At 40.4% G+C, this 144179-nt stretch overlaps 2 protein-coding genes across 2 annotated transcripts; both read right to left on the reverse strand.

Moving 5' to 3' along the window:
* Positions 1–617: 617 nt before the first annotated feature.
* LOC127633082 (adhesion G protein-coupled receptor L4-like) lies at positions 618–63043 on the reverse strand. The gene is made up of 16 exons (XM_052111969.1): positions 62960–63043; positions 54704–54853; positions 53565–53714; positions 53263–53409; positions 37679–37749; positions 20316–20483; positions 18810–18993; positions 16356–16472; positions 16057–16256; positions 14509–14685; positions 12205–12408; positions 4693–4913; positions 4159–4225; positions 1976–2067; positions 1413–1581; positions 618–1315 (listed from the first exon to the last, which is right to left on the reverse strand). The coding sequence occupies exons 1-16, from the start codon at positions 62979–62981 to the stop codon at positions 1253–1255; spliced, it is 2202 nt and encodes a 733-aa protein (XP_051967929.1). The 5' UTR covers positions 62982–63043; the 3' UTR covers positions 618–1252.
* On the reverse strand, positions 21956–22857 carry LOC127633081 (uncharacterized). Its single transcript, XM_052111968.1, has 2 exons — positions 22241–22857; positions 21956–22131 (listed from the first exon to the last, which is right to left on the reverse strand). The coding sequence occupies exons 1-2, from the start codon at positions 22798–22800 to the stop codon at positions 22032–22034; spliced, it is 660 nt and encodes a 219-aa protein (XP_051967928.1). The 5' UTR covers positions 22801–22857; the 3' UTR covers positions 21956–22031.
* Positions 63044–144179: the final 81136 nt, after the last annotated feature.

A 144179-nucleotide genomic window follows, 5' to 3' on the forward strand; every position in this document is an offset into this window, starting at 1 on the left:
TTTCTAAAGAAAGCGGTTTCTTTTTTTTTGTCATTTATGACCTAATATTGACCTTAAGACATGCCAGTCTATTGCATACAGTGGCAACTAAAAAACAAACACAAAGACAATGTTAAGCTTCAGTTAACGAACCAAATAGCAACTGTTTTTGTATTCAACTGTGTTTGATATAATGGCAAGTGATTTTCTATTACCAAATTAGCAATTTAGCATGATTACTTAAGAATAAGATGTTGGAGCGATGGCTACCGGAAATGGGGCCTGTCTAGATTTAATCAAAAATGACTTTTTTCAAATAGTGATGGTGCTGTTTTTTACATCAGTAATGTCCTGTAACATTATTCCAAACTTTTGGCCAAAAAAAAAAAAAAGTGTATTATTGTGACTGTAAATCTATCTGCCATTTACATTCTAGAAAAGTGGTTAGGTTTAGGAATGGGGTTGAGTTAAGGGATCTAAAATATCAGAAAAATATTGAAAACAGATGCTGTGGGGTACTTTTAGTATATTTGTGGCACTCTTGCTCAAATGTCAGTATTTGGCACCTTGGGAGTGAGAACATATTGGATATTACTGTGATATCACAAGATGGGGTCAGAACAGATTTAACCAAAAACTACAGCTGCAGTTTGAGTTCTTTGGGCACAGCAAAATCACCAGTCAGCAAGTTATAAACTGAAACTTCCATGATATGTATAGTGTAGATGTGAACATATAAAAGGCAGAATTGTTTTTATTATTCCAGAATAAAGTACATATACATTTTCTCTCCAGGTTGAAAAAATTTCACTTACTGAATGTAAAACCTTTAACTAATGAATGTAGTTAGTTATTAAACTTGTAGAGGTTTTTAGAAACTTTTAGACATTGTGAGCATGCGGTTACAATTTAGTATACATTTCTCTCTTAACCAGTTGAAGTTCTTTTAAACCATGTTCCTTTAGTGGTCTATGTCTAAAACTACACCTCTGTCCATAGTACATTTTTCTTACATACTTTAATTGGAAAACAACAACAACAACAAAACACCTTTAAATTGCAATTATAATATATCTAACCCATAAAAATTACTTTTGTTGGTGTAACCCAATGTGTCAGGTTGATTTTGACAGATTAAATAAAATTTTTGACTTTAATTAAACTACTTCATTTAGGTGTTACCACACGAAGCACATTTTTTAGGTGACAACTTTTACAGTGTAGATTTAAAAGCATTTGCAGGTGCTTGTTGTAGATAATAACACTTTCAAGTTCATCGCAGACACTCAAAACAACATGGAACATTCTTGAATAATCTGTAGTACTCCTCTTGAATCTGATAATAAAAGTTGAAAAATATGTCATTCAGGCACCAAGTGGTAAGCCATGATACTGATTGATTTTACTTATACACAAAAGAGTCTGAACCTTACCCTTCTGGATAGAACACAAAGAAATATGAAAATGAACATCCCTTGGAATGTGTTGGCAAAGGTAAAGAGATACGCTGTGAGGGTGGTCTCATATAGGATGTGCACAACACCAAATGTCCAGGTAACTCCTAGCACAAACAGGAGAGCAATAGCTCCTCTTGTACAAGACCTGAGGAACAATGATATGGAACATCAAACTTTATAGTTCTGTGTATTTTGGTTTTAAAAAATAACAGACCTCGGAAAAGACCTCGAAAGTCGGGTTCCAGATGTAAAAGTCCTATTCGTTTTTTGCCATTACTGAATAACGTTTTACATCAACAAGTCATGCTATACCATCTTTAAATCAACTGTGAAGTGTTACAGCTAAAACATAAAAAGACACTAGTGTTCATCAGCTCTGTATTGCTGAGTCTGACCTGATCAGAATATATAAGACACAGTCAGAGCTTAATTAACATGTGCAAACTAAATAATGAACATACCAAAAGTCACAGCATTAGAAAAGATTTGCTTTATGTTTCAGGATTTTTTTCATATGACTATGAAGAAAGTTTCTTTACCTGATATTTTCATAGTGACTGATTTCAGGTTTCTTAACTGACGTGTGATGATAAACCTTAAAGATGATCACCGCAAATGCAAGCAGATTAACCTGGTTGGAAGTTAGACAGTTGCGTCAATGCAATAGACATCATTTATTCACAAGATTGTAGGAACTGTATGCTGCAAAGACAACAGAGTTATTTTTTTTTTTCATTTTGGATACTAATTCATTTGTGGGGATTGAATGTTACAGTAATGTTACAGAATGCTGTATTTAAAGTGCATCATAGAATACACAGTGTTGGGTAGATTACCTCTGAAATATAATCCTAATTAGAAACAGCACATCTAAAATTGCAACAAGTAACACACTGTAATCCTTTCTATTCTTTAAGGAAACTAATCTGATTACTTCCGGATTTCTCATTGCATGTTTTGATAAATCCAATCATTAAGCACTTTTCCCACCTTCAGGCCGAATGGTCCTGAGCACGCTGAGGAACGGTTCCAGTAGCATTTACACTTGAGCACAGTTTGGGACGGTATAAATACAAACCATTTTCTCAGCACAATTCGCTAACTGTGCTCAACAGTCCAGTGGAATGGCTTTAGTACTTGGTCGACTCACGATTGTCAATTTGCCAACACCAAGTTAACTCTAGCTTGTTTCTAGGTATCTGGCCAAGTTCGCTATTTGGGTGAGGTTAATAAATGTTTGTGCATGTTTAGTGTATCTTCATGATTTTATGACGACACTTTAACTAGTATAGTCCATTATTTTCCTACATGCACTTTTCACCATCAGGGAGGTAGAATTTGCTAGCTAGCTCATTAAAACACATAGATCAATTTTAGCTATAGTCATGGCATACACAACCCCTCAGCACATAATTGTAAAACACTTTCCTTTTTCCTTTTGCTTTCCTTTTTGCAACAAGGGCCATTTCTTTCCTGTGCTTTAACATGCTAAAAACCAGGAGAAAAAGCAGTACTATGTGTTAGCTGTACTATGTGATCATCCTCCATAGTACACTCACTTTAACGTTTACTTCTCACGGTGTGGCCAACTGATGTATTTGTTATGTACATTCTAATCGTGCTTTCGTAGCATTACTCTGGAAAAATAAACCGTAATTGTGCCAATGGCTCAGATCAGATAATTATGCTCAATGGTGGAAATACGGCTATTAGTTTTAAAATGATTAAGTACCATTTTACACTCCTTTCATTAAACATAAGTAAACAAAATATCAAAGAGCATTAACAAAAAGATAAAACAAAAGGAAAAACTAGCGCTATGTTACCCAAAAAGACAATTATAACGTGTGTATTTTTATTTTTAAGAGAATTGTTCTTATTTAGGCATATGGATTGAATTTTTTTAAAAATATCTTTTTTGATCTGGCTTTCAAATGAACAATGTGTTAATTTCTGAAGATATGCTGTAGAATGTACGTGTACGATTTGTACCTCTTCGTAATTATTAAGGACAGGCACTTTTTGTGCTATCCTGAAACATGGGGTGAAGTGCATTCCAAGTGAAGTGCAACACTTCTAAAATGTTTGTTTGCGACATGCATTTTTACAGAAGAGTGTCTAATTATGCACAGGTGGATACAGGTTTGTTTGAAACACTGACACTCATGCTTTCAATACACGATAAAAGCAATCAAAACTACTGCAAATGCAAAAGTCCATTAAGATACTTAAGATTTGATGGAGTCTTTTTGAATGGATATAATAATTGTAAGTCAAAGATTGCTTGGCTCAGTAATTATTTCCTTTATCTTTGAAAGACAATTTATTTCTGAATGTGGTCAAATGAGGAACAGGACTGCACTGTCTTCAATGTATGTAGTGCTATATTGTTAGGCCTATCACATGTATTTTAAGCTCTTTTAAAAGTTTGCAGCATAACAAGTAAATTGTGCAATAGTTATTGCAGATTGGTAATATAATAAAAAATTAAATCATGTAATCCATAAAAAGCAACTGCAATCTGATTATGCAGATTTTATTTCACGTCAAATGAACTTAATTTTGTAGTCAGATAATATGTAATCTGTTACTACCCACAACCAAGTACACAACATAAAAAGGTGCATTAGAGTTGCATAGGTGTAAGTCCATGTGAATACTGAATAATGGTGGGTAAGTATATTTCACTAATTGTTACAGTAATACAAGAGCAAATACTTGCCAGAATGATCAGACAGGCTGGTCCAATGAAACTCCAGATGAAGTTATTTTCAGTGCTCAGCCAACACCTTAACAAGAAAAATTTAATTGATTGTAAATCTATATTTTTACATGATCAAAAGAACATTTCAGCAAAACTTGACACCACAATGCTACAATGCTAAAAACGGTACTGTGCAACTTGTACCTTAATTATCTATGTCTATTTGATTAAACCCTTATAAATCTTCTGGTTTGTACAAAACTAGTTAATTGAGATGGTACCACATGGAGCATATTTTACAGGTTGCCTGAAAAAAAATTATTATAGTGTAGTGGGTTGTTGCCAGGGGACTGCTATGCATTTTTTAAGGTGTTCTGAGAGGTTTTTAGCATGATACTATGTGGGTGCTAAGGTACACTTGTGTTTGCTAAGGCATTGCTAAGATGTTCTGGTTGTAAAGACGTAATCGCACACCTCAGCATATCACATGATTTGAGGCATCATGGACTTCATAAATATCTATGGACATTTTTTACAATACTAAAAACTTACACATTATTGGTGCCATAATATTTATAGCCAAGAGTTGCAGAAATGGCAACGACCACAGCAGGGCTCCCATAACCAAATATATAGAAGTTCCGGTGGAGAAAACCTTTGTTATAGATGACGCCAACAACGATCAGATATAAATGAATTCCCTCAATGCACATCCATCCAAATGCAGCCAAGAAGAAATAATGAAGCAGGATGGCAATAAGTGAACAGAACCACTGAAACACACACAGTAAACAAATATGTCTTAAACTCATTCAAACAAATATATACTGTGTTAAAAGTTGGGGAGAGTGGAGTACTCAGTCGCTTAAAAGGATCAGGGCAGTCTCATAAGTGTGGCGTCACCATAGAGACCCTGCACCATTAAAGCGTCTCCTACAGAACGTCTTCCTCAGTTTGGATGATTCCATCACAGGCTCGGCAATCTTCGGATATTATTAGATGTTCAACTGCAAAACGTCTAGATTACGTTTGTAACCTCCGTTCCCCGATGGAGGGAACGAGACGTTGTGTCAGAGAAGCGACACTAGGGGTCTCTCTTGAGCGCCGATATATACCTCTGTTCTATGAAAAAAGGGCAATGAGAAGTTGGCAGACGGTATTTGCATATCCCGCCCCTGGACATACGGGCATTTAAGCGGGGCGAATACGGGAGTACATTCAGGATTTTTCTGAGGAGCCGGAAATGGTCCAGCCAAAACAGTGGCTCGGCTCAGCGACGTGGCGGGGAAGACACAACGTCTCGTTCCCTCCATCGTGGAACGGAGGTTACATACGTAACCTAGACGTTCCCCTTCTGTTGCTCTCTCCACGTTGTGTCAGAGAAGCGACACTAGGGGTCCACTTTTAAACGTGTCATGCGCTGAGCCGTGTACGTGAACTGCTGATACAGGAGCGGGCAGGTATTTCTTACGTGCAAAGGCAACCAGCTGTATTAGGCTGCACGTACCCTTCCCCAATGCCCATTAAAGCCATCAGAATCCTTCTGGTTACCCTGGAGAGGGGAACAAGGTGATGCTTGCCAACCTGGGAACGGGCCAAGCCTGGCTGGGCCTCTTTTCTCTCTATGTTTCTCGCATAGAGCAACTACGGCCGGGGCCCTTACATGCATTAAGGGAAGGGGGTCTTACCCCGTTTCCTATTCTTTCAGGGGGAGAAGACCCTGCGGAGACCACACCTACCCTGCAGGGGAGGCAAAGAGTGGCGAATACATCACATGGCCGCTTAGGTCCTATGTGGGAAAGTTGACGTGGTGGTAGATCCAGCCTCTTAGAGGGGGGAAGCTTACAGCATGGAGACCGAGGCAGCTGGAACTGCCTAAGGGAGACACAGGAGTCCGCTCGTGAGGGGACAGTAGCGCGGAATTACACACAGGGGGAATCCGAACAGGAGGCCTTAACCTGTGGAGCACCTATTCCAGTACAGGGTAGATTGAGTACCCATAGTGGCTTGGGTCGTCGAGTTCCTCCGCTGAACTGCAGACCCAAAAGGGCTAGGGAGGAATCAACCAGGGATCCGAAGATGAACAAAGGCACACTATTTTACCTCGGCTGAGAGAAAGGGCTTTAGGCGCAAGCGATTCACCCGGCCAGATCGTCAGCGTGTTACCGAGTTCTACGGGCTCGGACCTGAGAGAACATGGGACGATACTGACTCAATTCGGAGATTGTTGAATCTCGCGAAAGTGTTAGGTGTTGCCCACCCTGCTGCTCTGCAGATGTCTGCTAGGGAGGTGCCCCTGTCCAGTGCCCATGAGGACGCAACACTCCTGGTTGAGTGAGCTCAGACCCGCGGGGGGCACAGCCTGGGTGTGATAAGCCAGTGAAATGGCGTCGACAACCCAGTGGGCGAGCCTCTGTTTGGAGACAGCGTTCTCTTTCTGCTGTCCCCCGAAGCAGACAAAGAGCTGCTCAGAACGTCTAGAGCTCTGCATGCGTCTAGAGCTCTGTGTGCGTAAAGCACGTACCGGACACAGCAACGAAAGGGCTGGGTCTGCCTCCTCCCGGGGCAGCGCTTGCAAGTTCACTACCTGGTCTCTGAAGGGCGTGGTAGGAACCTTGGGCACGTAGCCCAGTCGCGGTCTTAGGATCACGTATGTGTCTGCCGGACCGAACTCCAGGCAAGTGTCGCTGACAGAGAATGCTTGCAGGTCCCTGACCCTCTTGATGGAGGCGAGCGCGATCAGCAGGACCGTTTTGAGAAAAAGGGCCCTGAGTCCAGCTGAATCTAGCGGCTCAAAGTGGGGTCTCTGGAGGCCCGTGAGGACGATCGAGAGATCCCAGGAGGGAAACAGGTTAGGCCAGGAGGGAGAGACTTGCCGTCTATCGTGTTGTGGTAAGCCGCGATGGTGGCGACATACACCTTGAGGGTGGAGGGGGACAGCCTCATCTCCAACCTCTCCTGTAGAAACACGAGCACTGACCTAACCACGCACCTCTGTGGGTCTTCAGCCCGGGAAGAACACCAATTTGCGAACAAGCGCCACTTTAGGGCGTAAAGATGCCTGGTAGTGGGGGCTCTGGCTTGGTTCATAGTATCTATGACGGTTGATGGTAGACCGGCTAGATCTTCCGCATCCCGTCCAAGGGCCAGACGTGGAGGTTCCAGAGGTCTGGGTGCGGGTGCCAGAGCGTGCCCCGTCCCTGAGAAAGGAGGTCCTTCCTCAGGGGGATTCGCCAGGGAGGGGCTGTCCCGAGAAGCATGAGGTCCGAGAACCAAGTCCGAGTGGGCCAATAGGGGGCCACCAAGGTGACTTGCTCCTTATCCTCCCTGAGCACCTGTGCAAGAAGGCTCACTGGGGGAAATGCGTACTTATGCGGCCCCGCGGGCCAGCTGTGTGCCAAAGTGTCTGCCCCGAGGGGAGCCTCTGTCCGGGCATACCAGAGCGGGCAGTGGGAGGTTCCTTGGGAGGCAAACAGGTCTACCTGGGCCTTGCCAAACCGGTCCCAGATCAGCTGGACCGACTGGGGGTGGAGCCTCCACTCCCCGCTGGGCAAGGGTTGTCGTGACAGCGCATCCGCTATCACATTGAGGTTGCCGGGGATGTGAGTGGTGCGCAGTGACTTGAGTCGCTGCTGGCTCCAAAGGAGGAGACGATGGGCGAGCTGTGACATGTGGTGGGAGCGTACTCCACGTTGGCGATTTATGTAGGCTACCACTGTGGTGCTGTCTGACCTGACTAGGACATGTTTGTCTCGAATTAACGGGAGAAACTTCCTCAGGGCAAAGAAAACAGCCAGAAGCTCTAGGCAGTTGATGTGCCAATGCAGCGGGGCCTGGTTCCAACGGCCTGCGGCTGCGTGCCCGTTGCACACGGCGCCCTAACCCAGTTTGGAGGCGTCCGTTGTGACCAAGACGTGTCGGGACACCTGCTGCAAGGGTACTCCTGCCCGTAGAAAGCAGAGGTCTATCCAGGGTTTGAAGCTTTGGCGGCAGGCGGTGGTGATTCTCACACAGTGCGTGCCGCGGCGCCATGCTTGTCTCGGGACTCAAGTCTGAGGCCAGTGCTGAGGTGGTCTCATATGCATCTACCCCAGTTGCGCGGCCGCCGCGGAGGATGCCATATGCCCCAGGAGCCTTTGTGAAATGTAAAAGGGACCACAGTGCCTGGCTTGAGGGAAGCGAGGCATTTCAGCACCGACAGTACATGCTCGTTGGAGAGACGTGCTGACATTGAGACTGAGTCTAACTTCATGCTGAGAAAAGAGATGCTCTGAACCGGGGCGAGCTCACTCTTTTCTCAGTTGACCTGAAGCCCCAAACGGCTGAGGAAGCACCCGGTCTCTGTGCGCGCATAGTAACTCTCACGAGGGGGCCAGGATGAGGGGACAGAGACAGGCCGAAAGGGAGGACTTTCGTACTGATACGCCCGACTGTCGAACGCGAACCGTAGAACAGGTCGGTGTCATGGCAGGATCGAGACGTGAAAGTACGTGTCCTTCAGGTATACCGCTGCAAACCAATCTAGATGCCAGACAGAACTTTGTTTCTGGGTGAGCATTTTGAACAGGAGTTTGGACAGAGCCCGGTTGAAAACTCGCAGGTCCAAGATCGGTCGTAAGCCGCAGCCTTTCTTGGGTACAACGAAGGGCTGTAGAAACCCTTATTTGTTTCGGTTGGAAGGACAGGCTCTATCGCGTCTTTGATTAGCAGAGAGGCGATTTCTTCACGCAGGGACTTGGCATGTTCACCGTATACTGCGGAAAAATGGACGCCCGCAAAGGGGGCGGAGGCGAATGGTCCGGTTCAGCCAGCGTGATGGTTGGGCAGTGAAAGCCACGCCTCTAAACTCCGTGCTAGGGTCACCAAGGGGACGAGTATTTTGGACGTACCTGGCGGGGCTTCGCAGCGGGGCGGAACAGGTAATACGGCGTCGGGAGGCAGTGAAGCGTCCCGAGGCTCTGGTGCTGAGAACAGACTCGAAGCACTTACCTTGCTCCGCACACCCGGCAGGGGCGGGTTCGTGACTGAGGAGGAGGTCTGATGTTGGCGTCCTCTGGACTCGTCTGAACCGGCTGGCCAGGGAACAGTCGTGAGGCTGAAGGCGGACTGTGGCCATGTCCAGCATGCCGGGACTGTTCAGACCTGGAAGCAAAGTGCCGTAAGAACGGCATTTGCAGGCCAGGTGACCCAGAGACAAAAGGAAATAGCTCTATTATTGAGAATGTAATGAATTTAACAAAAGATTCTCCTCCCGGCCCTCCACCGGGCAACGGAGCGGTCTTACCAGCTCCGGAGCTACCGTCTCGGTCTCTGGGTCGGTCATCTCAGGAGCGCCTGGAAGCCTTCCGGGTCCTCGAGGGGGTCCGTGAGATGAGGGGCGTCCAACTTCTGCGGGGAGCTCAACGCTGGGGCTGAGAGCTGGGCCCACTCTCTTTTGTTAGTTGAGGCGGAGCACCACTTTCTTTCTTTCTTGAAAGCCGCAGGAGGACGCCCTCGGCGAGCAGACAGGGCATGGACTGCTGGGCGGAGTCATCAAGTGGTGTCGCCGAATGGACGGAGCTGGGAGACGGGGGCGTTTTGAGAAAGCGTGCTTTGTCTGCCTCCTGTACTGCGACCAGATCCTGTCCATGCATTGCGTTTCTGGACTACGGGGGGTGGCCATCACCTGTTTGAGTGCAGTTCCTGCAGCACGTCAAAAACAGGACTACCCAAGTGCAGATTTTGAAGTGCCTTGGCCTGGTGGACTTGCAGGAGGGGGCCGCCGCTGTTACGCTCTCCGATGCAGCGGTGATGTCATCATCCAATGCCGGGGAGCTCGTGGGACCGGACGGTAGGCCGTTAAGTGGACCGCACTAATCCCGAGCTCGGGGGAAGCAGGCAAGCGTGCCGGGGAGGCGGGAGGTTTCGAGGGGATTTACCCGGCGAAAGCGTCCTGTTATTCTCCCCAGATCATCTTACATTGCCCGCGGCGCCTGCCTCAATCCCGTAGGAAGGAGGCGAGGCGCGGGGGGTTGCTGAAATGGCTTTCTCTCACTTCGAGAGAAAGCAGAGATCGCAACGCTGCCGCGGTTATTTTCTCAGACTGAAAACATAACCCATTGGAGTGAATGCGCATCCTGAGCTCGGGCGGAAACAAGCAAGCGTGCCGGGGAGGCGGGGGGTTTCGAGGGGGTTCACCCAGCGAAACAGAGCCCGTCATTATCCCCAGATCGTCTTCATCGCCTGCCTCAATCCCGTAGGAAGGAGGCGAGGCGCGGGGGGCGGCTGAAGTGGCTTTCTCTCACTACAAGAAAAAGCCTACGACCGCAATGCTGTCATGGCTATGTTCTTGTACTGAAAACATAGACCATTCATAAAAATGCTGCCTGTGTGTGATCGCAACCCAGGTATGCAAGGCAGTTTTTATGACCGTCAGAGGTGGGGAGAAATCAACCGCATCCAGAAACTACACAGGGGCGGAAAAATCTTCTTTAAAAAGACGCGTCCTGAGAAGGATGTTCAACGCCGCTGTGTTTTGCTCTTTTTAGAGCGAAATGACTCTTTTAGAATAACTCTTTCGAGTTGTCTGCGCTGTCGAAGCGCCCAGGGGCAAGAATGCACAGCTGTGCACGAAGGAGAAAGCCGCTGTTGTGCGCCGTAAAGTCCAACAGCATGCAGAGCGTCAGAGGATTTAAACAGAAACTTGGTGTGTAACTCGCAGCAACTGCATACACGACCATCGGCTCTGAAGAAATTTTCTGAATGAACTCCCGTATTCGCCCCACTTAAATGCCCGTATGTCCGGGGGCGGGATATGCAAATACTGTCTGCCAACTTCTCATTGGCCTTTTTTCATAGAACAGAAGTATATATCGGTGCTCGAGAGAGACCCCTAGTGTCGCTTCTCTGACACAACGTGGACAGAGCGACAGAAGGGGAACTTTTAATATTCGTAGTATATAATAACTAAAAATAACAATTATTTATTTAAAAAAATGAATATTTGCTGCATTCAAAGTTTGACAAAGTATCACGATAACTCCTTGTGTAAAGTAATGGAATGCTCCGAAATTAGTTGAAAATGGCATCAGAGTTACATTTATCATAAGGTCCAAGGGCGACGGTTTGGCGGTGCATGTGAACAGTCCCCCCTGTGACCCCTTACAAAAAAATAATTATTTTCACATGCAAATGAGCTTTGCAGCAAACTCTTCATTGTTGACAAATGTTTGCTGCAGGTTCTCTACTACCAGTGAAGAGCTGCAAACCTCTGGCAAACGTTGTGGCGAATATAAAGCTTGTCTGCATGTGAACAAAATAAGCATGGATTTGCAGTGAGTTTGCAGCAAGTTTTCTTTTTTTTTTTTTTTAAGAGACGTTCGTCATGAAAGTGTTCCAAGGGATAGTTCACCCAAAAATGAAAATTCTGTCATCATTAATGGAATAGTTTACCCAAAAATGACAATCTGTCATAAAACTTAAATCTGTCAATTGAAAACACAAAACATTTTTTATCTGTTTTTCACCCACACCCATCATATATCGCTTCTGATGATATAGATTTAACCACTGGAGTTTTATGGATTGCTTTTATGCTGCCTTTATGTGCTTTTTGGAGCTTAAAAATGTTGGTACCCATTCACTTGCATTGTGAAGAGCTACAGAGCTAATATTCTTCTAAACTCTTTGTTTGTGTTCAGCAGAAGAATGTCATATATATCTGGGACGGCACAAGGGTGATGAGAGATTTTTCATTTTTGGGTGAACTATTCCTTTAAATCACACTTCCAAAAATGCATGACATGCTTTCTTTCATAAAAAACAAAAAAGGAAATTCTCATATTTTGAGGGGAAAACATTATACAATGACTGAGGTTGTCAATCCCTGACATTTAACATCTCCATTTGCTTTCTATGGAGGAAAGACAGTCATGTGGGTTTGGAATAATGTGAGGACGAGTGAATGATAGCATAATTTTCATTTTAACGTGAACTATCCCTTTAAGTTGACCTCTAGTCTAAAAGAAAGGAAAGAGAAATAAAAATGCTTATCAATTTTCTCATCTTTCAATAATAGGCAAATACCTTGTGTGAAAACTTATTTATGCCGATGAGGAAGATGAACTGGGCCATGAAGAGGCTGCAGCACAGGTTCTTGTGGATCGTAGTTCTGGTGTTCTGGATGTCTCGGAAGAACCAGAAGGTGAAGATACACATGGACAGACAGATAAGCGAGATAACCATTCCAAGCTGCGTTATCCTCGTCAGAACATTATAGTGCGCAATCAACTGCACAAAACAGAGGAACAGGTATTTAAAACTTCTTAAATGCAAATGTTTAATTCTGCTTAGACCCTGCGGGACTGCGCGGACGTCTGTCTGGTTCTTTGTCCAGAATAAATTCAATTCATAACCACGGCAGTGTCTGGAACCGAATACTAACTTTGTGCTAATGTTTCAAAAGATGAAAAAGGATTTATTTGTTGCTAAATCCTAAACTAAAATATCATTTAAGTGATTCATCTACATCCATTTCTTGCATTGATGAAGCTGCTGGCTCATCGTCTGTCTCAAACGTGCTGTTTCTGGTAATTTTGACATTATTCTCAAAATATTAAGACTTTAGTCTCATAATGCTAACACTTTATTCCCGTAATTTTGACTTTATTCTCAAAATATTACCACTTTGATTTTGTAGTGCTATGACATAGGCCTAATTCTGAAAATGTTGACTTTATTCTCAAAATATTATGACTTTAATCTCGTAATTTTGACTTTATTCTCAAAATATTCTGACTTTATTCTCGAAATCATAGTTTTTTTCATTATTTTCAACAAGTATTGAACCCAGAATGTTCCTTTAATTAGACAATATAATTTACAGTACTGACTCTACTATATATTTACTATTTTTCAAGTCATGTTATTCTGTCATTTTTGATTTAACCAACGATCATATATTTGAACCATATCTACCTAACCTTTAAAGCTGAAATTTTAAACGATTTTAAGCTGAAACGGTTCTTTGTGTTGGTGTTTATGGTTCTTGACTTGGTTAGTTCTTAATGGAACCCTTTAGCACCCAAACAATTCTGCTACAGTTACAAGCTCAAGAACCCTTATCTGGCACGTTCTAGAACCATTTTCCTTTAGTCCTGTGTTTAGTTGTGTAATCTCTATAACCCAGAATGAGAAAGATGAATACAAGAAATGAGAAATAAAAAATATTGTAATTTTAGTTGTGATTAGATTTCAAGCTGTGGTGGAATATATGGCTCAGGTCAAGCGTATAAATGCAACTGTTATTAGTCAGCAACATAACTATATAAATGACACTGTTGAGATTTTTCGTGGTAGATATTAAAACATACAGTGTAAGATAAATTATATTAAAGAAGAAATACAAATACAAAATAAGTGCATTCTTCTTAAAACTCTAATATTTAAAAGATTGTTTTCAGGCACATTATGAATGAAAGATATTAAAACAGCATCTCTTCTTAAATAGACAATAAGTGTTTGACTTCATAATTGTACACTTGCATTGGTCTTCTAATGACTTAAGAGACTTCAGAAGACATGACAACGTTTCTTACGGTATTATAGTGTATTCTAGGAATTTTTAGGGAGCGAATATTACAGTGCACTGGAACGATTTTGCGACTTGGCAGCCCTATGACCGACTCTCTGGTCAGTGCTCTGACTACTGAACTAGGGAGCTGATTGAGACACTCAAAATATATGGAAACTTTCTGGTTGACAAATGTTAATGGAACATATCCATAGTTAATGTGATGAACTACACCTGTGGTTACTTTCTTAGCCATGGACCGCTGTGTGATGTGTTTGACTGAACTGGTTTGAATCACCAGTTGATATGTAACCGCTTGGCTATTGATATTTTATTATCAATGCACTGACATTCAGACACAGCAGGGTTTAAAGGTGCACTCAGTAACTTTTTGCTCGAGTCATCTTGGACTTACAATGACACAGTTGTGTGGATGCAGTATCATTCAAAATCAATAGTTTTCAGTTACAGATGGCATTGTACAAATTCACTATTCACAATTAGCAATGATTAATTTACTCCAAGAGTGAAAGTGTCATATAACAAACGGTTACTGATTAAGCGAGTAGTATACAGCTGGTCATACGATTCTAAAATGGCAGCCCCCATGAGGGCACCTCTGCTCCATGCAGAATAAAGCAGCTGTTATAAGGTTACTGATATGATAAGAGTCCTCATCTCATGTGAGTGGTCATGATTTTATACACATGATTCAAAATTACAATTAATTTCTTCAGAAGTAAATATTTTTAATGAGAGCATCTTAAGTTTTTGTGGGCAGTGGGCGGCAAGAATGATTGTGAGCAGTGGAGACTTACATTGGCCTGAGCTGAGGACATGAGGATAGCAAAGTGTGTCAGGTGATTACAAGAACAGGCAGTGTGTGTGGCATTCACATGGGTTCGTTTACACCCGTCCAAACTCCAGTGTCCCATCATGCTCTGAGAATATTCCCAGAATGCACACTTTGTTTCATCACGGACAGGGTCTATATCCTGTATGAAAAAGTAAATCTCAGTCAGTACATACAGTACACTACATGGAAAAAAGTATGTAGACTTCCAAACACCACACCAATGTGGGCTTTTTGAATGTTTCATTTTAAAACCGTGGGCATAAAAGGAATAGTTTTCCCAAAAATTAAATGTCCTCATCATTTACTCACACTCATGCCATCGCAGATGTTTATGACTTTCCTTCTTCTGCATAACACAATCAAATATTTTTAGAAGAATCTCTCAGCTCTGTAGGTCCACACAATGCAAGTGAATGGTGACCAAAATATTAAAGCTCCAAAAAGCACATTAGTATTTTAATCCAATCAGTTTTGGGTGAGAACAGACCAAAATGTAACTCCTTTTTCACCATAAATCTTCACATTAGCAGTCTCCTTGGTGATCATGATTTCAAGCTCTTTACATTTCCTAGCACCATCTAGCACTATGTGCATACATCAAGCACTAGTAAGTGTAATCAAGCTTGAAATGGGTTGAGAAGACATGGGTTAAACTACTGGAGTCATATGGATTACCTTTTGTCACGATCCCTTATTGTCTGTCCCGTGTTTTCTGTTTCACTCGTCACTGCTCACATTCCATGTCACGTTTTCCTTGTTGTCCGCCCCGTGTTTCACTGTCTTTGAGTCAAAACTACATTTCCCATCTTTCCCGGCTCTCTCTGCCAGCACAGTGTTATTGTCCGCACCTGTTCGTGATTTTGTTATCACCGTGTCCGGTCTATTTAAATCCGCTTGTTGTCCCGTTCCTTTGTCGTTTGTTGAATGTTGATGTTCGCTCCCATGCCTGTATTCCTGTGTTTTCGTGTTTTGTTTGCATTTTGCCCATCGTGGTAGTTTCATTTGTTCTTGTCTGTTTATTTCCTTTGTCAATAAACCCGCGTTTGGATCCTCACCCCTTGTCTGCCTCTGTCTGCATTTGTAACACCTTTATGCTGACTTAATTCAGTTTTTTGCAGCTTCAAAGTTTTGGCCACCATTCACTTGCATTGTATGGACCTACAGAGCTTCGATATTCTTCCTAAAATATTTGTTTGTGTTCTGCAGAAGAAAGAAAGTCATACACATCTGATATTTCTTTAGGGTGCATAAACGATAAAATAATTTTCATTTTTGGGTGAACTATTGTTTTTTATTTTAAAAGGGATGCTGAACTTCAATTCTGGGAAGGTTTAACACAAAATTTTGGAACATGAAATGCCATTATATTTATAGTCTTCACTGTAATTACTTGATTAGCTAAACTTTGAATAGGCTGTCCACATACTTTTGGCCATAAAGTGTATGAGAATGACATTCAGTCACAGCTATTTCAGCTGAAGCACAGATGGAACAAACAGTCACACTGTACCTCTGTGTGTTTGAGTGTGAATGTCACATTGCTCAGGGTGAATGTATTTGTGTTACTGATGACAGCAGCTAATACTGGTGAATTAACTGTAATTTCACCAGATGCAGCGTATCGAGAGTAATCAGTGACACCAGGGTCATCAGTGGGCTTCAGAAGACCCCCAATACTGTTATAGATGAGAAAGACAATGGAGGTGCTCCCTAAGAGCAGAGGGAAAACAAAATAGAAATATACTTACATCATTTAGCAGATTTGATTTCAGTTAGACAGTAAAGATTCATGAAATGATTTTTACTAACTGTTTTCCCTTTCATCATTTGCGATCTTAGGAGTCAATGAAATTAAGTTTCCTTGCATGTTGGCAGAAACTGGATCCTTGTGCGCATGGTGGGGTTCAAATGTGAATAGTTTCATTTCTAGAAATTATTAAGCACATAGCAGTGTAGTCAGAATAGTAAGAAAAGTTGAACAGTAGGACTAGTTGAAGGGATAGTTCACCCAAAAAGGACAATTCTGTCATTATTTACTCATTAATCCAATCCAGAATACTGCTAGAGCTTTGGTAAATTGGAAGATTTTAGTGAATAATGATTTAAAATGATGTTTGTTCCTCATTTAAAGCTTTCATGTGACTTCAGAAGACTTAGTCAATTTGGACTACTTGTAAGGGGCTTGTTTTGAGTTTTTTTTGGGAGGGGGTCTTGACAGCTATGGTCACTATGAATTTTAATTTTATTGAAAAGAGCAGCATTAAAATTCTTTAAAATCATCCATTTATATTTGTTATGGGAAAAAACAACAACAGCATACAGAATTGGAATGATATGAGAAACGGCACATATATATATTAGGGCTGTCAATCGATTAAATTTTTTTATCAAATTAATTACATGGTAATTACATTCATTAATCGCGATTAATCGCATATAGAAATATTTGCTGAGAAAGCCCCTTGAATAACAATAACTCAATATATAATGATGAAATAATTATACATAGTTATCTTTAAATATATATAAGTTTTATATATATATATATATATATATATATATATATATATATATATATATATATAAAATATTCAGATAATTAAAATGCATTACATTCTTGTAGCAGAAGAGTTAATCATTGATAAAACAATATAAAATCCATTTCACAAGTGAATTTGTCAATTAGTTGGAGATTTATTATGAGGGCTTGTTTAAGAACCTGTCACTCTACACCTGCGTCAGATATCTTTTTTTTTTTTCAGTAACAAGCCAGGGGTATACATAGGGTGACCACCTGGCTATTGCTCTGTTGCGGGTCAGCAGACCTGATTTTGCGGGTCAATGCGGGACACGAGGGAGAGATAACTTACTATTATTGTACTAGGTGAATGAATATTGATTTTATATTAGATGTATTTTTGCAGTGATGTTAAATGTTAATGACGGCGCTGTGAACGTCACTCAGTTTGGCATAAGGTCTACGATACAAACAAATTTTAACAGCTCAGACCTACTCAATGTAAATATAATGAAGTGAAAATAATAATCTAATCGTTAAAAAGCACATTTCCAAATAAGCACATCAATTCCATTATTAAAGACTAGAAAGATTAAATGCGTTCTTACCGGATTTAGTGCATCTTGAATTACATTTTTTTTGTCTGATCTGGCTGCTTCGAGAAGGGCCTTCTCATTCATTATGACTGTAGAACTCCTGGCAGGTGTAGGTGTTCACTTTCACCAGGAGTTCACTTTTGATGAGGTCCACGGATGCTCAGTTCCTTGTCTCTGTCCACGCAGCGGTCATCAGTGAAAACACCCTCTCCACGAACGCGTTGGTGACAGGAATGCTCAAAGCCAAAGATATCAGAGCTGTCATGTTTGGGGCACTGAAATGCTTCAGCAGAGCTGTCTGTGAAACTTCGGTGGCATACCCTGCACTCTCCTTTTTTAGGGTCACCTGTAACTGGTTTTAACCATGTATATACTGTATTTTCTCCAATTCTTTATTATACGAACAAAGACACTTTTTCTTCTCAGGAGCTCTGGATAGACCCATTTTTCTGTTGCAGTTTTTTTTCCCAGTGTTTTCCAGCTCTGGCAAGAAAAAAAGGCTGCGCTGCGCATGTTCAGTGTTTTCTTATTAACTTTTTTTAATAGTGATTTTGTAATGAAAGGACGATTAAATAAAATGATGCCGAAATATTAATAAAGATAAATAATTATACAGACAAAATTGAATTGCGGGACACTGCTTATGACTTGCGGGACAAAGCTTCCCATTTCGGGACTGGTGGCCACCCTACCATACGACCTGCGTCAGACATGCTTGTGTAGCGTCTCGGGTGTGTTGCGTCATAAAAAGGAAATGTTTAGGTCACTGTGTCAAGTTAAATATAGTTTAATACTCAATCTTTAAACACATATTGAGATCCCTTAGTTCGCATTTGAACCCTTAGTAACGCATATTTGTGTTGTTTTATTCACTGTATAAACTGTGTGTTGCTCACACAGCTGAAATTTCACTTACTGCCCTCTGGAGTAAACAGGTGGTACTACAAGCATGCGATAAAATGCGTTAATTATTTTAACGCGTTATTTTTGGTATAATTAATCGCGCGTTATTAACGCATTAACTCGACAGCCCTAATCTATATATATATATAGTAACATAATTTTCATTTTTAGGTGAGCTTTCACTTTAGAGTCATAAAATATAGAATCATAGCGGGTTATGTGATGTTAAGCCTCAAACGATCTCACCTACATCACCAGCATCCACCTGCATCTGCACAGAGTGTGTGTATGCTGCAGACAGAGCTAGCGTTTGCTTCTCTGCTGTATGAAGCAGTATGGTAAGATAATACTTCCTTAAATCCTCCTTTATTCTGTCCCATTCCACTTTTTCATCACTCTCCACCAGATTATTCATACTAAAAACAAAATCCTGCCAGGAAAAAACAAAAACAATATTGTGCATTTATTTTAGCTATCAACATGTAACATCTGTAAACACACATACTTTATTTAGTTAGATTTGTCATTAATTCAAGGTGATGTGTGCAATTTTTCAGCAAAATTGACTCCAGTTATGCAAGTTTGATGTGAGACTATCTAATTCTATCTACTTCAACCAATGGAAGATGCGAAGAGTATTCAGAAAAGTAATCTGAAAACGTTTGGTGACGCTAGCTAGTGGTGCAGATATTACACATGTCAGCTTTAATATTATTAGGATAAAATTTCTTTGAATAGGCCTTAATATTAATAGGTTCAATTTAATTTTAAAATGTGTTTTAATGTTTATGAGGCCTGAATAAGGAGTAAGTTTACTCCAACTACAGCTTTCAAACTACATCCACCAAACTTGGCAAATACCTTTAGACTGTTCTGGAATAGTGCGCTATGTCTTTTTTTTTAACTAATCAGACTTACATTTTTCACGCAGACGATCAAATATCTGAAAACTTCAGTAGTTTAGGCTAGGACAAACACGTCGATGCGGTTCAGGTGGCAGACAGGACACACAAAGGTACCAAGGTTTTTCCCCTTCTTCAATAATGAACAACACTAGAGTAAATACTCTAGGATCTTTGATAATGATTAGGGTCAAATTTAATGGAAAATTTGCGTGACACGCACCATGGCACGACAAAACTTTTAACAGCCTCCGGAGTCGTAGCTGGGCGCCGCTGATAGATGTTGAGTGGCAACAGCTGTGTGCATACCTTTATTGAAAACTGTTGTCTGTCTATCTATCTGTCTGTCTGTCTGTCTGTCTGTCTGTCTGTCTGTCTGAATATCTGACTGTATGTCTGAATATCTGACTGTATGTCTGAATATCTGCCCGTATGTCTGAATATCTGACCATCTGTCTGACTATCTAGCAAGCTAGCTGTGTGTTTTACTGTAATCTGTATATCTATCCAGATTAAAGCATTTACAAGTAGTATACATTTACAGAAAAGGCTTTTTCAATACTGTATAAATGTTTTTCTTGACAAATCTGACCAATCTAGTTCCAAATAGTGTTTCCAGTTACACCTCAAAGATTTAAGGAGGGCATAGGACTCTCTATCTCTATAAGTGCTATCTCTGCATTATATCAACCATCAGCCACTCTGTTGGTATGTGCATCGGCCATTAAAGGTCCACATCATTCGAGCACTTGTTTAAACTGAGGTTAATTATAATTTGCAGCCATGTTTCTCTCTCAAATTATCCCCTACACTGTATGTGCGAGTCAGTGCGACAGCACGTATAAACTACCGTGATAGTTTCATTTATGTGTTCCTCATGTTGATCAAGCTCATCTGTAGCACTCAGTTCACAGCTGGCAATAGCCTCGATGTATGATATGAGTTGAACTGGAGAGAGGTCAACTGATGTTTGATGTCTTATCTCCCTCAGGCGCTCTGGAGTTGACAGATTAATCATCTACAGCCAAGAGAGAGAAAAATTGATTTTATATCCTCACAAAGACTGAATGTGATGCAATGTTAATTACAGAATTGTAAGACTATCCATCACAAGAAAATACAGAAACAGTGCAGACACAACACACATCTAACATACTTTTGTCATGTGTATGTATGTGTCACAGTATCTATGATTTCTGATTAAAATTACATAAATATACAGTACTGAGCAAAAGTCTTAGGCACATAAAGTGTTTCGCAATAGCATTTGTCTTAAGATGTTTATTAATATCTTCATCTTTAGTGTGTCAATAGGAAATATAATGTTAGACTCCCAAACATTACTTCTGCAAATAGAAAAGATTGGAATAGAAGAACAGGGAGCCCTGCAACAGATGTCATGTCCCCCACAAACCCCATTGTGTCAGTCTGAAATTACATAAAGAGACAAAAGCAATTGAAACAGCCTAAATAGATCTCCAAGAAGCTTGGAACAGCTGTTTTAAAGGCAAAGGTGGTCACACCGAATATTGATTTAGCTTTTTTATGTTTACTGGACTTTGTATGACATTAAGTGATAAATGTAAAATAATTATGACATTATTTTTCACAAGTGCCTAAAACATTTAGTACTGCATATTGTATTATATTGTAATAATATATTGAGGTGCATTATAAAATGTTCTGCTTTCTTTATCAGCAAACACATTCCCATATTTACAAAAACTCATTCAGTTATTGCACAATTAGTTGTTAGTAGTACATGAGGTCAAACAAAGCTCAAACTTACAACTTCCTAACAGGGTCCCAACAAAGAGCACACAAGCTAAATTAATCAGTTTAAAGGGCACTGCCAAACTTAGATACTTTTCTGGCATCTCTTTATACAGAAGTTGCACATGTGCATCAGTTTCAGCAGAGGGAGCCATACTCTCACACTTAAAGAGCGGCTTAGAGTGCCAAAGATTCTTTAACTTGAATAAAACCATTTGATTGGATGAATGCATTTTGATGTTGAATAAAAAACGTTAACCTATACATTATTAAATTAATACATTTTTAAAGCTAATTTTGCTAGTATCACATTCAAATTTGAAACATAGCTCTGTAAGACTTGTGGCTTTAGCCTGTTGTGTTCTTAAGTGCCTATACCACAGCATTGTGTATTTATTTCATAGTAAGTGTGAAACGTTATTTTTGTTATTTGAATTTTTTATTTTATTTTGTGTTTGCTTTCTAAAGATACCTTGATTATGTGTGTTGTCAGAGGGACTCATGTGGAGTAAACCTTTTATTTTGGGTTTGTTATTTACCTCTGTAAAACAGTTAAAGGATGGGCAAGGAGGAGGCAAGAACCGGCTTGTCAACATAAATAATATTTAATGAAAACTTAAACCAAAAGCACAAACATAAACACACATGACGGACATGCCCGTAATTCTCTCTCTCTCGAACCATCGTCACCGGCTGCCTTTATCCCTCGCGCGCCTCATCTGGCCGATTGGGGACCGGGCGCACGATATTCCGACCCGGCCCAGCCCCTCTCCGCTCCACACTCCTCCCGGCGTTATCTCAGGCCGGGGTGAACCAGCATTACGTACACCCCCCCCCATCCCTGGGGCGGGGTGTATTTTGCGTCCCGCATGGTCATCCCCGCCTTCCTCGCCCTGGGAGGAGACAGGAGGGGAAGAAAACAACAACAAAAAAAATAGGCGAGGGAAAAGGCCAACACGGTGCGAAAGAGAGAGAGAGGAGAGAGAGAAAAAGCTCACTCACCGGTTCTCTGATGTACTGTCGCACTCCTCCACACTCAGGCGGACGACAGCCGCTCCAACCCCGGGTGAACCGGAGTGAAACCTTCGACCCCCAGCGGGCAGAACGCGCCTCCGCTTTCTGGCAGCAAATGGGGACACTCCTCCGCCCCTGGCAGCGGCTCTACCACTCCGGGCGGTCGGAGAGTTTCTTCCCTCCTCCCCTCGCGGACGGCGGTCTCCCTCGACCCCTCCGCGTCTCTGGGGACGGCAGGGCACTCCTCCACCCCCGGCAGCCACTCCCTCGCTCCAGGCGGTCGGGTTATCCAGTCCCCACTTGCTCCGCGGATGACTGCCGTTACCCGTCACCCGGCAGATGGCAGCGGCGCCCCAGGGTGGACTCTGCGACGGGTATCCCTCCTCCTTCCCGGGCTTCGGCACCAATGTAACACGGTTAAGGATGGGCAAGGAGGAGTCGAGAACCGGCTTGTCAACATAAATAATATTTAATGAAAACTTAAACCAAAAGCACAAACATAGACATACATGATGGACATGCCCGTAATTCTCTCTCTCTTGAACCATCGTCACTGGACGCCTTTATCCCTCGCACGCATCATCAGACCGATTGGGGACCGGGCGCGCGATATTCTGACCCGGCCCCGCCCCCCTCCGCTCCACAACCCCTTTCTTTACCAAAGTGGGGGTGATTGGAAAACCTATAAAATATGATCCATGTGGTAACATCTAAACTAACAGGTTTGAATTTTAAAGTCAAACATATCATTTAACATTATTGAATCAATAGAAATGAATACATTATGTTACGCTAACAAAACCCATTTTAAGGATTAGATCAGGTAGAAATAGCTTCTTAAGGTAACAATTGCAGGTTTTCCAAACACAATAAGAATTAATTTATACAGTATAATTGCCAGTGCCTATATTATACTAAAAAGCTTTAAACTGTTTACCATAACAGATTTTGATGTTTCAAATTTTGGGGTTGTTGTGAATGTTTTTTTTTTTTCATGTTCAGTATTTTGTACAGTGTTACCTAACTAAACTTTATTTTCAGTGTAGATAGGCTGACACAATGTTTGTATTATGAATTACTGCATTAAATGTTGCATTGCAGAGGAATAGACAGGGACATTTTTTGCCCCCACATTATAAATACCTGGAGCATTTCTGCCATTTTCAGTGGCAATTATGCCTTTAATTTCTGACCCTACACTGAAAAAATAACAAACTCATATATAGTGGGAGTCACGTGACACCATGCGAGGATCAGACGTGTGAACGGCGAGCTCTCTTTACTAGTTTTAACACTTTTATAGCGGCCACTCAATCCTATGATGATACCGCTGAGAGACTAAGACAGGGACTTTATGCACTTGTGACGCATAAATAAAAACATTTATGAGGTGGCTGATCTTTTACTAGCAATTCTTTATTGCTGGTTGATGTTTCTTGATGGTACAAAGTTTAGTGGTCAACAAAGAATACATCGCCCCTGCTCACCCCCTCACAGCTATCTTAATCAGTGAACAGGTGACTAATATTCACATACCTACGTAATCCCGCGACACCCCCACCATGATCACGTGACAATCAAAACATTAACTCGTTCATGTCTACTACAACTTTTAATGATATAAACTGGTGAGCTTTTATAAACTCTGTTTCATAACTGTTCTAGGGATGGTTTACAAGAGTGGGGGATGTCGAGAAACGTGAGGCGAGGTGTAAAGAAAGGCTTTCTTTACCACAGCAATTTGAGAAGAGAGAAATATGATAGATTCAAGGAATGAAAGAATCTTTTACATCAACAGAAGGCCGCTTTTGCTCTGATATTCCCGACCAAATTGGGAATAGATGCTAAGGAGAGCTGTAAAATATTCACATTCCCACAGCAAGCGATGTCCTTCATAAAGTCAATGGAGTAAGTTATTTTGTGGTACTCACGTGCAGCTAAGTGGACTGACTCACTGATCATTGAATTGACTGTTTGAGGAAACTGAGCTTTTTTTTTGTGCTGGTTATGCCTAGCGGCTGGAGTTTATTTTGCAGAGTGGCACACCTTCGGGACAGTTTTGAGGATGAATCTCCACGCTCTTTGAGTTTGTTCTGCCTATTGGCTGGAGTTTGTTTTATAGATTATCTTTTACTGTGTAATTCTGTTTTACAAAATTTTTATAGAAATACTGGACTTGAACAAACCAACAGCAAAGTTGTCGCAGGGGTCCTCGTAGGTTTTAATAGTCACACCAATGTTGGAATGTGGTCTTTATAATCTTTTTTTTGACACACAATGTATTTTTTCTAATATTTCAAAATGTCAAATGTTAATATGAGTGAATTGACTCTCTCCACGTGGAATGTGAATGGGTTGGAGCACCCCATAAAATGAAGGAATGTTATTTATCTTCTTAAGTGTAAGAAATGTGATATAGTGTTTCTTCAAGAAATGCACCTTTCTCTGTAGGATGTGGAAAATTTGGAAAGATATGGGATGGACATGTTTTTTATTGTGCTGGTTTGTGTAAGAGCAGGGGAGTAATTACACTGATAAGTAAACATCTACAATTCAGATTTCTAAAACAGAGTAAATATAAATTAGGAAGAGTCATGATTGTTTTAGCTGAAATTCAGGTGCAACGTCTTATATTGGCTAATATTTATACACCTAACGTGGATGATCAGGGCTTTTTTATAGATCTTGAAGGGATGTTGCAAGCCGCTGACACCCTCATGATATAATATTTGGAGGAGACTTTAATCTTTTTATGGACTCAGTCCTTGATCATAGTGAAGCAAAAGTTTTCAAGCCCCCTAGAGCAACAATGACACTTCACAGGATCTGTAAAAATCTTGGTCTTATAGATATTTTGAGACTTTGAACCCATCTGGTTGGTACCATACATTTTTTTCCATCAGTCCATAAGATTTACTCTAGAATATTTTTTTTTCTATATCTAAATCCCTCATTTCATCTGTTGTTGATTGCTTAATTGGAAACATTTTAGTATCAGATCATACCCTGGGGTTTAAAGAGGTGTTGCCACATATAGAGAAAAATAAATCATATAGTTGGTGTTTTAATGAATCCTATTTGCAAAATCCTGAATTCCAACAAATGCTAAAGACTGAAATTAATGTCTATATGGAGACAAGCTGGTCCTCAGTATCCTCTATGGGTGTGACTTGGGAGCAGGGGCGTCGGACTGGGGGGGGTAAAGGGTACCGAGTACCCAGGGCCCGAGGCAGGGGGGGCCCCTTAGAAGTCAGTTTTCTATACATACATATTTGGTACGGGGGCCCAGCAAGATGGTTTGTACCCAGGGCCCAAAATTTGGTGCTACGCCCCTGCTTGGGAGGCACTTAAGGCGGTTCTTAGGGGCCGGATCATATATTATGCCACATTCACCAACAAATCCAAGGCACAAGAACTCATGAAATTGGAAGGGAATATTAAAAGTGCAGAGGCAGAGCTGAAGTGCCGAATGTTGTATAATGGCCTCACAAAACTGACCAGATTGTATTACAGATATAATACAAATTTTTCGCGGATTGTGAAGTTCCCTATTAAAAGCTACACTTTGATGCTGTGCTTATTTAGCACGTTGGGAACGTCTTTAGGAGTGACATGTCAATGAATTTGACTAGAATTTATAGCCTCTGCCAGTGACATCATCAGGATGCGCTGGTACAGGGGCTATAAATAGATGTGCCACAGGTGCATCGTCAGGTCTTTTGTCTTCAGAACATTCTGTGTGTGTTCTGCTTCTCAACCCTGTCAAAAACGTTCTACTTTCCTCTGTTAGGAGTTAGAATTTGTTAGGCAGTGCGCAGAAAACCTTTCTCTTTCAAATGACTGATAAACAAAGCAAGCGGTGTATGTTCCCGTGTTTACGCTCTATGGCTGAAACGGACACACACCAGTTTTATTTTGTGTGTTTGGGGGAAGAGCATGCTACTCTTGCATTGAGGCAGGGTGGGTTCGAGCATTGCGATCTGTTTTCAGTCAAAATGCTTCGCGGGTGCTGAGGCACGGGGGTATTCCTTGATGCCACAGGCAGAAGAGACACTAGCGGGTTATATCTCGCCTCGCTCGGCATAATCTCTAAAGAGACCCACTCTCCCCACAAAGCCATGCAGGACTACCTCTATGCTTGTGTGGAACCTTCATGTTTGGCCCCTGCAGTGTACCAACTCAGGGATACTGGGCTTTCACCTGAAACCATCGAGACCACTGTGAGCGCTTGGGCTCCCTCTACTAGAAGAAGTTATGCCAATAAATGGGGTGTCTTTGAAAGATGGTGCAGTGCACATAATGCAGATCCAGTTAACTGCCAGATTGCTTCAGTTCTGGACTTTCTGCAGCAAAAATTATCAGCAGGCACATGCCCTGCCACTCTCAGGATTTATGTGACCGCTCTATCGGCTTGCCACACCTTGATTGACGGGATGACATTGGGGAAACATCCTCTGCTCACTCGCTTCGTTCGTGGAGCCATGCGATTAAGACCTCCTCCTAGGACCAGGATCCCTTCATGGGACTTAGCAATAGTCCTTGAGGGTCTGGTTGAGACCCCCTTTGAGTTAGCGTCTGATAAACGTCTGACTCTCAAGATGGTTTTTCTTATGGCGATTACTTCTCTAAAAAGAATTGGGGATTTGCTGGCTCTGTCTGTCCTGCCATCCTGCTTGGATTTTGCCCCAGGAATGGCTAAAGCAATATTGCACCCTCATTCTGACTACCTGTCTAAGGTTCCTTTCTCGGCCATACATCCGGTCACTCTTGAGGCCTTCTGTGTCCAGTCCGTGCCCTTCAGGCATACGTCCACCACACTAGCCAGTGGCGTAAGTCAGGGCAACTATTAGTTTGTCATGGGGGCCGTATCAAGGGGGCGGCCGCCACCAAGCAGACAATGCTGCATTGGGTGAGGGATCCTATTGCCCTGGCCTACAAGCTTCGCCAGTAGGAATCAGGGCTCACTCTACCAGAGGGGTCGCCTCCTCTAAAGCTTTGGCTAGAGGTGTCCCTCTGCAGCATATTTGTAATGCGGCAGGCTGGTCCACTCCGAACACATTCATAAGATTTTATAGTTTGGATGTTTATGCCACTTCGGGCCTTGAGTCCTTGAGTCAACATCACAAGCTCATGTCTGAGACCTCTCGCGCTCTTGCGAGCACAACTACACAACTGTAAGGGGTCCAGACATCCGCAGTGCGGTGGCGTGGGTATTCTCGTTCCCAAAGCACTAAATCAAAGTGTAGCATCAAAGTGTAGCTTTTGATAGGGAATGTCTCGGGTTACTTAACTGTAACCCCTGTTCCCTGAAAAAGCAGCATGTGATGCTGCGCTTCATTGCTGCACTGAGGATGCCTCAGGACTGCTCTTCAGACAAAATACCTGACGATGCACCTGTGGCACATCTATTTATAGCCCCTGTACCGGCGCATCCTGAGGATGTCAAAGGCAGAGGCTATAAATTCTAGTCAATTTCATTGAGGTTTTGCACACATATTCATTGCTGGTCACTCCTAAAGACGTTCCCAAAGTGCAAAATCAGTGCAGCATCTCATTCCGCTTTTTCTGGGGGGTTTACAGTTAAGTAACATGAGCTGTTTTGACTATTCAGGGCAAGACAGTCATACTTTGAGTTGGGGGACAAAGCAGGAAAGCTTCTGTCTAGATATATAAAACAGAGTGTCTTTTTCAACCAATCTCTTGGTGAAATCTGCTGATGGTGAAATATTTACCTCAGCCATTGATATTAATAATGCTTTTAAAGAATTCTATCTTGATCTCTACAGTTCCACATCTTTGTCTACTGGAGAAACTTTGTGGAACCATTAGAACTACCTAAGATGACGACTGAGCTAGCAAAAAAAATTCTTCTGAGATAACCTTGGATGAGCTTGCTGTGGTAATTAAGGCCTTGTCTTCAAGCAAGGCTCTGGGGCCAGGTGGCTTTCCCGCTGAGTTTTTAGATCTTATGCTACAGAACTGACTCACTTTTGCTTGAAGTTTATACAGAATCATTAAAGACTGGAAAGCATCTGACACAAGCCTGGATCAGTCTGATCATATAAAGGACAAAGAACCAAGTGAGTGTAAGAGTTACCGTCCAATTTACCTGATCCAGCTAAACATTCAAATATTGACAAACATTTTGGCTAACCGATTAATTAAAGTTATCACATCTCTTATACCTATAGATCAGGTGGTGTTTATTCAGGGCTGTAACTCTTCTGATAACAGTGGCGAATGATCAGATTCTGGTCGCTGCCATCTCAATTGATGCCGAAAATGCGTTTGATATGGTAGAATGGGATTATCTTTTTAAGATTTTGGAAATGTATGGGTTCAGGAATACTTTTATTGGGTGGTATTTAGATACCCATAGTGGTGGTTCAAACCAATGGATTCATTTCAGATTTTTTTACTCTGGATAGGGGCACCTGGTAGGGTTGCCCTCTTTCTCCCTTATTGTTCTGTCTTGCCCTGGAAACATTAGCAGCCGTGATATGAAAGGAGGATGATTTTCCAGGGGAGGAGGTGGGTCGTGTGTCGCATAAGCTTTTGCTTTACACAGATTATATTTTATTATTTATCTCTGACCATACTATATAGCTATATAGACTATATAGATATAGCAGATCTGCTGATCTTGACTTTAGAAGGTATATCTATAGAAAGAGTTAGTTCTTATAAATATTTAGGTATATGGCTTGATTAAAGATTAGCTTTCGTTGTACATATTGATAACTTGTTGAAAAAGCTAAACCCAAAATTGGGATTATTTTATAGATTAGAAAAATGCTTCACTTATGGGGCTAGAAAGAAAATAGTAGAGAGTAGTAGAGAGTACTTTTCTATCTTTAATGACTATGGTGATCCATTATATATCCATTCAGCTGCATCTTTACTTAAGAAACTGCACTCTGTTTATCATGCTGCATTACGCTTTGTTTGTGGTGCAGAGTCACGTACTCATCATTGTATTGTGTATGAATCTTTAGCTTGGTCATCCTTATATCACAGGAGAAAATTGCATATGTTTGTATTTATTGCCAAGGCACTTTTAGGTAAATTACCCCCTTATGTTTCTAATCTTTTAAGCTATTGAACAAATAGCTACTGCACAAGATCTTCAACTCAAATTCAGCTGAAAGTCCCACGGGTACATTCTGAATTTGACAAAAATGCTTTTTCATTTTATGCTCCTTGGGCATGGAATGAATTGCAAAATGTGATTAATTTAAATATACTTCCCCCTTTAAGCACTTTTAAAGATCTTTTACAAACTGTTTTAAAGGAAACTTGTAATTGTTTTTATTGATCTGATTGTATATATCGACTATCTGTTTTTTTTTTTTTTTCTGTTTTCTTTGTATATGTGCAGTATTTATTTTTTAAACTTATATGTGCTGCCATCTTGACCAGGACTCCCTGGAAGACGAGATTGTATCATCTCAATGGGTCTTTCCTGGTTAAATAAAGGATATAAATAAATAAATATATGCCTTGTCTTCACAGAATTATTAAATAATTTTTTAAGTTCTCAGGATAAAAAATGAATTGGTCTTAATCCGAAGCTTTGTCTCTGACAGCGCACCGCTCGGTAACGGCTTTTCAGCCAAGCGCCTTCCAGTGGCCCAAAAAGTATTTGGGTATTTTATTCCCAGAAAATGTGTGTGATTTATTTAGAGTTAATTTTGACCCTTTAATAAAAATGTTTTTGAGCGATGTGGGCAAGTGGGCTTCATTACATTTATCTACGATTGGGAAGGTTAATGTTATTAAAATGAATTGTATTCCAAAATTAAATTACCTGCTGAAATCTCTCCCTATAGATATCCCTCTCTCTTTCAAGCAATTTGATAGTTTAGCGAAGTCCTTCATTTGGAATGGTAAACATCCCAGATCACATTTAAAAATAATTACATAGGCCACTTGACAAAGGTGGGCTAGGCCTACCCTAGATTTCTTTTATTATTATGCACTCAGTCTCAGACATTTGGCTCATTGGTCACTTCCACCTGAGAGAGCCCCTCCTTGCTTTTGTGTTTAACAGAAAGTTCTTGCCCCTATTTTGCAATAACAAAGCCTTTCTATTAAACTAACCAGTATCTCTGGGGGTCTTTACCTTGGGAAATCAACTGGAATACATCAACTCGCGAACAGACCCCTTTCAGGACATACAGCGGCCTTGTGGAGGGAGCCCTGGCCTGAGTGATCATGTTTACCACCGCGGGCGGTAGACCAATTAAGGTTTCCACATCCCATCCAGTGACCAGACATGGAGGTTCCAGAGGTCTGGGAGCAGGAGCCAGATGGTGCCCCATCCCTGAGAGAGGAGGTCCACTCTCAGGGGAATTTTCCAGGGAGGTGCTGTCGCTAGGAGCGTGATGTCCGAGAACCAAGACTGGGTGTGCCAGTAAGGCGCCATGAAGGTTACTTGTTCCTCGTCCTCTATGAACTTGCACAGGGTCTGTACAAGTAGGCTCACTGGAGGGAATGCATATTTGCGCAGCCCCCTAGGCCAGCTGTGTGCCAGCATGTCTGTCCCCAGGGGTGATCCCATCAGGGAATACCAGAGCAGGCATTGGGAGGATTATCTAGTAGCAAACAGGGCTACCTTTGCTTTCCCGAATCGACTCCAAATTAGCTGGACCACCTGGGGTTGGATTCTCCTCTCTCCTCTGAGCATCACCTGCTGTGACAGTGTGTCCACTGTGGCGTTGAGGCTACCTGGGATGTGAGTGGCCTGCTGAGACCTGAGTCGCTGCTGACTCCAGATGAGTAGATGGCGGGTGAGTTGCGACATGCGACGAGAACGTAAGCTGCCTTGGCGATTTATATACTTTACCATCACTGTGTTGTCCATCCAGACCAATACGTGCTTGCCCTGGATCAACAACAATAGCCTCCTCAGGGCGAACAGTACTGCCAGTAACTCAAGGCAGTTGATGTGCCAACACAGCTGCAGTCCTGTCCAAGAGCCAGCGGCTGCATGCACGTTGCATAAGGCACCCCAGCCTAACATGGAGGCGCTAGAATCATCAGCCAGTCATCAAAGTAGTGGGGTATGAGGACACCATGTCCATGAGTGGCGCCCCGAACCCAGGAACCATCATCGAACCACGAATGCTCAGGGGTGGTTGGAGGGTTCCACTCCAGCCCGATACTCGCGGCAGCCCGGGCAAGCATGGCGGTCAGCTCCTTGTCGGCCTCAGACTTGGCGGCACACACGAGGGCACTAGCCCAATTGAGTCCTTGGCGTCCGACATCACCAAGGCGCTCTCCGAAGCAGCAATCATAAGCTCATCCATCTCGTGAGCTCTGATAGAGACATTAGGCTGGCACCGAGGCGAGCTGCTTGTCTCATCACAGAACTGGACTGGAACGAACGAGTGTGCTGGAGAATGAGTGGTCTGCGGGGGATTACCTGGTGGAACCGAACCCATTGGAGCCCCCAAATCACCTCCAGCTTCAACCGGGCCAACCTCGTACCCGTAGGTAGAAGGTCTGGCATGGGGAATGGCTGAAGTGGGTTTTCACTGGAAGATAGAAAGCTGCAACCGCAATGTTACCATGGTCATCTATGAACGCTTCCTCAACGTGATTACGGCCCAGACACGTGAGGCAGCGATCTTGGCCATCAGAGGTGGAGAGATAACGACAGCACCCAGAAACTACACAAAGACGGAAGGGCATCTTTAAAAAAACACGTCTTCAGATGGAAATATAGTCTTTTTGCAGGAATATATATATTCTTTTAAGCTGTCGATGTGCCCAGGGTGTAATCTGCATCTTTCAAGGTGAATGGACCGGCAAACAAGTACAGCAGTCTGCTGAAACAACTGCTTGGCTCAGAAGAAAAAAACTGAAATAGCAATTGCAAGCCAGCTGCATTTATACCCGTATGGCCTGAGTGGCATGCAAATTCCACTCGCTAATTCTCATTGGCCTTTTCTCAAAGATCTGTGGTGTTTGGGGCTCCCAAGAGCGACCCCTAGTGTCACAACATCGACACAATGTCGAATGAGTGACCGAGTTAAGTTACACCCCATTATCTCGCAACGACTTGGTATGTACAAAAGTGTCAATTTAATGTAGTACATTTTGTGTAATTTAATTTTATGTAATTTGATTCTGCATTTTCTGTTTGTTTTTTTTTTATTTGTTGAATGGAATCAATAAAAATAGTTAATAATAATAATAATAATAATAAACATATATACTAAATTAACTGGGTTTATACATTTCAAAAATATTTGTAACATGACTTAGTCAGCCTGGCGACATAAGATTAAACCAAACTTGTTTTTAAGGGTTACATCAGGTAGAAATAGCTCCTTAAGGTAAAAATAGCTGGTTACTACTCTTTACTATATATTGAGGCTTTTTACACCATTCCTGAAATACTGACAACGTCAGTTAGCATTTCCTAAAATGCTCCATCCTGATAGTTTACACAGAAAGATGGCGCCACAGATGGCCACCTCGGTGTGGAGCTCTCCAATTCTTTTTTTATTTTTTTTATTGTTTGTCCTGTGTTTAGTATTCTTTTTCCAGTCAGTTTTAACGGGGACAATCTGCTGAACATTCGGCAGCACATACCAAATAATCTTTTCCCGGTTTTTGAATATTCCAACATTTTGCTGGACATTTAAGTCGGAGGCACAGCTGTGTCGTTTAAATGCGCTATGATACGCAGGCGGGGGAAACGAGCCGGTATGCTGGTTAAACTCTGTCAGCACGGCGTTTGAACTGCACTGCCGATCATTCATCTAGCGAATCTCCGCTCTCTTCCCAACAAAACTGACGAACTACATCTCCTCACACGTACTAAGAAGGACTTCTCAAACTCTGCTGCACTGTGCTTCACAGAAACCTGGCTGAGTGAAGCCATTCCGGACAGCGCATTACATCTGCCGGGCTTCCAGTTGTTCAGAGCGGATCGCATCACGAAAGTTGGTGTACAGATGTAACAACATAAAAGAGTGCTGTCCTAATCTGGAAGTGCTCTTTATTAACTGTAAGATGTTCTACTTGCCACGGGAATTTTTTTAGTTTATTCTGGTGAGTTTTTACATTCCTCCAAACGTGTCTTGGAAAATAGTGATCAAATCACAGACACAGAACAACAATACCCAGACTCAGTTATTATTATTCTTAGGGACTTTAACAAAGCAAATCTCACACGTGAACTGCCCAAATACAGAGAGCACATTATATACCCCACCAGAGACAGGAATATACTGGATCATTGCTACACAACAATAAAGGATGCATATCGCTCTGTCCCAAGTGCAGCTTTGGGACTCTCACTGTCTGGTTCATCTTCTTTTGACCTACAGGCAGAAATTAAAATCAACAAAGCCAATTGTAAGGACTGTAAAGAGATGGACTAAAGAAGCAGAGCTGGAACTACAAGCCTGCTTTGACTGCACTGATTGGAGTGTTTTTGAAGCTGCAGCTACAGACCTGGACGAGCTCACAGATACTGTTACATCATACATCAGTTTCTGTGAGGACATGTGCATCCCTACTAGGACATTTTTATCATTCAACAATGATAAACCATGGTTCGCAGGAAAACTCAGACAGCTTTGTCATGCCAAAGTGGATGCTTACAGGGGTGGGGATAAACTCATGTATAATCAGGCCAGAAACACACTGAATAAGGAAATCAGAGTAGCTAAAAGAAGCTACTCTGATAAGCTGAAAAACAAGTTTTCAGCTAACAACCCAGCATCAGTGTGGAGTGGCCTGAAACAACTTACTAATTACAGGACTCCTACCCCAACCCTGTGGTGGACCAAAGACTGGTTGACGACCTGAATGTGTTCTACTGCAGATTCGAAAGGCCCAATCTCACACCCCAACATTTCACACAAACATTAACACCTCCTGCATTCCCCCACCTCCCCCTCCTGCTACACAACCTGCACTCAAGATCTGTGAAGACAATGTGTGCCGTGTCTTTCGGAAGCAAGTGTTCAAGGAAGGCTTCGGGCCCAGATGCGTCTCACCAGTGTGCCTTCGTTCCTGTGCTAACCAACTGGCCCCCATCTTCATAGATCTTCAGATCACTGGAGCAGTGTGTAGTCCCATGCTGCTTCAAACGCTCAATTATTATCCCTGTCCCTAAGAAACCAAAAATCACAGGGCTAAATGACTACAGACCTGTCGCCCTGACATCTGAGGTCATGAAGTCATTTGAGAGACTGGTGTTGGCCCACCTGAAGGACAAAACTGGACCCTTTCTATATCCCCTTAAATTTGCTTATCGAGCAAACAGGTCTGTGGATGATGCAGTCAACATGGGATTGCATCATGTCCTGCAACATCTGGACAGACTGGGGGGACATACGCAAGGATCGTTTTTGTGGACTTCAGCTCGGATTTTAACACAATCATCTCAGCTATTCTCCAGACTAAGTTAAACCAACTCCCTGTTCCCATGTCTTTCTGTCAGTGGATTACCAGCTTTCTGTGAAGCAGGGAAAATTCACTTCCACCACCTGTACCATCAGCACTGGTGCCCCCCATGGATGTGTGCTCTCCCCACTACTCTTCTCCCTCTACACCAATGACTGCACCACCAAGGATCCCTCTGTTAAGCTCCTGAAGTTTGCAGATGACACCACTGTCTGCATATAGAAAGGAGGTTTAACAGCTGGCTGTCTGGTGCAGTCAAAACAACCTGGAGCTGAATACGCTCAAAACGGTGGAGATGGTTGCCCCCTGCCACCCCCTTCAAGAACTATACACTTCCAGAGTGAGGAAAAAGGCTGGTAAAATCACTCTGGACCCCACTCACCCAGCCCACTACCTTTTTGAACTGTTGCCTTCTGGCCGACGCTTCAGAGCTCTGAGCACCAGAACCGTCAGGCACAGGAACAGTTTTTTCCCTCAGGCTATCCATCTCATGAACAGTTAAATTGCCCCACTGAGCAATAATTATGTGTAATACACAGTTAAGTCTATTTATATTATCCAACATATCCATTTCTGCCATTATATACATTGCACTGTACATTATTGTGGCAGGGTGGAGGGCGGGGGCGGGTTGTGATTATACACACCCGGTCCCTTATCGGGCTAATTAGGCCTCAGAGAGGGATAAAGGCCGATGGAAGATGGTGGTGAGAGGAAAGAGAGATCATTTGAGGACATGTCCATCATGTGTGTGTTAGTCTTTTGCTTCAGTTTTATATTAAACTATTATTTATATTATCAAGCCGATTCTCACCTCCTCCTTTCCATTGAACTGATTACAATAATATACTGTATTTCTTTTCTTTATATAACAGATTGTAATAGATTTGCACTACGTGTGTGTATGTATGAAGGTGTGTGTCTGAGTGTATGTATGTATATGTATAATTATTTCTTTTTATTATTCTTTTTTTAGTTTTTGTTTTTAATTATCTGTATTGCTGCTGTTTTTGTATTGTTTTTTTATTGTTGTACACTGGAAGCTCCTGTCACCAAGACAAATTCCTTATATGTGTAAGCATACTTGGCAATAAAGCTGATTCTGATACTGAGGAGCAGCTATTTCCTGTGCTAGAACTGTTCTCAGCAAGGTGAGAGGAAAAACATGTGAGAGGGATACAGTCTGTTATGTCTTTGGCATATTACACACATTAGACTTTAATGAATATAGACTGAATAAATGCTTTATACTTTAAAGCACAATGAAAAACAAAAATAAATAAGCTAAAGATGTGCTTTGTATGGTAACATCTGAATTAACTGGTTGTATTTGAGTCAAAACTATAATTTGACATCACTGAATTAACCTGAATACATTAAGTTACATCAACAAAACCAATTTCATGGGTTAGATAAGGAAGAAATAGCTTTTGTATTGTAGGTTACCACTTTTTACAATGCAGCCTAATGCTTTTTACAATCCAGCATAATGCTTTTTACAATCCATGCAGTTTTGCACATTCATGCAACACTTGCTATGCAGCCTGTTTATGTGACTATGTATATGTTATACTGTATGTGTATATAACTTAAATGCTTTCTAACAGTGGTTCTCGACTGATTATGCTTCAGGATATAGATTTTTCAACCAAGATCAAGTTACAACCCAACACAGTACCAAAATTGTTTATCATATACAAAAGTAAAAATGTCCTTCAAATGAAATTTTGGAATGTACTAATAGGGCATAAATAATTATTATGCATAGGTGCAACAATATACATAATAAGTAATTAGATGTTTTCTGAAAGTTTTTGATTTACAAATGTTTTATGCACTCAGCAGCTAATCATTCAACACATTGTAGTTGGCCTTCTGGAGCATATTGAACCTAGGCCCACGCATGCCTCACGCGCCGGCCTTGATTACGAAAATTAATAATTATTACTATATCATTCATATCATATCAATAATGACTAATATCATTACTATATTAATACCCAATGTGGTACAGATATTGCTCCTGCTCCCATTTGGAGGTCTCCAGCCTGCAGCTATACCTGCAGAAAAAAAAGTTGATCTTGTCTTTCCTACAACGTGCATCTGTATCATAATTTGTTTATTGCACCATGTGAGCAAAAACTTGTTTACAGTGCTTATGTTTCAAGTTTTTCCTATGCTGACGTAGCGCTGTTTGGGCGGAGGAAAGGTAACATATATAGCTTCAACAGCCAACTGTATTTACACTTTACTGAGATATGTTTGGGTCTCAAACCACCTCCGGGGGCAATTTGAGTGATCAGAGTTATATCCGTCTCAAATCCATCTTGGAGGGCATTTGCGCTTGGTCTTTTCATGATCGGATAGCTATCTGATCAGCAAAACGCATGAAGTGAACAAGTGTAAATACCCCCTGAATCTTTGTCAGAGCAACTATTTGCAATCCCAGAACTGATATACAGAACAACAGCACTCTTGTTTGTGTAATATTGCTTTTAAATATATTCTTATTCATTATTACGCCTTTAAAGACTAGACCTGAAATGCTTTATAATACATGGTGACCCATGAAATGCAGATAACATATGAAAAGGTGTGTTGATCGTGTACTTTCATGCATTAATCTCTTAGGGTGTAATCATAATTTGATAAGTGTTATAATGTTTTATAATTGGCTACAGTTGTTCACAAAAATATACAAGTTTAGACATGAGGTGTATTTTAAAAAACTGCAATGCATTAAGAATACCTTTATGTATTGTATACAGGCTTCATAGAAAATGTTAACATTCTTTTAGGAAGTTGGATGTAAAATGTTTAGCTCTAGCAAATATTACTTTATTTCTTCCTCTGTGATTTGCTGTGTAATAACAAACAGCTGGTTAGAAAGATGGTGTTTCTCTTTGCAGTAGCAATATTAAATTAAAAGTATTTATAGTATGTTATTACAGTAAAATTAAGAATCAAATTATTAAATTATTATTATTAAATTATGTAACTCACTGTTTCCAGTGTGTTGTTCACAGCCTCTAAAATGCATCTGTGGTCCTGATGGCAGTGCTTCCTTGGGTTTTCTGACATACAAACACAGAAACACTTAAATGCATGTATATGGAAATTGGATATTTAAAAACATACCTTCTGCAAATGTTATTTTAATATATGTACATTTTGCAGCATCTTCTGATTGCTTTTATAAACACACTATGGGGGACCAGGGCTAGTTATCACATGGGTAAGTTTTTCACAAGGGCAATATCTCAATGACTTCAAGGTTTTGAGTCAAAAGTCCAGAGGCAGAAATGCTTGTTTTCTCTGGAAGTGTTTACCTATGTTTGTTTGAAAAAACAAGTTCAAAACTGTCATAAATTACAAGGTAAAATGTGAAGAAACCTAAAAAAATGCTTGATGTGAAAGTATCTAAATTAACTGGTTTCTCGTCATATTATTTAACATTACTGAATCAATCTGAATAGGTTACAACAACAAAACTAATTTATCATGGTTATCAGGTATAAATAGCTTCTTAAGGTAAAAATTGCAGGTTACCACTTTTTACAGTGTAATATCATTTCTTTATACAATTTTTATTCTTCAGGTTTATATTCCAATATCATCATACTGTATTTATTTTAAATAGCTATGTAATAGTTTTTTAAATTATATATATATATATATATATATATATATATATATATATATATATATATATATATATATATATATATATATATAAGTGAACAGAATATATCCACACTGGCTGTTCTTTAGCTAAAATCGGTCTGTTAATACTGAAATTCATAACACTGCCTCCAGTGGCCAAAACGGTAACTGGGCATATGTGCATGTGTGATGTCCATTTATTGGGTGAAATGTCTACGGAGGGGTACCAAAAGTGAGCTTCACAGGCTGTAATACAGTGAAGAGGAATGCATATTTTGTAAACTGAACCCCATTCAGGTGCAACCCCTGAATTGTACTTGTCATTAATTACACAAACGCAATTACTTCCTGGTTTCAATGTGGGATGCGAACCAGATGGGATGCAAACCAGAGTTCTCCACACTGCTGACGCAATGCACTTCTGGTTGCATCACAAGGAAAGGCAAAGACGCTTTAGCAATGCAAAAAAGTCTGATTGGAGGTGGTGCTTGTCTTTGAGTCAGCATTATATGGCTGGTCCTTGGGTATTGGAACCCCTGTGATCAAAGGTTTTTGGAAACCTAAGCCTCAGTAAAAAAAATATATATATATTATTATATAGCATTAAAGATCAAAATATAAAACCAAATGTCATTTATTGTAAAGTATGATATCATGAGCACACTTTTAATGCAAAACATTTTACAAAAATTATTTTTTAAGGTTTTAAATTATAAAACAATAGGTATATTGTTCAAAATTTTAAAAAAAGATCATTTTTATTTGTATAGCGCCTTTCACAACACACATCGTTTCAAAGCAGCTATACAGAAGATCAGCATTAACAGAAGATAAAACTGTAACGTCTATAATGTATATGAGACATCATAGTGTAATTAGTTAAAATACGATTGTAAATTGTGTTTAAAAATAAGTAATTAAATAATTACTTATTTATAACCCCAGTGAGAAAGCCAAACGCCACTGTGGCAAGGAACACAAAACTCCATAAGATATTGGTTAATGGGAGAAAATAACCTTAGGAGAAACCAGACTCACTGTGGGGGCCAGTTCCCCTCTGGCTAATACCATGAATATAATGGCAATATTACTTATGTATAGTGCAAGTCATGGTTTAAAATTATTAAACTAACTAAGTTTTAAGGGACCATGTTTAAACATAGATTTTTTATGAACTGTAAGATTAATGACTAATGTCTTTGAATTTTATCCTGGATTAACAGCAGAAGTTCATATAGATGCATTGTCCTTGTTAATTGGCTGATGAAGGCTTTTGTTGGCAGTTGATAGTCTATGTATTCCATTTAAAGAGAGTAGTCCATCATTAGACCGAGGTGATGCAGGCAGAGATCAGTGAGGTGCAACGCTGTTCAACCTGACCGGTAATTACTGTGTGGTCCATCCTAAATCCAAGGTTCAGGCATTGGCATATGAAGTATCCCATGTCTTATGGTTGGAGTTGGCATCAGTTCATCCTCTGAAGTCCATCATAATAGATTGAAGTGATGTTTGGCTGGCACCGGCTGCATTTAGTCATCATCACACATCGACACGTAGCAGTGGAGTGCAACACGAAGCAGGAATGGAGCTGGATCCAGCCGGTTCTGGTGACTTCAGGATAGGAGTCCCAAGGTTGAGACAGGGGAACAAATAAAATAATATTAACATAGATGCTATTCAATTTATTGCAGAGTTATATATCATGATCAATATTTCTGGTTCCCACAGACCAAACTAAAGCAGCCTAATTGTGGGTTTTAGGATAAATTAGGTGTATGCCTGGCTTAACTAGATTAGTCTAGACTTAAACTGAGAGAGTGTGTCTGCATCTCGAACAGTGTTAGGGAGACTATTCCATAGTTTAGTGGCCAAATATGAAAAGGATCTACCTCCTTTTGTGGATTTTGATATTCTAGGAACTATTAACAGGCCAGAATTTTGCAATTGTAATGAACGTGATGGAATTTAGCGTGGTAGAAGGTTACTTACAAGTACTGTGGAGCTAGACAATTCAAAGCTTTGCAAGTAGTTAACAGAATTTTAAAATTAATCTTTCATATTCCTTGGTTCTCGTTAGCACTCTGGCTGCTGCAGTTTGAACCAATTGAAGTTTATTTATTGATCTTGCTGGACATCCTCCCAGTAATGCATTACAATAATCTAGTCTTGAGGTCATGAACGCATTAATTATTTTTCAGGTCATTGATTTTCAAAGGACAGATTGGTATCAAATATAAGACCTAAGTTCTTCACTGTTGAAGATGATGTAACTACATCCATCGAGAGTCAATTGTATTTTAGCGGCTTATTTTTAGAGGTTTTTTTGGTCCTATAATTAGTACCTCTGTTTGTCGGAAATGAGTAGAAGGAAATTTCTGACCATCCAATCTTTTATTTCATTGATACACTGCTAATTTGGAGAATTGTGAAATCTCATCAAGTTTTGAAGAAATATAAAGTTGGGTATCATCGGCATAGCAGTGGAAACTTATTCCACGATTCCTGATAGTATCTACCTGGGGAAGCATATACAAGGAGAAAAGGAGATGCCCTAAAACTGATCCCTGTGGCACTCCATACTTTACTTTTGTTTGGTTTGACAATTCCTCATTTACATCGACAAAGTGGTAGCGATCTGCTAAATAGGACCTACACTATGCTAATGCAACTCCACAAATGCCAACATAATTCTCTAGACTTTTCAAGAGAATGTTGTGATCTATCGTGTTGAATGCAGCACTAAGATCTAAAAGCACTAGAAGTGAAATGCAGCCGCGATCAGATGATAAGAGCAAGTAATTTGTAACTATGATAAGTGCAGTCTCTGTACTGTGATGAGGCCTACACTGCAAAAAATGATTTTCTAGACAAGTATTTTTGTCTTGTTTTCCTGTCAAATTATCTAAACTTTCTTAAAACATGATTTATTTACTTGTCAAGCAAAATGGGATAAGATATTAAGTCTTGTTTTAAGATAAATCTGACTAAATTTTGTTTTCTCTTTAAATTAAGTTTTATTTTCTTGTTTTGAGTCTAAAGTTCACCAAATTTAGTCAGATTTATCTTAAAACAAGACTTAATATCTTATCCCATTTTTTTTGACAAGTAAATAAATCATGTTTTAAGAAAGTTTAGATAATTTGACAGGAAACCAAGACAAAAATACTTGTCTAGAAAATAATTTTTTGCAGTGTAAATCCTGACTGAAATTGTTCACGTATACACTATTTCTCAGTAAAATGAACCTACTGGATAGGATACTACCTTTTCTAGTATTTTCGACATAAACAGGAGATTTTAATTTGGTCTATAATTAGCCAGTTCTCCAGGATCATGTTGTGGTTTCTTAATAAGTGGTTTGATAACTGCCATTTTAAAGATTCTTGGGACATGTCCTAAGGTTAGCGAGGAGTTAATAATATTAAGAAGAGTTTCTGAAATTACAGGAGCTACCTCGTTTAAGAGCTTAGTTGGTATTGGATCTAACAAACATGTTGTGGCTTTTGATGTTTTGATAAGTTTTGTTAGCTCTTCATGACCAATGACAGCGAAAGATTGAAGTTGCACATGAGGAAAAGTATGAGACAATGTTTTCTGAGGTGCTATGACAGATGATTGCATAATTCAAATTTATTTCTGATTATTTCAATTTTAACTGTAAAGAAATACATTAAGTCATTACTCTTGTGTTGCAACGTAATATCTGGTTCTGTTGAGGCATAAACACCTAGGATAGTTGTGTTTTTTTTTCTACTACTTTACTAAAATATGCTGACCTGGTGCTGATATGCCTGTCTGTAGCTACAGACACCATCCTTCCATACACCACGAAATACTTCTAATTTTGTATTCTTCCACTTGTGCTCCATTGCGCTCCATGTGATTATTGTACCATGGTGTAGTGCTTATTTCTTTCATTGTCGAAACTATCAAGAGTGATAGAGAAGACTGCATTTATATTTTTTGTTATTTCATCAAGTTCTTCTGGGCTTTGGGGTTTACTGAGTGTATGAGATAGATCTGGAAGCTTATTAGTGAAGCTATCTTTAGTGGTCGAAAGAATAGTTCTACCTGAACGATAGCGGGGTGTAGATTGAGTAACATTAGCTGATTGCAGCATACAAGAGACGAGGTAATGTTCCAAGATGTCCTCGCTCTGCTGCAGAATTTCTATATTATCAACAAAAACTCCATATGACAGAATTAAATTTAGCGTGTGATTTTGGTGATGAGTTGGTTCTGTTACATTTTGTCTGACTCCAAGAGAATTGAGAATATCGATAAATGCTAATCCCAATGTATCATTTTCATTATCTATGTGAATGTTGAAGTCACCAACAATTAAAGCTCTATCTACAGTAACTACAAGATCTGATAAAAAAATTTATCAAATTCAACAAGGAAATCAGAATAAGGCCTGAGTGATCTATACACTGTAGCAAGGGTAAAAGGCGACATTGTTTTTTTATTTATATCTGACTGTGTAACATAAGTCATTAAGAATTATTAGTTCAAAAGACTTACATTTATATCCTGTCCTCTGAGTAACACCAAAAACTTCACTGTAAATTGCCAGGCTCATGTTTATAACAATAACCTGAGGGAGTAGATTCATTTAAACTAATATATTCATCTGGTTTAAGCCAGGTTTCAGTCAAACAGAGTGCAACCAAACTATGATCTGTAATAATTTAATTAACAATTAGTGCTTTGGTAGAAAGAGATCTAATGTTTAGTAGCCCTGTTTTATATGATGTTTATCTTTAATTTGTTTGTTTTGTTCAAGTTTGACTTTAATAAAAAAAAATTCTAAATGATTTAGTGAGGGTTTTGTGGTTGGTATTTTGGGGTACAGACACATTCTCTAAGAGCTATCTAGGTGATACTGTCTCTATGTGTTGTAGTTTACAGTATGTGACTTGTGTGACGTCTCAAGGCAGCTAGCAGATGGATTAAGCAGTTTGTTTGCTTCCTGACCTGGGCCCCAGTTAGTCAAATACTATCATTATTAAGTCTATGAGCCAAGTTACTAGAGAGGAGTGCAGCACCTTCCCTGGAGGGATGGAGTCCGTCTCTCTTTAGCAGGTCAGGTCCACCCCAAAAACTTTTCCAATTGTCTATAAATCATATGCTATTCTTAAGACACCACTCAGAAATCCATCCGTTCAGTGACACTAATCTAATATAAACTTCGTCACCACGAGGAGCAGGGATGGGACCAGAGCATATTACATCGTCTAACATCATTTTTGCAAATTCACACACCTCTTTAACATTATCTTTAGTGATCTCTGACTGGCGAAGCTAAAAAAAACAATAATAAAAGTGCCAACCCATAAATACAATGTACTCATAGCCACAAGTCTAAAGAAGTTATGTTTCAAATTTGAAGATAATCTAACAAAAAATGAGGTTCCTGCAAGCTTTATTCTCTGTAAAATCGCTGACGGGGTGTACAGACTAAAATTAAGGCTCTGCCTTTCAAGACGACACAAAATCCGACTGCACTGCTTTGCTATTATGAATAAAACTATGCCGCATTTTTAAAAATAGTCTTTGGAGACAGGCTCATTTTGTTTACCAGACTCTAATATATAAGATATTTTACAACATGAATGCTGCTCAGTTTGCATAGTTTGTTGAAGAACGATGACGAAGGGTAATTCTTTCAGGTGAGATCTCATGTAAACAATGGAGAATATATCAATATGTCTCAGATTTATCACTTTTATGGACAAAAAGTGCTATTGGATGTTTTTCAATGAACACTTGTCATGGACAATTGACCCAAGTGTGGCGAACTGGATTCATTTGGCGATCGCATTTTCATAACAAACGTTTTGATATTGCATGTTTTAATTTGTTCTTCTGGACTAAACAACTAAATTGCTGTTTCTGGAGCATTGCTATCATGAAACAGAGATCGGATATCAATGTTGAACCCTTAGACCTTTTAAAAGATGTATAATTTGTTAACATTAATTACATTTATAGATGGTAAATTATATATTAAATGTAAACAGAGTGACGTCACCACTGTGTGCGGGGGAATTGCGTATCAACAGGTTAATTAGCACTTGTAAATTGTATTTGATGTCAGACGCTCTGGCACCCGAAATGCAATTAACAATAGTGGCTGGAGTCTCTATTTTCACATTCCTTACAATAGAATCACCAATAACAAGGGCACTTTCAACATTATTCTCAGTGGGTGCATCACTGAGTGGGGAGAATCGATTGAAACCCTAACAGGAACGGGAGAGAAGTATCTCTTTGCTGAGCGAGAATGCCGCCGAGACGTCACCCAAACGCCCTGCTGCGGGGCTCTACCAAAGTGTGTGTGTTGCTCTCTGTACTACTCGCATCCGAAACAGTATCTACCGGCTTCTCTTTCTCACTGACCTCCACTAGCATTCAATGCATGTCTCTAACTCATTAACCTTCTCCGTCAGCCTGACTAATTCCTTATATTTATCCCATGTGAATCCCTCAATGCTGACAGAGGAGGCTATTGTAAACATAGGACATGCAGTGCAGGAAGAAATAACATGAGTGAATGCCATGACTTACCACAATTGTTTGTGGTTGTTGGTTGTTCCAGAGTGGTGAGGGTTTGAGATCGATGTGAATCTCTCACGCAATTGATTGTTGTTGTTGGTTGTTCTTGATAAGCGGTGCTTTGAGATTGATGCAATAATCCATGGAACACAGAGGAGAAAAATGGGTGTGCACTGAAAAATGCATGCAGTTTAATCGCAATAAAAATAGAAGCGGATGTACGTGGAAAATGCATGCAGTTGAATTGCAAGAAGAGAATAATGTGGGGAAAAACCAGATGTGCACCGAAAAATGGCAGATGTTAAGGATTAAAGGCTGAAAACAGATATATAAGCGATGCTAAAAAACTAGCAGGCTAAAAACACAGACTCAAGCTAGGCGCCAGCAGCAACAGGTAAAATACACACAGATTAAATAGTAGAAAAGTGGAAAAACCTGAAACACGTGGTAAAATGACAAAGGATATAACGATGAACATATGAGAATAAGAATAAGCAATGCTAAGCAGGCTATGCAGCCTAAGCAGGCTACAAACACAAATGCTTGTGCAGTTCTGAGAAAAGTATAGCATAATTTGTGTGCCAAAGAAGGTCACTCTATTTAACAGATTTGCATAAAACTCAATCATCCATCTTCTACAGTTGGGTATCTTGTAAAAAAGTTCAAAGATGAAGGACGTATGAATGAGAACATAAAAAGACAACCATAAGATTGGACAGAATAATTGTAAAATAAAAAAATTATTTTCAAGAAACATGAGAACATGAGAATTGCAAGGTACAGCTTAGTTCACAGTCCATTATTTTTCTGATGAGTCATTTCAAATGGATCTAATGGTGGACTGTTTGTGCATAGGAATGCAGGGGAAGAATTCCAGCCACAATGCACTAAGAGCACTGCTAAGCACAGAGGGGAAAACGTCAAAGACTTGGGCCGTTTCTCTTGCAGTGGTGTCGGTGAGCTTGTGTTCATTTATGCAATCATGAAATCTGAAGTGTACTGAGGATTTCTGAATGCAGATTTTCAGAAATCAGCAAAGAAATTGCATCTTTGGATCTTTCAATAAAATAACTATCCAATGAATACCGGCCAGCTGTTGAAAGAATACTCTACAGAAAAGAAAGTTAAGGTCAGAATGATCCTCCTAGAGCCCTGACCTAAACCCAAGAGAGAAACCATGGGATGCAATTGAGAAGAACATGTCAGATTGTCAATGTACTAGTGTGGATGAACTGAAAGATTTGGTGGCTGAAACTTGGAGGAAACTTTCACCACAGCTTTTACAGAAGCTTGTTGAATGCATGCCCAGACATTGTCAAGAAGTCAAGGAGGAAAGGATTGCAAACTAAACACTAAAACACTTGAACAGTGACATTTTATAAAGCCATTGTTAAGTTTCCAACATGTTTTTGTCTTAATTTTAAACAATAGAGTATACATCTATTGTTTTATCATTTAAAACCTAACAAGATTCCTTTCGTTAAATGTTTTGCTTTAAAAGTGTGCTCATGTTATCTTTCTATACATTAATGCAATTTGGATTGATATCTTGTTCTCTAATGCAGTGGATATATTCATATTTTTTAAATGCAGCTTAAGTGTCCAAATACTTTTTGGGGCCAATGTATGCTTAATATGTTGTTAAACTGTTTGTTTGTTTAATAATTGTTTCTTATAATTTGAAAAGCTATATACTCTATAATATGCGGTTTAATGGCAAGTTCTTACTGTACTGTAATAACAAGGGTGTTTTTTTCCCATTAAGGGCCATTTTAGTGTTTCTCAAATTATACAGGGGCCATACAATTGAAATGTACGTACTAATTCCATTACGTGCTCTCATACCAATAAAAAAAATTCTATTTTATAGTTTTAAACTGCATGTAAATTATTATTATTATAAGTGTTATTGTTAAAAAAATTATTAATATTTCAATTATATATGTATATATATATATATATATATATATATATATATATATATATATATATATATATATATATATATATATATAATTGAAATATTAATACATTTTTTAACAATAACACTTATAACACTTATAGGGCTGTTAAATATATATATATATATATATATATATATATATATATATATATATATATATACATACACTCACCTAAAGGATTATTAGGAACACCATACTAATACTGTGTTTGACCCCCTTTTGCCTTCAGAACTGCCTTAATTCTACATGGCATTGATTCAACAAGTGTAACGGTTACCCTCTCTTGTCCCACTGTTGCCCTCTTGTTTTCCATCTTGTCACTTTTCACTTCTTAGTTCTCACTTTAGTCCCTTATTTAACTCCATAGTCCACCCTGTCTCGTTTCACTGTTGCCCTCTTGTTTACCATTGTTGTCACTTTTGCACTTCTTAGTTTTCACTTTAGTCCCTTATGTAATTCCATAGTCCTTGTTAGCGTTCGTATTCACTGTTCATTGTTTACACCTGCCCTTGTTAATTTGCCTTTGGTTTCTGTTAATCACCTTGTTATCTTGTTTGAGTTCTGTTCTTTCATTGGCCACCTATCCCATGTTTGTGTATTTATACCCGTGTCTTTGTTCTGTCTTTGTCGATCGTTGTTTGATGTTTGCCTGATGTTTGCGTCTCTCCCTTGTTCCCTGTTTGTCTCTACCGTGGTTACCTTATCTAGTTTATGTTTCTTTTCCCCATCGTGGGTTGTTCTTTTGTTCATTTAGTGTTTTTGTGATCAAATAAACTCAAACTGCGTTTGGATCCGCATCTCCTCGTCAGCCTCATTATTCAAACGTTACAGAACGATCGACCACCCATGGATCCAGCAGTTATACGGGCCAACTGCCGGTTGCTCAACCTTAGACAAGAAGGCCGCCCTGTTGAAGACCACATCAGCGACTTCCTCGCGCTGGCGAAGTTCACGGACTTCCCGGACTCAGCCCTGGTGGTTTTCTTCAGGGACACGTTACACGGTTCGCTCAGGGAGCGTCTACCGCCGGCAACGCTTGGGTGGACCCTCCACGACTTCCTGGAGGCGACCTTACTGGTCTGCGGCTCACCCTACACCGTGGTCTTCGCCGAGGAGGATTCCACCTCTCTCCCCACTGTGGTGACTCCCCAGTCGTCCTTGGCGCTTCCTGTCGCGCCAGCCCCACCTGTCAGCGAGCCCGTCCCCACGCCAGTCGCCTTCCACGAGCCAGCGCGCCCACTGCGTCTGCTCGAGGAGGAGAGAAGACGGGCTTCCGCCTCCGGCCGCGCCTGCCACGGTGAGCGAGCTAGAGCCCACGCATGTCACGGTGAGCGAACTAGAGCCCACGCATGTCACGGTGAGCGAGCTAGAGCCCACGCATGTCACCGTGAGCGAGCCCGAATCCTCGTCAACCACGGTAACCCAGCCAGAGCTTGTAGCCTCAGACATCAGTGAGCCAGTGCCGCTAGCCTCAACCGTCAATGAGCCAGTGCCGCAAGCCTCAGACGTCAGTGAGCCAGTGCCGCTAGCCTCAACCGTCAATGAGCCAGTGCTGCAAGCCTCAAACGTCAATGAGCCAGTGCCTGTAGCCTCGACCGTCCCTGAGCCAGCGCCTGTAGCCTCGACCGTCCCTGAGCCAGCCTGTAGCCTCGACCGTCCCTGAGCCAGCCTGTAGCCTCGACCGTCCCTGAGCCAGCGCCTGTGGCCTCGACCGTCCAAGAGCCAGTGCCAGTAGCCATGACCGTCCAAGAGCCAGTGCCCAAAGCCACGACCGTCCAAGAGCCAGTGCCAGTAGCCGTGACCGTCCAAGAGCCAGTGCCAGTAGCCGTGACCGTCCAAGAGCCAGTGCCAGAAGCCTTGACCGTCCAAGAGCCAGTGCCAGTAGCCATGACCGTCCAAGAGCCAGTGCCAGTGCCAATGGCCGTGACCGTCCAAGAGCCAGCGCTCTCGAGCCCCCTAGGGTTCCGCCTCCCAAGTCTCTCGAGCCTTCCAGGGCTCCTCCTCGAGCCTTCCAGAGCTCAGCCATCCGAGTTTCCGAGCTTTCCAGAGCTCCGCCATCCGAAGTTTCCGAGCTTTCCAGAGCTCAGCCATCCGAAGTTTCCGAGCTTTCCAGAGCTCAGCCATCCGAAGTTTCGAGCTTTCCAGAGCTCAGCCATCCGAGTTTCCCGAGCTTTCCAGAGCTCAGCCATCCGAGTTTCCCGAGCTTTCCAGAGCTCAGCCATCCGAGTTTCCCGAGCTTTCCAGAGCTCCGCCTCTCGAGCCTACCAGGGCTCCGCCTCTCAAGCCTCTCGAGCCTACCAGGGGTCCGCCCCTCAAGCCTCTCGAGCCTCCTAGGGCTCCGCCTCTCAAGTCTCTCGAGTCTTCCAGGGCTCCGTCTCTCAAGCCTCCCGAGCTTTCCAGAGCTCCGCCTCTCGAGCTTTCCAGAGCTCCACCTCTCGAGCCTTCCAGGGCTCCGTCTCTCAAGCCTCCTGAGCTTTCCAGAGCTCCGCCCTCCGAGCTTCCCAGAGCTCTGCCTCTCAAGCCTCTCGAGCCTTCCAGGGCTCTGCCTCTCAGCCCTCTTGAGCCTACCAGGGCCCCGCCCCTCAAGTCCCTCGAGCCTTCCAGGGCTCCGCCCCTCAAGTCTCTCGAGTCTTCCAGGACTCCGTCTCTCGAGCCTCCCAAGCTTTCCAGAACTCTGCCTCTCGAGCCTGCCAGGGCTCCGCCCCTCAAGCCTCTCGAGCCTGCCAGGGCTCCGCCCCTCAAGCCTCTCGAGCCTGCCAGGGCTCCGCCCCCCGAACCTCTCGAGCCTGCCACGGCTCTGCCCCCAGAGCCTCTCGAGCCTCCTGCAGCTCTGCCTACGGGGCCTCCTACGGCTCCACCTCCAGAGCCTCCGATTGCTCCGCCTCTCGATCCACTCAAGCCTTTGACGGCTCCGCCCCCAGAGCCTCTTGAGCCTCCTACGGCTCCGCCTCTCGAGCCACTCAAGCCTTCGACGGCTCCGCCCTCAGAGCCTCCCGAGCCTCCTATGGCTCCGCCTCCCGAGACTCCTCCGGCCGCCTCTCGAGCCACTCAAGCTCGATGGCACCGCCTCCCGAGCCTCCTACGGCTCCGCCCGCTCGAGCCACTCAAGCCTTCGGCGGCTCCGCCCTCAGAGCCTCCTATGGCTCCGCCTCCCGAGCCTCCTCCGGCACCGCCTCTCAAGCCACTCAAGCCTTTGGCGGCTCCACCCTCAGAGCCTCCTACGTCTCTACCCCCAGAGACTCCAGAGTCTTCCTGGTCTCCGCTCCTAGAGCCTCCCACGGTGCCGCCTACCTCGGCTCCGCATCCTGAGCCTCTTTCAGCTCCACCTCCTGAGCCTCCCGAGCCTCTCCCGGCTCCGCCTCCGAAGCCTCCATTGGCTCCGTCTTCAGAGCCTTCATCGCCCTCGCCTCCTTCGGCTCCGCCTCCTTCAATTCCTCCTCCGGAGCCTCCCGAGCCTCTCTCGGCTCCGCCTCCGAAGCCTCCATTGGCTCCGTCTTCAGAGCCTTCTTCGCCCATGCCACCTTCGGGTCCACCTCCAGTGGCTCCGCCTTCTGAGCCTTCTACACCATCGCCTCCCTTGGCTCCGCCCAACACTGTTCCGCCTCCTGACCTGCCCAAGGCCTTACCACTTGAGTCTGCCATGGCCCTGCCTAAGCCTCCTATGGCGCCGCCTCCTAAGTCTTCTATGGCTCCGCCTCCGAAGTCCTCCTTGGCTCCGCCTCACACGGCTCTGCCAGCCTCTGTCCTCTGGCCTCTCCCCAGACCTCCTGACCTAGTCCCAGTCCCGTGGCCTCTTCCCAGGCCCCCTGACCCAGTCCCTGTCCGGTGGCCTCCACCCAGGCCTCCTGACCCTGTTCCCGTCCTGTGGCCTTCCCCCAGGCCTCCTGACCCAGCTCCCAGACCACTGAAACCTGTCCCCGCCCGGTCGATACCACCCCGGCCTCCCAAACCTGTCCCTTTGTGCCCCCATGGACTGCCTGGTTGTCCCTTGTGCCCCCGTGGACTGTCTCATCTCCCTTTGTGCCCCCCGTGGACTGTCGCATCTCCTTTTGCGCCCCCGTGGACTGTCTCATTTCCCCTCGTGCCCCCCGGACTTCCTGCCTGCCCTCTGTGCCCCTTGGACTGCCTCCTTGTTCTTGTGCCCCCCTGGTCTGCCTGTCTGCCCCGGACTTCCTGCCTGCCCAGTGTTCCCCCTGGTCTGCCTGTCTACCCATGTGCCCACTTGTACTGTCTGTTAGCCCCTGGTGCCCTCATGTTGTTCTTATGGACTTTTGTCTTTTGTTGTTGTGTGTTATTTAGGATCGTCTGGTATCCGATCTTTAAAGGGGGGGCTATGTAACGGTTACCCTCTCTTGTCCCACTGTTGCCCTCTTGTTTTCCATCTTGTCACTTTTCACTTCTTAGTTCTCACTTTAGTCCCTTATTTAACTCCATAGTCCACCCTGTCTCGTTTCACTGTTGCCCTCTTGTTTACCATTGTTGTCACTTTTGCACTTCTTAGTTTTCACTTTAGTCCCTTATGTAATTCCATAGTCCTTGTTAGCGTTCAGTGTTCACTGTTCATTGTTTACACCTGCCCTTGTTAATTTGCCTTTGGTTTCTGTTAATCACCTTGTTATCTTGTTTGAGTTCTGTTCTTTCATTGGCCACCTATCCCATGTTTGTGTATTTATACCCCATGTCTTTGTTCTGTCTTTGTCGATCGTTGTTTGATGTTTGCCTGATGTTTGCGTCTCTCCCTTGTTCCCTGTTTGTCTCTACCGTGGTTACCTTATCTAGTTTATGTTTCTTTTCCCCATCGTGGGTTGTTCTTTTGTTCATTTAGTGTTTTTGTGATCAAATAAACTCAAACTGCGTTTGGATCCACATCTCCTCGTCAGCCTCATTATTCAAACGTTACAACAAGGTGCTGAAAGCATTCTTTAGAAATGTTGGCCCATATTGATAGGATAACAACATCTTGCAGTTGATAGAGATTTGTGGGATGCACATCCAGGGCACAAAGCTCCCATTCCACCACATCCCAAAGATGCTCTATTGGGTTGAGATCTGGTGACTGTGGGGGCCATTTTAGTACAGTGAACTCATTGTCATGTTCAAGAAACCAATTTGAAAGGATTCGAGCTTTGTGACATGGTGCATTATCCTGCTGGAAATAGCCATCAGAGGATGGGTTCATGGTGGCCATAAAGGGATGGACATGGTCAGAAACAATGCTCAGGTAGGCCGTGGCATTTAAACGATGCCCAATTGGCACTAAAGGGCCTAAAGGGTGCCAAGAAAACATCCCCCACACCATTACACCACCACCACCAGCCTGCACAGTGGTAACAAGGCATGAAGGATCCATGTTCACATTCTGTTTATGCCAAATTCTGACTCGACCATCTGAATGTCTCAACAGAAATCGAGACTCATCAGACCAGGCATCATTTTTCCAGTCTTCAACTGTCCAATTTTGGTGAGCTCTTGCAAATTGTAGCCTCTTTTTCCTATTTGTAGTGGAGGTGAGTGGTAGCCGGTGGGGTCTTCTTCTGTTGTAGCCCATCCGCCTCAAGGTTGTGCGTGTTGTGGCTTCACAAATGCTTTGCTGCATACCTCGGTTGTAACGAGTGGTTATTTCAGGCAAAGTTGCTCTTCTATCAGCTTGAATCAGTCGGCCCATTCTCCTCTGACCTCTAGCATCAACAAGGCATTTTCGCCCACAGGACTGCCGAATTTTGGATGTTTTTCCCTTTTCACACCATTCTTTGTAAACCCTAGAAATGGTTGTGCGTGAAAATCCCAGTAACTGAGCAGATTGTGAAATACTCAGACCGGTCCGTCTGGCACCAACAACCATGCCACGCTCAAAATTGCTTAAATCACCTTTCTTTCCCATTCTGACATTCAGTTTGGAGTTCAGGAGATTGTCTTGACCAGGACCACACCCCTAAATGCATTAAAGCAACTGCCATGTGATTTGTTGATTAGATAATTGCATTAATGAGAAATTGAACAGGTGTTCCTAATAATCCTTTAGGTGAGTGTATATATATATATATATATATATATATATATATATATAAAAATTTAAGTTAAAGGAATCAAGTACATTTTTTGCTTTTCAAATTATTTCTCAAATGGCCTACCTAGCGGGCTAGATAAAATTGTCTCATGGGCCTTATACAGTGCTGAGGCTGAAGTTCCCCATCCCTGTGCTAAGGTGAGGTCAGCATGTGTTTAATGAACTACAGTATATCTTTTTTCCTGCACTGTAAAAAGTAATAACCTGAAAAAGAATTTGTACCTTTAGGTGCTATTTCTACTTCATTTAACCAACCTACCCTGAAAAATATTATCTTTGACAGCTGGCACAGTTTCCCCTACAGTCTGAGCAGAGAGTAACCATACTTTTCTCACCTGTGCAGTCTGTCCCTCTGCTGGGTTTGAACCAGGGCCCTGCTGGAGATGTATAACCTCTCATACATGAGCAGATGAATGACCCATTTTTGTTGTGGCATTTAGAGAAGGGACCACATCTATCGGCATCCATGCACTCATCAATATCTGCATTTAGCATGCACACAAAAATAAATGCAAGGATCCTTCAGTTTGATCAATCAGTACACAAACAAATTTGACATAAATATGACATGAACTCAGGAATTCATATGATATGAATACTGTATATATGATTGGTTATTTTCCATGTTAGGCCATACCTTTGCAGTGGGTCCCGTCATTCATTTGAAATTGTTGCTTTCCATTTGAAGTGAAGCCAGAAACACAGGTGCAGTAATAATCTCCATCAGTGTTTGTGCAGTTGGCGTTTGGGCCACATATCCCTGTTACATTCTCACACTCATTGTCATCTGTGAGAGGTCAGATACTCAGATACTGTACATTAAACTATTAGGGCTGTCGATGGATTTAATTGTTTATTCTAGTAATTACATGACATGTCCATTAATTGATCAAATTTATCACATACGTATATCAATATTTGCAGAGAAAGGCCCCAAATACACATAATTCAATATAAATTAGCTTACAGTCAGCAATCCATTTTGCAATGTTTGCAAATAAATTTTTGCTGTTCTCACAGGACGTGTTCTTACAATCCATCTGCACTATTTTAAATAATATTGTCTGCCTACTGTATGTGCATACACTGACAGCCAAATGTTTTGAATAATGTACAGATTTTGCTGTTTTGGAAGGAAATTGTACATTAATTCACCAAAGTGGCAATTAGCTGATCACAAAGTATAGTCAGGACATTACTGATGTAAAAAACAGCACAATCACTATTTGAAAAAAATCATTTTTCATCATCAAGATTTCATACAAAAGGTGTACACTACAGTCTCTAACAAGGACAGAAAGAAAGCAAAATCTGTACATTATTCAAAATTTTTGGCCGGCAGTGTATGTGTCAGACGGATGCTTTTGTAACATCTCACTGGTTTTCAGCATCATAAATGCTGTGTTTTTAGGACTCTGTGTGAAAAGTAGTTGAAACTATTAAAATCGCATTTCGAGATCACTGCATTCTGTGCATCATCAGTTTTGTTGAGCTGCACTGACTGCCCCCTGCTGACACGGCTCATGAAAGCATGAAGATACATATGCTTTAAGCATGAATTGCTCTGATAGTAGGAATATAGGTACAGTAATTTATTACGGAATTTATGTACAAGTCAGGAGTCATGATTAATTGTATTTTTACGTGTTTTTTTAAATAATTAATCACACTCATTTAATGCATTAAATTATGACAAATTTTAACCCTATTATCTTACAGAAAGAACAGAAGTGCATGTATAATATTTGTTTTATATAATAAAAATAAATGGCAAACCCTGGCAATTGCTGATTCCATCACCAGTGAACCCATTTTTGCAGAAGCAGGCATGTTTGGAGTCATCATTTACAGGACAACTGGCATACTGGTGACAGGACTGACATATGTCAGATAATCTGCATGGATCCAGCACACTTGAAAGCCATGCTTAAACACAAAGATCAGGATCCACGCATGAATTACAGCAACTTTTTAAAATATGTAGAGGAGACCAGGGCTAGTTGTGTTCTATCCCCCAAACTAAAATTTCAATTTCATATTTTTTTTGGCAACACTGTGTCACAGTTCTTTTAAACCCCCAGGTTTGTTTAGTTTGTTTTGTCATTTTCTCTCCCTCCTATTTCACAGGCGCTCTGGACAGGCATGATTGTCATTTCCATGGGAACGTTTGTTGATCTCAGGGCTGCCCCAATCATGACACTGATTACATGTCAAGCAACACCTGCTCCAGCCTGATTGTACTCCCTACATTTTCCCTCATGTTTCTCTATTTCTTTGCCAGGTTATTATGCTAAATTGAGTAGTAACCTCACTCTTCTTGACTAGCTGGTCCTTGTCACTCTGTTGGTTTGCCTGCATTGTGGTTTGCCTTCCATTCTTCGCTGGGTTCAGCCTGGAAATCCATAAAGGAATTCTGCTCTGTGCCCGCATGCTGGGGATCTACAATTCTGCTGTTGCTCGCATTGTCCGCTGAACATCTCTCTCATTGCCAAGCTCCTCCTGAATTCCACAATGCATGCACTCCACTGACAAGCACATTACTCTCTACTCTGTGTGGTGGCACTTTACTGACATAATAATGAATATTTTTAGAACTGGTACCTCTGCTCCTGTGTCATTCTATCCTGCGCCTACACATTACACTAAGCATTATAAAATCACACTGGCATACAGTCCATTAAGATTTAAGTATAATGAACGTTTGGTTACGTATGTAACCTCCGTTCCCCGAGGGAGGGAACGACACGTTGTGTCGGAGAAGTGACACTAGGGGTCTCTCTTGAGCGCCGATATTCACCTCTGACCTATTGAAAAGGGCCAATGAGAGTTGGCAGTCAGTATTTGCATACCCGCCCGCGATATGGGTATTTAAGTGGGGCAAATACGGAAGTTTAGTCAGGATTTTTCTGAGGAGCCGAAATGGTCCGCCACAACAGTGGCTCGGTTCAGCTACATGGCGGAGGAAAGACACAACGCGTCGTTCCTCCCTCGGGAACGGAGGTTACATACGTAACCAAACGTTCCTCTTCTGTCGCCTCTCCACGCTGTGTCGGAGAAGCTGACACTAGGGGACCCATTCCAATCTTGCCATGTGCTGAACCGTATGCGTGAACTGCCGATACAGAGGCGGGCAGGGATTCATCCAGTGCCATGCATTGTCTGTACCCGGCTGCACGCACTCTTCCCAATGCCCCATACGTAACATCGGGATCCTTCTAGTTACCCTGAGAGGGGAACAAGGCGATGTTTGCCAACATGGGAACGGGCCAGCCTGGCTGGGCCTCTTTTCTCTCTATGTTTCTCGCGATAGAGCAATCACGGCCGGGCCCTTACACGCATATAGGGAAGGGGTCTTACCCAGACCCCGCGGAGACAACACCTGCCCTTTTTCTTGGGGAGGAAAAGAGGTAGACACGTCACACGGCCGTCTTAGGGCTCGTGTGGAAAGTATGGTGCGGTGGTAGATCCAGCCTCGAAAGGGGGGAGTTGCTACAGCACGGCGACCGGGGCAGCTGTAACTGCCTAAGGGAGACACAGGGGTCCGCTCGTAAGGGGACAGACCCGTGGAAATACACACAGGGGGAGTCCAAGCAGGAGGCCTTTCTCAGGGGAATTCGCCAGGGAGGAGCTGTCGCGAGAAGCAAATACTTACCTGTGGAGCACCTATACCAGTACAGGGTAGCCATCAGGGTACCCGCAGTGGCTTGGGTCGGCGAGTTCCTCCGCTGAACCGCGGACCCGGAGGGCTGGGGAGGAATCGACCAGGGTCCCGACTCGGAGTGGGGTGCCCTGGGAAAAAAGGCGCACTACTTAACCTTGACATAAGGAAAAGGGCACTGGGCGCAAGCGATCCACCCGGCCGGTCAGTCTACGTGTTACTGAGTTCTACGGGCTCGGACCTGACAAAACCAAGATGCAACCGACTCAACGCGGAGGTTGTAAAACCTCGCGAAGGTGTTGGGTGTTGCCCAACCCGCGGCTCTACAGATGTCTGCTAGGGAGGTGCCCTTGGCCAGTGCCCACGAGGACGCAACACCCCTTGTTGAGTGAGCTCGGACCCGCAAGGGTAGGGGCACGGCCTGGGTGTGATAAGCCAGTGTCAACAACCCAGTGGGCGAGCCTCTGTTTGGAGACGGCATTCCCTTTCTGCCGTCCCCCAAAGCAGACAAAGAGCTGCTCAGAGCGTCTGGTGCTCTGTGTGCGGTCCAGGTAAATGCGCAGGGCGCGCACTGGACATAGCAACGAAAGGGCTGGGTCTGCCTCCTCCCGGGGCAGTGCTTGCAGGTTCACTACCTGATCTCGGAATGGTGTGGTAGGAACCTTGGGCACATAGCCCGGTCGCGGTCTTAGGATCACAGACGTATCTGCCGGACCGAACTCCAGACAAGTGTCTCTGACAGAGAACGCTTGCAGGTCCCCGACCCTCTTGATAGAGGCGAGCGCGATCAGCAGGGCTGTCTTAAGAGAGAGGGCCCTGAGTCCAATTGATTCAAGCGGCTCAAAGGGGGGTCTCTGGAGTCCTGCCAAGACTACCGAGAGATCCCAGGAGGGAACAAGGCCTGGCCGGGAGGGATTCAACCTCCGGGCGCCTCTCAGGAACCTGAGGATCAGGTCGTGCTTACCCAAAGACTTGCCGTCTACAGGATTGTGGTGGGCAGCAATGGCGGCAACATACACCTTGAGGGTGGAGGGGGACAGCCTCCTGTCCAGCTTCTCCTGTAGGAACAGGAGCACTGACCTAATCGCGCATCTCTGCGGGTCTTTAGTTCGGGAAGAACACCAATCTGCGAACAAGCGCCACTTTAGGGCGTAAAGGTGCCTGGTAGAGGGGGCTCTGGCTTGGTTAATTGTATTCACAACAGTCGCCGGTAAGCCGGCTAGCTCTTCCGCGATCCCGGCCCAGGGACCAGACGTGGAGGTTCCAGAGGTCTGGGCGCGGGTGCCAGAGCGTGCCCCGTCCCTGAGAGAGGAGGTCCTTTCTCAGGGGAATTCGCCAGGGAGGAGCTGTCGCGAGAAGTCTGAGTTCCGAGAACCAAGTCTGAGTGGGCCATTAGGGGGCCACTAACGTGACTCGCTCCTCGTCCTCCCTGACCTTGCACAGCACCGGTGCAAGAAGGCTCACTGGGGGAAATGCGTACTTGCGCAGCCCCGAGGGCCAGCTGTGTGCCAGCGAGTCTGTCCCAAGGGGAGCCTCTGTTAGGGTGTACCAGAGCGGGCAGTGGGAGGTTTCCTGGGAGGCAAACAGGTCTACCTGGGCCTTGCCAAACCGTTCCCAAATCAGCTGGACCGACTGGGGGTGAAGCCTCCACTCCCCGCCAGGCAGGCGTTGTAGTGATAGCGCGTCCGCAACGACGTTGAGCTTGCCGGGGATGTGAGTGGCACGCAGCGACTTGAGTCTTGAGCGACTTGAGCTGGCTCCATAGGAGGAGATGGCGGGCGAGTTGTGACATGTGGCAGGAGCGTACGCCGCCTTAGCGATTTATGTACGCCACCACCGTGGTGCTGTCCGATCTCACGAGGATGTGTTTGTCCCGAACTAACGGGAGGAACTTCCTGAGAGCGAGAAGGATGGTCAGCAACTTCAGGCAGTTGATGTGCCAACGCAGCGGGGCCCCTTTCCAACGGCCCGCTGCTGCGTGCCCGCTGCACACGGCACCCCACCCGGACCGGGAGGCGTCGGTTGTGACCAGAACGCGTCGAGACACCTGCTGCAGGGGCACTCCTGCCTGTAAAAAGCAGAGGTCTGTCCAGGGTAGGAGTGTTTTGAGGCAGGCGGGGGTGATCCTTACCCGATGCATGCCGTGGTGCCATGCTTGTCTCGGGACTCGAGTCTGGAGCCAGTGCTGGAGTGGTCTCATATGCATCAACCCCAGCGGCGCGACCGCCGCGGAGGACACCATATGCCCCAGGAGCCTCTGGAAACGTTTTAGAGGGACCACTGTGCCTGGCTTGAAGGAAGTGAGGCAATCCAGCACCGACTGAGCACGCTCGCTTGTGAGACGTGCTGTCATTGAGACTGAGTCTAACTCCAACCCGAGAAAAGAGATGCTCTGAACCGGAGTGAGCTTGCTCTTTTCCCAGTTGACCTGAAGCCCCAAGCGGCTGAGGTGCTGGAGCACCTGGTATCTGTGTGTGCATAGTAACTCTCGAGAGTGTGCTAGGATAAGCCAGTCGTCGAGGTAGTTGAGAACGCGGATGCCGGCTACTCGTAGCGGGGCAAGAGCCGCCTCTGCGACCTTCGTGAAGACGCGAGGGGACAGAGACAGGCCGAAGGGGAGGACTTTGTACTGAAACGCCTGGCCGTCGAACGCGAACCGTAAGAAGGGTTGGTGTCGTGGCAGAATTGAGACGTGGAAGTACGCGTCCTTCAGGTCTACCGCTGCGAACCAATCTAGATGCTGAACGCCAGCCAAAATATTTCTCTGCGTGAGCATTTTGAACGGGAGTTTAAACAAGGCCCGATTGAAAACTCGCAGGTCCAGGATTGGTCGTAAGCCGCCGCCTTTCTTGGGTACAATGAAGTAAGGGCTGTAGAAACCCTTCCTCATTTCGGTTGGAGGGACGGGCTCTACCGCGCCCTTGGCTAAGAGGGTTGCGATTTCCGTGCGCAGGGAACTGGCATGCTCGCCATGTACTGCGGAAAAGCGGACGCCCCTGAAGGGGGGGCGGGAGCCGGGCAAACTGAATTGCGTAACCGAGTCGAATGGTCCAGTGCAGCCAGCGTGATGCGTTGGGAAGCGAAAACCACGCTTCCCAGCTCTGCGATAGGGGCACCAAAGGGACGAGTATTTTGGACGTACCCGGCGGGGCCTCGCAGCGGGGCGGAACAGGTAATGCAGCGTCGGGCGGCTTCGTTGCGGCCTGAGGCTGGGGTGCTGAGAATAGACTCAAAGCACTTACCTTGCTCCGCGCACCCGGCAGGGGGCGGGTTCGTGACTGAGGAGGAGGTCTGCTGGCGTCCTCTGGACTCGTCTGAACCGGCCGGCCGGGGGGCAGTCGTAAGCAGGCGGAAGGCGGGATCGCCGCGTCCGGTGTACCGGTACTGTCGTAATCTGAAAGCAGATTGCCGTGAGAACGGCATTTGCGGGCCAGGTGACCCAGAGGCAAAGGAAATAGCTCTTTTATTGAGAATGTGGGTACCACAGCCCCCGTCAGGGGGTGTGGCAAATGAAAAAACAAAGGATTCTCCACCTGGCCCTCCACCGGGGGATGGAGCGGTCTTACCACCTCCGGAGCTAACGTCTTCGGCTCTGGGTCGACTGTCTCAGGAACGCTTGGGAGCCTTCCGGGTCCTAGAGGGGGTTCGTGAGACAGGGGGCGTACGCCGCCTGCGGGGTGCTCGACGCTGGGGCTGAGAGCTGGGCCCGGGTTTGGGCGGAGCAGGAGCTGGTTTCCTCGCAGGGGGACGCCCTCGGCGGGCAGACGGGGCAGGGCCCGTAGCGGCAGGTCTGCGGCGGGGCATGATGTGCGAAATGGACTCCGTCTGCTTCTTCACCGCGGAGAACTGTTGGGCGAAGTCCTCGACGGTGTCACCGAAAAGGCCAATCTGGGAGACAGGTGCGTCCAGGAAGCGGTTTTTGCCAGCCGCACGCATCTCGACCAGGTTGAGCCAAAGATGGCGTTCCTGGACCACTAGGGTGGCCATCGTCTGTCCGAGTGCCTGCGCTGTGGCCTTCGTCGCTCTCAGGGCGAGGTCGGCCGCTGAGCGCAGTTCCTGCAGCACATCAGGATCAGGTCCACCCCCGTGCATGTTTCTGAGAGCTTTGGCCTGGTGGACTTGCAGGAGGGCCATCGCATGCAGGGCGGAGGCAGCGCGTCCAGCCGCACTGTAGGCCTTCGCTGAGCTGAGGAAGTTGTCCTACAGGGCTTGGATGGGAGTACGGGCGGCCACGCCAGGAGGTAGGGCTACCGGGGCATAGATGGTACGCAACTGCCCTATCGACCTGGGGAATCGCCCCGTATCCCTGGCGCTCTCCGCCGTCGAGGGTGGTGAGAGTGGAGCGGGTGGCACCTAGACGGGCGGAGAGCGAGGCTCTCCACGTAGACGTCAGCTCATCATGCACCTCCGGGAAAAACAGGACCGGGGGGATGCGAGGCCGCGAACGGCGCGCTGCCCCCAGGAACCAGTTATCCAACCGTGAAGGCTGTGGGGAGGATGGAGGGTTCCAATGTCGGGGAACGGGAGGTTCGCGGGGGGCTACCCGGCGAAACTGCACCCGCTGCCGCCCCCAAATCGCCCCCAGCGCCAACCGCATCGTCCTCAATCCCGTGGGAAGAAGGAGCAATGCGGGGTGCAGCTGGGGTGGATTGCTCTCTGTTGAAAGCAAGCCGCGACCGCAATGTGGTCATGGTCATGTTCTCGCAGTGAGAACATGAGCCATCCGCAAACGCCGCCTCGGTGTGATCGCGGCCCAAACACACGAGACAGCGCCTGTGGCCGTCTGAAGCGGAGAGCACTCTACCGCATCCAGGAACAACACAGGGGCGGAAGGGCATATTGAAAAAGACGCTTCCTGAAAAGGACGTTCAACGCCACTGTGTTTTGCTCTTTTAGAGAAATTCACTCTTTTAAGGGAAATAACTCTTTTAATACACAGTATGTGTGTGTTTCTGCACTGTTGAAGCGCTCACGGGCAACAATGCACGCCGTGCAATGAGAAGAGAAAGCCGCTGTTGTGCGCCGTCAAGATCCAACAGCATGCAGATAGTCAGAGGAAACAGGAACGTTTTAATGGCGTGTAACTCGCAGCAAACTGCAGACAGACCATCGGCTCCGAAGAAATTTTCTGACTAAACTTCCGTATTTGCCCCGTTAAATACCCGTATCGCGGGGCGGGTATGCAAATACTGACTGCCAACTCTCATTGGCCCTTTTCAATAGGTCAGAGGTGAATATCGGCGCTCAAGAGAGACCCCTAGTGTCGCTTCTCCGACACAACGTGGAGAGAGCGACAGAAGGGGAAGGTAGATTTTAACCAAACGGTTTAAATGTGTTCTTAGGACATGGGCATTTTTTATAATTATCAGATCAGGCAATCAGGTTGTGTTTTAAATAGCTATTGCAATTGTTTACAAATCGTTACAATTTATGTTAGTCAAAACAATGGTTTGATATTTTTGTATGTAACCCTTTTACATTTTTGTTTGAATTATTTCATGGATTGTTTTATGTTCATTATTATTATTGGCTGTTTAAATTTAGCTGGAAAGCCATTAGAGATAGAGATATATTGAGGAATGTTTCAGTAATGTTTCACTTAGAACTAACATTACCAGCATTTGTAGCCTAGACATTAAGGTATAGTATGTGTCTATACAGAAACTGACTTTAAAAATAAACCTACCATGACAAATACTTAAGTAAAAAGGTGTGACAACTAACCATGGTCTCTTCTAAATTAGAAAAAAAAAGTATAATGTGTGTGTGTATAAATATTTTCTGCTGGTTACTTCTGCTTTTTTAGAAATGTCAGCTTAACTAAATCCATCATAACATCACAATAATGCAAATATCTATCTATATATAAACCTTTACAAAAAACATTCAAACTATGAAATTTGTTTAACATGTTTAAAAATGTAAATGGGTAAGTGAAATTTAATTATTTTGAGAAGATGTTCCATAGTGTGATGAGTTATAACACTATTTTACATAGCATTTTCCTAATGCTTTATAGTTACTCTTTGTGACCTCATATTAATTGAGAGACTACATGGAATATTTGTACCTTTAAAACAATTGTGTAACATTAGGACCATTTAAAATGAACTAGTGAAGGCAAAGAGGTGATTAAAAATGGTGATCAATTTAAAAATAGGGTGAACAGTTGAAACCATAAGATAAATTCATAGAAAAATAAATAACCTTACATCTTGATTATGATTTTAAAAAGTCCATGGACATTATCTGTCAACTAACCAAATCCAAAAAGTTTCAACTGATTTACTATATAAAATAATAAAAAATAATAATTCTAAGTGTACCTAGATCATCAAATACAGTCTGACCTGGTGTTGATTAAAGTGACTTACCAGCTAAAAGCAGGAGTTTCATTGGAGAACTAAGGAAAAACTCTTTCTGAGCCGAGGCTGGAATGTCTTTAAGCAGTAAGTGACTGTGTGACGCACAGCACTTCTTTATGTCAGTTTCCTGTTTCTCTAATCCTGACCCTTCCTGTCCGAGGCCTCAATCAACTCACAAAAACATCATAAGGGACACAGAAACTCATCCTCTCACACGCACAATACCGCTGTTATCTAATAAACACAATAATACAAAAAAAAAAAATCATACAGAAGGGTCCTAAAGTCTGAGAAAATGAGTAAAATTGCTAGTGAAAATACAAAATCTAATTTATATCAAAATATATAATTTCTAATTACATTTTAAGTAATTATTCAAATGAAATATTGATCATTTTATCATTTTTAAGTATCTGGTATGGAGCAAATGGGGCCTTTGGCTTTAATCCACTCAATCTGGCATGAAGTCCATGTTTGTGCACACCTAATGAAAAAATTATCTATGCAAGTACATGAATAACGCAATTTTGTGCGTTGTTGCATTCGAAAATGTGTCAGAACACAATTTTTAACATAACAACAGTATGCAAAGAATTGTCAGGGTTGCAGCTAGAGTACACATTTATTTAAACATACTGACACATATGCTCTTGTCTCAAAGTTTGATGTTTATCTTCAAATTCACTGATGAAGTCATAGAACTGTGATTATTGTTGGGTTACAAAATGGGTCACAATTCTTGCAGCCAAAATCTTTATTCCTGGAGGTGTCTATCAACAGAGTGTAGGTATCAGAGTTGGGTGGAGAGGTATATTTTTAACCACAGGCGTCTTTGTTCTAGACATCTGCAAGAAATGTGTGCTTGAAGATAAGAGAAAAAAACCTCTCTGAGTCAGGAAAAACTGGACCACAACACCAACTAGATGACTTTGGACTATCCTGTATATAGGAGCAATATGAGAAATGCAGAGGCAAAAGACAGCGGCCCCAAAAAAAATGTGAATAAATGACATTGTATTAGCTAACAGAATATCACTCACAGTGGCAGCTGCAAACAAATAATGCTAGACCTTTTTTCTCAGAACTAACTTTAACCATTTGGCAATTACTTTTAAGGTGTATATATATTTGTATTTATTTATTTATTTGTTTGTTTGCAATAATCATTTAAGGTGTTTTTAAGGTGTTGTAAGTCAGTTCTCCCCACGTTCACATGGGTGTCCTAAAAACCATAGGTATAGCTTGTCATAATAACAATGGATTTGTTCCACAAATGTTTGACAACCAGAAAGTTTCTCAATATTTTGTTGTTATTTTAAACAATTTATTTATTTATTATTTCCTGTTTAGTTATCTAATTTAACAGTATTTTTAGGTTTGGCTTGATTGTCCATACACTCTGTGGAGCCAATGTTGTGTAATATTATTACAAAGAAATATTCTCGAAGTGTACAAATTGGACTATTATTATTAATATGAACGCAGATTTTTTTATAAGTAACATCAGGGCTATTGATGTCTGAATAATGTTTAAGAACTTGTGTACATGCTTGTAACGGCAAGGTATATCTGAAAAATAAACCCATTTGTGTCAGTTTTGTTGGTCGAACTGCTCCAGTGCAAAGCTTCTGGATTTGTGTGCAAGGAAATTAGTCATGTGGATTACATAAATTGAAGTTTCTTCAATTCAATAGCTCATTAGACCACTGGAGCTGAGGAGCCATCAGATTCCAAAAGGTGGTGTAGAACTTTAAGTGGGCTCTTTTCAAATACAATGAAACTTGTTACTGGATAACTTTTACAATTGATTACTTGATAAATATGTAAGTAAACAAGACAGATTGAATAGTTTGTGAATTTGCTGTGAAAAGTTTCCATTTTTATTGTTAGCCAGCATGCTGAGCTAATGTTGCACTGTATCAATATGCCAATGAAAACTGTAACCATCACGTAATCATTTCGAGGCTGGTGTTGCTGTAATAATCCAAGCTCATGCTCCTAACATTTTTGCGGTTGTTAGTACTGTATGTTATAAATCAAATGCCAAATGCGAATGTAGTATGTCTGGGAATGTTTTTATATTAAACACATACCGTCTGTACATAACTAGGAATGGGGATTGTGAGGAATTTGATGATTCTGATACCCCTTATCGATTCCGATTCCATTAATGATCCTTTTGGTGCATTTGAGAAAAAAATACTTCGAAATAAGAAATGCAATTCTTATTGGATTAACTCCCCTCATCAGCCTGTTACCAAATTATGAATTGACTTAACAAATTCTAAATATTTTAACAAAACAGATTCTTGCAGAGGTGTATTTACACAAATGTTTTCATTTAGATATTTTGCAGTTGAGGAGGCAAGATGGAGGGTGCAGCTTTTCCTTCTGCTTCAAAATAATAAGACGGGACCTCTTGCCCGCCAAACTTCCGCTCTGAAAAGGGATTGTGTTTACTGTAATAATTAAATAAGTTTTCATAGAGTTGATCCTGACTGCCCTCTTGTGGCTAATCTTGTATGTTTAAACCCTCACCGTGTACTCCGCAACAATTATCTTTACCATGATGAAAAGGAGAGAGAAAAAGTATTTCCTTAGAAAAACCCAAGTGAATATTTTAAGTTAAAAATTTCAGAGGAACAAGATAGTGAAGTTAGTGATTTATGTAAGGCAAAGACTGCCTATTTTATGCAGCTGATAGCAGAAGCAGAGGGAAGTTCATCTCTTTGGAAGAACCTTAATCTAACTAAATGTCAGTGCAAACAGAGGAAACTGATATTGGAGTTGAATATAAATGGAAGGAGTAGATATGAGAGTAAAGAAACTGTAAATTAATGTAATATTTTATTTATTTAATCAGTGGAAAAATGCTTCAAAGTTTAAACCAATACAATCATCACAAGAGATAATAAGAGACACACCTTCATCCTTTTATAATTCTGATGTTAATCAAAGCAAAATACTTCAAATTAATAATCAATTGAACAATTCAAAGGCTAAAGACATAGTTGGAATGGCCAGTGCTTTAAAAAAAAAAAAAAACATAGTACCAGTCTGATAAAGCCCATAGAACATTTGATAAGTCTATCTATTAGAGAGGGAACATTTCCTCAGAATTGGAAAACAGCTGTTATAACTCAAATTCGTAAATGCTTTCCTGATGCATCCTGGACAGCAGTGAAGCACCACCTCTCACCTGTCAATATCCTGCCGAACAGAAGTCTAAACTTGCGTACAGATTTAAAAAGAAATTAACGTTGGAAAGGACAACTTAAAAAAGCGATTACATAGCCAAAGATGAGAACTTCACAGTTCTTCCTCAGTGTGTCTGTATGATATCAACATGTAGGGTGAAAAGATGACAAGCAAACACATCTAAAGCTGAATTAATTAAAACAACTGATAATTTTTCTCAAAATATACCCCTTGTCTTTGGGCCATCAATGTCCTAATTCTTAGTTATAAAGAGACTAATTTGACACTTTATGATTTATTAATATTTTCTTATTTTACAAAATGCTATTGTTGCCAACTTCGAATTTTACAATAACCAGAAAATATGCATTTCTTAAACATTGTCATTAGTAAGAATGGCTACAAAACAATTATTTTCCCGACTTTTGGTGGGACAGATATATCGAGACCTCTTGGAATTTTAATTGAATACCCCTGGTATGTAGTTTTGGTCAGGCACTTGTCAAAGTACAGTATAAGGTATCGAAAATTTTGCACAAAAAGGGGAATCAGGTCGAGGAAGTACAGCTAACACCTGATCTCCTTGACTGAACATGCAAAATTCTGCTTTGCAATCAAACAAGCATTTCATTTTTTTGCCAAATGACCAGCCAAAAACAAATATCTACAAAAACCATGGACATATTTCAATTCTGGGGTGGTTCTGCCTCTGAAACCCCATTACAAAGTACTGCTAATGGTCCATGTAACCGATGGCTAAATTGTTGGGACTAAAACCCAAACTCTCTTCAATGACCTCACATCCTGCTAACATCAGCCAAGGCAATCCTTCCACTCAATCGCCTTTCAACAAAAACTTTAACATCTGATGGAAGCACTCTAGGGTTCCCTGACTTTGAGCATGATAAGCACTTGATCGATTATGCTTAATACAAAGTTGATATAACATATCTTGAAACATATGAGATGTAAAATTTGTTCCCTGGTCACTTTGGACAATCTTTAGAATTCCAAAGTTAGATATGAACTGGGACAGAGCCTCTACAATAGAGTGTGTATTGATTGAGCACAAAGGATAAGCCACATGATATCTATTGCTCTGACTTAACACCGTCAGCAAATGGTCATTACCAGACTAAGATTGTTGCAAAGGACCAACACAGTCAACTAGCAGGTGCTGAAATTGTTGTTCCATAGCAGGAATTGGATACAACGGCACAGGTTTAAGTGATTGAACTGTTAACAGTTAACTGGCACGTATGATGCGTTTTAATATATTGCCTTTTTTTTTTCTCCATAAAAACCAAAATGACTACACCAAAATGACTGAACACCTCAACATGTGAAGTCGGGAACCTTCTCAGAACTTCCCCCTAGTGACACCAAACCATCCATGATAAATGGCGTATATCCCACAACTTCCTCAGCACAGCATTGTATAAAACAATTGATTTCTCTGAATCATGCTCAATATTACAACACTCAGAGTTATTAGTGGTGTCAGGCATTACAGATGAAACAGCAATAGCAGACTTACATTCAGATTTAACATGCATTAACTTACTTTTGAGTGCCACACAATCCTTCTTCCAATGACAATTTAAATGACAATAAAATGACATCGGTCACCTTTGTCAACAGTATTCTTCAAAACTTTTCTCAACACTGTGACTATGAGCATAATAGATCGACCCATTATGCCCTCTGCAGGGCTATCAGTGCATCACAATCTGTTTTTTCATAACGTCACTTTTATGGAGGTTATAAGACATACTCAGCATTAAGGATGGCAGCCTCTACTGTGGTTTCAACATTACGATCTGATAGGAAAATTGACACAGGTACAGGCAAAGTGCATTCAATTGTTCCAACAGAAACAAGTCATGAAGGACATCACAGCTATTTGCACCTGCGGCAGAGCACCAACCCTCTCACTGAATATTCACATTTCTAGCAAACTCACAATAAGACTGTTCTGTATGTTTCTGCAATTTCCTAAATTTCTGGCAGTAAACCTCCAATACCAACTCATAAGCTTTTAAAACTGCTTCTTTGACCTTGCATTACACTTGGCTATCCTCAACACTCAAAGTGGAGTATGCCTTTGGTGCCTTACCTCCCAAGACACACTGCAACATCAGTGTTTGTTGAATATCTTGCCACTTCATAACATCTGCTAAATGTTCAAACAAGCTGAAAGATTTATCAACATCCGTTTAAATTTGGGCAAGAGCTTAATAATACAGGCAACATCAAACCTCATTGGAGATTAACTAATTGCCCCGCTAGTATCAACCTTTAACTTACCCTCTCTAATTAAGTGAAAATATTATGCTTTCACATCCAGTTTAGAGCTCGACTTCCTGATTCATTTAAGATTTTTTTCTAACTCTAAAAGCATATGCTCCCTCTGTTGTTCAAAAGTAAATGATGAAGTAGAAAAAGAGGTTTCTCACCCACACCCAAAAAAAAAAAAAAAAAAAGAAATACCTATTTACTGCTCCAAAAAATGTGTCTCTTAATAAATAACCATATTGTAAACACTTCGACCTATGTCTTCAGAACATTAAAACAAATTTTGTGATTTAAATTTTAGCAAATTGACAGGTGCTTGCAATTTTATGTTAATGACTCCACCCATTCAGAAATCCTAGAGTGGATATAGACAACAGAAAGAAAAATTATATACACATAATTAAATACAACTGGATATAATTTACATTCAGTTACACAATAACCCGCACCCATAAACTCTAAATATATACCCATATACATACATATCCAGGACATACATATCCACACACATAAATACATATATACATATATATATATACCTGTGCATCTGCATTTACATACAGCTTGAATACAGGTATCCCTCTACACATATCATAATTACAACAGATGAAAACACCAAGAACATACCAAGACTAAACACACTTAAAGATTTGGTTTGATATTAAAATCCTCATTTAGACCATTCAAAGATAATGTACATAACAAATACATCCAAAAAGTCTCTATCTGGAGAAATAGATTTTTAGATCACCACTACTCCATGGGATATTGACTCTCTCAATACCCCAGTATCTAAGGGTAGACACTGAGTGATTACATTTCAGAAAGTGCATCACCACTGGACTATTAATGTTACCATTGAGTATATTGCTCCTGCCTCCCCAAGTGATGAATTGGATTTATCAGTAACAAACACATCCAAATCCATAAGGTCTGATTAGATAATTAGCCTAATACTCTCTTTGAATCTTTTCTTTTTGGTAGTCAGACCTACGTCATAGTGAGCTGCAAATTCTAACAACTGTTCCTTCATTAGTTGATTTAACAATGCCTCGGTAGTAGACTTAAAAATAACTCCAACTCTGTAACCATTTTCAACAAAGATTAATCTCATTTTTAACTATAAAGAAACAATCAAATTAGGTAATACTATATATATATATATATATATATATATATATATATATATATATATATATATAGTGGTTAAACTTTTGTTCATACAGACACAAAGAATAATTATTTCCCCCACAAAACCAGGGAAAAAAATAAACTCAACCCTAATCTGCCTCCACTAAGAGCCAATTCTTTTTAAATGTGCTATAAGTGATTTTTTTCATTGAAAAGTATCCCAAAAAATGTCCTAAAGATATTAATGAAATAAGTGTCCTGGGACATCTCACCGGTCTCTGTGCAACAAAGAGCGAAGATGAGGAACCAAATGCTGGAGGGCACTCAAAATATTGCTCACACTTTTTCCAAATAAACAAGCAAACAGTTAATCTGCTGTCTGCTATACAGCCAAGCTACAAGTTGGTGAATTATACTAACACGTCTAACATGCCCCGCCCACACAAAAACGCTAACTTAAATTGACTGGACCCTTAAAAAAATTATTAAATCTGTAATTGTGATCTTTTAAGACGCTCCTTTTGAGATGAGCCCCCAATTGTTACACTCTGAATCTTGGATGTAACAAAAGAGAGAAGTTGGAGTCCAAAATGTAATAGCAAAGTTGATATATTAAGTCTAGGGGTTAAATGAAAAAAGTTCAGTTAAAACACTCCAGCTTCTGAGGCACCTTGCAGGAAGTTGACCTACAAGGGAAGAGAGCTCCTCTAGGACAAATATTGAATGGCTTAAAGGTGCTGTAAGTCACTTTCACATGACTGAGCCATTGAATTAGCCATGCCTCTTATTCCAAAACCCTGGCCTCCAAAGATAATTTTGAGACCAAAAACAAGCAAAAGAGCAGCATTGTTTGTTCCAGTGGCTGTCAAATTAAACAGTGGCACAATAGCACCCTCAACTGACAAACATTAGGAATCATAGCCTCAATGACCCGCTTTAAATAAAACACTATGGCAAGGAGCAAAATAATTGACAGGTGAAAAGCATCAGTGTCCGCGGTCCCTCCACCGTAGGACTGAGTGGTCTTGGTACCAGCTCCAGAGCGAACATCTGACTTCCTGGGTCCCCAGCTGAGTGCCTTGGCTTGGTGGACCTGCAGGAGAGCCATGGCATGCAGGGCGGAGGCGGCCTGTCCAGTGGCGCTGTAGACTTTCGAGGTCAGTGATGATGTCATCCTACAGGCTCTAGATGGGAGTACCGGAGTACCAGGTGGCGGCGTTCAGGTGGATTGCAACCGCTCTGTCCACCTGATGAGCGGAGGGGTTGGTTCCGGGCAGTAAAAGGTGCCCTCCACGACTGCATAAGCTGCTTGGCTCCAAGGAAAAAATCTGACTGACAGACGCACAACCGCTTCCCTTTATACCTGTATGTCTGGGGGCGGGACATGCAAATTATGTCTGCCAATTTCATATTGGCCTTTTCTCAAGTTCAAAGGTACTCAAGGCTCCCAAGAAAGACCTCTCGTGTCACTTCATTCGACACAGTGTCGAGTGAGTGACAGAAGGGGAAAATATTTTTGCATTCTTTTCCATTAAAAAAAATCGCTTACAGCACCTTTAAAATAGGCCAATCCTAAATAGCAACAGCTGCAGTCTCTTTACTTGGTCCTGAAGATACACAGGAGAACACAAGAAAACAAAACAAACAAGGCAGGGCCATAACAAATTATATATATATTCTAATTTTCTCTACCTTAAATATTTTATGAGCTTGAAATTGTAATCCATCATGATGCTTTATTTGTCAGTGAATCATTAATTATTTTGAGTCAGTTCTTTATAATGAGGACAAGGCATGAAAATGCATTTGTCAAAAGGCTGGGTACCCTGACTTTAGCTGTAATAAACCAACTAAAACCAAAAGTGGTCACAAAATAATGCTTGAATAACTCCACAAATAATTTTAATTAAAGGTCTGCTTCAACTCTGGTTGAATCAAAACTGTATGAATGAATTATATGTAATTAACGAATCAGTGACTTAAAAACTTTCTAATATTCTCTTTGTATATGTCCCTATTGTCATTATTGCCGTGAACAATGAGCTGGGCTGCCCTGTCACTCGCAGACCCAGTTTCAGATGAAAAGCGCGTATTCGCAAATATGCTGGTGCGGAATCCAATCTTTCACTGGCCGTGTGTTTGACACCACTTATGTAGAATGTGTCTCAAACTGTAAATGGGGTTATTTGCACCTGGTATTAGTGGTGGGTTGCAGTTTATTGTGCTTTGGGAGCACAAGCATCAGCAAGCCCCAAAACACGGGAGTAATCTGTAAATAAGACCAAAAAAAAATGTGATCTGCGACTTCAAACAAGCAACTTCAAGAAAAAACAAGTACAAAGTCGCTTATAATAAGCAGACATGGCAACACTGCTCCAAACACATATGGCATTCATTCTTCTGTGGAACAAAACATTATTATTAACTCTGATAATCAAATAATTTATCAACACCCAATGGTAGCGCTCAAATCAAATGTGTCGGGGCAGTTGTGATGTCATGACGTCACGAGACACGCAAGAACCAGTGAGATTTGATGTTAATGACGTCCAATCTGTGCTGAAATTTTTTATTTGGCCACAGTCAACTTAAATTTCAGCTTTCATACAAAGTGATCATATGACTAGGAATATTTTCCTAATGTAGTGGCAAGGGTAGAGGGAGTCACGGTACATATCTTGTGATGTGTTTGTTAAATGGTAGCTGACTACGTCACCCTGGATGATACCCAAGTTACCCACATAATATAACCAAAACTAATTATATTAAAGGGCCGAGGCACCAGTAGCGGGCAGGCTAGCCACAAACTAAATGTTCCCCCTGTAAAAAAATCACATAATCACCACACGTGCACCATATCACTCACACACAAGTGCACAAATTAAATTGTATATGACATGAAGGTGCACAGCACTCTGTGAAGTGGGAGACCACCACCACAAACGAGAATGGCTAGCCTCCCTACACTGGGCCTTCTGCTCCTAAAAAAAAAAAAAGGCTCCGAAAAGAATCTATAACAATGGTGCAAACACAAATAATAAACAAAGCTCTCGGGGCTAATAAAAGACAAGGAAAAAGAAACACACACCTACAAAACTATAACTCACAAATACCCAAATATTAATTCATAAAGCCATTTGAGAAAATGAAGGGTAGGAACATATAGAAACTATCCTGCCAGGACAAATCAAACAGGCAACAATTACTCAAAGAAATAGCTTTTGGCCAAAACAAAATTACTTTTAAATCAAAACAATATGACTTTTAGTTGAAAACAATATAAAATAATATAACTTTTAGGTCAAAACAACTGAACTGTCCCCAGTCTTGTACAATCAAAGAAATAACCACAGTGCTCTAAAAGGTTGAATAACAACATGACTGGGACCAATGGCAGGATAGAATCATACAAAAAATAAATAAGTACACCAACAAGAAATACAAAGCACGTGATCTTGGTCCTGTAGTCATCGTTCCTAAGAAGGATGGTAAATTGCGAAGATGCATTCATTTCAGGAAGCTTAACTCGCAATCACAGCTTGATGCCTACAATTTGTTGAAAAGGATAGGCCAGTTACGATATATTACCACATTGGACCTCTGAAAGAGATACTGGCATATAATCCCTCAAGAGGAACTCCAGACTTTACACCACATTCAGGACACCACCAGCACTAATCGAGTGTATAATCCTACCATACAGGTTGCATGGGGCTCCCACTACTTTCCAAAGACTGATGTACCAAGTTCTCCAGGGTTGTAAAGAATGATCGGCTGCCTACTTAGATGTCATGATCTATAGCAGCATGTGGGAGAACCATCGCTTACACCAGAGGGAAAACTTTGGAAATGATCCAGTTGGCTGGACTAACCATGAATGTGACAAAATGTGAGTGGGCCAAACATGAGACAAAATACCTCAGTTCCCATTTGGGCAATGACAAGCTGAGACCCCAAGTTGATAAGGTGGAGGCTTATCAAGCACTGCAAGAGGCCAAGGATGAAGAAGGAGGTGAGGTTCTTATTGGTTTTTGTGGGCAGGATAACGTCTAGGTTATGGACGTAACCACCATTCCCTGATGGAGGGAACGAGACGTTGTGTCGGAGAAGCGACACTAGGGGTCTCTCTTGAGTGCCGAATATGCCTCTGATCTATGAAAAAGGCCAATGAGGAGTTGGCAGATAGTATTTGCATTCCCCGCCCCCGGACATACGGGTATAAAGGCTCGGCTCAGCGACGTGGCCTGGAGGACACAACGTCTCGTTCCCTCCATTAGGGAACAGAGTTTACATCCGTAACCTAGACGTTCCCCGTCTGTCGCTCTCTCGACGTTGTGTTGGAGAAGCGACACTAGGGGTCCAATTTAAATCACGCTGTGCGCTGAGCCGTGTAGGTGTTCTGCTGACACAGGAGCGGGCATGTGTTTTACATGCACAGGTGACCAGTTGTGTGAAACTGCACGTACCCTTCCCCAATGCCCCCAAAAAGTCATCAGAATCCTTCTGGTTACCCTAGACAGGGGAACAAGGCGACGCTTGCCAACGGGCCGAGCCTGGCTGGGCCTCTTTTCTTTCTATGTTTCTTGCATAGAGCAGTAAACGGCCGGGGCCCTTACATGCATCAAGGGAAGGGGGTCTTACCCAATTTCCTATTCTTTCAGGGGGAAAAGACCCTGCCCGGAAGGGGAAGTAAGAGTGGTGAATACGTCACATGGGTTTTTAGGCAACATGTGGAAAGTGGTGCGGTGGTAGATCCAGCCTCAAGGAGGGGGGAGTTGCTACAACATGGCGACCGGAGGGAAGCCGGGCACTGCCTAAGGAAAACGCGGGTCCACTTTTGTAAGGGGACTGTACCGTGGATCATACACACAGGGGGAGTCCGTGTAGAGTCCGTGTAGAGTCCTTGACCTGTGGAGCACCTATTCCAGTACAGGCTAGATTAAGTACCCGCAGTGGATTGGGTCGGCGAGTTCCTCCGCTGAACTGCGGACCCACAAGGGCTAGGGAGGAATCATCCAGGGTTGCGAGAGATGGAATCTCCTCTGAGAAACAGGCGCATGGTTTTACCTCAGCTGAGGGAAAGGGCGCTAGGCGCAAGAGATTCGCCTGGCCAGTTCGTCAGCGTGTTACCGAGTTCTACGGGCTCGGACCTGAGAGAATACAGGATGATACTGACTCAACCCGGCTGCGTGCCTGTTGCACATGGTGCACCAACCCAATCTGGAGGCATCGGTCATGACCAGAATGCGTCGGGACACCTGCTGCAAGGGTACTCCTGCCCGTAAAAAGCAGAGGTCTGTCCAGGGTTTGAATGTCTGGGAGTAGGCTGGGGTGCTCATCACACGGTGCGTGCTGCGGCGCCATGCTCGTCTCGGGACTCGAGTCTGAAGCCAGTGCTGAAGCGGTCTCATATGCATCAACCTCAGTGGCGCAACCGTCGCGGAGGATGCCATATGCCCCAGGAGCTTTTGGAACAGTTTTAAAGGGACCGTTGTGCTGGGATTGAAAGAGGCGAGGCATTTCAGCACTGACTGCACACGCTGGTTGGTGAGACATGCTGTCATTGAAACTGAATCTAGCTCCATGCCAAGAAAAGAGATGCTCTGAACTGGGGTGAGCTTGCTCTTTTCTCAGTTGACCTGAAGCCCCAAGCGGCTGAGGTGCCTGATATGCAGATGCCAGCTTCTCGGAGCAGGGCAAGAGCTGCCTCTGCGACTTTTGTGAAGATGCGAGGGGACAGAGACATGCCGAAGGGGAGGACCTTGTACTGGTATGCCTTCAGGTCTACCGCTGCGAAAAAATCTAGATGCCAAGTTACGATGTGTTTTTGCATGAGCATTTTGAATGGGAGTTTGAGTAGAGCCCGGTTGAACACTCTCAAGTCCAAGATCGGTCATAAGCCGCCACCTTTCTTGGGTACAATGAAGTAAGGGCTGTAGAGACCCTTCTTCATTTCGGTTGGAGGACCAGACTCTATTGCAAACTGGCAAACTGAATTGCGTAACCAGGTTAGATGGTCCGGGCCAGCCAGTGTGACGGGTTGGGCAGTGAAAGCCAATCCTTCAAACTCCATGCTAGGGGCAACAAGGGGACGAATATTTTTGACGTACCCGGCGGGGCTTCACACCCGGCAGGGGGCGGGTTCGTGACTGAGGAGGAGGTCCGATGTCGGCAGCCTCTGGACTCGTCTGAACCGGCCGGCTGAGGGTGGAGGTACCGTGTTCAGGGAACCGAGACTGTTGATATCTGGAAGCAAAGTGCCGTGAGAATGGCATTTGCGGGCCAGGTGACCCAGAGACAAATGAAATAGCTCTGTTATTGAGAATGTGGGTACTGCTGGGCGAAGTCCTCGATGGTGTCGCAGAAGAGGTCGAACTGGGAGACAGGGGCATTGAGGAAGCGAACTTTGTTGGTTTCATGCATCTCGACCATGTTCAACCACAGATGACGTTCCTGGACCACGAGCGTGGCCATCGCCTGCCCGAGTGACTGTGCTGTGACCTTCGTGGCTCTAATCCCGTGGGAAGAAGGAGCAATGTGGGGGGCGGCTGGAGTGGCTTGATTTCTATTGAAAGCAAGCCGCGACCGCAACATTGCCATGGTCATGCTCTCGCAGTGATCGTCCTGAAAAGGACGTTCCATGCCGCTGTGTTTTGCTCTTTTAGAGGAAATACTCTTTTACACAAAAAGGGAAATCACTCTTTAATTAACTCAATTAAGATTTATTGTCTGCGCTGTCGAAGCGCCCAGGGGCAAAGCTGCACTGCCGTACAGAGAAGGGGTAAGCCGCTGTTATGCGCCGTCAATCCAACAGCATGCAGTGCGTCAGAGGAAAAGCAGGAACTGGTGTGTGACTCGCAGCAGACTGCATGCACTAGCATCGGCTCTGAAGAAAATTTGTGAATGAACTCATAGCATTTCCTCGCCTTTATACCCGTATGTCCGTGGGCGGGGTATGCAAATACTATCTGCCAACTCCTCATCTGCCTTTTTTCATAGATCAGAGGCATATTCGGCGCTCAAGAGAGACCCCTAGTGTCGCTTCTCCGACACAACGTCGAGAGAGCGACAGACGGGGAACTCCAATTTTACATCTATCGCAGTACCCCTGATCAACCTCAAACGCTGCATGTAACACATCATTTACATCTCGATAGACATTACACCCTTTTCAGAATAAACACACACATACACAAGGTTTTGTTTGAGTTATCTGTTTATTTATTGCACTTTTCTTTATGTTTTTGTGTCTGTGTGTAAGCAAACAAGCTGCAGGGAGGGTTGAGTCTGTCTTCCTGGATGTGGGGCTGCATCAGCCAAAAGGGCCGTTGTCTAGTCAGAGTTGCTTTATGCTGCCAGACCCGTGGTGTGCTTGCGAATTGCAGCCGGACGTCACATGATGCTATTGTATATGTTTGATGGGGCAACCATAATTAATCTTATTTACATCAATATGAATTCATATAATAATATATGACATTTTACAGTATGTATCATACTGATTAGTATTGTTATAATGACATGGAAAGAGATATGTCATATTTATTTATATACTGGACTGTATGTTGATACATATGTGTGAACTTACCAGTAAAGATGGTACAATCCAAAGTGAGTGGGGCCTGTGCTATTTAAGTAGACTGCCGCTCACTGAGAGAGGAGTCTATTTTTATCCTTGAGGTGGAAGGAAGTCAGTTTTGGGAGTCATAGAAAAGTGGGAGTTTGGTGAAAATATCAATAACTATCTGCATATTTTTTTTTTTTTTTCATATACATTTATTTGTAAATAGTTTCTTAATCTTCTGGATTTTTTTGTGCATTGTAAATAAAACACAATTTCATGTATGTGCTACTGTGCAGTGGAGGAACTAGAGTTTTATATTTGGGGTGGCCAGGGGGTGGCCACTGCTACTTTCGGGGGTCCACACGCGCACACACACCCACACACAAAATGTTGGTTTTCCATGTTTTATGGGGAATTTCCATAATGATTTTTATTCTGTACAAACTGTATTTTCTATTCCCTAAACCTATCCATCACTTAAATATATAAATGTAAAAAAATGTGGTATGTATGATTTACAAGCTGTTTTTCTGGTATTGATAGTAATAACACACACACACACACACACACACACACACACACACACACACACACACACACACACACTCACACAGTACATAGAGGAAAGTATTGGTTCACTCTGTTTGTGTCTACAAGTGTTGAACATAAATACTTACAGAAAATAAAGCTTAAGTACCAAGGAGACAAGATACAGTACCATGTGTCTGTTACATTAAATGCTGAGTTTAGTTACAAAAAAACCTCACATTTACAACACAAATACATAAAAGTATTTCACACAGTACTTACAGAGAAGAAAGAATTTACAAGTGTTTATAAGTGTTGAACATCTCCTGGCAGCTCTGGCTCACTGTCTTTCTCAGAACAAGAGGTCTCTGTCTCATCCCTTGATACATCTTTTTATAACACAAGAACAATTTGTGTATAATCACAATATAAATGCCACAGCCATCAACAACACGAACACACATTTTAAACATCCAAACCTGTATGACTGACTTTCTTCTGCTGAACACAAAATATAATATTTTGAAGCATGCTGGTAACCAAACAGTTTTGGTTCCCATCAACTTCCATAGTATAAAAAAAAAATAAATACAATGGAAGTCGACGGGAACCCAAAACTATTTGGTTACCAACATGCTTCAAAATATCTTCTTTTTTGTTCTGCAGAAGAAGGTCATACAGGTTTGGAATGACATGAGGGTGAGTAAATGATTATTATATTAATTTTGGGTGAACTATCCTTTTAATCTGACAAAATCATCTCAATGTAAATTCCTGAACTTGGCATGTGACTGACTGCCTGTGTCTGGTAGATGCTCTGACCTGTTGGTGGTCCTGAAGTCTGACCACATTGACTCTGACTAGCCTCAGCTAGGGAGCTGCTCTGGGGTCCAGTGGTGATGCAAGGGCTGGGGTCTGTTTGTACCTCATCTGCCTGTTTGTGCTTCTTTAAAAAGAACTCTCCCTTTAAAAATATATCTCTCCCTTTCTTTTCATCTTTAATTGATCTTATGCAAAAATATGACAGCCTATGGTTACATCAAATCATCCAATTACCAACATTTTTATCTTAATTACAAATCCTCATTTTCATAACTGTACATTAAAATCAACTACTAGTCTAAGTTATCAGTTTGATCATTGCTAGCCCACCTCTGAACTGAAGTAACTGAACTAGCTAATCAATTTCAAACTGCTAAATGTTTACTCTCTGAAGCTGTATCCTACTTCCCCACATTAGCTAAACATTTGTATACTGTAACTTCCATACTGCACGATATATGTATTACTAGCGCAGATGTAATCGTAAGGATTGTTATGCTAAATTGCGAAACGATCTCTCTAATCTGATTAACCTGTAGCCTATTGGAGTCTTATTAACTCAATTAAACCTTAATTTACTTCAAATATGAAGTTTTCTTATTCTTCTGTATCTTACAACTATATTCTCTCGTCCTCGGCTCGTCGTCCGTTTGAAAACTGCACGCGCTGGTTAAATGAGATGTCAATTAGCATCAGCAACTGCCAGTTGTGAATAAAAATTTGGCCACCCCAAATTTTTATTTGGACACCCTCTGGCTCCGCCTCTGCTACTGTGGCTGAGCCATCGTTGCCAGGGAACCCTTTCCTCACACAAACAGCGTAAACCAAAGTCCCTTTCAAGGCAAATCTTTGGAACACTCCTGGGCAGGCTGGCCAGCAATTTTCAAAGTAAACAAATGGCATAAAAGTACAGCTCTTATCTACATCCCCAATTCCGAAAAAGTTGGGACAGTATGAAAAATGCAAAACAAAAAAAAAAAGGAGTGGTTTATAAAGTATATTCACCCTTTGCTATATTGAAAGCACTACAACTAGACATAATATGATGTTTTTCTTTGTGAATTTTTTTTTTTTTTTTTTTTAAATGTACATTAATTTTAAATCAGATTATTGCATGCTTCAAAAAAGTTGAGATGGGCAATTAAAGACTAATAACAATTTCATAAGTTGAAATAACAAGGCGATGTTAAACAGGCGAGGTAATCATGTCATAGTATATAGGGAGCCTCTAAAAACAGCCATGTCCTTCAAAGCAAGGATCATTCAAGGTTTATCAATTTGCCAACAGATGTTTCAGCAAATAATCCAGCACTTTGAAAACAAAGTTCCCCAAAGACAAATTGGGAGGATTTTGGGCAATTCACCCTCTAAAGAGTACAATATAGTTAAAAGATTCAAGGAATCGGATCAAATCTCAGTGCTTAAAGGGTAAGACAAAAATAACTTCTGAATGTCCATGATCTCTGATCCTTCAGACATCACTGTTATAAAAAACATCATTCATCTATAATGATATCATGAACATGGGATAACTTTGGTAAACCTTTGTTATTCAACACCACTTGCTGCTGCATCCACGGATACAAGTTAAGACTTGACTTAGCAAAGCAGAAGCCCTAAACACTGTCCAGAAATGCTGCCGTCTTCTCTGGGCTCTGTCTCATCTTAGATGGAAAGTAGAACAGTGGAACTTTGTTTTTTGTTCTGAAGAGTCCACATTTCAAGACGTTTTTAAAAAACACAGCTGTCGTGTTCTCCGGGCCAAAAAGGAAATGGACCATCCAAGCTGTTATTAGCTTCAAGTCCAAAAGCCAGTGTCTGTATGGGCCAGGGGTGTGTCAGTGCCCATGGCATGGGTAACTCGCACATCTGTGAGAATACCATAAATTCAGACAGATATGTTCACATTTTGGAGCAACATTTACTGCCATCCAGCACCATCTTTTTCAGGGACTTCTCTGCATTTTCCAGCAGGAAAACTTCAAACCACATACTGCCCAGATTTCAAGTGCATGGCTGTATAAGCAGAGAGTGTGGGTGCTAGCCTGGCCTGCCTGCAGTCCTGACCTGTCTCCAACTGAGAATGCATTTTGAAGCGCATTAGATGGCATCAAAGACCCCATACATTTGTGCAGCTAAAGACCTAAATAATGAATGAATGGGGGGAAATTCCACTTTCTAAACTTAACAAACTTGTGTCTTCAGTGCCTAAATGCTTAAGTGTTATTATAAGAAATGGTCACAGTGGTAAACACTCGACCGTCCCAACTTTTTTGGATCGTGTTGCAGTCATTTGATTTGAAATTACTGTACATTAAAAATAACAATGACATTCACAGAGTAAAACATCATATAAGGTGAAGTTGTATATCTTTCAATATAGCAAAGGGTGATAATAATTTACAAAGCACTCATTTTTGTTTTTATTTGCATTTTTCATACTGTCCCAACTTTTTGTTAAATGGGGTTGTAATTTAATTAGGAAAGACTATAATCTCCAAACAGTTGGTCAAGATTATGATCAAAGAACTTATTTAAAAATATAGCTGCAAGCAACAATGACAGGCCCAAGCACCATGGGTCCATTTACACCTGGTGGCTTTCAAGAAACTATGCAATGTGGACACACGCATTTGTAAATTGACATTATTCTAAACAATTTTGAAGCAGTTTGGCCAACTTTGCACAGCCTTAATAGCCAACGACTCTGATGTGTGGGTAAAATTTCAAGAGTTTTCACGCATATTAATTACCACAAAAGTACAGAAAACATTGAAAACAATAATAATAAAATTAATACTCCTTATAAAAGAACTAGGGCCTCCGCACTTTCAGTGCTTGGGCCCTAATTGACAGTAAAATCTGACAACAATGGTATCATAAATTGTGCTTATTGCAAAAATTTGTTTTTTTTTAAATAAAAAAAATTCCGGCTGGTTCATCAAATGCGCATGCACATTCTCGAGTTGACTGACAGAGCCATTTACCTTTTAAATGCAGAAATTGTCTTTTACCTGCAAGGTGAGATTGTCTTATTCAAGATTCAGTGGCTGTTGGATGTTCAAAGTTCTCCTATTAATTTTTATATAATCTCTCCTAAACTGCCTTTGCCTAAACTCATGGTAACAACATGAATGTTGTTTTGCATCTATAAGGTAAATGGCTCTGGGAGACACCCCAGATGAGCTATTAAAGGTGCTAAATTTAAGATCTGAGGATCTCAAAAACAGAAGAAGAGTACAAGAAAATATACATAGGCCCCAAAATTCCTCAACGTCGTGAATTAAAGTCTACCAAAACCGGGTGTAAATGAGCTAATGAAGCCTGAAAAGAGTCCATAAAAGCTGCTCTGTTGAGTGTCAACTGTCTACCACAATAAAATAATGATTTTAACCCTCTCAGCTGAAGGAACAACCTTCCCCCAAAACCCCAATAAGAACTAAACCAGTCTTTGTCTTTTGATATAACCAATTTGCTACACAAAGAAATAGACTATTAAGGAAGCACAAAACATTTTCTGTGGAAGCATGACCATCACATGCTAAAACTTCTTCAAGACAGAGATATTGAACAGACTCTCACTGGATCTGAACTTTTGGAAACTTTCTTTAGCCTGACAAAACTAGTGCTTTTCTATCATCTCCAAAGGCACAAAATGAACTTTTCTTGGGTTTTTACAATGCAAATACATATATTATGAACTGTAACACTATCAAAAGACTCAATTGTATCATCATTCTAAAATTCACAACACACATAACAGAGTTTCATAATTATGCTAACATGCATCACATGATGCCTAACTGTGGTTAGAATCATAGAATGCATTATTCTGACCTAGTGCATACATGATTCTCAATGATACAATATATAATAATGTATATTCAAATGTTAATGTGTAGTGAAGTAACTATAAAGAGAAAGTATATCATTTATCATATGTAAATGCTTGCCTGTTCATGTAGAGAATGTTGATGTAAACAAATGTCATGTCTCTTGCACCAATTTCATTATATAAAGTCAGGATAAAAGTATGTTCACTTTTTGAGCAGGAAACAGAAATCTTCACACACAAAGGCCATAAAAAGGACACTTTGACCACAGGCCCTCTGAAAAGCCTCCTCTGAATGGCTTAGGGCATCTTTGGGGTGTGCCCGAAAGAAAAGGTTAAAATGACAAGCCTCTTCCCTCTCCTCTGTTTGCCGACTTGCAAACACATGACAGGGAGTTGCGAATCTCCCTTGTGGGAGACCTCGCTTCAAAGCCCCACCTGATCATTCCAGCACCAAACTCTCTGGCGTCCATGATCTTAAACAGAGGTCCAAAACATAGATGGAGCACAACAAGATCTTTCTACGGACCCAGCCAAAGAACCAAAGCAACGCAATGGAATGTAAATATACCTCCAGACTTTTGCTTCAAAGTGCTGGTGTTTTATTTAAATACTTGGAGTAACCTGATTGCAAATCAACGTTTATTAAATTAAGTATCGATGGTTCAGGGCATGGTCTCCATGAAGTTAAATTTTCTCTTTTAAAGATAATTTACATTCACCTTCTGTTACAGCTCACTCACCAACCTGTTTTTATGTTTGTCTATGTGTGTTAGTTTAGTTTGATTTTGTAGATTAGCAATAAAGACTTATTTGTATTCAAAGATAATTTGATTGGTATATTTTGATTAAATTATCTCGTCAATTAATTCTTAAGATCTATGCTCCATGCTCGAACACTATTTCAACATATTTGAGATATTTTTTAATGGCTATGAGAAAATAATTCCTCTCTAAAGAGTTAACAGTTGAGTCATATCTGCTAAGCATGGCTGAGTGATTAGATGTGCACTTTCATTCTTTAAATATTCCCAGAATTAATCATAATTCCCTTCTTGAGCTAAAATTCTTTACATATAAATTGTGAGCAGATAAAACGAGCCTGTCATATTTTATATTTAATGGTGGATCTTTATTATTCAGAATTCTAATTTGATAATTTATCCTTCATATAATGGTGGTCAAACATGGCCACTATTCTTAAAATAATTATTTACATCCTACATATTATTGGTGGAGAATGTGGGCAGTTTAATTTAAATTGTGAGCATATTGACAATCACTCGCAAATCATGTATTTTATATAACTCTCTACATACAATTGGTGATGAATGCTGGCAGTTGTAAATATATACTCTGCCACAAAGTCACTAATTTCCTACATATTATTTGTGTTAGAATTGAAGGAAGAATCTAAACGAGTTGTTTGTCTTTTTACTGCACAGTCATTCTTTTCTTTGGATCCAGATCAGAAACACATGAAACTAGTCTAAAGTGTTGCGTCTGTGACATATGTAGTGTGCGCTGGCTTGTTATGACAACAAAAGCTTGTATTTGCCTCCCTGTTCTGAGTGAAAGGCTTAGCGCTGCATTCAGAATTGTATTTAACTCTGATGAAACAAACCCAGTCACAATTTATGGGATAAAGTTCCAGTTAAAGAGAACTTAAGAATTGCTCTTTAAAGGAACTAGATTGATAAATAACATGCTGGAAATGGCTAAGTATGCTGTTTTATTTGTTTAAAAGATTTGTCTTGAATGCATTGAAATTGAGAGCGCAATGTTATGTTACAATGAGCTTAAGAACTGTTGGGCACCGCTAATACAACCTACACGTTATCCCGTTCGGGCCCGGGCTGAAGTTGCCCTGGCTTTTTCTACCACTTGCCTGATATCCCTCAACCTGGGTGGAGCTACATCAAATCCCACTACTGGCTCCCTTGGCTGTAGGACATATGCAGGTTTTTATGGGGATCCCCTAGTTGTTCTTTCATGTGATCTTCCAGATTGTGCTTCAGCATCACCAGCCTTACACGCCTCTTCCCTTCGAGAAGATTTCTGGCAAATTTAAAAGGATCCTTGACAAATTTCATCCTCTCATGTTCCTTCCTTCTCCACTGTCAAATTCTCTCTGCCCTCCACAAAACTGACAACCTAGCCCTTATGGCATCCCACAATACCTTCAAGCCCTCCTTCTCATGCTCATCTGATGTTCTCCATGCCATGCGAAGCTGCCTCCACTCTTTCACAAGCTGAAGTATTTCCTTTTCTCTACTACCCATTGCCATGGGACCATACTTCTTCATTTTCTTTTTGCCTATATCTGATTTATTGGGTAAACATTTTTTATAAATCAACAGCAAAAACAGGTGATAAATCAGTTGAATTGAAAGAAATCGAGACACTGATTTGGTTAAAATTCTTGCTTTTGAGTTTCAGAAACAAAGTTATATAGATGTTTACATAAAAACCTTTATTATTTTTGTAGATTGATACAGAGTTTGTTGAGAAACACAGATTGAGTTTTTATGCCTCATGTAAATGCCTTATTTTTCGCATTATCTGAATATTTATTCATTTCCGTTTCTGTACAAGATAACAGGGAGTGTGCATAAATGGTAGAGCAAACATTATTGGAGCGAGGAAGAAATAGAACTCTTTAAAATATGTGTAGCGATGTACAATCACCTATAATTGATCAACGTAATCTTTAATTTATATGATTTATCTCATTTTACTAAGAATGGTAACTATAAGGTTTAACTTGATAAAATGCAATGTTTAAAACCAATATGATTTTTTTAACAAGAGATTTTCATGTTTTATTACCTACACATATAACATCCATAAAAACATGTAATGTGTGGCAGAGCAGAACTAAGCACTGTCCCTTTAAGAATCCACCACCACCAACTAAAATGGCTGCTCGTTAGAGTACCAGGTGTCATCAATAAAAGCAATCTATAAAGGTAACCAGGATGATGGTTGTTGAGGTCAAAAAAGAAACAAAAGAGATTTGAGACTGGAGTGAGCTGAAGTTTTGGTGTGCCAAGCTGTGAAAGGAGAAGGAAAGTTTGCTACATTGTACTGTGATGTGGATAAGGAACGTGATTGGAGAAGATAGGAGACAACAAAGGTACTAAATTGACAAGTGCTCATCACCAGAGAGTGAGGCTTGGATTTTTCATCACCGTTGTATGCACTTCTTGAGTGAAAGTGGAGTGGCATGAGTTAATTTGATCTTCAAGCACCGAAGAGCTCCATGGTCAGGTATTGCCCACAGTTGCCATTCAGGTACATTGCAAACCTTTCATGACCCAGCGTGCACCTTTCACAAACACACTTACTGCCTTAACTCTCTCACCTACACACACACACTTTAATTGTTATATTTGTATTGTTATATTTGTTCTGTTGGGATTGATGTATTTAATTATTTCTGGTATTTTGTTTGAGTCTTTGACTCGTTGCCTTTTGTTTACTGTTTTCTTTATTTAAATACACTTATGCTTTGATACACTATTTTGTGTTGTTTTTATTGCGTGTAATTGGCGGCTTTGAGTTATCTGGGGCAATGTATTCGTTTTGACAGGCCTAAACCTGTCTGTCAATTTTGGCATTTAAAATTAACTTGCATTTAGTACAGGGGCTGCCACTGTTACAAATGTTTAGTATGTAAACATTTGTTTGTGTATGAAGTAATGTTTTGACAATGAATATCTTGTACCATTCTCAAGATAGAAAAGCTCCTAATTAAATATGCACTGTTCTTGAGAGGGATATTTTTAAGAGTCTGAAACTAAGGACCATAACTCAACTGTCAGAAAAGACAGCCTAGTTGACCATGTGACTCAAGTCACTTCTGACACAAGACACCTTTTGGTGGATGCGGCCAATTTCAGTTTAAATGGTTCCAAACAGGAATAATGTGCTCTCTTGACTCTTCGTTCTCTTGCCCTCTCTTCATTGTGCTCTTCAGTTGCTCTCTGAACACTCTTCCTCCCATGTGAGATCCTAGGGAACTCTGGACTCGAAGTCCCAAGGAGTGAGAAGGCCTCACTTCACAGCTAACATCTCATACAGACAATAAATTTGATCTTACATGGAGATCAAAACATTGACTGAACAAACTTTCGACCAAGAACTGAGCAACATGAAGGATGCCAGGACACGCAAGTAACCCCTCCATTGTGCTCCAAGTGTAGTGATTATTTTTTGTAATCCAATAGCAAATCTATGTAGAAGGATGAAATGGTTCTTAAGGCATTGTCGATAGACTCCATAGAGTTCATCTTCACTGTACTGATCAGATATTTCACATTCTGTTACTACTCACAAACCTGTCTCATGTATATGTGTTAGATTAGAATTATGTTTCGAATACCATAATTTCCGGACTATTGAGCGCACCTGAATATAAGCTGCACCCACTGAATAAAAATTATTTTTTATTTTGAACATAAATAAGCCGCACATGTCTATAAGCCGCAGGTGCCTACCGGTACATTGAAACAAATGAACTTTACACAGGCTTTAACGAAACACAGCTTGTAACAAAAATAAATAGGCTTTAACGAAACCCTGTGTGGCAGCGGGGGCATGGTCAAGCGCCCGTCCGGGAGAGAAAAGCGGTAAGGGCGCTTACACCTGAGCTAAATTATGTCTAACACCTGTGTCTAATTTCAGTAAGCATGGGGATGAGAGAGAGAGAGAGAGAGAGAGATCAGTCTAGTGTTGGCGCATATAATTCCTCACGCTGCTGTTTCCAACGTCTTATCATTGACTCATTAAGACCAAGCTCCCGTGCAGCAGCTCTATTTCCTTTTCCAACAGCCAGCTCAATCGCCTTCAACTTGAAAGCTGCATCATATGCATTTCTCCGTGTCTTTGCCATGATGAGGGTGACAAAATTACTACCATAATCGGAATGATGGGAAGTTTGAGCGCGCTCTATTTATTTAATCTAAACAGTAAACAAAAAAGTTGTTTGACCTTAACCCGTTCGGCAATTTCATTGGTCTAATGAAAGCTTCACGCCGCCAAAAAACTGAGCACGTCACAATGTTTTTTTAAATAAAATTTGAAAGCGGGAAAAATCCATATATTAGCCGCGTCATTGTTTAAGCCGCGAGGTTCAAAGCGTGGGGAAAAAAGTTGCGGCTTATAGTCCGGAAATTACGGTAGTAATAAAGTTTGTCTGTGTTCAAAGATGATTTTACTGTGGTATATTTGATAATCTCATACCTGTTTCTGAAAGATTTCGCTTCAAATTTGTGCCTAAATATGTGATATTAATTTCAATAAGCCATGAGAATAATGTCACTCCAATAAGTCAATGAATCATAATTCACTTATTTAAGCTAATTCCTTACAGTAGAAATTGTGAGCAGATATAATTAGACGTTGTATTAGGTTTTCAGTGGTGGAGAATCTATTAAGTCAAATCTAGTTATTTGTAATTTATCTAATTTCTAATGGTTGTCGAACGCTACTAATTTCGTTATACATTTCCTTGGCTAATAAGGACCATTTAATTTATTTCATAGCTCACATATTTCGAGACCCTAAATTCCCTCCTAAATTTAGCATGCGTACAAATTACTATACATATTATGATGGTAATTCATGCCTTCCATGGCCCTTATCTCCAAGGTAACTCCTCTCCATACAATTCCCCTATTAATTTTGTTGGTGGGGCTCATCCTCCAAGTTCCAGTGGTCGATTCCCCGTCGCAGTCAGCGGTAGTGACCACGGAAGTTGCATTTCCCCCGTAGGCTGTGAATTATCGTCTTACACAGTGCCTCTTTAACCTTAGCGGTATTCAAAGCGCTTTACACTGCATCTCATTCACACACCAATGATGGCATTGATGCCATGCAAGGTACTAGCCTGCCATTGGGAGCAACTTGGGGTTCAGTGTCTTGCACAAGGACACTTCGGCATGTGGAGTGATGTGCGCCAGGAATCGAACCACCAATCCTACGATTAGTGGAAATCCTGCTCTACCACCTGAGCCACTGCCGCCCCATAGATAGTTTATTAAAAGTATCTACTCCTGCATTTCCTCTCTGAGACCGCTATATTCAAGCCATCCATTTTTACTCCATCTATTGATTTATGCTGCATTTTAGGAATTGGGGGTGTTAATCTGTCTCGTGTAAGAACATTTCCTTATCAGTTTCAGGCTTTATAAATCCCAATTTGTACCTCGCTTTTAACGTAGGATAAGATCCATGGTATATAAAATGTATTATCACATACAGGTAAGCACTATAGTCAAATTGTCTGGCTCAACTATTCAATATCTCTCAAACTATGGTAACACACCAACGACAATCACATCTATAATTTAAGCCAGTGAGCGTAAGTTATGGCCGGAGAAACACATGTCACTCTGCCCAATATGTAGCCCTGCCTCATTATTCGAGCTGCAGCCAGGTCCTTTTCTCTTTTGTCTGTCCTGGGCAAAAAGTTGGCAATCCAAAAAAAAATGTGTTCACAGACTGTAAAATTGTTTTATTCTATTAAGAGGCTTCAGAAGATTGAGGTCCGATATTTCAGACTTGCCGTCATTTTGGGAAACGTCTTTTATAAAATGGCATTTGCAGTAGCCCTAATCATATTTTAAGCTAGTGCTGTGTAGTGTAAAACCTGTGTAATATAATATTTCCATGTTCTACGGTTTATATCTCACTTTCTCTCAAACCGATTAATTGTTGCAAATGAATCCGTACTTTAGCAATAAATATTTTTGACTTCTTTGAAATTAGTTGCAAACATGGAGCAGTTTGAGAGAAATTCAAGGATGCTGATAAACTCATGGATCAGGTATTCAATGTATGGAATTGTTTGTCCCGGATGTTCCAAATTGTGGTACACCCTTCCCCAGGGTGGCATTCCAGAGGTTGCAAAGTCTGTACTGTGATTAGTTGTTGAAAGGGACACAAAGTTATCGGAAATTTGGGAAACGCTGGTTTGTCCTAAAAAGTTCAGTAGTGTAATGAAAGCTTCTGTATCTTAATGTGTTTTGCAGGTTCTTATATCTATTTGAAGTGTAATACACCTGAATGAAGTGAGTGGCCTGATCAAAGAGAACCTGTTAAGGTTGGACTTAGTGACAAAAGCAAAATGAATCCAACTATTCTGAACTGCAAGGAATATGAATTTACTGTAATAGTAACCACTTGTAAAAACTTGAAGTTGTTTTCGTTCTCCCTGTGCATAGTATAATGCTAAGAATCTCAAACTATTTGAAGTTCATTGGTTCTCACCTGTCTTATGCATCAGGTTTGAATGATTGCAAGCGCAAATAGGATTTAACTCACATTTCTGGTTAATGTTATCCATTAGTCAAATACTTAGGCATTATTTTAGGCTACTGTTGTAGGTAATCTTTCTAATATTTTGCATCTAGTTTTATACAGTAAATGTCCATTTAAAAAATAAAGTTTATAGCAAATAATAATAGATTTGAATAATAAAATGGAATATTTACATTAGCTTTTATCTGCTGGGAACTAAACTGGACAAGTAAATATGGCCTGATTCCTGGAACAAAAATGTCTTATTCAATATCGACTACAAACTCCGATTCAGGCTTCGCTCTTTTCTGGTAAGGAACGCCCACTGTTTACAGTCCAATTTACAATACAATTCATTTCCTGTGCACAAAACAGAGTCCTAGATATTTTTTTATTTTTATTTCATGGTGTAGCCAGTGGGTTGTAAAGAAACAACACCTATATTTTTTTTCTTATAAATATATATTTTTGCTGATTAATATTAATAAATAAACAATCCTATTTAATCAAAATGCTCAATGATCACTCTCGGACTTTAAAGGAAATCATACATTAACAATAAACGCAAATGTAAAATCTTGAAAGCTGCTTTGAAACGATGTGTGTTGTAAAAAGCGCTATACAAATTAAAATGACTTGATATGCTTAAATCCCTCAAAGCATCCCATGCATTTTAACCAGGCTTTAGGACATGTACAACCATCTAAAACAATAGAATTCTCTTTACACATGTTTTCACATATACTTGTATATGTATTACACCTATTCATTACTGTAAAACACACTGGGCAATAAATAAAGATATGTTTAATACTAAATTTACATACCCAGTTATCATATGTGTGCACAGAACATAATGCAATCTATATGCACCCTTAAAAAAATATCCAAAACAAACACTCCGTTCTAACATATGACTCTTCTTAACACGCATCTAATGCAATTCATTAGCATTTTGTACTAAATTTTATATTTACCCAAAGAATGATCAATCAATGAGCAAGACTGGGAGCTCTCTTGCCCAATGTACGCTCCCATGTTCTAATCAGCTCATGTGTATAATACAGCGGGTGTCACAAAACTCTTAAAGGGCCCACATCCAATTTATGAGCGGAGTTCAATTTAAATTACATTTCTCCACTTGCTGCAAGAGAATATAGTTTCAGATACACAAATGGTTTGCAAATACTATTTATTTAATGTTAACTTTTTAAATATCTGTCTATTTGCATTAGTGAACAAGTAGTGGACTACTTCAGGGTTAAAAGCTCCTGGTGAGTTTTCATTGTTTCAAAAAGAGCAGTCTGGACATTATGGTAGAAAAGTTTATTTATTCATTCATTTGTTTTCCTAAGCTTTTCCTTTATTGTGTGCACCCATCTTGTTCCCTCATTAGTTTCTTTGTACTGACACCTTTCTGTGTTTTGAGTTGTTTGCCAGGTTTTGTTCTTTATTGGTCCTGTCCCAAATAGCACACTAAGCCCTTGCTATCTTCATCTGTGTCTACTCTTTGTTGACATGATTCGCATAGACTGAAACCTAAAACAACAAATTTAACACTATGGAATTGTGACATCATATGAGTGGACTTCATATGAGACCAGCACACAGTGGCCATCGCAAGTCCATAAGACCGCAAGTTCAAATTAAGAGTACCATTTTAGACAAGGCCATGGCTGTATGTCAGGATTCTTGGTGTTCACTTGGTTTCTCACCTTCTTACATAAAGCTGAGTCTGTATCTTTATAACCTTAACATACAAGCCTACATTACACACCCGGAGTCATTCAACACTCGGCTGGTGCTGTAGTGAATTCTGGACCATTTTGAGAATCAAATTGGTGGATGTGAAACTCGAAACAAATTAAATTGTATATTTTAGATTTTTCTTTGGGCCTTGAGTTTCAAGATGAGTAAGCACTCAAAGACCAGTCCTTCTAAACCAGTGGCCCTCCTGCCTCAGAGGCCTGAGATTCACCACCGTTGACTGAACTAATCCATATTCCCTGCAGTTTAAGGGCTATATTTCCATTTTGAGAGCCACTTTTCTTGTGAATTTACACATGCCTCATGGGCAGAAAGTGTGGACAAATGCATCATTTGCTCTCCTGTGACGTGTAACTCATTTTAAACCTGAAAGCACAAAGCCTGGTGGATGCTTTTAGAGCCTGCAAGTTGACGTGTTTCACTTGCCAATGCACTGCTGTGTGTGCATACATGCAAAATTTTGTTGAAACCAATGCTGAATTGTTAGAGAGCAAGGTTTTTTTTTTTTTTTTTTGTGAAGTAATTTGAATATGGAGGTTGACTGTTTTTCTTCCCAACATGCTGTAAGACAGGCATGACATTATACATTATTGTATGAGTCACTTTCAAGGTTACCCTTCAAACTTTGCTGAACAGTGACATATCGGCACTTTAAACTGGAAATCTCAGTTCAACTTCTAGATTACCTAGTAGTAACCGTTTTAAAATAAGTCCGGAAATGCGCTTTCAATCTCTTAACCAGCTAATTCTTGACCCCTTGGCATAAACAGTCTTCTATGGTCAGTTTTCTCATTTAGGTCAACAACTGTCATTGCAGAGTAACAGTTTGTAGAGAATCTATTAAGTTAAACTTGTCAACATCAAAACACATTTGTAACATGCCACTGATATTCATTCCCCTTCAGGGATGTAACAAGGTATTCTGGGCCCCCTGAATGTATATTGCTCTGGGCCCCTTTCCAATCAAAAAATATAGTTCAGAATGTGTTGCCCCCTCCCTCCAGACCTGGACCTGTGGGAGCTAGACTCGTTAATATTTCACCCCACTAGCTCAGACCCTGTCTTCCCTTGAGTTCTGAGGTTCGTTACGACCACAGTAATGCAAGAACGCATGTTCAGTTCCCATGAATTGGTTTGACAGAGTTTTTTTTCCCCTATGCTAACAAATTTCTGATCATTTTACAAGAAAAAGATTATTCAACAGGGCTAAAGGCACACATTAAGAAAAACATGCCTTTTTTTTTTTTTAAATGTATCATAACCGAAAAAAGTAGATGTCTTTTTATTGAATATTGACAGAGCAACATACATTTTGGTGAAAATGTTTTTTTTTTTTTGTTTTACATTTTTCCTTTACTGAATTTTAATTAAAAAAAAAAAAAAATCTTATTGAAAATTCTAAAATTTCAGAAAAGGTTTAACCATTTCCTGTTAATTTCAAAAACACATGGCATTTCATTACATGTCTCGTATTCTATAAACAAATTAATCTTCATTGTTATTGGATCAGTCAATGTGACCTCACTGTAAAAAAATCATAACAAGCCTCACCCCTGCACTTAAGAAAAACAATCTGTTTATGTGGGTCTTTAGATGCTGCAAAAGGGGGATTTTTCTCCACACTTATTACTTACATCCTTTCACTTATTGGACAATTATTGAAACACCTTTGATTTAATAACCTTGAACAAAACTGAAAATGACAACCTAATTGTGACAATTTCAGGGATTTTCATTAGCTAAATAAATTTGCAACATTTTAAAAATGATTAAATATCAGAAGCTGTTGCTTCAAAATCAACCTTTAGACATTGTGCACAATGTTTGCAGTGCATAGTTTGAAACAGGTTATTAGACATTTACATTTACATTTATGCATTTGGCAGACGCTTTTATCCAAAGCGACTTACAGAGCCCTTATTACAGGGACAATCCCCCCGGAGCAACCTGGAGTTAAGTCCTTGCTCAAGGACCCAATGGTGGTGGCTGTGGGGATCGAACCAGCGACCTTCTGATTAACAGTTTACCAGTTATGTGGTTTAGACCACTACACCACCACCACTCCAGATATTATTAGATAATTCATGTGGTCGCTTTTGGTGCTATTCAGTGTTTTGGAAGAAAGTAAAATCAAATGTGCCATTTTCCGCTGTACCCTATAATTGGTCAATTTTCCCAGAAGAGAAAGACTGTATATTTTAAATGCCTATATGCTAGAAATCAGTGGCATGTGTTGGACTTTTGAAATGAGGCAGATAACATTTCAGGTTTTTTTTTTTTTCTTTTTTTGTCCAATGTTTTGGTTCCATTTGACAAACATAGCTTTTATGATACATAAATGCAGGCCTATTTAAATAGTCACATACTTAAACAACATGCAACAACATATATGAAAATAGTCATTTTTTTTATTTTTAAATATATGTAACATTTCCATAAATGATACGATATTATTATTATGTGCAGAAAAGAGTAATTTAAAGGTAAGAATCGCAAGTTAACGACTGTTCATGTCAGCCATTGATGTTTATTTACTACTTTGAAATAGCTTATTTAGAACTTCTGATACTGTGGGCCATTATATGCTTGTTTAAGTTTAGTGCAAGTTAAGTGCAGTGTATTTTCTTTAAAATAAACTTCTGTAAATGTTTTTTTAATTTCAGTTATATTGCTGACTTTCACTTCACCAAAAAAAAACTCCTGTAGTCTTAATCATGTTCTCTTTTAAAAGACATAGTCTAAAGCATTCATGCCAAGCACCCTCAAACGAACCTTCGAGCACCCTCAGTTGCAGACCAGGGCAAACTACTGCCTGCAGGTCAATTTATCATTAATGGTTTTTATTAGATCTAACTTTTGGGGCCTATCATGCATCCACAACTTTTTTTTAATACGGGTTGCCAGACGGATTGCAACACCCCAATTAGAGATTTATACATGCAAAAATACATGCATACTTATGTCAAACTGGCAACCATGTATCCAGCAACCAAGAAAATATAGTTCCCCTTCTGTCACTCTCTCGACGCTGTCGAATGAAGTGACACAGGGGGTCTTCCTGGGACGCTGAATGTACCTCTGAACCTGAGAAAAGGCCAATGTCAAGTTGGCAGACAGAATTTATGTCCCACCCCAGACATACGTGTATAAAGGGAAGCGGGGCAGTGAGTACCAGTCAGAATTTTTCTTCGGAGCTGAACGGTTGAGAAACGGCAAGCTGTTTCACTCCCCTCTACTGGCAATAAGCATTGCTGTTGGATCTACAGCGCGTTTCCAGCTGACGTTCTCTCTCTCTGCACGCTGTGCAGTTTACGCCCCTGGGCGCTTCGACAGCACTTTCATTGCCTGAAAGTGTTGCTCCTCAAGAGTTTATTTCCTCTAAAGAGCAATACACAGCAGGCGTTGAACGTCCTTTTCATGACGCATCATTTCGCCTCTGTGTAGTTCCTGAATGCGGTTGATTTCTCTCCACTTCTGAAGGTCATAAAAGCTGCCTCGCGTGCCTGGGCTGCGATCACATGCAGGCATCGTTTTATGAATGTTCATGTTCTCAGTGCGAGAACATAGCCATGGCAACATTGCGGTCGCGGCTTTTTTTTTTCTCATGAGAGAAAGCCACATCAGCCGCACCCTTCATCGTTCCTTTTTCATATTTACAAATTTAACATATTTATCTATATATACTTGCCTGAGTGTGATTTGGATCCTAGAGGGGAGAAGCCTGGGCTATAAGAGGGAGCCGTGTGTGTCCGTGTGTGTGTCCGTACATTTAAATTAGATTTATGCATGGGAATACATTTGAAATACCAAGTCAAATCAAAAACTCAAAGTTTATGTTTTGTATTAGTAGGACTGTCAATTGATGACACATTGTAATCAAATTAATTACAGGGTGTACCGATAAATTAATCGTAAATAATAGCATACTATAAATATTTGCTGAGAATGCCCCTCAAATAACAATAATTCAATATATAATTATGAAAAAATTATAAATGGTTCTTTAAATATTTACAAATAATATATATGTATACTGTGTGTACAACACGTTCCCCAATTATATGCTTGGACCGGTTTAATGTCTAACCCGTTTTTCAGTACACTAATTCGTTGTACATGCCTCAAAAACCCAACAACCAGAATATGGTTCAGTTTCCCCCGCAGATTATTCATCCTCTGTCTCCATGACCAAGGGTCTCAAGACATGCATAACGGAATTCGATGTTCATCAAGCACAAGTGAACACAAAACGCACAGTGAATATAAGCACCACACGTTGTCACCCTCGAACCAGTTACCTCAAACATTCCCCCCAATCTTCACACACACTTCCCCATTCAAAATACCAGGGAAAAGGTTTATTCTGTCAATGTCCCAGCCATAAATGCATTTCAGGGTGCCCATCATATATGCCTGAATAAAATATAGGAAGAAACATTATTAAATCCCGTTCCAACAGTCACCGTAGTAGAGGCGCAAAGGCCCCCCTCCACTGTGCTGCTGGTTGTGTGGCAGTCATCAAAGTAAGCCAAACACACAATCTAGTGGGTACGTGTCACGCTACAGGCCAAAGCCATGCATTAATTCCCCTGTCTTCCCATCTAGCGACATGGCAGCAGATGCAGGGCGTTTCAAACTGGGTACTTTGAGCAATAGAGCATGGTAATTTCATTAAATTCAGACGGGCTATGAATTCAATGGGGTTGTTCCAACAGACGTCCTTTATTTTTTTTATTTGATAAATCTATTTCTCTTAGAAAAAGGGGCAATAGAGGAGATTGTGGCTTTGGCTGCCCAACATCGAGATGTCATTCTCAGCCATTTGAGCAATCCAAGTCTGCGTGTATACCTAGACAAGTGTGTCCTGTTGCCAGTGCAACAGACTCTGTTTCTAGGTATGGAGCTGAACTTGCAGGTGATGCAGGCTCACCTGTCTCCAGCTCGTGTCCTGTCAGAATGCCAGAATGAGTGGGAGGTGTTCTCCCTATGAGTATATTTTACAGGCTTTGGGGCTCATGATCCCAGCTCTGGCCTCTCTCCTGGAAAAGATGCCTTTGGGAATTTCCAGTCAGAGTGGACATGTTGTCTCATGCACAAGGCAGCATTTGGCATCCCCAGCCAGACTTGTGGAAATTATGTGTGTGGCCCTTCAACAGGGTGCTCTTTTGAATAATGGGTTATCCCCCACTTTGGTTGATACCATTCTAAATGCTAGAGCTCCATCACTGAGGAGGCTATTTACATTTAAGTGCTGTATTTTTGCTTCTTGGTGAACAGCACAAATTGAAAATACAGTTCACTGCCCTGTTGGTATGGTGCTGGAATTTTTGCAGGAGCGTTTCGGGGCCGGGGTAGCCCCAGCAATCCTTAAAGTCCATGTTGCCACTATAGTGGCTGAACATGCGCTTTTATCATGAGTCTCTATTGGTTGACATTCTCTAGTCTCTCGCTTTGTGCGGAGTATGCAGGCTTTTACTTTTTCGTCCCATTTTTTACATTTTAGTGGCATCTTGTGTGCACCATTCAAGCCTTTGACAACAGTTACAGATATGTTTTTGACTCTCAAAATGGCACTGCAACTGGCTTTAGCGTAATTTAATCCTTGTGCGTGGATTTTGCGCCAGGGTGTTCAAAAGTTAAGACCTATTTTGGACTACTATTTCGCTCGCAGACAATTATTTCAAGCTTTCTGTCCTCCCCATTTGAGGTCGAGGAGCAAGAATGTTTACATATGCTTTGCCCAGTTCAGGCACTGCAAGTTTGTTGAATGTGCTAGCCAGTGGCTTAAGTCAGAGCAGTTGTTTGTGTGCTTTGATGGCCGCAACAGAGGTGTTTCGAGCAAAGACTGTCTCATTTGCTTATTGATGCAATTTAGAATGCTTACAAAGCACATGGTTTACCTTTGCCTTCGGGTATTCAAGCCCTTTCTACATGGGCATGGCATCCTCATGGGCTTTGGCTAGAGGTACGTCCTGTGAAGACAATTTTATGGTGGCAGGGTGATCCCCTCCGCATTCATTTGTTAGATTTTATAATCTGGACAAGGGTTTGACTTCTGCTTCCCAGGTTCTCTCAGTTGGAACGGGAGTAAATTCCTTCAGCTTGCTTGTGCACAGCTATTTGCTTGCCACACAGGCTTAGACAGTTGGCAGCTACTGTTCGTAAGGTGGTCCCCACAAGTGACCGGGTTGTCTTGATTGGTGGCTTTTTAAGTTCAGCTCCGGTTCGACCTCTTCCCTCTCTGGAACCATCATCTCCAGAGTCACAGGGACAGCCTCTCTCCATCGTTTTAGGAGGTTGAGTGGTAAATCTGACAAGCTCTGCCTCTATCAGTTTGTTTAACCTCATTATCAATTCCCCCCTCTCGCCGTGTGACCTTAAAGGGCCCTTGCCACTTGATGAGTAATTTAGAGCTCAATATGGGGAGTAATACAAGGACTTTTCTCCCAGAGCAAGTTCCCATAGCTGAGTACACGTATTATACATCCGGCTTTGACGTTCTTGAGCCTGGAGCAATTCTCCTGTGTTAATTCCCCAGTGTGTGGATTATTGCTCTCAGATCAAGAACAAATTTAAATTTTTTTTTTGCTGTTTGAAGGTCCCTCCTCCCAATTTTCCCATAGGATGTTGAGAACTGTGCACTATCGACACCTATACAATAATTCAAATGGGGAGAACCCCATTGAGGCTTGTGGGACTTCTTGTACTCCAAATAATTGGGGCTCGAGTCACTTGTCCCAATTTCGACCATGTTCTAATTATATTTAGTGTCTGATAAAATAATTCGACCAAGCCATCCATTTGGGGGTGGTAAACGCTGGTCCGAATCGATTTAATCTTCAATAATTCATACAGTTTGCGCAGTGTATGTGACATAAACGTTGTACCCTGATCAGTGAGGATTTATTTTGGAATCCGCAATCGGAAGATTATTCTGAAGAGTGCTTCCACAACACTACATTCTGAAATGTTGCACAGAGGAACTGCTTCCGGAGATCGCGTTGCTTAGGCCACCAGAACCAGCACAAAGTGATGCCCTCGTGCTGTCTGCTCTAATTGCCTGACAAGGTCCATGCCAATTAATTTGAAGTGGACCTCGATTAAGGGAAGGGGGGCACAATGATGCTCTTGGTGTGGCTGGAGGATTCACCAGCTGACATTCACGGCATGCCGCACACCACCTGCGAACATCCCCATGAATGCCCAGCCAATAGAAAATGGTTATTAGATCGGTCTTTTTTTTTTTTTTTTTTCTGCCCTAAGTGACCCGCCATCAGATTAAAATGAGCCGCCTGGAAAAACATTTCCCTACGAAAGTCCCTTCAGTACCAACAATTGGGTTGTATTTTCCTTTGTCTGAGCCTCCTGTGGCATTCAAAACAACCGATCCAATAATTGAAAAATGCGTATCTGCAAGTGCAATGTCTGGCTGGAGATGTTGACCATCAATCACTATCCCTTGTTCAATGGTGTGCCTAAGGTTCTCGTTTCGCATCTGCTCCATAGGGAAATCCACTGAAGGGAATCCTCTAAGGTCTGGGGAAGCAGGCATTTCCCTTTCCCTCATATCATCCTGATGCAGAGCTGATCAGGATCCCCAGCCAGTGCATCAAACCCAAACACTTTGATACCAGACCCATCCACACAGATTTCCCTCCTACCCAAGATTAGTGGATATGCGAGGCAGGGACTAACTGCAGCCTCTACACTCTGCTTTTGTTATGGGTAACTAATGAATATCCCCATGCACACACCTTGCCTGCACCCGCTGGCTTGTATCCAAAGCCTCGGATTGAATCAAGCTTTGATTACAACTTTAATCCACCATGGTTTGATATGTACCCCCTTATGTTCTCTCAGGTATCCCGCTCTATTGCGGGAAGCCTGTGGCACATTGGGGACCCGGACCAATGTCACCACCTCCATTGGGAGGCATCGATCCTGGAAATTCCCAGGACCCCCCAGCTCCAGTAGACCGGCCCAGATGTCTCTCCTACACCCGCAGCAGCGGATTCACCAGCCTGTGGAGGAGAGTGGAGATGGTTGGGGAAGCCATCAGGATGAACAGCCCACGGGACCAGTTTTTAGGAAGGAATTCCCTGTTGCAAGATGCTTTCTTCAAATCGGAGTACCCAAGGAGGTTGGCAACTGGAACTTGTTTTGCCACGAGTTGAGCTTCTCCAAACAGCAGCTGTACCAGATGGACCGTCCACTGTGAACGCATCCACTTTCATGGCTTCTATGGCTCTGTCCATTTGCTCGAAGAGCTCCAGGAAGGCCTCCGGGTTGTCCTGTGGTGTCATCTTGGTGAACATCACACGTCCTGCTGTTGATGTTAATGGCTGAAGCCCCTTCCTGGGGCAACAAGCTCTGCAACACCCACTTGTCCTCTGCTTGGACCAGGAGGAGCAACTCAACACTTCTCATGCTCCATCCTCAGCTCCATGAGAGCTGGTGTTGTTCTTGGTGGATGCTGGCAAGGGACTTGAAGACATTTTCCAGTGGTGAGAACATCATGGCCGCGTATCTTTCACCAACCAGTTTTGGCACCACTGTGACAAGGTCCTTTCACTCTCTCAAGGTGGTAGCGAGAAACGGTAAATCAAACTCAAAATATATCTTATTTTTCTTAACGGCTTTTCAGCACACAGACATAATGCCCACACAAAATTACAGATTCTGCTCTCTCTCCTCCGGCAGTCTGGATCGCCCTTTAACCCTCTGGGGTCCACGGATGCGCTGGCACGTCCTACTGGATTTTTTTTGTCATTACAGCGGAAACAACATAAAATTCTCGATCATTTTGGGGCATACAGATAAGTGTAAGACATAATTAGAGACTATAAAGGGTCTACTTTTATTTATGTACACTCACAATAACAAAATCTTGTGCTTTTGTAAAATAAAAAGGGTGAGCTGTCTCTGGGTTCATGAGCATATATCTGAAGAGCGTCACAAAACTGAAACTCTGTGAATACTTATCACGCAAACATGAGTCATATGTCTATAGAAAGCTTAATGTCTACTCTTAAATAAAACAATTCAAACATAAAACAAATACTCTCCTGTAATGTAATCTGTGTGAAACAAAGCGATGTACAGTTTTTACTGGCTCAGCTAATTATCTCTAATGTGATCACACCCACCAGCAGAGCATGCCATTCATACGCTAATGGGCTCAAAGGATCAAATCAAATGGTAAACTCCCCTGACTGTGCCTTAAAAACAAAGTAATTCACTTTTCTGCGCATTTGAAAGGCAGCACGATACTGTCATGTTCTTTTTTTGAGGAGATGAAATCAAGTTTTCAAAGTAAAATTTGTATTTATTAACAAAGAATAAGTACAAAAATTCCAAGGAGGGCGCAAGGGGAAAACGGGCAGTCCAAGGGGAGGGGCAAGGGGATGAGGGGAATAGGGCAAACACAGGGAGGAAGGGCCAAGATTGAGCCGGAGACCAGAGCAGGTCAGGCGGATGGCTAGGAGACCAAGGTGGCCAGAGCAGATCTGGGAGATGGTCTGGAGACCAAGGGGATGACCTCAAGGTGGGGAGGATGACCGGGTCTGGAGGCCTGGGCAATTGCCACAGGACAGGGACTGGGTCAAGGGGCCTTTGGAGGCGGCCACAGGACGGGGAACTGGGAAAGGAGGCCGGGGAGGCGACCACAGCCATGGAGAACTCCGAGGGCGGAGCCGTGGAAGGCAGAGCCATGGAGGACACTGGGGGCGGAGCCGTGGAATGGCGGCGCCGTGGAAGGCTCAGGAGACGGAGCCGTGGAAGGCTCGGGAGCCGTGGAAGGCGGAAACAAAAACATAAACGGGCAAAAACATCCACGAAGGGCACGGGCAAAACACCGTAGGTCTAGATACATTCAAATACATGCATTCAACAACTGACAAACAAGCAACCAACAGGGCATAATATACAAAAAGACTGAGTAGATCAAACACTGGTGAGGACAATAGAAGACAGCTGGCAGTGATGAGGGCAGGGCATGTCTCTCTGTACTGTCCCGTACTTTTTGCACACGTTTGCACGTGCATGTTATTTAGTCTCATGTGGTTCTGTGTTTGTCCTATGATGTTTTATGTAGCACCATGGTCCTGGAGGAATGTTGTCTCGTTTCACTGTGTACTGTACTAACTCTATATGGTTGAACGACAATAAAAACCACTTGACTTTGGAAGCTGCATTTTGAACCAATTGAAGTTTATTTATTGAACTTTCAGGACATCCTCCCAGTAATGCATTACAATAATCTAGTCTTGAAGTCATGAACGCATTAATTTGTTTTTCAGCAACAGAGCATGTGTTGTAACTTGCAGTATTTCTGGTGGTGGAAGAATGCTGTTCTACAAATATTGGAAATTTGATTTTCAAAGGACAGATTGATATCAAATCAAAGTTCTTCACTGTTGAAGACAATGTAACATTACATCCATCGATAGTGAAATTATATTTTAGCGGCTTATTTTTAGAGGTTTTTCTTCCTCTAATAATTGGTACCTCTGTGTGAATTGAGAAGCAGGAAATTTGGTCATCCAATCTTTGATTTTGATATACTCTGCTTTGCTAATTTGTAGAATTGTCATTTTGCATTGAGTTCAGAAGAAATATAAAGTTGGGTATCGTCGGCATAACAGTAGAAACTTATTACATGATTCCTGATAATATCTCCCAGGGGAAGCATGTATAAGGAGAAAAGCAGATGCCATAAAACTGATTCCTGTGGTACTCCATTTGTAACTTTTTTTTTGTTTTATTTGACAATTCCTCATTACACACACAAAGTGGTAGTGGTCTGATAAGTAGGACCTACACCATGCTAATGCAAGTCCAATAATGCCAACATATTCTCCAGTCAATTCAAGAGAATGCCGTGATCTAGTGTGTCGAAGGCAGCACTGGAAGAGGAATGCAGCCACAATCAGATGATGAGAGCAAGTTATTTGTAACTCTGATAAGTGCAGTCTCTGTACTGGATGTGGCCTAAATCCTGACTAAAATTGTTCATATATACCATTTCTCTGTAGAAATTAATATAGTTGGGAGGACACTACCTTTTCTAGTATTTCAACATAAATGGTAGATTTGAAATCTGTTCGTAATTAGCCAATTCTCCAGTATTAAGCTGTGGCTTCTAATAAAGCAGTTTGATAACTGCCATTTTAAAGTTTCTTGGGACATGTCCTAAGGATATTGAGGAGTTAATAATATTGAGAAGATGTTCTGATATTACAGGGAATACCTCTTTTAAGAGCTTAGTTGGTATTGGATCTAACATACATGTTGTCATTTTTGGGATTTTTTCCACCCTTTTCTCCCTAGTTTTTCCAAAAAACATTATAGCAACCACAAGGAGGTTGCTTAGTAAGCCTCACTGGAGTCACTCCGCACGCCCCATATTCGAACTTGCGAAGTGTGGCAGTCATTGTCTTTACTAGCTGAGCTACCCAGGCCCCCCACAAGTTGTTTTGTTAGTTCTTCAAAACCCATGACATCGAAGGATTAAAGTTGCTAGTGAGGAAAATTATGAGGCACTGTTTTTGAGGTGCTGTGTTTTGATTGTATAGTTCCAATTTTATGTCTGATTATTTCATTTTTATCAGTAAAGAAATTTGTGATTGTCATTACTACTGTGTTGTGACAGAATATCTGGTTCAGTCAATGTTTTATTCCTAACCAATTTTGCTAACATATTGTGGCTGGGCGGATGGCCGGGCTGTGTCGTGATCATACACACCTGGTCCCTTATCAGTCTAATTAAGTCTCAGAGAGGGATAAAGGCAGACTGCAGAGGATTTTGTGGGAGAGGGAGAGTTTACGGACATGTCTGTCGTGTGTGTGTGTTTGTTGTGTTTGTTTTAGTTTATCATTTATGTTGAAAAGCCGGTTCTCGCCACCTCCTTTCCATAGACTGCTTTACACTGGTGCCGAAATCTGGGAAGGTGGAGGGATAGGCTGTAGTAGAGTTCTCACCATTACCGTCCACCCCAATGGAGCAGCCGCGGCCATATGCCGGGGGAAGAGGAGCCCGGCCACCTGGAAGAGGACGACGGCCGCCGACTACGAGGGGAGAAGGGGCTCCTAACCGACTGCCTGGAGTGGTCGGGCCGCTGCCAGGGGCGGAGGAGTCCCCTACCAGCCGCTAAAATGCGGCGGGGTCTGAAACCGCCGACCGCAAGCGGGGAGGGGCTAGCTGCTGACCACCTGGAGCAGGAGAACCTCTGCCAGGGGCGGGGGAGACTCCTTCAGTTCCCTGAGAACACGGCGGGGCGTTCCGTCTGCCAGGGGCTGGAGGACTGCCACCGATCCGCCCGGCGCGGCTGTCGTCCGTTAGTGGGTGGAGGAGTGGCCGAGGAACAAGTTACGGCGCTCTCTCATCGTACCACCTTCCGCAGTCAGCCTTTTATTAATTAGCCTGATAAGGGACCAGGTGTGTATAATCACTACCTGGCCCCACCCTCCACCCTGTCACAATCTCTTTTGCGTTTTCCATTTTACGATTTGCTGTCTTGAGAGCATGAGAGAGAACATTGTACCATGGTGCAGGGCTTTTTTCTTGAATTTTCTTTAATCGAAGGGAGGCAACACTATCAAGAGTGCTAGAGAAGTCTGTATTTATATTTTCTGTTATTACATTAAATTCTTCTAGACTTCTTGCACCTTCCCTGGAGGGATGGAGTCAATCTCTCTCTAGCAGGTCCGGTCTACCCCAAAAAAACGTCAAACTGTCTATAAATCTTGTGCTATTCTCCGGACACCACTCAGACATCCAACAATTCAGTGACCTGTAATCTAATATAAACCTTCTCACCACGACAATCAAGGAGGGGACCAGAGCATATTACAGTGTCTCACATAGTTTTTGCAAGTTTACACCTTTAACATTATCTTTTGTGATTTCCGACTGGCTAAGCCGGACATCATTAGTGCTGACATGAATAACAATTTCAGAAAATCTATGTTTAGCATAAGCCAGCACTTATAAATTTGATCTGATGTCAGACGCCCAAGACCCCAAAATGCATTTAGCAATAGTGCCTGGATTCTCGGTTTCCACATTCCTTGCTGTAGAATCACCAATTATTAAGGCTCTTTCAACATGATTCTCAGCGGGTGCATCACATGCAGTTGAAACTGTAGAAAAGCGGATAAAACCAGAAGCACGTGCTAAAATGGATAAAGGCCCTACCGCTCCAGGCGATCAGGGAGTTACTTCCCTCCTCTAGGACGGCGGTCTAACCTCGACCCCTCCGCATTTCTGGGGGATGGCAGGGCCCTCCTCTTCCCCTGGCAGTGGCTCCATCGCTCCAGGAGGGCGGGGAATCCAGTCCCCACTCGCCCCGCGAATTGTGGCCGTTCCCCGCGTCTGGGCGGTCGGGCTACTCCGTCACCCGGCAGATAGTAGCGGCGCTCCCCTGGGTGGACGGTAATGTCGAGGACTCTTCTTTTATGTAATCAGTGACAATGTGTAACCAATAACTATATATTTTCAGCCAAGCAGAATAATTGACCTAATATTACTATTCTTGTTACGTAATCAAAGACACAATTTACAAATTTTGCACAAGTGAAGGCAGACTGGTGAAGCCTCATTCTTGGTGGAGATGGAAGGTGAATGATAAAACTAAGCCAGATACACAAAGTTGAGCTGATGTCAGGGGAGGTGTTCACTTGGTAAAGGTGAATCCACAATAATTATTTCACAGGAGATTGCTGGGGCACAGATGAGTATTTCAAAGGAGATTGTTAGAGAATGGGTAACTCACAGGAGATCGCTTGGAGCACAGGTAGGTAATCAAAGGAAGAATGCTGGAACAGGGGTTGGAGTCTGTAAACATGTTGGTGACCAGACAAAGAGAGTGATTGATTGATTGTGTGTGTGTTTCTTATAGTGGTGCTGATTGGTCTCTTGAATTGGCTGCAAGTGCGGGTGATTAGTACTCTGGTGAGTTTGAGCGCTGTGATTAGATGACTGAGGAGCCTGGCATATTTGTGACAATTCTAGTTTTACCATTCCCAACTGCTGGGGTGATTTTGAATCCCACTCCATCCCTGATGGATCATATTGCAGTTGAATGAACAGTACATTAAGTTGAGTTCCCCTTCTGTCACTCACTTCGACGTTGTATCGAATAGTGACACTAGCGGACGCTCTTGGGAGCCTTATTCACCTTCAGATCTTTGAGAAAAGGCCAATGAGAAATTGGTGAGTTAAATTTGTATGCCACTCCCCCTGACATACGTTTATAAATATCATATTTTCTTTGGAGCCTTGCAGTTGAATTAACAGCTAGCTGAATACAACTCCCATCCATTTACCTCTCTGCAAAGCATTGCTGTTGGATATACAGCGCATTCCAGTGGTTCTCTCTCCACTCTGCACTCCGCTGCAGACTACACCCCTGGGCGATTCGACAGTGCTTTAAAGAGCTTTTCCTCTAAGAGTGTGTGTGCTTCCTCTATTAGAGCAGGCACAGTGACGTTAAATGTCTTTAATGATGCTTCTTTTTAAAGATGCCTTTCCGTCTCTGTGCCATTCCTGGATGCGGGAGTTACCGCTCCACCTCTGACGATCACTCCCTCACGTGCTAGAAGCGCATTGAAGCATTCGTGGATGTTCTCACTGCGAGAGTGTAACCATGGCAACATTGCTGTTGCAGCTTTCCTTTCGAGGGAAAACCACTTTGGCTGTCCCCCTTGCGGCTCCTCCTACCTACGGGCACGAGACCGCTTTGGTTGACACTGGAGCAGGTTCGGGGGCTTTAGTGGGTATTGTTCCGCCGGGTAAATTCCACATGGACCGCCCACTCCCTGGTACGCTTGTTTGCTTCCAGCACTGGGACGAGACAGGCTTGCCTCACCACCAGCCTTATGTCTCTTCCGGAGCTCGTGAGTCAGATGAGATGATGATCGTTGCATCACTGAGCGCCTTGGTGATGTCAGACACAGAGGACTCGACCGGGCTGCCATCTTCGGGTTGCCTTGATGTGTGGGTTTTGGGTTCGACGCGCCGCTCACGACCATGCCCACCTCCCAGTCTCATTCTTCCCGGAAGTGTAGGATGAGCTGATGAGATCGCGTAGGGCACCTTTTTACTGCCCAAACCTGGTCCTTTTGGCTCGTCTGCTCTCACTACCCTCGATGGGGAGGACGGCCGAGGGTTATGCCAAATCTATTGCGGCACACCTGTGCTCGCTGAGCGCTTCCATCTGGCGGACTCTCCCGGCACTCCCTTCCTGAGCCTGTAGGATAATGTCATCCCTGATGACGTAATCCCTTCAGCGCTGCCAGGCAGGGCGCTTCCGCCCTTCATGCCATGGCCCTCTCACAGATCCATCAGTCCGAAGCTCTGAAAGTTACACGAGGGTAGTTCTAATCCCGGTGTTACAAAAACTGCGCTCTGCAACTGACCTCGCCCTCCTAGCAATTAAGGTCACGGCAGATTCATTCAAGCAGACGATGTCCACGCTTGTGTGCCTGGAGCACCACCTGTGGCTGAACCTGGTCGAGATGAGAGATACGCACAAGGTACGATTCTTTAACGACCCCATTTCCCAGGTCAGCCTCTTCGGCGACACAGTTGAACACTTTTCCCTGCAGTTCTCAGCGGTGAGACAAGGGCGATCCAGCATGTCCTACTCCGGCATGGTTCAAGAGTGCATATCCCATCTGTCCACCGAGGGGGTCCCCCTGCAGAGACACAAACCCAACTGGCTCCGCCCCAGCCAGAGCCCAGCTCTCTGCCCCTGCGTAGAGCCCCCTGCAGGAGAGGGATACCCCCGCTTCTCGGTCGGCTGCAAAGACCCCCCCCAAGGGGGCTTCTAAGCACCGAGACCCGAGACATCTGCTGGAACTTCGGAGCTGGTAACCTGACCACTCCCACCCCCGGTGGAGGTAAATAACTTATTTTCTGTTTGCCACCCCTGGCCATGGAATGCAGTACCTACATTTCACCCAGTCCACTGCAACATCACTGCAGATGCTCTGTCACGGTAAGTAACACTCAGGGGAGAGTGGAGACTCTACCCTCAGGCGGTCCAGCTGATTTGGAGCCGATTGGGCCAGGCCCACACAGACCGGTTTGCCTCCCTGGAGTCCTCCCTCTGCCCACTCTGGTATGCCCTGACGGGAGCTCCCATTGGTACAGATGCGCTAGCACACTGCTGACCCCGAGGGCTATGCAAGTATGGTTCTGTGCAAAGTCAGGGAGCACGAGGAGAAGGTCTTCTTGTGGCTCCATAATGTCCCACTCGGACCTGGTTCTCGGACCTCACGCTCCTTGTGACAGCACCTCCCTGGAAAGAATAGGAACTGAAATGAACGCCTTCCCCGGTGCATTTTATGAGCATTAAGGGCCCCTGCCGAATCAAATTTCTAAGTGGAGAGAAAGACAGAGAAAAGGCCACGGCTGGCCTTATGTCACTATTTGACACTACCTGGAAGTGAGTGACAGTAGGGGGAAGTCTTTGTTACTATCATAACCTCTGTTCCCTGATGGAGGGAACGAGACTTTGTGTCCCTCTTTCCACAGGCTGAACTGCCCCACTGTAATGTCCAGGCCCTTGTCTCGGCTCCTCCAGTGAAAAACCTGAATGAACATGCATTCCAATCTCCCCTTTATACCCGTATGTCGGGGGGTGTGGCATGCAAATTCAACTTGCCAATTTCTCATTGGCCTTTTCTCAATGATCTGAAGGTGAATTGGGCTCCCAAGTGCGACCTCTAGTTTCACTATTTGACACCACGTTCCCTCCATCAGGGAACGTGAGTTACGAGAGTACTTGTAAAACAGAGATGTTTTACAAGTACTGGAGAGGAATGGTTTTAAAGGTGTATTAAAAGTAATTAAAACAAATATTCAGACTTAACCTTTCTTCATTTAAAGTATCGTGACAAATTAAAATTCTGAATTTAGTATTGTGAATTGAACCAAAACGTGAGAAATATTTATGCCCTTAATTCATTGTTATGCCCTAAATGCATGTTTTTTTTAATAAACACTTTTGAATAAAATACAATTTAATTAAAAAAAATTCTAAAATATTAATCTATCAAAATAATCATTAGTTGCAGCCCTAAAAACAATTCAAAATCGTGATTTCATATGACACAACCGTTTAATTTATACTTGCACAACTTTTTATTATTTCAGTCAACAAAACAAATTTGTTACACCAATGGCAAGGTAGAGAAGTGCATTTGAGTCAGATCAAGTTAAATGTATTTAGAGTTGTTACAAGTCATATGCGCTTTTTAGTGTACAGCTGAATATTAAGAATTCAAGATATTCCTTTTTCTTTGCTGTCAATTAAATATTTAACCACTGAAGCAATTTCTAATGTTAATATGTTGTGATTATTCCATAGAATGGACATTTTGTTTAATATAAACCAAGCTTGTCATTGTTTTGCTTTCTTTCTCTCTTATCCTTTCTCTTTTTTTATTTCATTCTTATACATTTTCTCCCATGTGGGTCAACTTGAAGTGAACTTGGAGAATCTTCAGCATGCATTTAAACATGTATAAGACAGGCTTCATCTGTTGACAGCCCCAAAAAGTGCCTCTGACTGGCCACCTTGCCTAATGCATACAGAATTCTTTAATAAAGATGACGCCTGATTGGACAAATCATTGTCTCTGCTGAGTCCACACAGTGCAAACATCCCCATGCTTCAGAGATCAAAGCGGTGTTTTATCTGCCGTACACAGCCATCACTCATTTATTAATAAAATGCCTACAATCTAAAATATGGATCTTCTTTCATCCTGTATGTAGTGAATACTTATAATGCAGTCTAAAATATTCCAGAATAAATGCCATTCCAGATTATGTTGCCATCTCTTCCCATATACAATGTCAGGATTTTAAGCTGAAGTACTTATTTAATTATGTATAGTTTTGTAAGCATTTTATTCTGTTTTAACAAATGTCACAAATAAGGCCTGAAACGTATATACACTTAAGTCATTTTTTTTCCCAACACTTTGTCAGTGAAACCTTCAGAAAATGTTTTATCAACCTCTGGAGGTCAAACTAAATATTGTATGAGCTGTTATATCTGGAGTGGAGTGGTGGTGGTAATCTGGTAATCAGAAGGACACTGGTTCGAACCCCACAGTCGCCACCATTGTGTCCTTGAGCAAGGCACTTAACTCCAGCTTGCTCCAGTGGGATTGTCCCTGTAATAAGGGCTCTGTAAGTCTCTTTGGATAAAAGCGTCTGCCAAATGCATAAATGTAAATGTTATAGCTACGCTAACGTTTGCAATTGTTTCTATAAATAAAAAAAAAATCTATTTGGATGATAATTTTGTCTTACAATAAATTTGGAATAATAGGGTTGAAATCACCATTTTATGCATTTTAAGGCCCTTTTTGTATTAAGTTATCATTGATCATCTTTCACAAGAGGACACCTCTTATTCCCCTTGATTCATGCTTCTCACTGGCATGATTTTACCCATCTCCATAAATATCACAATACCTAAATATCATCTTACATACTGGAAGCGTAGAACTATTCCAAAGACTTTTATCCTCAATCAACCACAGAAAGTTACAGAAAACACACCTAATGTTACTATAGTATTTACACTTTAAACATAAAAGACAGACACAACTTGTGCAAAACTTTTAGAAAAAGAGTTTTCAGGCCAAAGCAGCATATGTGGTGCAATGCAATGTTTAACTCACAAATCAGGAGAGCTCCCTCATTAGCTTTTCAGTGTGGATTTATCTAATGAGTTGAATAAAATGCAGATGTGATCTGAAATGCCGTAGCTTCTTTAAAGAGAGAGACAACAAACGTACAGAACTGAACAGTCTGTTTCCTTCAGATGGAGTTTGTCTTGACTTAATGGCCTTCTGCTACTGACGCAATAAGCTCAGAGGATCCAACCAACATTGGCAGTAGAGAAGTTGAGAAAAGTCTGCAAATTCAATTTGGACAAAGATGTAATTAACAGGGAGGTGTTCAAACTCCCACAAGCAGGTGATAATGTGAGTTGTGTCTGAATACAAAACAAACATTGAATATGTTTATGAGAGACATAGACTAATGGATTCTGCCAGTTTGAATAACTTTTTTTATTCTCTGTGGCATCTTAATGTACTGCAAAGTTAACACAAGTACAACAGAAATGCTTTAAGAAATGTAATCCAGAGAATAAATGTCTTTCTCCAAATGTTTCTTAGATCACTTTTCCTTTCTTGAATGCTCTCTCTATATCTAACTTTTTAGTTTTCTTTTAAGTTTGACAAAGATAAATTTATAATAAATGTCTAAAACTGTATGTGTGAAATACAAATTGTCATAATTTGATAGGTTTAAAATAATCGAAACATAAAATTGATATCAATAATAACAAACTCATTTTTTAAATGATGATGATAATAATAACTATGATGATTATTGTTATTATTATTATTATTATTGTTAGGCAGATGCTATTTGTACCCTGGTGCAAATATACCCCAGTACAAATAGTGGTTGATATTATTTGCCCCCCGACCCTTAGAGAATGGGCATCCCTGCAGTGTGTTTATTGTGTTTATTTAGAGTCCCACAGACACACTACATTAATCCATCAGCTAAACCTAAACTTACCTTTGAAAAAATAACCTTGGTTATTTACAATTTAGTACTACAGTGATGTAATCTACGTACAAGCGATGATGAGCCAAAGGAACGAGTGCGATCGAGAGGCTCCGCCTCCAGATCAAACTCTTCTCTGCACTCCCCGACATTCACAGTGACCAAATCACAACGATGAAATCAACATTTATATTAATTTGTATCTATTATTTTAAGTAGTATTAAAGGAAATATTAAGAGACTGGAAACAGAAAATCAGATGGGATAAAGAGTGGGAGAAAAGTCAGATTCCAACCACAGTCGCTAGGACAACGCTACACATTCACACACTGTCTTTAAACCCCACGTCACTGCAACAAAATCTATTGTTTAGTTTGTCATATATTTCTGTGGTTCCACCAGACTGTTGGAGTGCACATAGCTGCCCTGATTTATTAATCTTGGTTCATTTTAACTAATGAAAATACAATTGTTTATTGTTAGCTAATTTTATTTTATAGTCAATTAACTAATACAAATTTACATTTAAAAAATGTATCATTTATGTTGAAATTAACATTAACCAATATTAATACGTGCTAAAAAGTGTTGTTCAATGTTAGTTCATCTTAATGGTTGACAAATACAACCTTTTAATAAAATGTTTTGCAAAAATGTCCTTGTGTATTGTGCTGCAGCCTTCAGTTCAATGCCTGAATGAGTCTGAAAAAAAGAAATTACTTTTGATTGGTCCCTTTTTTGATGAAAGTGATAGCGATCAGTTATCTGCACACATCTACAAAACTGAAAGGAAGGAAAGAGTAACAAAGCCTCTCTTTCCGACCACCACTTTTAGCCTTTTATTTTGTGCTAATACTCAGAGGACACACTCAGATGACTGAAGGGCTTTGTAGCAGCCACTTGCGGTCAGCTTTATTTATTTAATTATTAATTTGAAGCCTCACCACTGACACTTTGGATGGACCCTAATTGATGTGAATTGACGCTGCTTGCCATAGATAATGGCTTCTTGGGTGTCTCTCTGTACCCACAGTTCATTCAGTGCTGCCACATAGCAACTTAACTGCCCTTAAAATGTTGGCCCGCAACATGGGAGCTGTTGGGGTGGACAGGATTATCAGTCTTTGTTATGGTGGAGTGTCTATTATGCACAGGCCTAGTATTCACAGTGGACCTTAAAGAGTGTGTCAGTGCAAGCCACATAGCAAACTAGCCCTCTGACAAACACTCTAGCATAACCAGCTCTTGGCCACAATGTTCAGCATCCAAGTGCAGGTAAGAAATGGATAAATCATCACATTTATTTGTGGATTATTATTCTGATGCGTGATTGGGATAGTTGTTCCTGATGCTTTGTATTTTGGGGTCACAACACTGATTTGTTTCAGCGTTTAGTAACCAACTAAACGTAGCAATGCTAATTACTTAACTACAATTGTAAGTAGCATGCCGAAGCTGAGCTGTTTCTGAGACAAAGTAGCTTTTCTGGTAACAAGCTACTTTTTCCAACACTATATTGCTGTCTTTTATGTCATATTGTCTTTTACATGCTGCTTTACAGTCCAGTGAACTTATGCAAAATGTGCTTTCTTAAAAGCATCTCTTTTTTTCTCTCTCTCTCTTAAGTTGAAGTCTGTACATTATGGTGAATCGTTCGTTTGGAAGTTCATGTAAATGAACCGGTTGAAAAAATTACTGAATTATTATTGAGTAGCAAAATAGTTAAATACTGTTGTCAATATTATGTTGATTCTTTTAATTTAATTAGCATGTTTTTTTTAGCATTACAAGTTGTAGTTTTTGTTCAAGTTTAATGCTGTTGCTATAATTACGATTATTAATTTTTTTGGCTATACTTTCTGAAAGCACTGTATGCTGTTTTAATTTGTTTTTATGTAAAGCACTTTGGGCTACTTTTGTTATATAAATGAAAATTAATTGGAACTTGGTTTCATGAAACAAATTAGTAAGAACAAATCCAATCTCTGTATGTCTTGCCTCTGTTTTCTTACCTGTCCCTGGGTTTAATTCTGTACCCCACCACCCGGTGATATCTTGTCACTCCTGGTTCTTCAGCATTCTCATGATCTCACAGGTGATGCACTGCTGTGGTCATTTGCTGTGTGAAGTACAGTACAAGTTTGTTTAAACTTTAAAGTAGCTGACAATATTAACACATGTAAAACTGGCTGCTACATTGAAATATGTACTAATACCTCAATTAGCATCTCACTTTAACACACAACATCTTGATGAAGAAGTAAATCTACACCTAAAGAGGTATTAAACTTATGCAGGTTGCGATATGTCCGGTTGCGATATGTCCGTTACCCTTTGGTGAAACTCTTAATGGGCATAATTACACTTCGACAGCTTTAACAACTTTCAAATGTCTTGTATGTTTTCCCCATTTTTAGACTTTGCTACATAAATAAAGAGTATGGAAACAAAACAGAACGTTATGTTAGGTTGTTACAGAACATCACAGGGAAAATGTTTTCTTACATGATATAGCCATAATTTTTCAAGATATAAGTTCACTTAACTTACGTGATCAAACCGCTCCTGTCTTTGTCTTCCTCTGTGACCATACTCGTTTATTTGTTCTCGGTTCACATCCAACAACTCAAATTCCTTCAAAATAAGAATTTAGCAGGAAGATGTAAAATAATCTAGTGGACCACGGCGAGTAGCACACAAACAAACACACACACACAAACGGATGTATTTTCAAACAAGACCGGTGAGAAGCGCAAACAAATCTCATTGGATAGTTTCCTGAATGACAGTCGGATTAACCAATCATTCTCAAAGCAACACGATGATACAGCCAATATCAACTGATTAGCATGGTAACATATCAAGAGAAAGACGAATTGTTTTAAAATAAATAAAATAAATGTGTATAGTTACATTTATTTGTAGGCTGATACTAGAAGCATTATGCCTTCCCTTTTAAAAATGTATTAGTTATTTGTTTTGCTACCCTAAGAATGCACGATAATATGGTTAGTTGCATTTTATTACATGACGTTAGTATTGCTTTTTCCCTGCTGTCCACAACTATATCATCATCCATCAGCCTATTTTTGGGTTGTGACCCAACAGTTGAGGACCAGTGATTTTACCACATGATTAGTAGCTTGTAGATTAGGAAACTACAGCTTGAATGTTGCTTCCTCAACATTGCGTTTGCTAGTGTTTATGAAGACAAAATTAGCAAGAACTATGTGTTAATAAAGAAAACAAATGTGTAAATTGCTGGCTGCTGTTACACCAGTGTGTGCATTTCTTGGTTTGACACTGAATGATGTAATGGCCCCTGCCGTCTATGACAACTTTCCCTCGCATAGTGTTGGTAGCACAGCAAGCATGTCGTTTCTGATCAGTCCCTTTACTGGTGCAAGAAAAATGATTTGGTGTCCCTGTGGTTCCTTGAGGAGAACTGAATTTTCTCGCTAAAGGCAAGCCTGCTGCGTGTCTAATTTATTCATTATTCTTGCCTCTCACTCTCCTTCCAACACTTTTTCCTCCTTTTCTTTTTCTTTTAGCTACCATTGAGTTAATGCTTATTAAAACAAATTATGTGTGAAACGTCTAAACTCTGTGTTATGAATGCAGGCGATAATCCACTTTGAGACCAATTGAAAAGATCCAGCCTCATGGGGTGCGGACATGCTCACTTCAACTACACTCTTCTACAGTACAATCTTACGTATTGCCTGAATAATGCATATTATCACAAAATCCTAAATCAAATATTCACTGACCCAGTCATGCTGTGAATATACAAACCATACCAAAATCTTTAATCAAGACTGACTGTGTGATAATGTAACTGGATGTTTGACAATGTATGATTCAATAGTTGTTCAGAGCACATAGGCCAGTTGTTTTCAACAAAAGGATCATATAATTCAGTTTTAAAGAGATTATGGACACTGCGTGTGGCAAAATGTTATTATTAAAAGTTTGTAATTATACTATAATTATTTTAGTAACAAAGTATTTTTTGAAAGCGGATACACACTGTAAAAAAAATGTGTGTGGTAACGTCTAAACTGACTGGTTGTATTCAATTGAAAAAATATTATTTAACATTACTGAATCATATTATGTTGGGTTACTCCAATAATAAAATGGGTCAGATCAGGTAGAAAAAGCTATTACTCTACCTATTCCTCCCAATTGTGAACAAACAGCCCTGTTAGAGTACTGAATGTGATTTATCCCTGTTTGCTTGGATTCCTTTTAAATTGCTTAATGGTTTGAAACTTCTCTCTGACAGCAGACCATTAGAGACTGCTTGCATGGAGATAATTTGTGGTGAGGCAGGACAGTGGCCATAATGGATGTCTTGTATCTTATGTAATTGTAACCTGAGAGGTATTGAATGCACTCTCTCATGAATACTTTGTGGTCATCAATGTGAAAACAAAGATTCGCATGCCAGCCAGCTTTGCGCAGACCATTTTGCTGTTACTCTGGTTTCTATTTTTATATTAGCCCAGGAACTGAACAGTGAGGAAATGCACTTAATTCATTATTTCTGAATAAATGATCACATAATATTTTGTGGTCAGTTACGATACAAAGCAAAAACGTAGTTTCATTTTCAATCTCATATGAAAAATGTTTATGGGAAAAATATATATATTTATTTATATGAATAACTATTCATAATAATATTATTATTATGATCGCTATTACAATCAAATGAATATTATAATGTAATTAATAAATAATTAATTAATTAATTAATATGTATTTATTAATTGAATTTTCAACTATTATATATTATGTTTATTTAAACCTATTTTTTTTTTTTTTATGTTTACAGCATTTACAAACCTGCAAATGCATTGTATTTTTTACAAAATATTGAAAACAGCAGTATAAATACAGTATTCTGCCAGTGGTTTGAAGGAATATTACGAGTTGTGTAGGTCAGACATGTGCCCAAGGGAGTATTTAAACAGATTCCATGTGGTAGGGGAGAACAGGGCTAGTTGTCACATGTGGAAGTTGTCACAAATGCTATCTTTCAGTAACAATAAGATTTAGTCAAATGTCAGTGATGGAAATGTATCTTTCTGTCCCAAAGTAAGTATCTAATTCCCTTTGCTATCGCTGGTTTCACAGTTGCCCAGCTGTTATGACTCAGATCCACTGAGACGTTGACAGCGTCCTACCCCGCAGTCGATACTCACTCAGACCAGACAAGCTTGTATCCTGCTATTCCACATTAGTGATTTGATCATAATTAATATCTCACATCTAGACTTATGGAGAGAACTTTTTTGAGTAGAGACTCTCCCAAACAAAAGAATTCAGAAGATTTCATACAGTTTTGCATATGTAACTCCCATAATACTTGTTTACTTCTTTCTGATTGGTTAAAAACCCATTACAAGGGTAAAATAATATGTGTACGTGTTTAACACAGACAAATAAGTAGACAGTTCCCGTGTAAACTTTTCTTTACCATCTTATGACTCTTTTCATGCTTGGAAATGGGGTGGATTGGGACTAAAAAGTTGCCCTTCACTTTCTTGCCTAGAGCGGCCCACCAAACCCGGCTGCAACACACCACACCAAAGCACACCGGCACATTGATTTCATTTTCCGGCTTAATTTCAAATAATAAAAAAAAAGACATTTCTATTGACTGCTAATCATAACATCGGTTCCCACCAGTGGATTTTGCCCACGGATTTGTTTTTAGAGAAAGCACTAAAAATAAGCACTTTATAGCTCAGACAAATAACATGTCCGAATTTGTTTTTCCCAACATACAAATGTACATGAACGTTCAAGGGAAAATGTGTATTTAATGTGCTGTGACAAGTCATATATAATATAATATATTATATATGTACATATATAGTTATAAATATCATAAGCCGAAGTGTCACACAGATGACAATGCTCAAAATGTAATGTCAGTTACCCACTTAACTATGTGTAAATGTTTATAAACAAAGATAGCCAGAATATGTACATATATAAATATTAACAAATATAATTATATGCCAAAATAATAAACATACCTCTTAAAGTGTAGATCTTTGCAGATATCATGCAAATGTATTGCTCATATGTTCACTTCATGTGAGTTTGTTGCGTCTTTATTTCTGCAGTTGTTTAATTCCTTCCCCAGATTATTCTTGAGAAAAAGTGAAAAGCCCTATGCTTTTACAAGTGTTTATTTCTGCTATCCTTTAAACAAAGTCACAAAGATAAAAATTGCCACAAAATAATCTTATTTTCTGCATTTTTATCAGGCGTGAGCAATATTCAGCAAGCTGCACTTCAGCTCCCTGCATTATGAATAAATTATGCAAATTACTATGTACTGCTAATAGCTTTACAGTTTGCAGATTGTATATACGCTGCTGTTATTGTATTTGTTTTAACTTGCAGTTATTTGTCATTTTGTGATTTATCCAGAGCTCATCTTATACTTAATATGTTGTCTTTGGTTGTCACTATTATTGTGATTTGTATGTCAATAAATGAGGTCCAGAGGTACAGAGTGAATGTGTTGAAATGGAAATGCACATTAAAGTCTAAATAATTTCAAATTAAAAGTTGTTTTATTTTTTCTAAATTAAAGCCATTGTATCAGTTTTTCCTAACAGAGAATATTTGCTCTGTAACGGGGTCTGTGTGGGAGAGTTGGATCCCAGGGTGGCTGCCTATTTAGCCTGAAGGACAGCCGGACAAGTTCGATTTCAGGGTGGCTGCCAATTTTGCCTGTAGGGTAGGATACTTGCGTATCAACTGGCTGGCCCAAATTACCCAGTGGGCCAGCAGGAAATCTCCTGGTGCTCCTGATGGCATGTCTGCCCCTGCTTGTTACTATGACTCTTTTGCTTGTCTCCCCAAAAAATCCATCACAGTTTCCCCCCTCTGAATGTAATTAACATGATTATTAATGTCATTAACATGCGTCGTAACACGGATTGTTCCTGCTTGTAACCCATTTCTAAAATGAGGCACTCCTTCATATTCATTCTCCAATCTTTCTCTCATCCATGTAACATACTCGTCTTTCCCTAACATAGACATAGTAACCATCTGTACATTCTGTTAATTCCTTCCCCTACTACTTCATTAATCATCTTTCCCACACCTATGCATATACATTATACAGCACACATAACTACAATTCCTGAAATGAGAAGAGATAACACTGGCATAAAAAACTTCAATAGTGGCCCAAATGCATTGTGGAAGAAATTTGTCAACCAATCCCATGATGTACAATATTTTGCTTGTTCATCTTGCCACAGCTCATTTCGCACCCTAATCATGTCTCCCAGCACCTTGGAGATGTTGCCTCCATCGGCATCATTTGCTGGAACAAAAGTACAACAATCTCTTCCAATTTTTACGCAAACATCGCCCTCGGCTTATAGGATTCCATCCAAAGCCATAATATTTTTGAGGATCATTTGCCGTATTTAACCTATTTCCATTTTTAATAACGTTAAAGCTGGTTGGATATAATTTGTGAATCTTGGGATTTTATTCCCTGTAACGAACCATAACAGTTTTAGAATATTTATCTTTTAGAATTTTTATCTTTTTTATCCTTTTCTTTTACCCTGGATCTTTAATGTGAGTCTTACGCTTCTGATGGTTACATAAGGACAACTCATTGCGACGCTTGATATCATTTTTAAAGAGCACAGTGATCCTGGTCTGGCTACATGACTCATAATGCAGCGTGTCTCATAATCGACCTGTTCAGGGAGTAAGGGATACGGGTATGCAGAAAAAGACATGTGAGCACATACATTAAAGTTTCGATCAGGGTCATGGCTCTTGGCAGTGTAAGTAGCATACTTCCAAAATAAATGTAGATCATAATGGTGCTGTTGGATATTAGATAAGTGGTCATGATAAACAGGCAATTCTCTTTTCTTAGGACAAAGAGTCGTAGCTGGGTTAAGTCAACAATCAAAAGCAACACACACATGGCTCATACATATGCTATAACAGCTCTGAACCATTTATTGGTCCACATCCGCTCCTAGGTATGATTGTCACCTCGGCGACCCCACAGACCCAACCATGCTCCATCTTCACCAAGTACTTATCCTGTACTGGCAGGCTTACAGTCTTTCTTTGAATCAAGGGACCTGGTGAGGCTGAATCTAAGTATCACGTTCAGTGATTTTTAAAGCAGTGCTTGTAGTCAGGATGACCCAACCACCTTGAATTATGCCACCCCTTCCTTCACAGGTCCTTTACCCAGATCCACTGTCCTGGTTCATATGAGTGTATGGGCTAGACACCTGGGGTTGGTTATACAGCCTTAACCTGTAAATGAATAGCTTTGATAGTTCTGATTAAAGACACATACAGTATAATTTTCCATCTGCTCTTTCGGCATTGCGAAACTCTCCTGGGGATGAGATTTGATTCCCTCTCACATTGGTAACCTGTGAAAATTGTTTGTGGACTGAGGGCTGTCCAAGCTCCCTCTTGAGCTCTCATGGCCATTATACAATTTGTTTTTTTCTGTCTGATTAACTTTTTCCACTGCTCCTCCACTTTGAGAGTGTTAGGCACAGTGAGTTTTAAAATGTATTCTCAATCCTTTTTCCAATTCATTAATCACTTTATTTACAAAGAGATTGCCATTGTCAGAAGACAGTTTGTAGGCACTGCCCATTTTGGAATGACTTCTCTGATCAGGGCTTTCGCCACTGTTGTAGCATCAGCCTTTCTGTGTGGGAAACACTCAGCCCACTTATAAAACATCTCAACAAAATCACAAGACAATATTTATTCTCTTGACACAATGTCAGCTCAATGAAGTCCATCACAATGTCCTGAAAAGAAAAATCAATTGCGATGGACAAAGTAAGACTGCTTAACTTGCCTTGCCATGTTATTCGCTACACATATGTGACAGTTAAAAAAATCAGAAACAAATCTCCCTGCCACTGTTGTAAAACCTGAAGCCACCCAGGATGTCTCAATCTGTGTCATTAATAAACAATTTTTTGAGGCATGTTCTGCCCCACGGCCTTTTTTTTTTTTTGGATACAGCTGTTTTGGCAAAATGATCTCACTCTCACACATCACACTCTGTGTCTGATCAAGACTTTGTTTCTTCGTAAGTGTTCATGCTTTGAATTTCAACCAATATTGATGGTTTTATGCATCGTCGGAAATCATGGATGTACATTTGAATACCTAGCATTTAGAATGTGCAAATTTGTTTCCTTTGAAATTTTGTCACTGCTCTTTTGTGTGGGGTGCACACTTACGGATCTCATTTTCTTTTGGTAATAACAGATTCTTAAGAAGTTTATATAAAGTGTAATTTGTTTTTCTGTCACTGTAAGAAAACCTTAAACTTAGTTAATGTGAACTGCATGGAGAAAACACATAATGGGTGGAATTCCACAAGTTTTAAACATGACAACACAGCTTTGATGGCCACAGCTACTAAACGTAGGCATGCGACAGTGTCCAATCGTTCAAAAACATGATAGGCTCAAGGTATGCCATCCTCATTTTAACAAAATAATTCAAATAGGATAGGGAAGGTGAAAAAACTAAATATTCAGGAAAATTAGCATTGAAAAAAATTTGATGCTGCATACAAAACAGTCACTGGGTCTGCTCCAGCATACCTAAAAATATTTATGCAGAGCTACGTTCCCACCAGAAGCCTGCAGTCGGCTAAGGAACATCGCCTTGTCATACCAAAACAAAGAGGCACCAAAACACTTTTCCGGACTTTCAGTTTCATCATACCACGGTGGTGGAATGACCTTCCCAACTCAATCTGGGAAGCTAACTCACTCTCTATCTTCAAAAAACGGCTAAAAACACATCTTTTCCAAAAGCACTTAACCGGTCACTAAAAAAAAAAAAAAAAAAAAAAAAACTTGCACTTGCACTTAAATCTGTTTTGTATACTATTCTGATGATAGTGAAACTTTGTAGTATGGTACGTTTCGTACCACTGTCTCCTTAAGATGATTTGCTTATGTTTTCCTCTTTTGTAAGTCGCTTTGGATAAAAGCGTCTGCCAAATGAATAAATGTAAATGTAAATGTAGAACATGGCTGTACTGTCAGCAGATTGTGGGTCACCACAATTCTCAAGAGATGTATTCTAGCAATTTAATTTTGTCCTCATGTGGTGCTATTACGATGTCCCCAACACGGTTTCATTTTTTATGACTGCCTGCACACTCTCACTCTCTGAAAGAAAAGATAGGTTTTAGTCATAATTTTCAAAAGTTCTAAAATGTGATAATAGAACTCTTTTGATGACCACACACATTTTACTATATTCAGATAATTCCATTCGGGTCCACCTATTAATACATCTGGGTATTTATCCTCCTATCAATATAGTTTAGCTTGAGAGGAAATTAGTGCAACATAAAACCAGAGAGCTGCTGTGAAACAGTAAATAACTTAAAAACTAGCTCTTGTTTAGTTTTTTGTCTTTCATTATTTTGAGTCTCTTGTGTGACCTTCTTACCTGGTTGTACTGTGACAGCTTACTGTGTTTTGCTTCAATTCATTTGAAAAGAAAGTCTGTGTGTCCTATTTGTTTGAGGGGTAGCAGTTGAGAGTTTAGGGTAGGTCAGGAGACTGTTGGGATGGCCACCAGGGGGTGAGAAGTTGCGTTGGGGGAAGGGAGAATTCATGGCACAAATGTCGCTTAAAGTCTCTTACCCAGTGGCTGGGTTTTCTGGACAGGGCCTGCTTCTTGTCAGCTTGTCAGCTTGCCACACCCTCCATACCTCTGCTTCCCTTTCTGATCTCAGGTTCGGTCCTTCTCCTGTTGTGCCTCACCTGTGCAGGCTTTGGCGTTAGCATTCTTTTTCCAGCAATAATTTCACCCCGTCTGTTTCTAATGGCAGTTGAAGTTCCTCTTTGTCAGCTAACCTGCCTTCGCTCACGTCTACTCTTTTTGCAGCAACAACGGAAAAAAGATCTTCATCCCTCTTTGCCGGTTTTTGTTGGAGCGACTATAAACGTGGAGTGGTGGTGGTGTAGTGGTCTAAGCACATAACTGGTAATCTGGAAATCAGAAGGTTGCTGGTTCGATCCCTACAGCCACCACCATTGTGTCCTTGAGCAAGGCACTTAACTCCAGGTTGCTCCGGGGGGATTGTCCCTGTAATAAGTGCACTGTAAGTCGCTTTGGATAAAAGCGTCTGCCAAATGCATAAATGTAAATGTAAACGTAACTTTCTCCTTCTGTGAAATTACATTTCAATCCATTTTGTCTTAACAGATCCAAGCGCAAAGTTTTATTTGGTCTCATCAACAGTTCACCAATTTCAAGTTCCCTCAGCTGTTTCTTCATTGCATTTATTATGAAAGTGTTATTTTATTCTATATCTTTAAAATAAAAAATAGTCTTAATGTCTCTATGTCCAGATTTATTTTAAAATAATTTCTTGTTTATTCCTTCAGAATCAGAATGTTTACCTATAAAACCTAGCAAATTGCTCAACAGCTCCCAGTTCCATGTTTTTGTTTTTTTGTTTTGCTATCTCTATGACCAGTCTTATTGTAATTATCATCTACATTCATTTGCATTTTTTATTTTATATGTATGATAATTTAACAAAAACCAATTTAACAGAATTGGAAACTCTCTGTGTGTGCACGCAACCACACCCACACCAATTTTGTTTTAACTGATTGACGTATTATATGCCTAATATAATACAAAATGATATGCATTCCTTTCCCTTTTCATTCTGAAAGAGGGAAGGAAAGTTAGTTTCAATAATTTCAGACATCATTCTGTGTGTACACCTCTTTTGCTCTAGACACAGAAATACACAAAAGAACACAGAACCTTCTTGAGGCTCTGAGGATCGAGCCATCAACAAAACATCAGATCTGGATTGTTGAGAGTCTTATTTGGTAAACCTGTCTTCTTGTCTAATTATTGCCATCATCCTCTATCAAGAGGATGTATGCTTGGTTTAGCATGGTGCACCACTTCAAAAATGACTCTTGACATGGTCCGAAAAAGCTTTTTATCAAATAAGGTTTGAATTCATTCTATTATTCTTAAATTTAATCTCAATTAGAATTTAATTTTAATAGGCCATGATTGTCCTGGATTTATTATTTCAGAATATTCAAATTCCACAATTCCAATTTTTACAAATTCAAGCACGCTGTTCTCAAATGTTCGAAAGAGAAAGTGGAGTCTGTCCTCCCTTACCTTTGGTCTTTGTACTTCTAAGTCCTTTTAGTCCACTTTGGGCATTCTTCCTCAACCTTCACAGGTCTCCACTGGCTGTTGAGTTCTGAGGATCAACTTCCTTAGTAAACAGAATTTCAGTCTCTCAATCTCCTCAGTAAAAGGACTCCAAGCTGGCTTGCCAAATTGTAATTGAAATTTATCTTTCTGACCCAAATTATTATTGCTGGTTTCACAGTTGCCCAGCTGTTACGACTCAGAGTCCACTGAGAAGTTGGCAGCATCCTGCCCCGCAGTCGATACTCACTCAGACCAGAGAATCTTGTATCCTGCTATTCCACGCTAGCGATTTGACCATAATACCTATCTCATATCTAGACTTATGCTGCAGCATAATAACTCAACCAGACTTCAATTTCTCTTTGTCTCATGTCTCTTTTATCTCAATTGTCTCATTATATGGCCGGAGAGGTCTCTTTTCAGTAGAGACCCTCCCGAACAAAATAATTCAGAAACTTTTATACATTATTGCATATGTAACTCCCATAATACTTGTTTACTTCATTCTGATTGGGTAAAAGCCTATTACAATGGTACAATAATATGTGTGCATTTTTAAAACATACTTTTAAATCCCACTGTTCTGTATGTGCTACTTGCTGAGTATGTTTGGCAACCACAATAATTTTTTTTTAAGTGATTTTAGTAGTAAAAATTATAATGCTAAATGATATCCAATATTATAATATTAATTAAAAGGAACTAATTTCTGATTAGGGGTAAATGAAAGGGAAACTTGAGCCAAGACTGATAGGGATGTGGGGGTACATATAAAGAAGAAGTTGGGAAACTGGTATAGATGATTTTATTAGGGCAAAATCAACCAGCACAGAGGATTCAAGCAGGACTGTGTGAACTCTCAGACCAGCTGCTGCTTTTGGTACAGGTCTGGTGTTCTGGAATTGAAAGATTTACAGTGAAAATCCAACACATGGAACTCTGCTGACTCAAAAACAGCGGCATTGGGATGAAGTTCAGCCCTGATTTCAGCTCAGTTCAGTTTATAGGGGTCAAACGTTTGTTCAAACCCTATTAGCTTCCATTTTAATCATTAGAACTTAGTGAAAGATAAAACAAGAAACGTTCAAAAGGACATATACCCAGAAATGAGTGCAAGTGGGCCACAACATCATTGCAAAACTAAATGATCAATTTATTATGAGATGAAATATCAATAAATGTGAACATGAGAACTGGTGTTTTACTAATCTAAAGCAGGGATTTTCAACTTTTACAGACCCAGGGACCCCCACCCAAACTTTCCGCTAAACCAGAGAATCAAATGTATATTTAATTTTATAATAAAATGCATTAAAGCTGTGTAAAGTGTGTAAAGTGTGTAATTTCCCTGCCAATAGCACATTATTCCCCTATTGCTTAAGATCCACATCTAAAAGTTATTTTTAATAATATATGGATTACACACAAACAGTGGACTTTCATGGAACTCCGGTTAAAACTCCTGGCTTTGAAACCGCAAAATGTAATTTTTTTCAAACATTAAACTCAGGTTTGCTGCAAAAGCCTTTAGTTTTAGAAGAAAAGTTTACTTCACTAAATTGATTGATTAAACTCCTTCCCACAATTTAATTAATTAATGGCGTCTCCAAAACTTGTGTAATTAAGTTAACTTTGTGTTCATATAGAATGAACAAAATGATAACTAGATGAAAATAGCCTTAATTCAGATTTACTAGTTAAATGTTGTTTTTTCTTAATCATTTTTATTAAATTGACTGAAATTTAGATCATACTATGTCCAATTATTCAAAGAATCACTCTTGAGCAGATTTTCAGCAAGCCAGTTCACAAAATTGAAATGAATCAAAAGAAATTGGGGTTAATGATGCAAGATGCACAGCTGAAGCACTTGTACTGGGTAAGCAGCACGTCAAACTGTCTGACTAAAACAAAAATAATTAATGAGCAGGTTCCATTGACTGTTCCATTGCAATGTGTTGAGATGTTAATAGCAGTAGCTGAGTAAAACATTTATAAACCTACAGATGTTTTTTTTCTGTGTTATTTTTCAATTCTTTAAAAATATTTGCAAATGAAGGTTTCAAGAATTAAGAATGCATTTTTACTCTGATGTTACTAATACAAATTATTAATAGCATATTCGTTTTCTTTTGTGTGATGACATTGTCATGATATCTCAATTTCATAAACGTATGTATCAGCAACATCATACTGAAACAACATGCTAAATGCGGATGACTTGCAGCCTGAGTCCTGAGACCCAGCTGGAAATGAACAAGTTGGACTCATACAGGCTAGGTGGCTCTTCAAGTTAATAGACCGCTTATTGAACCAAAGATCCTGTTCGAAATGAATGAATCAAACCTACAGGCCGAATCGAAAGTCAGCTTTTTGGTCGTGTCTGGCTCAAAAATAACAAAATGAGCTGATCCAACTGTTGAAGTTTGCCAAGGATTACCAAGGAGTCTGATGTGTGATCTGCTGATACAATGAGCATGTGTGTACAGATAACTTGAACGAGCCTGGAGTGAAATGTAATTTCCTTTAATAACAAACAAAATGCATTGAAAAAATGCTTATGACTTGTTTTATCAAATACATATTCAAAAAATGCTAAACTTTAAGTTGATAGATGCAAAATAATTTTAGAATTGTTTCTTGTGGATGCAAATAATTTTTTTAATTGTTATAAGCTGAATCATGGTTTCTGGTGAGTTGAAAAACACTCTTTATATGCTTTAGACAAATAAAACATATCCACGTTTATAAGGAAACTTATCCAAGATGTATTCAGTATTTGTCAGTCATAGGCTAATCGACAAGCAGGATCACAGAATGAAACACTGATGAAAATAAACACCCTTATTATTATAACTTAACTGAATGAAAGGTCATATTTAGCAATATGTATTAACTTATGGCTTTATCTTTATTGAAATTTTAAATGTGAATACCTTGACACCGGGATGTTTGAATTGCGAACTAGTGATGTCATTACATGATAACGTAAAATAACCATGGAATCTTTTTTTTTTTTTTTTTTTACCAGTTCATTGATACAAACCATCCAAAAGAACTTGTTCATAGAAATGAATCAGACTTCCAGTCATTACATCATGCAATAATACAGCTAAATTATTAACAATAAAATGACCGCTTCAAGGTCAATCATTATATAAACTTAATTATCTACTAAAATGCAGATGTACCTGTATTTCAGTTGCACAGGCACAAGGTAAACTTAAATAGTTAATATGGTCCTACTGGACCAAAGGGAACACAGATCACACTAATGGTGACATCACACGAAACAACTATGCAACAAAACATAATAAATAAATGAGCAAAAACCTTTATTCATTCTTAATAACTATTTAAATGCCCCCATATCTGTTTCCCTTTGACCAAGGAAACATAATTAAATAATTAATGTGCAATGGATTGTGGGTATTCCCCATTGCTTTAATTTTGAACTCAATCATTAGGTATTAACTAAGTTATTAACACTTAAAATCTTAAGTCTCAAGATTTTTAAGATAAATAAGTTATTTTATTAAATAATAAGTTATAAGTTTTTTTAAGATAAATAAGAGGATTTGTTAAGATTTCTACTTCTGTAAAGTTTTACCTGTACAATACATATTTATGTTTATGTTTTAGATCTTATCAATACATTGCTATTGTACATTTCAGTGTCCATCCAAACTCACAGAAATGTGGACAATTTACATGCAAATACCTACAAATATGAATGAGATCACAAGGCAAAAACACAATGTCTCCAATTCTGCCTTCAAAATCAGTTTTCCTGAGAACTATTTGGGTCAGAAATGTTGGAGCGCAATCAATTTATTTAGTCAAAGGTACTGCGGGATGCATCTGATTACTTGAATCCAACTCACTGATGATGATGGAATATGTAAATAAAGTGAATGTGTTTTTTGATCATTACCATCCATCTTTAATGATTCAGAGAATCTGTGAAGATTAATTGCAACCTTGCTGCAGCCAAATCATTTGCAGGGGTTAATGTAGCATGTGTTGAGCAGTTCTACCTCTCTAAAGTGGACGTTTGGTGAAGGTAGACTCCTCTCTCTGTGTGCTAATGAGTAACAGTAAAGTTTAGCAAGAAATCGATCACTGTAGTGTGATTAATTCAAGCACAGCTGTCACAGTGAACAGCGACTTAAAAAAACCAGAGGACTTGCATGCAGGACAGGCATGGCATGTAATGTACAGGGTTGGAAAGTGATATTATGTACGCTTTCTCTCAGCATGAGGTCGAGCGGGTTAAGATTTACCAGTGGCTCTCAACTGGTGGGTCTCTCAAACGAAAATTGGGTCGCACATTTGTTGAGGACAGCAGAGGGAAAAAACATGGCTAAATGCATATACTAAAGTGCAACTAACCATATAATTATGCATAGTTAGCAAAGCAAAGTAAATAGGCTTATCGAGATATAAAAAGAGGAGAAAAAAAGGCTTTCCATATCTTCTGTTGTTGACGTCAAAGACTGCATCCAATCAAACTCTATGGTATTTTGGTGCAAATTCATCTGTCACTGGGAGAAGCTAGCAAATTAGGCACGTGCCAACTCTGACAGGTTGCGTGACATGCACTTATCCTCAAACCATGAACAAAACTATGCAAGGTTAAATAAATATGATTAAGAGTGCAATTATTGGATGTTGTGACCATCATAATTCAGGAGTCTTTAGAAACCTAAATTGTCAATTTTCTCAAATACCTTAAGTCTTGTTAATACTTATATCTGGATCTATGCAGTTCATGATAAAGTTTCGATGTCTCATTTTTGTTGACATTATTATACAATGAAACTTCTTTTGGTTCACCACTTGATATCCAATGTCAAATTTGGGTCCTGAAAACTGGGACTGTAAAACCAGTTGAGAATCATATCTGAGATTATGGATATATGATATGCCTTACACCCTTATATTTATAGTTTATAGTGCCTGCCAGTGTTATGTATCTTCCAGAGGTCTCCTTTAAATTTATTCCTAAGGGTTGAAGTATCTTGTCCGTTGTCACAGTGACAGATGAGATTTCTGCTGGAGTCTCTGTGCTCATACATGTGAAAGAGTTGTTTAGTGTAATGTTCATATTTATGGAGACTCCGTCTCACAGGTGGGATGCATATTCATCTGACATTCTAAGGCGATCAAAACTAGGCTAATGAGGTGACCCAGATACAGCACATTATCCATGCATATGAATCAGACAATCATTAGCCAATTCCGTTATGTCAGGAGAATTTCATCAGCTGGTTGTGCACAGTTGCTCACACTTTTCACGCTAGCTTTTTAATTAAGTCATAACACTAAAAATGATTCTTAAAAAGTGTGTTTGAATGTGTGTATATCCATACAGACCGTAGTAGAACATTTCTACTGCTTTTAGTTTTTTTTTTTTGTCCATTTCTTTTGCTGTTGCATTGCAGATTTTCACGAAAAATGCACAAGAGTATTGAAAACTATGAACTTTCAGAACTTGCAATGTTTGAGTTTATAGTTGCTGTGCAGGTGTTGTTGCAGTTAGTAACTTGAGTTGGAAAGTTTCAGAGGGAAAACAAGCCAGGTGCCCAAATTCTGAAAAACTAAGGTGGAATCAGCATATGCTGCAATATCGTTTTTAATAATTGATACATTCACTCTGAATTTGTTTAGGAAGAAATAGCTTTTTTTTTCTTTATTTATTTAAAAAATAAATCTACAAAACTACAAAAGAAAGAAAATAATAATCTTGGTAACACTTTACAACAAGGTTCTATTAGCTAACATTAATTAATAAGTTTGTACAATGAACAAAAATCAAAAATTATTTTTTATATTTATTAATCTATGCAAATGTTATTTGTTGAAAATATGATTCTTCATTTTTAGTTTATAATGCATTAACTAATGTTAACATATGCAACATATACGTTTAATAAAAAAATTATACAGTAAATTATACAAATATTACACAGTGATTGGTGAAATTAACATTGACAAAGATTATGAAATACTGTGGAAAAAGTATTGTTTATTGTTCATTCATGTTAACTGATGTAGTTAACTAATGTTAACAAATACAACCTTACTGTTGGACGTTAGAACAACAACATGTTCAGTATTAGAATTAATGATGTTAATGAATGATCAATTAATTACATAAAAATATTCAAATTGATCTTAATTTATAATAGGCCACATTACATTTTCTACAAATGGATGATACAAATGTATTCTCTATTAAAATAATGCATTTGATATTTTTTAATTGAAACAATTTGTAAAATGTATTGTATTTCGTTTTTTCATTTAATTCTGCTATGTAACACACTGCACTAAATTTCAGCAACTTTCATTCTTGTCATGTTGTATTATTTTCACTTTCGGCAAAAACAAATTCAGTTAAAAAAAAAGTAGATCACATAATAAAAAGTAGATTAGATGAAGTAGATTTCTATATGCAAGTGTGGCTGATGGAAAATAAAAGCTAAATTTAAATGATTTTATTTCCAAATATTTATATGACCACAAGCAGAATTTTTTTTTTGCAGTTTAAAATGTATTATTAAGGTTTATAGGACACATTTAGAGAATCGTAGTGGGTTTTAAACATACTGCATGAGTGAGTGGGCCATTATCAGCTCAATTCATACCGGACAGTCTGAATGCTTTTAAGAGGGTACAGTGTAAATGAGCCTCAGGCAAACAGTTCTATTGAAAAACGGGCTCAACATTGCAGGACCCTTCTGGGGGAATGAGGTGAACTCCTGAATATGTTTCAAAGAATCAGTAGAAAGCTCAGCTAAATCAGTTACCTTTGAGACCGGATAGATTATACATAGTTACAGCCTCTGTACTCTAAATCAATTATACCAGGTCTAAACACAAAGCTTGTTCATTTAAAATAACGTGTAAATAAGTACTATTTGCATGTACACAAACATAGTAGCTAATTTCTATTAACATGCACCATTTAAATACATATTCACACTATGGCTGTATTATCGAAAATCTCACATGGTGTGTCAATATCTTAAAATTATTATATTATTAATATTAGGGAAAGGAGATATTTTAGGTAATATGGTTGGTCTTCATTTCTGTGAATTTTTTTGCTTGTAATCAATTTTTTGCTAGGTATTTTAAAAGGTCTAAAAATGCTAATTATAAAAGGACAAAATGCTTTTTTTTTTTTACAAAATATTGTACAAATATGTAGCATGCATACTAATTAGAAAAAGAACTAGCAATCTACTGTTCAAAGTTTTAGATGCAGTAAAGCATGTCACACCGCCAGACATGTCAACTTCTCATAAGTATATAAAATATTGAAACTGAAACATAAAACTAATGTTTGACATTCAGATCACATGACCACTCTTAAAACACAATTTAATTTCAGAGCAACATTGACGTTAGACAACTTCTTGATGTCAATGGAGGAAATAGTTACAGTATAAATTGTTGTGTTTTTTTAGCCTTTTAATTTCACTAACAGACAAGTTTCTATAATTGTATGTATTACATACACACACACACACACACATATATATATATATATATATATATAAACAACACTGCAGCCAGTGATCTATTTACGAATGGTGACTGTGCAGTTTGAAATAATGAAACTGCTAGCCTGATTCTCATAATCACAATATTGATGTAAGCATGGAGAATTCCAGCTCTGCATTTCCTCAATAGAGAAAATCAAAAATGTATGTTAATGTATGATAATCTGTGAAAATGACATGCAGATGAGCACTTGAATCTACAATAATGCATAAGACTGATGCTACATATGCATATGAAGGCAGATGTCATGGTGGAACACACACATACAGAGAACAGTGATCAGTCTGTCAATTTAACATGCAGTTTTGATTCTTGACGTCCTGTTGTCGTTCCTTTGACCCTTGATGTACTGATGTGGCTTTAAACTGCATTTGTCTGCAACCCCCCCCAAAAAAACAAACTGTCACAGGGCCAGTTATTTAGCCAGTTATTTATCTAAGCCGTAAATGTATGCTGAAGTTGAAGTTTCAGCTTTGTTCTATAGCAATTACGACCCAAAAATAAGATTTAGGCCTATTCTGATCTGATATTGTCTGGTCGTGGACAGCTGGGAAAAAACAATGATATGCCCATTATAAAATAAAACTAACCAGATAATTGTGGAAAGCAAAATAGGCTTTTCCAAGGGAGGAGATATTGCTTTCATATCTTGTGATGTTGACGTCAAATATGTGCGTCCAATCAAATTCTATGGTATTTTGGTGAAAATTCATCTGTCACCAGGGAGAAGCTAGCCAAATTAGGAAGTTGCCAACAAGGACAGGTTGTGTGACGTGGTTGTGCAAAACCATGAAGAAAAATATTCATGGTAAAAAAAAATAAACAGACTACATTAAGTATGGCAATTCACTTGCAACTAGGATAAAAATGGTTTGATCCAACCACACTGTGTTTGGTGAATTAATGGCTGAAGAGTGCATGGAACTATCAAATGCAAGAAACACTTGGTAACTAAAAATGATTAATTTTCCTATAAACTGATGATAGGTATTAAATTGATTTGCCATGTTACAGTAATACTTTTGTGCAAGCTAATGTTCTCCATTTGTAGGCTTAATTATCATTCTTAACACTCATGCAGTATACATGTTAACAGTTACTTACATATGCCAACAGTAGAGGTCACTACACTATCATTTACCAAACACATTCAGCCCAAACTGAACTGTCTGATTAGAAATGGGTTAGCAGAGAAGGACTTGTGTGAACCATAGAAATGAAGAAAAGAAAACAAATAATGTCTTATATATGCAATACATTCAACTATGGACTCCTAACACAATATCCTATACAACCAATATCCTTGGTTGTAATCTAAATGATGGTGTTTTCTTGATAAGCTAGCTAACACAAGGACACGCATTAGGGAACCAACGCAAACTGAACAAACTATAACTACGCTGCAGAAATAATGAGATGTAGAAAATAGATGAGCCAACGCATGATCTGCTTAAATCGCATTTAACTCTGTTCACAGGACATTAATCATATGTGAATGCAATGTCCCTGATTGGCTTTTTTAAGTCCAATTTAAATGTTAAAATAAGTGTATAATCCGAAGCCATTAGTTGCCATTCCGCATGAGTAAAACATTCTAAATGTCAAACAAATACCTGAAGACTGTGATGAGACACAGACACTCAAAGACAAGCAAGATAATGGTGCTGTCGCTTATTTAAGGTCCTTCAAAGGTCAAACACTCATTGTAGCGAGAGGTCTGTGATTATACATGTGGACGAGTTTCATTGCGCCTTGTTCCACAAATGCCTCATCTACTGTAGAACTGATGGAGCAGCAGGTGTGAACTGGAGGGGGTTAATGTTACAGCCCAGGCCACATATGTTAAAGAAAACTACCTGCCTCCATTCATGTAATGAGAGGTGCCTGCACAGCGAGATGCCAAGAAAACTCCCCTCAAGTCACAGGAATCGCAAAGCAAAGCAAACCGAGTTAATGTTTCTCAGCAGTTCTTTTTATTAATGACAACCTCCCGGAATGTCAGGTGACCAGTCACTTCCTGCCCTTCCCAAACAGCCAGATCCAGAATCAATACCCTAGTTACAGGGCCACAGGCTTTCGTGTTCGCTTTCCTTTTGTCAAAGCAGTATTTAACAGTTGTGCCTCAATTCAGTTTTATGATTTAAAAGTGTTTTACATTTCTTGGTAACCGAATGTCCCCCTTCAACAGAAGTTTTCCTCTAAAGCCATCAATGATGTGTCATTCAATGACAGCCTCTCTCTCATTGAAATTCAGTGTTTCTTAGTCGTGTTCAATCATTTATTATTAATTAAATTATATTTCTTATTCAGATCGTGAGTGGCTCCATTCTGAGATATTATTGAGACTCTGAATTATTGAGTATACCATTAGAAATTCTCACCTTGGGGAAAGAATTTGTCGTCTTCGTGAATTTTATGTTCATCCAATAAAAGTTTCTCACATTTGGAGATTTGGAAGCATTTACCCATGGTAATGAAATCTTAACATTGCCCCACTCTTGGTGAATAGAGCGTTTTTACCTTTTTTGGCCACCCCCGAATTAGCCGCCACCATTTTGAAAGTCTCATTGTTGAAGGACAAGGAATGTTGCCAAACAAAGAGCAAAATTTACTTCAGAAACCTGAATGTGAAAGGAAAGTACATCCCAAGTTTGACTGGCAGTGTCCTCAGACGGCCTGTTGCACCCTTGTCTAAGCAAATTTGGAGAATGATATCGGGTCTTTGAGTGCATTCTTGCTGACAGGCTTTCACCCAATCCAAAACCACTTTTGTTCTCGTTTTGGCGCCATGGCTGCTCTAAAGCCCTGGAGAAACATGAAACATTTTATAGGGTTCAACCAAAAACCACATCCACAACAAAGAAATGCCATGACTGCACTGACCTGTTATACCAGAATAGCTTACAAACATGCTCAGGGCTGGGGAGTAATGAAATACATGTAACAGGAATACGTATTTAAAATACAAACTATAAGTAACTGTATTGCACTGCAGTTACAATTTAAATCATTGGTATTTAGAACACAGTTACGTTCAAAAAGTATTTTGATTACTAAAGAGATTAATTTGCATTTTATTGTCATTTGTTTCATTTAATATTTAGTCCTTTCTGATGGAAAAATGTATACAAATAAATGATGCAATCCAAAGTGCATTTGAACAGCGGTGAAACACTTTCTTATGATGTGTTACATTCATATGAGCAGACAGAGAAGTAAGTTTGAAGTAAGTTTGGAGCATAAAAAATAGAAATAAACCTTGTGTAAATTGTCAGCTTTACGCTAAGCTAAAATGCTATTTCTAGCCATTTTACATACACATGTTACCAGGCACGATCATCTTTTTTTAACAAGAAAATTCACATCGGATCATAATTATTTTTTTCTAGAAACACCTTTTATATTAGGGCAAAAAAATTTTTCTTGATAATTATTTTTGTATTGTTTTCCTGTAAAAATATCTAAAAATCATTAAAACAAGATCTGTTTGATTTATCTTGTTTTAGAAATGACACTGCATAAGATATTTAGGTTTTTCAGATAATGTATTTTTAACATGTGTATTTTGTCTTGTACTGGCAGATTTTTTTATAGTAAAAACAAGTGAAAAAATCTACCAGTGCTGAAGAAGTAATCCAAAGTATTTAGAATACGTTACTGACCTTGAGTAATCTAACAGAATATGATATATTACATTTTACAGCATGTATTCTGTAATCTGTAGTGGAATACATTTCAAAAGTAACCCTCCCAACCCCTACTCTCGATACTTTGGTGTATTGTATGTTTACTGTGAATAGTATGTGAATTTTCCCTATGCATGGAATACCAGGAAGACCTATTTGCCTATTTGAGTAGTATGCAATACTAAATATTGTTTCCCCTCAATGCAATATTCTCAACTTTCCATTTCCAGTTTAATGAATGATTTAGACATATTATCAGCCATCACTTTTAGCATTTGCTATTGACTCATAATTTGATCAGACTAACAAACTAAAGGTGTTAAACTCATTGCGAGAACATGACCATGGCAGCGTTGCGGTCGCGGCTCTCCTTCCTCAAGGTGAATGCCACTTCATAATTCTGTCTGCCAACTTGACATTGGCCTTTCTCAGATTCAGAGGTAACGTCTCGCACGACGTCTCGTTCCTTCCCTCGGGGAAAGGAGGTTACAACAGTAACCATGACTTTTTCCAATGTTTCAATGTAAAAAAAAATCTTATCCATGCTTAATATTGGAGGTTGATAACACCCAAAAGTGTAAACACTGTGGCTTCGTGGTGCTATCAAAACATTGTACAGTTTGTTTTAGGATCTCAAGCAGCTTTGGCTACACCAATAGTATGAGTCTTAAGCTGGACTTCCATTCTGGCAGTTTAAGGTTGTCTTTAAGTAAAGGCCCAATTCAATCTTATGTGCAATGTCCAATGGTGATCTGACCCCCTCAGGACATCTACTGATCTTTCCGCTCATGTTTTGATGCATGCTGTTTATGCTTTAATATTGATTTTTCAGTATACATTTCCCATTGAGAAATGGCAAGACATTACAAAATTATTGGCACTCCTTTGTGTTCCTCAGAGGGAGGTGACATTTGGGACACTCATATTAATTTTCACTCGCCGCAGATGAAGAGCCCGATTAGCCGGATGAAAATGAAAATATTTTTCATCAACATTAAAAGAAGAGGAATCATTTAGATTTTTTGATATGGGATAGTAAAGAATTAGAGCCTTGTTTGGCAGAATGATTGATTTCAGAGTGTACAAGAGGTTATCTTTCATTTCAAACCCACTGAGATAATGTTGGAAATATGACAGTCTCAATGTCGTTTTAAATCAGGGATATATCTGGAACTTGTCTATAACACTGAAGCAAATCCCTAGAAGTAACACATTTGTCTAGGCTGATGCAGTAAATCTGGTACAAGAACAGTCCTCTGCCTTATTAATGATGTGTAAACATTGCAAACCCACATTCATGTCCTATTTCACCATCTACGTATGTGTTGCAAAAGATATTTCATTTTTTTTTATACATTTTTTTTAGAATTCTTAGGTGATATCAAAGTCATTCTAGCAAGTCAGTCCACTGTCGGCCATCTTTGGAATGCTCTCGAAAGGCTATTTCCAGTCATGACAGTGCATCTATTTGAACTGGGAAAGAACCAAATCTCAAAAATGCTTGGTCAAGATTACGATCAGAGAACATATTTTAAATCACCAAAAAATCTTGAGAATATTAGAATCACAAATTGTGCTTCTTTACCTCATATTACGCTAAAAAACAAAATTTGCCCTGCTTTCATAGCTAATTCGCATGCACGTTCTCGAGTTGATTGACAGGTTATATCTGTATCTAAAAGGTGATTGGCTCTTTTACCTGTAAACCGGGACTTCTTTTCTAAATCCGTTGACCGTTGGACGCATACAGCTCCTTGGTTGGGCATTCTGATTTCTCCTATTCATTATGATAGAAGTGGCCCACCTCTGTTAAATAGTCTCGTGACATACATAAATATATTGTTTAAAATTAAAATATATTTGTACACTTTTTGGTTGTTAAACTTTGTGGAACATGCCTATAGCAAATGTGATGAACTACATCTGTGTTTACTCTGCTAGGAAACACATGACCTTGAGTGGGACTGACTTCTTACATCCATTAAAAAATTAGCTTGACACCAGTTAATGTAAAGTAATAGAAAAAAAAGGCTCAGATAAGCAAAGTTAGTTCTGAAAAAAGATCTAGCATCATTTGTTAGCAGATGCCACTGATTTAATAATTTGTATCCAATTGCATAAAATTCAAAAATGTTTAAGTGTGACTTAATACACTGTAAAAAAAAAACAGTAAACTACTGGCAGCTGTGGTTGCCAGCATTATACTGTAAAAATATGGTTTGTTACCATTCTTCAAATTAACAGCAAGATACTGTTTTTGACAGCTACAGTATACAACTGCAATTTAGTAGCATATTGCTGTTAAATTACTTACTGTCTACTGTTGTTGAAATTAACAGCTATGTTCCCAGCATGCACTGCGGCATGAAGAATTTACTTAGAATTTACTTTCATTTTTACTATTTGCAGGTTTATTTTGAAGTTGTTTTTGTTGCAGTCTAATATACTTGTAATTTAATGTTCAGCTTATACTTTTCTGAGTAAAAGTTTGTTTGTTAATTGTCACCATTGTAGCGTTTTGTATGCCGAGAATTGATATTAGTGTGTGTCTTGTTAACAAATTCTGTTATTCTGTAAGTTCATAAAAAACATCAAACACTCAGTTTGCTGATTTAATTTAGCTGAAATATCCTTTACTGTTTATGCTTTAATGTTTTCATGTGTAATGCATCACTATTGACATATTAAGTGCCATTTGCAAGGTAGGATCAGATATTCAGTCTGACCTTAAGCTTTGTCTTCCAATTAGCACAGTGCATCAACTTGTGTTTTACTTAAACACAAATTGACTGGTCGGACGAACATAATATAATAATAAAGAAGGTCCAAGGTGCCAGCTCAAGAGAACACGAATCACCATAATAGTGACATCAAACAAAACACAACACTAATTAAACTAAGACTTCTATAAAGTCTGAATAAAAACTTTTGTACATGTTTTTTTGTTTGTTTAAAATTTTTATAGCCCCAATGCATTCCCAAAGCATGCATACTTATTCAGGCACAAAGGCTTATGGGTATTTCACCATTATAACCCACAATGCAGTGCTATGCTCTTATTTTACTGTGTGCAGGTTGTTGTTTTTTAGTTTTTATCATAAAAAATACACTTTTCAATCCTGGCAAAACTGTACATTTAATATGTAAATTGCTTCAAAGGTTGATTTTTTTAATTTTATTTTATTTTATTTTACGTCTCATTCGACAGACAAGTGAAGGCTTCTGAATTGGTAAGAAGCATCATGATATAGATATATATATATATATATATATATATATATATATATATATATATATGTGTTTCAAAATGTCACTATAGCTTTCACCAAGATGATATCACAATTTTAAATGTTCATTTTCCCCTAATGCCTTGCATAGAACAGCTATTTACTGTTAAATTAGTCACTTCACAGTGAGCCTGCTCTTGATCTCCCAGAATGCAACATTTTTAACAGCAAACTACTGTATTTAAGAATCACAATAAATTGTTGTAGGAATTTGGCCGTAAATGTACAATAATTTTTTTACAGTGTAGTACAAGTACTTTTTGAGGCCACTGTATACATAAGTAAAACATTTAGATGAATACAGTATATGGTGTTTAATTTGGATCATAAACAAAACAACAAGAAATACAAGTTTCGCTGTATAGTTGTTAAACTAAGCTAAATAACTTCAGTAAATAAAAATGCACGATTAAGGTTAAAGCTCACTAAACATATTACACCCACTCCCTGTGCCCTGTGCGCATGTTTACAGTATTGGTTAATATTGGTTTTGTAGGAGACTGCAGGATTGTGGAATGCAGAAAGAACAGCTCAAGCCTTTTCGTCCTACAGCTCGAGCAATCCTGGGCTGCCTGTCAGCACGGTGACTTCCTCTGGGCATGAAGACATGAGCTAATGGAGAAGGAGTGAGCGAACAGCATCTCTGGGGCCCTGTACACACACAGGGTGAAATAGAGGTTATGGAGCTTCTTAAATTTTTAACTGTGCAACCCCTCCAACACTGTAATTAGGCAGATAACCTGTTAGGCATGGGCTTCTTACACTGATGCTTTAAACCTGATCGAAGCTCCAGGCGATTGGAGCAAGAAGTCTAAATGAATTTTACGCTGCGTGGGCAATAGAGAATCCTCAATTAGTGGTTAAAAAAGGCAAAGGAAAAAGGAAAATAAGTAAAGAACTATTCCATGTGAAGGAAAAGTGTTTAATATTTTACTTTGGTTGAGTACAAAAGGGTTTGGTGAAAAATTGAAATGCCTCATGGCCATCTGTGGCATTCAAATATCAAAACTAAGCAGAGCGATTGATTTTATTCTTGATTACATATAAATAACTAAACTGTAGATGGTATTTTGAATTGAATCTGTTTTCTGAGATCTACATAGGACTGAGTGCCTCATAGTACGAGACTACAAAATGTTTCTATGTTGCATTCTTTTCTAATTTAATAGAACATTTAATTTTCAAATGTCCATTTGGTATGTTTACTTTGCTTTAATGGCAGCATGTACTCGAGCTGAACAGTTGAGAATGTTTCAAATAGCATCTTGTATGCCTCATTGGAAGCAAGGAAATCTGACCTTTTGTAAAACAAAGTTAACATGGCCATTGTCACAATTTTGCTTATATTTGAGCAACGACCTTGAAATCTTAAAAATTCTTCATTATGCATCGTAACTTTTCTTTGTTTTTTTTTTGGGGGGTTCTAAATCCTGAGCTTACTCTTCATATGAAAGAAATCCCAGCCTTTTATTGTGATCACAGACTTTTTGGAGCCCAATTTAGTTTAATATAATTTTTATAATTCCAGACTTCTGTATATTCAACGCAAATGGGACAGCATGGTTTTGTGGTTGCACTAGAGTTCAGGTATAACTGCATGCCATTGAATTTATGATAGTCGCCATACTGTCGCCCCTGTATGTGTCATCTCCTGTCTTTTTCCACAGACAGTCAACAAGAACAGCAGGAGATGAGTATGTGAGCCCTTCCAGTACCGTGAACAGCCAGATCTAATGTGATTTGAGCCGTTTGTCTTGTTTTCTGCAGTCCCATAGTGTCAGCTAATGACTTGCTTTAGTTTCAGCACAAATACAAAGATATGTACAACTTGCACACCCTTAAAGTCATTGCATATTTGGTTCAATATTTTTCTTAAAATTTGCAAAAAATATTAAAAAAGTAAACAATTATTAAATATAAAAATAATCACATTATACAATTATTATAATAACTAGTATTTCTATTTTTATTATTATTATAATTACTATTATTAGTAGTAGTAGTAGTAGTAATAGAAGGAATTAAAGGTACACTTTGTAATTTTTTCCCCATTATAATAAAAATTTACTCCTAAATAAATTATTTGTAGTTTTGAAACAAAATATAAAATCATGACCACTCACATGAGATGAGGACTCTAATCATATCAGTAACCTTATACAAGATGTTGTGCTTAATACTACTTGCTTAATCTTTTTTCTTATTGTTATTGGACACGTTCACTCTTGGAGGAAATTAATCATGGCTGATTGTGAATTTCTATAATGGCAACTGTAAGTGAAAACTATTGATTTTGAATGATGCTGCATCCACACCACTAGGTGTCACTCTAAGTACAAGATGACACATTTAAAGTTACTGTGTGCACCTTTAATTTATTTTAATTGCTCAATTAACTGTCTCATGCTTCTTCAAGGTGATCTAATTTTAGGTATTCCTTTGTAAGCTGTGGTTCTAGGACATTTTCAAAAATTTGATTTGCACTGATACGTACAATATTAAAGGTGCTGTAAGCGATTGTAGCGATCTGAAGCTTGAGAGGTGAAAAGCGGAAATGTCTGTGGTCCGCAGACACATTTTGTTTGCTGTTTACAAAGTCTACAGCTGTCACAGAGACCGGGGAGATTTCTCAGGATACTTATTTCATTAATGTATTTTAAGGGAGTAGAAAATTGTTTCGCATACTTTTCAAAGAAAAAAATCGCTTACAGCACCTTTAATGTATGGACATCTTCTACAACTTCATATAAATACAAATGTATTCCAGTACTGAGCTGTCGTCAAAGGACTAAAGATTTGCACATTAAACGTAAATTGTAAATACTGTATGTAAATAAATGTATATCCAAACATACAAATATGTATGCATAAACTTTATGTACACTTTTTTTATTTACAAAGGTACAAATACCCACAAATACAAATGAGATCAGCCAGGTTTCTTGGTCACCTTATGAATTTTCCTGTGATGACTTGAGGAACAAAAGCCAACCGTCAACTATCAACAGTGAACCAGCTATAACTTTAAGCTATTTAAAGCATCACCTGACAGCAAGTCAGAAAGTTTGCTGTCCTTGGTATTCAGTTTGTTTCAAGGACTCGCTGTACATTAAACAGCAATGCCTGTGGGACTGTTTTTATGGTGTACAGCGTGTGAACCTGCCTACACTCCAGTACCTCAGTGTTTCTAATTAACGCTGATCACTCTTATACTTGCATACAAATACAGACTAGATCACAACTAAGACACACACAAGCTGCCGCCATATGGTGCTGTCTGACGTCCAGAAATGAGGCCGTTGGTCCTGTCTGAGTTTTCAAACTAGCCACAGATTGTTCACGCTGCAGCATGGTGCATTTACTTTGCACTGATATACTCAGCTTACCTGTATGTGTGTGTGTGTGTGACCTTTAGTTTATTTTCTTCTTCAGTAACTTGCAGTAGACATGTGAACTTTGGTTCTACCTTTCCATTGTTTGAAATGCTTTATTTGTTCATAGATCTGTGGGTTGAAAATTGTTGTTAGGGGCCGTTCACTCAAAGACGTGCTTATAATAAACTGTTTTTAACTGATAGTTTACCTAAAATGACTTTCAACATTCTCATTTACTTGCTTCTTCCAAAGATGCATTTACTTGCATCTTTTTTCCATACAATGAAAATAAAGTCCAACAATCTGCCCAACGTTTCCTTTTAAGTTCCATGGAAGAAAGAATGTCATGCAGACTTGGATCAACATGAGGGTTAGTAAATGATGACAAAATCATAATTTGAATGCAAACTCATCTTATAAATAGACAAAAACGCCCAGCTGGCACATGTGTGCAAAGACCAACAATTGAAAAAATAGTGCAAACGGACGTGTTTAGCCATTGTGTCGTGTCTAGATGTTTATTCAGCTTCTTGTTCAATGAGTGGTGCATTTTAAAGATGACATGTCTGTTTCTGAAATCAAAAATGTACCATGTTAATGGCCCTTTGGGTATGTTATTTAGCCACAATATAACATATGTGACAAAAAAACAAAAAACTTAGAAAAGAACAAAAATACTTGTGCAAAAACACAAGGTTCCCTGACTGCATATTCAACCTTTTTAAAACACATCCCATTTGTTTGGTTCCCTAAGTGTCCAGAAAAGTTGCTTCACTAAGAATTATCCCTGAAAATGTAAAAAAAATAGAAACTCCACTGAGAGTGACTTATCCACGTACCTTTCAGGCCATCTGTTCCGCTACATGTATGGCTAATTTACAATTCAACGGGAATGCAGACAATTGAGGTGGACTCATTTAATCAATGCCAAATTAACAGGTTCGTGTAGAGCAAGAGAAGGACAAGGCTATATAAACTTGTGCCGAGATGTTGGCCGGTCTTTGTGATACAATAAAATGAGGTTGCCTTGGTCCGGAGTTGTGAATTATTAATTGCTCTTCACAGTAAGAATGTTTGCTAAACAGTGGGGTCTTCTGCAGTTCAGTTCTTCTGCTTCACTGCTGTAGAACCCTCGGGATGAGATGACTGAACATTTCTGAAAGCCTGTTTACGAACCGCAGACTGGCTGTTTTAGAACAGGATAGATACAAACTGTGAAGATGCTTCTAGCAGAGCTTCGGTCCTGAAAGAACACTTATTTAAATTATTTGAAATAAAGTATAGAAGATGAGTTGATTTAACATAGATGCTATATGATGCCACAATGGACACACACATATATATATATATATATATATATATATTAGGGCTGTCAATCTATTAAAATTTTTAATAAAATTAATTACATGGTGTCCCGATTAACCGCATATACAAATATTTGCTTAAAAATATTCAGATAATTAAAATGCATTACATTCTTGTAGCAGACGAGTTAATCATTGATAAGACAATACAAAAAGCAGCTTTAGAATACAATGTATTGTTTACTACCATATTATTGATCATAAGTCAATCATTGGCATACAGTTCACAGCAATCCATTTCACAAGTGAATTTGTCAATCAGTTGGAGATTTATTATGAGGGTTTAAGGACCCGTCAATCTACACCTGCGTCAGACATGCTTGGGTAGCGTCTTGGGTGCATCGCATCATAAACATAAAATGTTTAGTTCACAGTTTCAAGTTAAATATAGTTTAATGCTCAATCTTTAAACACATATTGAGATCCCTTTGTTCACATTTGCGTTCTTTCAAGTTTTTTGAATGCAAGACTGTAACATTTGTTTGCATTGTTCTTCCTACTGAAGTGTTTTCTTCACTGTATAAACTGCACATTGCTCATACAGCTGAAATTTCACTTACTGCCCTCTGGAGTAAACAGGTGGTACTACAAGCTTGTATTTCTCAGGAATCTTCATTATTGTGGTGCGATTAATTGCGTACATTTTTTTAACGCGTTATTTTTTCTCAAATAAATCGGACTGAATTAACGCGCTAAAAACGACAGCCCTAAAATATATATATATATATATATATATATATATATATATATATATATATATATATATATATATATATATATTCACTAATATATATATATAATCTTTTTTTTTTTTTTTAGCTTGATAGACAAGGTCACTATGAAATGCTTTATGGAAAAGGTCTGCAAAAAGATTCTTCTAAATTTCTCCTTTTGCATTCCATGGAGAAAAAAAAAGAGCAGCATACAGAAAAGCATGTATGTTTGTAATAGTCATTACAATTGTCATACGGTGGAATTGTCATTTTAGGGTGGGCTACTCTTTAAGTCAGTTGCAAAAATACTTTAAATTTATCTAATCTTTATGTTTTCATGTAGATGGTTCTTCTGTCGTATTAGCAGCTGGAACTAGTTTTCGTGTAGTCGTAAACATTTTCTTTCAGTTGTTGTGATTACTCATCATTGTGTGTGCGCAAATAATGACTGAAGCACTAGTTTAACCTCCATTTACATTGTCCTACAAAGCCACATTTTTTGCTTGCAAAACTTTTCAACATTCAACCGAATCCAGGTCATGTATAAAAATGTACAAATATCTGTCTTGACTCCTGCCTTCCCCCCTACATGCTTTAATCATGAATTGTGGGATAACGTTCAGCGGGACAGACGTCACTGCACTTCTCTCCGCTAGGGTCATGTGACACTAACTTTGATCTGCAGAGAAACAGGTGAAAGCTTCAGGAAAATATCACCAATGAGAGTGAGAGAGGGAAAGAAAACATTGCCCCAGCCGATTATCAAGAGTTATGTTTTATTCAGAACCTGAGCTGGGCACTGTGAATCTCCTGTACATTTACGGCTGAAAAAATGAAATGGCTCTTTAATACCGTAGAGGTATTTTTCATTTATATTACACAGTTTTATTTTACTGTTTTCTGGGAGGAGAAAAAGAATGAACTTCAGCA

The sequence above is a fragment of the Xyrauchen texanus genome, chromosome 39 (genome assembly GCF_025860055.1).
Source record: "Xyrauchen texanus isolate HMW12.3.18 chromosome 39, RBS_HiC_50CHRs, whole genome shotgun sequence".
Classification (NCBI taxonomy): domain Eukaryota; kingdom Metazoa; phylum Chordata; class Actinopteri; order Cypriniformes; family Catostomidae; genus Xyrauchen; species Xyrauchen texanus.

Bases quoted from the DNA above. Each gene is read 5' to 3' on its own strand.
- LOC127633081 (XM_052111968.1), bottom strand. From the start codon at position 22,800: ATGGTTCAAGAGAGAGAGAATTACGGGCATGTCCATCATGTATGTCTA. The intron at 22,132-22,240 runs GTGAGTGAGCTT...GTCTCCTCCCAG, and splicing joins GACAGTACATCAGAGAACCG to GGCGAGGAAGGCGGGGATGA.
- LOC127633082 (XM_052111969.1), bottom strand. From the start codon at position 62,981: ATGAAACTCCTGCTTTTAGCTG. The intron at 37,750-53,262 runs GTGAGAAAAGTA...TTTGTATGTCAG, and splicing joins CAGAGGGACAGACTGCACAG to AAAACCCAAGGAAGCACTGC. The intron at 1,582-1,975 runs GTAAAGAAACTT...ATTGTTCCTCAG, and splicing joins AGTCACTATGAAAATATCAG to GTCTTGTACAAGAGGAGCTA.